This window comes from Equus asinus, chromosome 29 (assembly GCF_041296235.1).
Source record: "Equus asinus isolate D_3611 breed Donkey chromosome 29, EquAss-T2T_v2, whole genome shotgun sequence".
Classification (NCBI taxonomy): Eukaryota; Metazoa; Chordata; class Mammalia; order Perissodactyla; family Equidae; genus Equus; species Equus asinus.
Genome location: NC_091818.1, coordinates 7,327,944 through 7,472,122, shown reverse-complemented (window position 1 = coordinate 7,472,122; position 144,179 = coordinate 7,327,944).

The window sequence follows — 144,179 nt, the reverse complement described above, 5'->3', positions numbered from 1 at the left end:
TGGTATACCACTCAGCCGGAACAAATGATGCAATCCAGCCATTTGTGACCACCAGAATGGCTGTGAGGGTTTTAGGGGAAGTGTAACAAGCCCCAGTGAGAAATTCAAATACCATAGAATCTCACTTACAAGGCGAAGAAAAAGCAAGCACTAACCAACAGGTGGCACTGAACATTTGTATGCGGGCTCCCAGAGGCAAAGAGGGGCGGTGACGGAGGGTGAAAGAGAAGATTAGGCACAAGTGTGTGGTGAGGGCCTGTGATTAGTCTTACACTGGTGAAGATGATGTAAGCTACACAGAAGTCTAAAGCAATGAGGATGTGAATCTGGAAGTTAGTACGTTCTAATGCAGGGTCATGGCTATAAATTCACCTCAAATCAAAAATCCAAAAAGGGGTCCAGAATGATGTCATAAAGCTTTGGGGGCGGAAAGAGTTTACAGAAGGTGAACTTCCAAGGATGGAAAATCACCTCCAAATGCTTACAGATGCTACAGAAAGGCAGACCATTCCAAATAGGTGAAGAGGAATACTACGAAGAGAACATGATCAGTCCTAAACCCATGAACGAACGGAAAATGTTACCGTCCATGATGTTATTACTAATCACCTTCACGAATAATCCAAACAGGCCCACGTCTTCCCAAGTTCAGGCAAAAGGTTGGTCCAAAAGTACAATTCAGGGCCGGCCCTGTGGTGGAGCAGGTAAGTGCCCACATTCCGCTTGGGCGGCCCGGGCCTCACTGTTTCACATTACGAGTGCATATCACATTAGTAGTGTTAGGAAATATAGATTTCATGGTATGGTGCGGGCAGAGATCATAAATAAGCAGCAATTGTGAGGATACGTTATCAATACGCACAAGAAAAGGAACCATAAGAATATTACAATCTATGGAAGTATCTGGTACACTTCCCAAAGGCAGAAGGAAGGAAAACTTGTGACCTGCCAAGGTGGAATTGGCAGAGTGCCACGAGATGACACCATCATTGTGCATCAGAACATTCCCTGGGCAACTTCAACTTGTGAGGGAGTCCAGGACTTTTTCTGGGTAAGGTCCACCCATTTTGCCATCTACCCAAGATATAAGAGATAAAACCCAGGATAATCTTACAGGAGTGACACCAGTGTCTAGAGAGAATGTAGGAGCCCTTTCGAAGTTCAAGGAGAAAGATAGAAACTGACAACAATTGCAGAAAAAGGAAAACTATCCTACCTAGACAGGGTGAGGAGTCAGACTGGTCTGAGATGGCTGTGAAACTCTGTGTGCACGGAGGTTGTCAGGACAACTTCGAATTTTGAGGTCGCTTATGACATCACGGTGAACATGTCCCCCAGGGTGGCCGCATGGTTACAGTCTGAGGATTGGCCTAGGCTAGGCTATTAAAGGGACAGATACCCAGAAACAGGTTTGGCAAACAGAAAGCAGGCACAGAAACTAGAAGAGATAAAACAGAGTCTGATGCAAGGGATAAGAAAGGAACCCTAGGCCACAAGTGAGAATAGAGGGACAGGCACGGAGAGGAGAACATTGTCATCTATTCAAGTCTATGGGGAGGTCATGCTGATTCAAGCTTGCAACTTCATTGGAAACAAGTGGCCGGACTTGGCGTTCATCACACCTACAGTGCCCTTGTGCCTTAAGCATAATGCAAAGTCAAGAAAGATGTCTTGAGGACATTGAAGAGAAGAATCGATGCCTCCTTTCCAAGGCCCATAGCATTCTTTGAAGGTCAGTCTCTTTTTCCGAAGCTCTGGTGTCACGTGGGCCCACTGGGCACATGGTAATGTGTCCCAAGAGATGTCTTGGAAGCCTTGAAGGAATGGAGCCCTGTCACGCTTGGGGTATGTCTCTTTGTTTGGAAGTGCTCTACAAGGGTGCTGAAAAGCACCCTCTTCCACAGGGCTTCGTTCCTTCGTGAAGGCTGCCCTCCCAGGCTAGTGTGCTCTGTTTGCCTCCATCGAAATTCTCTCCCCCTACCTCTTGCCGTAGAAGGATTATTGATTATGTGTTTTGACACCATATGTAAGGAAGTTGCACGAAAATTAGAACTTTACAGTTGTGTTTCAAGAAAAATAAACAGGCCAGGGTAGAGGATGTAGGGCAAACAAATGGCACACCCTATAAAAAGTAAGTAAGCCCGTATCTGGACGGAATCTAGGGGAACGTTCAAGGATCAGGGGTCAAGTTCGAAACTTCCCAAATCCGGAAAAGAGACAGAAAAATATCTTTCCTGGAGAGTGGAATTCATCCGATTTGTCTAAGTTGTCTTGGAAACATTGTGTCCGTGAAAGGGGTTGCCAGGACCACCTCGAATTTGGAGTTTCTGATCTCAGGATGTCAAACCAACCCACATGACCACGTGTTCTCAGTGCTTAGTTTGACCTAGGCTAGGATAGCCAAGAGTCCTACAAGTGACCGGTGCAAATTCAAGGACAACAACCAAGAGTCACGAAAGCACTCACACCTCACCCTAGAGAACATACAGCGATTAAAGAAATACAAACTAATCCCTTGGAATGAAGGAGAACGGACTGATAAGCATGTCTAAGGGAGATAGCTGAGAAAGACCATGACGAGTATACTATGGAAAAGAAAAAGAGGACCCAGAAAATGGAAGGTGAACAGAAATCACACCTGAATTATCCACAATGAAAGATGATGTCCGTCTTTAGACAGACTCTGCTGGAACGTTTGAAAGTCAGAGAAATTCACAAGCCAAAAAACGGCAGCGAAGGTCAAGCATGGGCTAACTGGGAAGGGTGAGTTATGAGACTGCTCCAAGCAGGCTCTGAAACCTGTATCCAGGAAGCATGCTGGACCTCAGAGACACAATTATGACAAATCCTCTGACATCACAATGGACCCGAAAAACAACCTAGCCTCATCTACACAGTGCTAGAGTTGGGCTCACTAGTATATTTAACTCCCATTGCACTCAACTGCACGTTGCCACTGAACATGTAAGTGGCCGGCCGGTGGTGCAGTGGTGAGGTCCGCACCTTCTGGGTCTGTGGCCCAGTATGGGCTGGGTGGAATCCTCGGTTTGGGCCTCCTCACCACTGCTTCAGTTGTTCTGGTGCAGGCGTCCGAGGTAGAGTAGAGGCAGATGGGAAGGGACGTTGGACAGGGCCAGACTTCCACAGCAAATACAGGAGCATTGCCAGCAGATGTGAGCACAGCAATGCACTTGTGCCAAAACAAAACCAATTAAAAGTTGCAAAGAATAGAAAAACTGAAGCTAAGGAAAAAAAAAAACAAAAAAACAGGAGCTTGCCATTACGAAGAATAGGATCTCTGTGAATAACCTTAGCAAAACAGGTGAATTCTATGTTAATTCAAAAACTAGCAAACCTTTGGGGAAAGAAACTCAAGAAGACACAAGAAAAAAAAAGATACCGAGGGATCTAGGAATGGAAGGATTAACACACTTGAAAGGTTCATACCGCAGTAAGGAATCTCTGGATTCCATGCAATCCCAGTCAAAGTTGCAGCAGTATTTGCCACAGAGAAGAAGAGAGAATCCTAAAGTTTCTAGCCAGCAACACGAGACCCTGACTAGGCAAAGGAATCCTCAGGAAAACGAACAAAGCGGCACGTGTCACAATTTCTGATTTCAACATAGAGGACGAAGCGCTAGGTACCGAAACGGCACAGTCTGGGCCCCAAAACAGGCATGAAGACCCATGCAAAACAATTGAGAGCCCAGAGCCCAACTCAAACTTACATGGACAGCCCATTTTGGACCAGGGAGCCAAGTGGAGACAGCGGAGAAAGGAGAGTCTCTACAATAAACGGTGCTGGGAAGCCTGCACAGCCACATGGAACACAACGAGAGTACAACATGATGTTACACCTGGCACACACACCACCTGAAGTGGATTAAAGCCTTGAATGGCAGACTTGAAACCGTGAACCTTGTAGGAGAAGACCTAGGCAGAGTGCTCTTTGCCATCTGTCTGAGCCGCCTATTTGGAAGAAGCATGTCTGACTGGGCAAGGGCAACAAAGGAAACAAGAAACAAACGGGACCACATCAAATGCACACACTTCTGCCCACTCAAGGAAACCATCAACTGAATACTAAGACACCACAACAATTGGGAGAGGATGTTTGCAAACCACACATCGGACAAGGGGTGAAAAGCCCAAAGATACAAACAACTCGCACGTCTCCACAAGAAAAAAAACAAGCCAATGAAAACCTGGTCAAAAGATGGAAGCAGAGATTTCTCCGAAGAAGACAGAAAGAGGGCCAGTAGGTGCACGAAAACTTGTTCACCATCATTAAGTCTCAGGAAAATGCAAATCCAAACTGCAAGGCCATGGCAGCTCACTGTGGTCAGCATGGCTAGAAGGAAGCAGACAGGAAATAACAAGTGTCAGAGAGGAGGTGGAGAGAAGGGAAGCCTCCTGCACTGCTGGTGGGAGTGTAACCCGGTGCAGCCACGATGCCAAAGGTGTGGAACTGCCTCAGAAGTTTAAGTATCCATGTCCCGTATGACCCAGCTATTAATCTGCCGCTTGTTTATCCAAAAAAGTCAGAAAGACTACCGCATAAAGACATGTGCATGGCTGTGTTCACCACAGTCTTACTCCTGATATCCAAGACTTGGAAAGCACCCTGGTGTCCAGCAAGGGATGATTGGAGAAGGAAGATGGGCTATAGCCACACAATGGTATACCACTCAGCCGGAACAAATGATGCAATCCAGCCATTTGTGACCACCAGAATGGCTGTGAGGGTTTTAGGGGAAGTGTAACAAGCCCCAGTGAGAAATTCAAATACCATAGAATCTCACTTACAAGGCGAAGAAAAAGCAAGCACTAACCATCAGGTGGCACTGAACATTTGTATGCGGGCTCCCAGAGGCAAAGAGGGGCGGTGACGGAGGGTGAAAGAGAAGATTAGGCACAAGTGTGTGGTGAGGGCCTGTGATTAGTCTTACACTGGTGAAGATGATGTAAGCTACACAGAAGTCTAAAGCAATGAGGATGTGAATCTGGAAGTTATAGTACGTTCTATTGCAGGGTCATGGCTATAAATTCACCTCAAATCAAAAATCCAAAAAGGGGTCCAGAATGATGTCATAAAGCTTTGGGGGCGGAAAGAGTTTACGGAAGGTGAACTTCCAAGGATGGAAAATCACCTCCAAATGCTTACAGATGCTACAGAAAGGCAGACCATTCCAAATAGGTGAAGAGGAATACTACGAAGAGAACATGATCAGTCCTAAACCCATGAACGAACGGAAAATGTTACCGTCCATGATGTTATTACTAATCACCTTCACGAATAATCCAAACAGGCCCACGTCTTCCCAAGTTCAGGCAAAAGGTTGGTCCAAAAGTACAATTCAGGGCCGGCCCTGTGGTGGAGCAGGTAAGTGCCCACATTCCGCTTGGGCGGCCCGGGCCTCACTGTTTCACATTACGAGTGCATATCACATTAGTAGTGTTAGGAAATATAGATTTCATGGTATGGTGCGGGCAGAGATCATAAATAAGCAGCAATTGTGAGGATACGTTATCAATACGCACAAGAAAAGGAACCATAAGAATATTACAATCTATGGAAGTATCTGGTACACTTCCCAAAGGCAGAAGGAAGGAAAACTTGTGACCTGCCAAGGTGGAATTGGCAGAGTGCCACGAGATGACACCATCATTGTGCATCAGAACATTCCCTGGGCAACTTCAACTTGTGAGGGAGTCCAGGACTTTTTCTGGGTAAGGTCCACCCATTTTGCCATCTACCCAAGATATAAGAGATAAAACCCAGGATAATCTTACAGGAGTGAAACCAGTGTCTAGAGAGAATGTAGGAGCCCTTTCGAAGTTCAAGGAGAAAGATAGAAACTGACAACAATTGCAGAAAAAGGAAAACTATCCTACCTAGACAGGGTGAGGAGTCAGACTGGTCTGAGATGGCTGTGAAACTCTGTGTGCACGGAGGTTGTCAGGACAACTTCGAATTTTGAGGTCGCTTATGACATCACGGTGAACATGTCCCCCAGGGTGGCCGCATGGTTACAGTCTGAGGATTGGCCTAGGCTAGGCTATTAAAGGGACAGATACCCAGAAACAGGTTTGGCAAACAGAAAGCAGGCACAGAAACTAGAAGAGATAAAACAGAGTCTGATGCAAGGGATAAGAAAGGAACCCTAGGCCACAAGTGAGAATAGAGGGACAGGCACGGAGAGGAGAACATTGTCATCTATTCAAGTCTATGGGGAGGTCATGCTGATTCAAGCTTGCAACTTCATTGGAAACAAGTGGCCGGACTTGGCGTTCATCACACCTACAGTGCCCTTGTGCCTTAAGCATAATGCAAAGTCAAGAAAGATGTCTTGAGGACATTGAAGAGAAGAATCGATGCCTCCTTTCCAAGGCCCGTAGCATTCTTTGAAGGTCAGTCTCTTTTTCCGAAGCTCTGGTGTCACGTGGGCCCACTGGGCACATGGTAATGTGTCCCAAGAGATGTCTTGGAAGCCTTGAAGGAATGGAGCCCTGTCACGCTTGGGGTATGTCTCTTTGTTTGGAAGTGCTCTACAAGGGTGCTGAAAAGCACCCTCTTCCACAGGGCTTCGTTCCTTCGTGAAGGCTGCCCTCCCAGGCTAGTGTGCTCTGTTTGCCTCCATCGAAATTCTCTCCCCCTACCTCTTGCCGTAGAAGGATTATTGATTATGTGTTTTGACACCATATGTAAGGAAGTTGCACGAAAATTAGAACTTTACAGTTGTGTTTCAAGAAAAATAAACAGGCCAGGGTAGAGGATGTAGGGCAAACAAATGGCACACCCTATAAAAATTAAGTAAGCCCGTATCTGGACGGAATCTAGGGGAACGTTCAAGGATCAGGGGTCAAGTTCGAAACTTCCCAAATCCGGAAAAGAGACAGAAAAATATCTTTCCTGGAGAGTGGAATTCATCCGATTTGTCTAAGTTGTCTTGGAAACATTGTGTCCGTGAAGGGGGTTGCCAGGACCACCTCGAATTTGGAGTTTCTGATCTCAGGATGTCAAACCAACCCACATGACCACGTGTTCTCAGTGCTTAGTTTGACCTAGGCTAGGATAGCCAAGAGTCCTACAAGTGACCGGTGCAAATTCAAGGACAACAACCAAGAGTCACGAAAGCACTCACACCTCACCCTAGAGAACATACAGCGATTAAAGAAATACAAACTAATCCCTTGGAATGAAGGAGAACGGACTGATAAGCATGTCTAAGGGAGATAGCTGAGAAAGACCATGACGAGTATACTATGGAAAAGAAAAAGAGGACCCAGAAAATGGAAGGTGAACAGAAATCACACCTGAATTATCCACAATGAAAGATGATGTCCGTCTTTAGACAGACTCTGCTGGAACGTTTGAAAGTCAGAGAAATTCACAAGCCAAAAAACGGCAGCGAAGGTCAAGCATGGGCTAACTGGGAAGGGTGAGTTATGAGACTGCTCCAAGCAGGCTCTGAAACCTGTATCCAGGAAGCATGCTGGACCTCAGAGACACAATTATGACAAATCCTCTGACATCACAATGGACCCGAAAAACAACCTAGCCTCATCTACACAGTGCTAGAGTTGGGCTCACTAGTATATTTAACTCCCATTGCACTCAACTGCACGTTGCCACTGAACATGTAAGTGGCCGGCCGGTGGTGCAGTGGTGAGGTCCGCACCTTCTGGGTCTGTGGCCCAGTATGGGCTGGGTGGAATCCTCGGTTTGGGCCTCCTCACCACTGCTTCAGTTGTTCTGGTGCAGGCGTCCGAGGTAGAGTAGAGGCAGATGGGAAGGGACGTTGGACAGGGCCAGACTTCCACAGCAAATACAGGAGCATTGCCAGCAGATGTGAGCACAGCAATGCACTTGTGCCAAAACAAAACCAATTAAAAGTTGCAAAGAATAGAAAAACTGAAGCTAAGGAAAAAAAAAAACAAAAAAACAGGAGCTTGCCATTACGAAGAATAGGATCTCTGTGAATAACCTTAGCAAAACAGGTGAATTCTATGTTAATTCAAAAACTAGCAAACCTTTGGGGAAAGAAACTCAAGAAGACACAAGAAAAAAAAAGATACCGAGGGATCTAGGAATGGAAGGATTAACACACTTGAAAGGTTCATACCGCAGTAAGGAATCTCTGGATTCCATGCAATCCCAGTCAAAGTTGCAGCAGTATTTGCCACAGAGAAGAAGAGAGAATCCTAAAGTTTCTAGCCAGCAACACGAGACCCTGACTAGGCAAAGGAATCCTCAGGAAAACGAACAAAGCGGCACGTGTCACAATTTCTGATTTCAACATAGAGGACGAAGCGCTAGGTACCGAAACGGCACAGTCTGGGCCCCAAAACAGGCATGAAGACCCATGCAAAACAATTGAGAGCCCAGAGCCCAACTCAAACTTACATGGACAGCCCATTTTGGACCAGGGAGCCAAGTGGAGACAGCGGAGAAAGGAGAGTCTCTACAATAAACGGTGCTGGGAAGCCTGCACAGCCACATGGAACACAACGAGAGTACAACATGATGTTACACCTGGCACACACACCACCTGAAGTGGATTAAAGCCTTGAATGGCAGACTTGAAACCGTGAACCTTGTAGGAGAAGACCTAGGCAGAGTGCTCTTTGCCATCTGTCTGAGCCGCCTATTTGGAAGAAGCATGTCTGACTGGGCAAGGGCAACAAAGGAAACAAGAAACAAACGGGACCACATCAAATGCACACACTTCTGCCCACTCAAGGAAACCATCAACTGAATACTAAGACACCACAACAATTGGGAGAGGATGTTTGCAAACCACACATCGGACAAGGGGTGAAAAGCCCAAAGATACAATCAACTCGCACGTCTCCACAAGAAAAAAAACAAGCCAATGAAAACCTGGTCAAAAGATGGAAGCAGAGATTTCTCCGAAGAAGACAGAAAGAGGGCCAGTAGGTGCACGAAAACTTGTTCACCATCATTAAGTCTCAGGAAAATGCAAATCCAAACTGCAAGGCCATGGCAGCTCACTGTGGTCAGCATGGCTAGAAGGAAGCAGACAGGAAATAACAAGTGTCAGAGAGGAGGTGGAGAGAAGGGAAGCCTCCTGCACTGCTGGTGGGAGTGTAACCCGGTGCAGCCACGATGCCAAAGGTGTGGAACTGCCTCAGAAGTTTAAGTATCCATGTCCCGTATGACCCAGCTATTAATCTGCCGCTTGTTTATCCAAAAAAGTCAGAAAGACTACCGCATAAAGACATGTGCATGGCTGTGTTCACCACAGTCTTACTCCTGATATCCAAGACTTGGAAAGCACCCTGGTGTCCAGCAAGGGATGATTGGAGAAGGAAGATGGGCTATAGCCACACAATGGTATACCACTCAGCCGGAACAAATGATGCAATCCAGCCATTTGTGACCACCAGAATGGCTGTGAGGGTTTTAGGGGAAGTGTAACAAGCCCCAGTGAGAAATTCAAATACCATAGAATCTCACTTACAAGGCGAAGAAAAAGCAAGCACTAACCATCAGGTGGCACTGAACATTTGTATGCGGGCTCCCAGAGGCAAAGAGGGGCGGTGACGGAGGGTGAAAGAGAAGATTAGGCACAAGTGTGTGGTGAGGGCCTGTGATTAGTCTTACACTGGTGAAGATGATGTAAGCTACACAGAAGTCTAAAGCAATGAGGACGTGAATCTGGAAGTTATAGTACGTTCTAATGCAGGGTCATGGCTATAAATTCACCTCAAATCAAAAATCCAAAAAGGGGTCCAGAATGATGTCATAAAGCTTTGGGGGCGGAAAGAGTTTACGGAAGGTGAACTTCCAAGGATGGAAAATCACCTCCAAATGCTTACAGATGCTACAGAAAGGCAGACCATTCCAAATAGGTGAAGAGGAATACTACGAAGAGAACATGATCAGTCCTAAACCCATGAACGAACGGAAAATGTTACCGTCCATGATGTTATTACTAATCACCTTCACGAATAATCCAAACAGGCCCACGTCTTCCCAAGTTCAGGCAAAAGGTTGGTCCAAAAGTACAATTCAGGGCCGGCCCTGTGGTGGAGCAGGTAAGTGCCCACATTCCGCTTGGGCGGCCCGGGCCTCACTGTTTCACATTACGAGTGCATATCACATTAGTAGTGTTAGGAAATATAGATTTCATGGTATGGTGCGGGCAGAGATCATAAATAAGCAGCAATTGTGAGGATACGTTATCAATACGCACAAGAAAAGGAACCATAAGAATATTACAATCTATGGAAGTATCTGGTACACTTCCCAAAGGCAGAAGGAAGGAAAACTTGTGACCTGCCAAGGTGGAATTGGCAGAGTGCCACGAGATGACACCATCATTGTGCATCAGAACATTCCCTGGGCAACTTCAACTTGTGAGGGAGTCCAGGACTTTTTCTGGGTAAGGTCCACCCATTTTGCCATCTACCCAAGATATAAGAGATAAAACCCAGGATAATCTTACAGGAGTGAAACCAGTGTCTAGAGAGAATGTAGGAGCCCTTTCGAAGTTCAAGGAGAAAGATAGAAACTGACAACAATTGCAGAAAAAGGAAAACTATCCTACCTAGACAGGGTGAGGAGTCAGACTGGTCTGAGATGGCTGTGAAACTCTGTGTGCACGGAGGTTGTCAGGACAACTTCGAATTTTGAGGTCGCTTATGACATCACGGTGAACATGTCCCCCAGGGTGGCCGCATGGTTACAGTCTGAGGATTGGCCTAGGCTAGGCTATTAAAGGGACAGATACCCAGAAACAGGTTTGGCAAACAGAAAGCAGGCACAGAAACTAGAAGAGATAAAACAGAGTCTGATGCAAGGGATAAGAAAGGAACCCTAGGCCACAAGTGAGAATAGAGGGACAGGCACGGAGAGGAGAACATTGTCATCTATTCAAGTCTATGGGGAGGTCATGCTGATTCAAGCTTGCAACTTCATTGGAAACAAGTGGCCGGACTTGGCGTTCATCACACCTACAGTGCCCTTGTGCCTTAAGCATAATGCAAAGTCAAGAAAGATGTCTTGAGGACATTGAAGAGAAGAATCGATGCCTCCTTTCCAAGGCCCGTAGCATTCTTTGAAGGTCAGTCTCTTTTTCCGAAGCTCTGGTGTCACGTGGGCCCACTGGGCACATGGTAATGTGTCCCAAGAGATGTCTTGGAAGCCTTGAAGGAATGGAGCCCTGTCACGCTTGGGGTATGTCTCTTTGTTTGGAAGTGCTCTACAAGGGTGCTGAAAAGCACCCTCTTCCACAGGGCTTCGTTCCTTCGTGAAGGCTGCCCTCCCAGGCTAGTGTGCTCTGTTTGCCTCCATCGAAATTCTCTCCCCCTACCTCTTGCCGTAGAAGGATTATTGATTATGTGTTTTGACACCATATGTAAGGAAGTTGCACGAAAATTAGAACTTTACAGTTGTGTTTCAAGAAAAATAAACAGGCCAGGGTAGAGGATGTAGGGCAAACAAATGGCACACCCTATAAAAATTAAGTAAGCCCGTATCTGGACGGAATCTAGGGGAACGTTCAAGGATCAGGGGTCAAGTTCGAAACTTCCCAAATCCGGAAAAGAGACAGAAAAATATCTTTCCTGGAGAGTGGAATTCATCCGATTTGTCTAAGTTGTCTTGGAAACATTGTGTCCGTGAAGGGGGTTGCCAGGACCACCTCGAATTTGGAGTTTCTGATCTCAGGATGTCAAACCAACCCACATGACCACGTGTTCTCAGTGCTTAGTTTGACCTAGGCTAGGATAGCCAAGAGTCCTACAAGTGACCGGTGCAAATTCAAGGACAACAACCAAGAGTCACGAAAGCACTCACACCTCACCCTAGAGAACATACAGCGATTAAAGAAATACAAACTAATCCCTTGGAATGAAGGAGAACGGACTGATAAGCATGTCTAAGGGAGATAGCTGAGAAAGACCATGACGAGTATACTATGGAAAAGAAAAAGAGGACCCAGAAAATGGAAGGTGAACAGAAATCACACCTGAATTATCCACAATGAAAGATGATGTCCGTCTTTAGACAGACTCTGCTGGAACGTTTGAAAGTCAGAGAAATTCACAAGCCAAAAAACGGCAGCGAAGGTCAAGCATGGGCTAACTGGGAAGGGTGAGTTATGAGACTGCTCCAAGCAGGCTCTGAAACCTGTATCCAGGAAGCATGCTGGACCTCAGAGACACAATTATGACAAATCCTCTGACATCACAATGGACCCGAAAAACAACCTAGCCTCATCTACACAGTGCTAGAGTTGGGCTCACTAGTATATTTAACTCCCATTGCACTCAAGTGCACGTTGCCACTGAACATGTAAGTGGCCGGCCGGTGGTGCAGTGGTGAGGTCCGCACCTTCTGGGTCTGTGGCCCAGTATGGGCTGGGTGGAATCCTCGGTTTGGGCCTCCTCACCACTGCTTCAGTTGTTCTGGTGCAGGCGTCCGAGGTAGAGTAGAGGCAGATGGGAAGGGACGTTGGACAGGGCCACACTTCCACAGCAAATACAGGAGCATTGCCAGCAGATGTGAGCACAGCAATGCACTTGTGCCAAAACAAAACCAATTAAAAGTTGCAAAGAATAGAAAAACTGAAGCTAAGGAAAAAAAAAAACAAAAAAACAGGAGCTTGCCATTACGAAGAATAGGATCTCTGTGAATAACCTTAGCAAAACAGGTGAATTCTATGTTAATTCAAAAACTAGCAAACCTTTGGGGAAAGAAACTCAAGAAGACACAAGAAAAAAAAAGATACCGAGGGATCTAGGAATGGAAGGATTAACACACTTGAAAGGTTCATACCGCAGTAAGGAATCTCTGGATTCCATGCAATCCCAGTCAAAGTTGCAGCAGTATTTGCCACAGAGAAGAAGAGAGAATCCTAAAGTTTCTAGCCAGCAACACGAGACCCTGACTAGGCAAAGGAATCCTCAGGAAAACGAACAAAGCGGCACGTGTCACAATTTCTGATTTCAACATAGAGGACGAAGCGCTAGGTACCGAAACGGCACAGTCTGGGCCCCAAAACAGGCATGAAGACCCATGCAAAACAATTGAGAGCCCAGAGCCCAACTCAAACTTACATGGACAGCCCATTTTGGACCAGGGAGCCAAGTGGAGACAGCGGAGAAAGGAGAGTCTCTACAATAAACGGTGCTGGGAAGCCTGCACAGCCACATGGAACACAACGAGAGTACAACATGATGTTACACCTGGCACACACACCACCTGAAGTGGATTAAAGCCTTGAATGGCAGACTTGAAACCGTGAACCTTGTAGGAGAAGACCTAGGCAGAGTGCTCTTTGCCATCTGTCTGAGCCGCCTATTTGGAAGAAGCATGTCTGACTGGGCAAGGGCAACAAAGGAAACAAGAAACAAACGGGACCACATCAAATGCACACACTTCTGCCCACTCAAGGAAACCATCAACTGAATACTAAGACACCACAACAATTGGGAGAGGATGTTTGCAAACCACACATCGGACAAGGGGTGAAAAGCCCAAAGATACAATCAACTCGCACGTCTCCACAAGAAAAAAAACAAGCCAATGAAAACCTGGTCAAAAGATGGAAGCAGAGATTTCTCCGAAGAAGACAGAAAGAGGGCCAGTAGGTGCACGAAAACTTGTTCACCATCATTAAGTCTCAGGAAAATGCAAATCCAAACTGCAAGGCCATGGCAGCTCACTGTGGTCAGCATGGCTAGAAGGAAGCAGACAGGAAATAACAAGTGTCAGAGAGGAGGTGGAGAGAAGGGAAGCCTCCTGCACTGCTGGTGGGAGTGTAACCCGGTGCAGCCACGATGCCAAAGGTGTGGAACTGCCTCAGAAGTTTAAGTATCCATGTCCCGTATGACCCAGCTATTAATCTGCCGCTTGTTTATCCAAAAAAGTCAGAAAGACTACCGCATAAAGACATGTGCATGGCTGTGTTCACCACAGTCTTACTCCTGATATCCAAGACTTGGAAAGCACCCTGGTGTCCAGCAAGGGATGATTGGAGAAGGAAGATGGGCTATAGCCACACAATGGTATACCACTCAGCCGGAACAAATGATGCAATCCAGCCATTTGTGACCACCAGAATGGCTGTGAGGGTTTTAGGGGAAGTGTAACAAGCCCCAGTGAGAAATTCAAATACCATAGAATCTCACTTACAAGGCGAAGAAAAAGCAAGCACTAACCATCAGGTGGCACTGAACATTTGTATGCGGGCTCCCAGAGGCAAAGAGGGGCGGTGACGGAGGGTGAAAGAGAAGATTAGGCACAAGTGTGTGGTGAGGGCCTGTGATTAGTCTTACACTGGTGAAGATGATGTAAGCTACACAGAAGTCTAAAGCAATGAGGACGTGAATCTGGAAGTTATAGTACGTTCTAATGCAGGGTCATGGCTATAAATTCACCTCAAATCAAAAATCCAAAAAGGGGTCCAGAATGATGTCATAAAGCTTTGGGGGCGGAAAGAGTTTACGGAAGGTGAACTTCCAAGGATGGAAAATCACCTCCAAATGCTTACAGATGCTACAGAAAGGCAGACCATTCCAAATAGGTGAAGAGGAATACTACGAAGAGAACATGATCAGTCCTAAACCCATGAACGAACGGAAAATGTTACCGTCCATGATGTTATTACTAATCACCTTCACGAATAATCCAAACAGGCCCACGTCTTCCCAAGTTCAGGCAAAAGGTTGGTCCAAAAGTACAATTCAGGGCCGGCCCTGTGGTGGAGCAGGTAAGTGCCCACATTCCGCTTGGGCGGCCCGGGCCTCACTGTTTCACATTACGAGTGCATATCACATTAGTAGTGTTAGGAAATATAGATTTCATGGTATGGTGCGGGCAGAGATCATAAATAAGCAGCAATTGTGAGGATACGTTATCAATACGCACAAGAAAAGGAACCATAAGAATATTACAATCTATGGAAGTATCTGGTACACTTCCCAAAGGCAGAAGGAAGGAAAACTTGTGACCTGCCAAGGTGGAATTGGCAGAGTGCCACGAGATGACACCATCATTGTGCATCAGAACATTCCCTGGGCAACTTCAACTTGTGAGGGAGTCCAGGACTTTTTCTGGGTAAGGTCCACCCATTTTGCCATCTACCCAAGATATAAGAGATAAAACCCAGGATAATCTTACAGGAGTGAAACCAGTGTCTAGAGAGAATGTAGGAGCCCTTTCGAAGTTCAAGGAGAAAGATAGAAACTGACAACAATTGCAGAAAAAGGAAAACTATCCTACCTAGACAGGGTGAGGAGTCAGACTGGTCTGAGATGGCTGTGAAACTCTGTGTGCACGGAGGTTGTCAGGACAACTTCGAATTTTGAGGTCGCTTATGACATCACGGTGAACATGTCCCCCAGGGTGGCCGCATGGTTACAGTCTGAGGATTGGCCTAGGCTAGGCTATTAAAGGGACAGATACCCAGAAACAGGTTTGGCAAACAGAAAGCAGGCACAGAAACTAGAAGAGATAAAACAGAGTCTGATGCAAGGGATAAGAAAGGAACCCTAGGCCACAAGTGAGAATAGAGGGACAGGCACGGAGAGGAGAACATTGTCATCTATTCAAGTCTATGGGGAGGTCATGCTGATTCAAGCTTGCAACTTCATTGGAAACAAGTGGCCGGACTTGGCGTTCATCACACCTACAGTGCCCTTGTGCCTTAAGCATAATGCAAAGTCAAGAAAGATGTCTTGAGGACATTGAAGAGAAGAATCGATGCCTCCTTTCCAAGGCCCATAGCATTCTTTGCAGGTCAGTCTCTTTTTCCGAAGCTCTGGTGTCACGTGGGCCCACTGGGCACATGGTAATGTGTCCCAAGAGATGTCTTGGAAGCCTTGAAGGAATGGAGCCCTGTCACGCTTGGGGTATGTCTCTTTGTTTGGAAGTGCTCTACAAGGGTGCTGAAAAGCACCCTCTTCCACAGGGCTTCGTTCCTTCGTGAAGGCTGCCCTCCCAGGCTAGTGTGCTCTGTTTGCCTCCATCGAAATTCTCTCCCCCTACCTCTTGCCGTAGAAGGATTATTGATTATGTGTTTTGACACCATATGTAAGGAAGTTGCACGAAAATTAGAACTTTACAGTTGTGTTTCAAGAAAAATAAACAGGCCAGGGTAGAGGATGTAGGGCAAACAAATGGCACAACCTATAAAAATTAAGTAAGCCCGTATCTGGACGGAATCTAGGGGAACGTTCAAGGATCAGGGGTCAAGTTCGAAACTTCCCAAATCCGGAAAAGAGACAGAAAAATATCTTTCCTGGAGAGTGGAATTCATCCGATTTGTCTAAGTTGTCTTGGAAACATTGTGTCCGTGAAGGGGGTTGCCAGGACCACCTCGAATTTGGAGTTTCTGATCTCAGGATGTCAAACCAACCCACATGACCACGTGTTCTCAGTGCTTAGTTTGACCTAGGCTAGGATAGCCAAGAGTCCTACAAGTGACCGGTGCAAATTCAAGGACAACAACCAAGAGTCACGAAAGCACTCACACCTCACCCTAGAGAACATACAGCGATTAAAGAAATACAAACTAATCCCTTGGAATGAAGGAGAACGGACTGATAAGCATGTCTAAGGGAGATAGCTGAGAAAGACCATGACGAGTATACTATGGAAAAGAAAAAGAGGACCCAGAAAATGGAAGGTGAACAGAAATCACACCTGAATTATCCACAATGAAAGATGATGTCCGTCTTTAGACAGACTCTGCTGGAACGTTTGAAAGTCAGAGAAATTCACAAGCCAAAAAACGGCAGCGAAGGTCAAGCATGGGCTAACTGGGAAGGGTGAGTTATGAGACTGCTCCAAGCAGGCTCTGAAACCTGTATCCAGGAAGCATGCTGGACCTCAGAGACACAATTATGACAAATCCTCTGACATCACAATGGACCCGAAAAACAACCTAGCCTCATCTACACAGTGCTAGAGTTGGGCTCACTAGTATATTTAACTCCCATTGCACTCAAGTGCACGTTGCCACTGAACATGTAAGTGGCCGGCCGGTGGTGCAGTGGTGAGGTCCGCACCTTCTGGGTCTGTGGCCCAGTATGGGCTGGGTGGAATCCTCGGTTTGGGCCTCCTCACCACTGCTTCAGTTGTTCTGGTGCAGGCGTCCGAGGTAGAGTAGAGGCAGATGGGAAGGGACGTTGGACAGGGCCAGACTTCCACAGCAAATACAGGAGCATTGCCAGCAGATGTGAGCACAGCAATGCACTTGTGCCAAAACAAAACCAATTAAAAGTTGCAAAGAATAGAAAAACTGAAGCTAAGGAAAAAAAAAAACAAAAAAACAGGAGCTTGCCATTACGAAGAATAGGATCTCTGTGAATAACCTTAGCAAAACAGGTGAATTCTATGTTAATTCAAAAACTAGCAAACCTTTGGGGAAAGAAACTCAAGAAGACACAAGAAAAAAAAAGATACCGAGGGATCTAGGAATGGAAGGATTAACACACTTGAAAGGTTCATACCGCAGTAAGGAATCTCTGGATTCCATGCAATCCCAGTCAAAGTTGCAGCAGTATTTGCCACAGAGAAGAAGAGAGAATCCTAAAGTTTCTAGCCAGCAACACGAGACCCTGACTAGGCAAAGGAATCCTCAGGAAAACGAACAAAGCGGCACGTGTCACAATTTCTGATTTCAACATAGAGGACGAAGCGCTAGGTACCGAAACGGCACAGTCTGGGCCCCAAAACAGGCATGAAGACCCATGCAAAACAATTGAGAGCCCAGAGCCCAACTCAAACTTACATGGACAGCCCATTTTGGACCAGGGAGCCAAGTGGAGACAGCGGAGAAAGGAGAGTCTCTACAATAAACGGTGCTGGGAAGCCTGCACAGCCACATGGAACACAACGAGAGTACAACATGATGTTACACCTGGCACACACACCACCTGAAGTGGATTAAAGCCTTGAATGGCAGACTTGAAACCGTGAACCTTGTAGGAGAAGACCTAGGCAGAGTGCTCTTTGCCATCTGTCTGAGCCGCCTATTTGGAAGAAGCATGTCTGACTGGGCAAGGGCAACAAAGGAAACAAGAAACAAACGGGACCACATCAAATGCACACACTTCTGCCCACTCAAGGAAACCATCAACTGAATACTAAGACACCACAACAATTGGGAGAGGATGTTTGCAAACCACACATCGGACAAGGGGTGAAAAGCCCAAAGATACAATCAACTCGCACGTCTCCACAAGAAAAAAAACAAGCCAATGAAAACCTGGTCAAAAGATGGAAGCAGAGATTTCTCCGAAGAAGACAGAAAGAGGGCCAGTAGGTGCACGAAAACTTGTTCACCATCATTAAGTCTCAGGAAAATGCAAATCCAAACTGCAAGGCCATGGCAGCTCACTGTGGTCAGCATGGCTAGAAGGAAGCAGACAGGAAATAACAAGTGTCAGAGAGGAGGTGGAGAGAAGGGAAGCCTCCTGCACTGCTGGTGGGAGTGTAACCCGGTGCAGCCACGATGCCAAAGGTGTGGAACTGCCTCAGAAGTTTAAGTATCCATGTCCCGTATGACCCAGCTATTAATCTGCCGCTTGTTTATCCAAAAAAGTCAGAAAGACTACCGCATAAAGACATGTGCATGGCTGTGTTCACCACAGTCTTACTCCTGATATCCAAGACTTGGAAAGCACCCTGGTGTCCAGCAAGGGATGATTGGAGAAGGAAGATGGGCTATAGCCACACAATGGTATACCACTCAGCCGGAACAAATGATGCAATCCAGCCATTTGTGACCACCAGAATGGCTGTGAGGGTTTTAGGGGAAGTGTAACAAGCCCCAGTGAGAAATTCAAATACCATAGAATCTCACTTACAAGGCGAAGAAAAAGCAAGCACTAACCATCAGGTGGCACTGAACATTTGTATGCGGGCTCCCAGAGGCAAAGAGGGGCGGTGACGGAGGGTGAAAGAGAAGATTAGGCACAAGTGTGTGGTGAGGGCCTGTGATTAGTCTTACACTGGTGAAGATGATGTAAGCTACACAGAAGTCTAAAGCAATGAGGACGTGAATCTGGAAGTTATAGTACGTTCTAATGCAGGGTCATGGCTATAAATTCACCTCAAATCAAAAATCCAAAAAGGGGTCCAGAATGATGTCATAAAGCTTTGGGGGCGGAAAGAGTTTACGGAAGGTGAACTTCCAAGGATGGAAAATCACCTCCAAATGCTTACAGATGCTACAGAAAGGCAGACCATTCCAAATAGGTGAAGAGGAATACTACGAAGAGAACATGATCAGTCCTAAACCCATGAACGAACGGAAAATGTTACCGTCCATGATGTTATTACTAATCACCTTCACGAATAATCCAAACAGGCCCACGTCTTCCCAAGTTCAGGCAAAAGGTTGGTCCAAAAGTACAATTCAGGGCCGGCCCTGTGGTGGAGCAGGTAAGTGCCCACATTCCGCTTGGGCGGCCCGGGCCTCACTGTTTCACATTACGAGTGCATATCACATTAGTAGTGTTAGGAAATATAGATTTCATGGTATGGTGCGGGCAGAGATCATAAATAAGCAGCAATTGTGAGGATACGTTATCAATACGCACAAGAAAAGGAACCATAAGAATATTACAATCTATGGAAGTATCTGGTACACTTCCCAAAGGCAGAAGGAAGGAAAACTTGTGACCTGCCAAGGTGGAATTGGCAGAGTGCCACGAGATGACACCATCATTGTGCATCAGAACATTCCCTGGGCAACTTCAACTTGTGAGGGAGTCCAGGACTTTTTCTGGGTAAGGTCCACCCATTTTGCCATCTACCCAAGATATAAGAGATAAAACCCAGGATAATCTTACAGGAGTGAAACCAGTGTCTAGAGAGAATGTAGGAGCCCTTTCGAAGTTCAAGGAGAAAGATAGAAACTGACAACAATTGCAGAAAAAGGAAAACTATCCTACCTAGACAGGGTGAGGAGTCAGACTGGTCTGAGATGGCTGTGAAACTCTGTGTGCACGGAGGTTGTCAGGACAACTTCGAATTTTGAGGTCGCTTATGACATCACGGTGAACATGTCCCCCAGGGTGGCCGCATGGTTACAGTCTGAGGATTGGCCTAGGCTAGGCTATTAAAGGGACAGATACCCAGAAACAGGTTTGGCAAACAGAAAGCAGGCACAGAAACTAGAAGAGATAAAACAGAGTCTGATGCAAGGGATAAGAAAGGAACCCTAGGCCACAAGTGAGAATAGAGGGACAGGCACGGAGAGGAGAACATTGTCATCTATTCAAGTCTATGGGGAGGTCATGCTGATTCAAGCTTGCAACTTCATTGGAAACAAGTGGCCGGACTTGGCGTTCATCACACCTACAGTGCCCTTGTGCCTTAAGCATAATGCAAAGTCAAGAAAGATGTCTTGAGGACATTGAAGAGAAGAATCGATGCCTCCTTTCCAAGGCCCGTAGCATTCTTTGAAGGTCAGTCTCTTTTTCCGAAGCTCTGGTGTCACGTGGGCCCACTGGGCACATGGTAATGTGTCCCAAGAGATGTCTTGGAAGCCTTGAAGGAATGGAGCCCTGTCACGCTTGGGGTATGTCTCTTTGTTTGGAAGTGCTCTACAAGGGTGCTGAAAAGCACCCTCTTCCACAGGGCTTCGTTCCTTCGTGAAGGCTGCCCTCCCAGGCTAGTGTGCTCTGTTTGCCTCCATCGAAATTCTCTCCCCCTACCTCTTGCCGTAGAAGGATTATTGATTATGTGTTTTGACACCATATGTAAGGAAGTTGCACGAAAATTAGAACTTTACAGTTGTGTTTCAAGAAAAATAAACAGGCCAGGGTAGAGGATGTAGGGCAAACAAATGGCACAACCTATAAAAATTAAGTAAGCCCGTATCTGGACGGAATCTAGGGGAACGTTCAAGGATCAGGGGTCAAGTTCGAAACTTCCCAAATCCGGAAAAGAGACAGAAAAATATCTTTCCTGGAGAGTGGAATTCATCCGATTTGTCTAAGTTGTCTTGGAAACATTGTGTCCGTGAAGGGGGTTGCCAGGACCACCTCGAATTTGGAGTTTCTGATCTCAGGATGTCAAACCAACCCACATGACCACGTGTTCTCAGTGCTTAGTTTGACCTAGGCTAGGATAGCCAAGAGTCCTACAAGTGACCGGTGCAAATTCAAGGACAACAACCAAGAGTCACGAAAGCACTCACACCTCACCCTAGAGAACATACAGCGATTAAAGAAATACAAACTAATCCCTTGGAATGAAGGAGAACGGACTGATAAGCATGTCTAAGGGAGATAGCTGAGAAAGACCATGACGAGTATACTATGGAAAAGAAAAAGAGGACCCAGAAAATGGAAGGTGAACAGAAATCACACCTGAATTATCCACAATGAAAGTTGATGTCCGTCTTTAGACAGACTCTGCTGGAACGTTTGAAAGTCAGAGAAATTCACAAGCCAAAAAACGGCAGCGAAGGTCAAGCATGGGCTAACTGGGAAGGGTGAGTTATGAGACTGCTCCAAGCAGGCTCTGAAACCTGTATCCAGGAAGCATGCTGGACCTCAGAGACACAATTATGACAAATCCTCTGACATCACAATGGACCCGAAAAACAACCTAGCCTCATCTACACAGTGCTAGAGTTGGGCTCACTAGTATATTTAACTCCCATTGCACTCAAGTGCACGTTGCCACTGAACATGTAAGTGGCCGGCCGGTGGTGCAGTGGTGAGGTCCGCACCTTCTGGGTCTGTGGCCCAGTATGGGCTGGGTGGAATCCTCGGTTTGGGCCTCCTCACCACTGCTTCAGTTGTTCTGGTGCAGGCGTCCGAGGTAGAGTAGAGGCAGATGGGAAGGGACGTTGGACAGGGCCACACTTCCACAGCAAATACAGGAGCATTGCCAGCAGATGTGAGCACAGCAATGCACTTGTGCCAAAACAAAACCAATTAAAAGTTGCAAAGAATAGAAAAACTGAAGCTAAGGAAAAAAAAAAACAAAAAAACAGGAGCTTGCCATTACGAAGAATAGGATCTCTGTGAATAACCTTAGCAAAACAGGTGAATTCTATGTTAATTCAAAAACTAGCAAACCTTTGGGGAAAGAAACTCAAGAAGACACAAGAAAAAAAAAGATACCGAGGGATCTAGGAATGGAAGGATTAACACACTTGAAAGGTTCATACCGCAGTAAGGAATCTCTGGATTCCATGCAATCCCAGTCAAAGTTGCAGCAGTATTTGCCACAGAGAAGAAGAGAGAATCCTAAAGTTTCTAGCCAGCAACACGAGACCCTGACTAGGCAAAGGAATCCTCAGGAAAACGAACAAAGCGGCACGTGTCACAATTTCTGATTTCAACATAGAGGACGAAGCGCTAGGTACCGAAACGGCACAGTCTGGGCCCCAAAACAGGCATGAAGACCCATGCAAAACAATTGAGAGCCCAGAGCCCAACTCAAACTTACATGGACAGCCCATTTTGGACCAGGGAGCCAAGTGGAGACAGCGGAGAAAGGAGAGTCTCTACAATAAACGGTGCTGGGAAGCCTGCACAGCCACATGGAACACAACGAGAGTACAACATGATGTTACACCTGGCACACACACCACCTGAAGTGGATTAAAGCCTTGAATGGCAGACTTGAAACCGTGAACCTTGTAGGAGAAGACCTAGGCAGAGTGCTCTTTGCCATCTGTCTGAGCCGCCTATTTGGAAGAAGCATGTCTGACTGGGCAAGGGCAACAAAGGAAACAAGAAACAAACGGGACCACATCAAATGCACACACTTCTGCCCACTCAAGGAAACCATCAACTGAATACTAAGACACCACAACAATTGGGAGAGGATGTTTGCAAACCACACATCGGACAAGGGGTGAAAAGCCCAAAGATACAATCAACTCGCACGTCTCCACAAGAAAAAAAACAAGCCAATGAAAACCTGGTCAAAAGATGGAAGCAGAGATTTCTCCGAAGAAGACAGAAAGAGGGCCAGTAGGTGCACGAAAACTTGTTCACCATCATTAAGTCTCAGGAAAATGCAAATCCAAACTGCAAGGCCATGGCAGCTCACTGTGGTCAGCATGGCTAGAAGGAAGCAGACAGGAAATAACAAGTGTCAGAGAGGAGGTGGAGAGAAGGGAAGCCTCCTGCACTGCTGGTGGGAGTGTAACCCGGTGCAGCCACGATGCCAAAGGTGTGGAACTGCCTCAGAAGTTTAAGTATCCATGTCCCGTATGACCCAGCTATTAATCTGCCGCTTGTTTATCCAAAAAAGTCAGAAAGACTACCGCATAAAGACATGTGCATGGCTGTGTTCACCACAGTCTTACTCCTGATATCCAAGACTTGGAAAGCACCCTGGTGTCCAGCAAGGGATGATTGGAGAAGGAAGATGGGCTATAGCCACACAATGGTATACCACTCAGCCGGAACAAATGATGCAATCCAGCCATTTGTGACCACCAGAATGGCTGTGAGGGTTTTAGGGGAAGTGTAACAAGCCCCAGTGAGAAATTCAAATACCATAGAATCTCACTTACAAGGCGAAGAAAAAGCAAGCACTAACCATCAGGTGGCACTGAACATTTGTATGCGGGCTCCCAGAGGCAAAGAGGGGCGGTGACGGAGGGTGAAAGAGAAGATTAGGCACAAGTGTGTGGTGAGGGCCTGTGATTAGTCTTACACTGGTGAAGATGATGTAAGCTACACAGAAGTCTAAAGCAATGAGGACGTGAATCTGGAAGTTATAGTACGTTCTAATGCAGGGTCATGGCTATAAATTCACCTCAAATCAAAAATCCAAAAAGGGGTCCAGAATGATGTCATAAAGCTTTGGGGGCGGAAAGAGTTTACGGAAGGTGAACTTCCAAGGATGGAAAATCACCTCCAAATGCTTACAGATGCTACAGAAAGGCAGACCATTCCAAATAGGTGAAGAGGAATACTACGAAGAGAACATGATCAGTCCTAAACCCATGAACGAACGGAAAATGTTACCGTCCATGATGTTATTACTAATCACCTTCACGAATAATCCAAACAGGCCCACGTCTTCCCAAGTTCAGGCAAAAGGTTGGTCCAAAAGTACAATTCAGGGCCGGCCCTGTGGTGGAGCAGGTAAGTGCCCACATTCCGCTTGGGCGGCCCGGGCCTCACTGTTTCACATTACGAGTGCATATCACATTAGTAGTGTTAGGAAATATAGATTTCATGGTATGGTGCGGGCAGAGATCATAAATAAGCAGCAATTGTGAGGATACGTTATCAATACGCACAAGAAAAGGAACCATAAGAATATTACAATCTATGGAAGTATCTGGTACACTTCCCAAAGGCAGAAGGAAGGAAAACTTGTGACCTGCCAAGGTGGAATTGGCAGAGTGCCACGAGATGACACCATCATTGTGCATCAGAACATTCCCTGGGCAACTTCAACTTGTGAGGGAGTCCAGGACTTTTTCTGGGTAAGGTCCACCCATTTTGCCATCTACCCAAGATATAAGAGATAAAACCCAGGATAATCTTACAGGAGTGAAACCAGTGTCTAGAGAGAATGTAGGAGCCCTTTCGAAGTTCAAGGAGAAAGATAGAAACTGACAACAATTGCAGAAAAAGGAAAACTATCCTACCTAGACAGGGTGAGGAGTCAGACTGGTCTGAGATGGCTGTGAAACTCTGTGTGCACGGAGGTTGTCAGGACAACTTCGAATTTTGAGGTCGCTTATGACATCACGGTGAACATGTCCCCCAGGGTGGCCGCATGGTTACAGTCTGAGGATTGGCCTAGGCTAGGCTATTAAAGGGACAGATACCCAGAAACAGGTTTGGCAAACAGAAAGCAGGCACAGAAACTAGAAGAGATAAAACAGAGTCTGATGCAAGGGATAAGAAAGGAACCCTAGGCCACAAGTGAGAATAGAGGGACAGGCACGGAGAGGAGAACATTGTCATCTATTCAAGTCTATGGGGAGGTCATGCTGATTCAAGCTTGCAACTTCATTGGAAACAAGTGGCCGGACTTGGCGTTCATCACACCTACAGTGCCCTTGTGCCTTAAGCATAATGCAAAGTCAAGAAAGATGTCTTGAGGACATTGAAGAGAAGAATCGATGCCTCCTTTCCAAGGCCCGTAGCATTCTTTGAAGGTCAGTCTCTTTTTCCGAAGCTCTGGTGTCACGTGGGCCCACTGGGCACATGGTAATGTGTCCCAAGAGATGTCTTGGAAGCCTTGAAGGAATGGAGCCCTGTCACGCTTGGGGTATGTCTCTTTGTTTGGAAGTGCTCTACAAGGGTGCTGAAAAGCACCCTCTTCCACAGGGCTTCGTTCCTTCGTGAAGGCTGCCCTCCCAGGCTAGTGTGCTCTGTTTGCCTCCATCGAAATTCTCTCCCCCTACCTCTTGCCGTAGAAGGATTATTGATTATGTGTTTTGACACCATATGTAAGGAAGTTGCACGAAAATTAGAACTTTACAGTTGTGTTTCAAGAAAAATAAACAGGCCAGGGTAGAGGATGTAGGGCAAACAAATGGCACACCCTATAAAAATTAAGTAAGCCCGTATCTGGACGGAATCTAGGGGAACGTTCAAGGATCAGGGGTCAAGTTCGAAACTTCCCAAATCCGGAAAAGAGACAGAAAAATATCTTTCCTGGAGAGTGGAATTCATCCGATTTGTCTAAGTTGTCTTGGAAACATTGTGTCCGTGAAGGGGGTTGCCAGGACCACCTCGAATTTGGAGTTTCTGATCTCAGGATGTCAAACCAACCCACATGACCACGTGTTCTCAGTGCTTAGTTTGACCTAGGCTAGGATAGCCAAGAGTCCTACAAGTGACCGGTGCAAATTCAAGGACAACAACCAAGAGTCACGAAAGCACTCACACCTCACCCTAGAGAACATACAGCGATTAAAGAAATACAAACTAATCCCTTGGAATGAAGGAGAACGGACTGATAAGCATGTCTAAGGGAGATAGCTGAGAAAGACCATGACGAGTATACTATGGAAAAGAAAAAGAGGACCCAGAAAATGGAAGGTGAACAGAAATCACACCTGAATTATCCACAATGAAAGATGATGTCCGTCTTTAGACAGACTCTGCTGGAACGTTTGAAAGTCAGAGAAATTCACAAGCCAAAAAACGGCAGCGAAGGTCAAGCATGGGCTAACTGGGAAGGGTGAGTTATGAGACTGCTCCAAGCAGGCTCTGAAACCTGTATCCAGGAAGCATGCTGGACCTCAGAGACACAATTATGACAAATCCTCTGACATCACAATGGACCCGAAAAACAACCTAGCCTCATCTACACAGTGCTAGAGTTGGGCTCACTAGTATATTTAACTCCCATTGCACTCAAGTGCACGTTGCCACTGAACATGTAAGTGGCCGGCCGGTGGTGCAGTGGTGAGGTCCGCACCTTCTGGGTCTGTGGCCCAGTATGGGCTGGGTGGAATCCTCGGTTTGGGCCTCCTCACCACTGCTTCAGTTGTTCTGGTGCAGGCGTCCGAGGTAGAGTAGAGGCAGATGGGAAGGGACGTTGGACAGGGCCAGACTTCCACAGCAAATACAGGAGCATTGCCAGCAGATGTGAGCACAGCAATGCACTTGTGCCAAAACAAAACCAATTAAAAGTTGCAAAGAATAGAAAAACTGAAGCTAAGGAAAAAAAAAAACAAAAAAACAGGAGCTTGCCATTACGAAGAATAGGATCTCTGTGAATAACCTTAGCAAAACAGGTGAATTCTATGTTAATTCAAAAACTAGCAAACCTTTGGGGAAAGAAACTCAAGAAGACACAAGAAAAAAAAAGATACCGAGGGATCTAGGAATGGAAGGATTAACACACTTGAAAGGTTCATACCGCAGTAAGGAATCTCTGGATTCCATGCAATCCCAGTCAAAGTTGCAGCAGTATTTGCCACAGAGAAGAAGAGAGAATCCTAAAGTTTCTAGCCAGCAACACGAGACCCTGACTAGGCAAAGGAATCCTCAGGAAAACGAACAAAGCGGCACGTGTCACAATTTCTGATTTCAACATAGAGGACGAAGCGCTAGGTACCGAAACGGCACAGTCTGGGCCCCAAAACAGGCATGAAGACCCATGCAAAACAATTGAGAGCCCAGAGCCCAACTCAAACTTACATGGACAGCCCATTTTGGACCAGGGAGCCAAGTGGAGACAGCGGAGAAAGGAGAGTCTCTACAATAAACGGTGCTGGGAAGCCTGCACAGCCACATGGAACACAACGAGAGTACACCATGATGTTACACCTGGCACACACACCACCTGAAGTGGATTAAAGCCTTGAATGGCAGACTTGAAACCGTGAACCTTGTAGGAGAAGACCTAGGCAGAGTGCTCTTTGCCATCTGTCTGAGCCGCCTATTTGGAAGAAGCATGTCTGACTGGGCAAGGGCAACAAAGGAAACAAGAAACAAACGGGACCACATCAAATGCACACACTTCTGCCCACTCAAGGAAACCATCAACTGAATACTAAGACACCACAACAATTGGGAGAGGATGTTTGCAAACCACACATCGGACAAGGGGTGAAAAGCCCAAAGATACAATCAACTCGCACGTCTCCACAAGAAAAAAAACAAGCCAATGAAAACCTGGTCAAAAGATGGAAGCAGAGATTTCTCCGAAGAAGACAGAAAGAGGGCCAGTAGGTGCACGAAAACTTGTTCACCATCATTAAGTCTCAGGAAAATGCAAATCCAAACTGCAAGGCCATGGCAGCTCACTGTGGTCAGCATGGCTAGAAGGAAGCAGACAGGAAATAACAAGTGTCAGAGAGGAGGTGGAGAGAAGGGAAGCCTCCTGCACTGCTGGTGGGAGTGTAACCCGGTGCAGCCACGATGCCAAAGGTGTGGAACTGCCTCAGAAGTTTAAGTATCCATGTCCCGTATGACCCAGCTATTAATCTGCCGCTTGTTTATCCAAAAAAGTCAGAAAGACTACCGCATAAAGACATGTGCATGGCTGTGTTCACCACAGTCTTACTCCTGATATCCAAGACTTGGAAAGCACCCTGGTGTCCAGCAAGGGATGATTGGAGAAGGAAGATGGGCTATAGCCACACAATGGTATACCACTCAGCCGGAACAAATGATGCAATCCAGCCATTTGTGACCACCAGAATGGCTGTGAGGGTTTTAGGGGAAGTGTAACAAGCCCCAGTGAGAAATTCAAATACCATAGAATCTCACTTACAAGGCGAAGAAAAAGCAAGCACTAACCAACAGGTGGCACTGAACATTTGTATGCGGGCTCCCAGAGGCAAAGAGGGGCGGTGACGGAGGGTGAAAGAGAAGATTAGGCACAAGTGTGTGGTGAGGGCCTGTGATTAGTCTTACACTGGTGAAGATGATGTAAGCTACACAGAAGTCTAAAGCAATGAGGATGTGAATCTGGAAGTTATAGTACGTTCTAATGCAGGGTCATGGCTATAAATTCACCTCAAATCAAAAATCCAAAAAGGGGTCCAGAATGATGTCATAAAGCTTTGGGGGCGGAAAGAGTTTACGGAAGGTGAACTTCCAAGGATGGAAAATCACCTCCAAATGCTTACAGATGCTACAGAAAGGCAGACCATTCCAAATAGGTGAAGAGGAATACTACGAAGAGAACATGATCAGTCCTAAACCCATGAACGAACGGAAAATGTTACCGTCCATGATGTTATTACTAATCACCTTCACGAATAATCCAAACAGGCCCACGTCTTCCCAAGTTCAGGCAAAAGGTTGGTCCAAAAGTACAATTCAGGGCCGGCCCTGTGGTGGAGCAGGTAAGTGCCCACATTCCGCTTGGGCGGCCCGGGCCTCACTGTTTCACATTACGAGTGCATATCACATTAGTAGTGTTAGGAAATATAGATTTCATGGTATGGTGCGGGCAGAGATCATAAATAAGCAGCAATTGTGAGGATACGCTATCAATACGCACAAGAAAAGGAACCATAAGAATATTACAATCTATGGAAGTATCTGGTACACTTCCCAAAGGCAGAAGGAAGGAAAACTTGTGACCTGCCAAGGTGGAATTGGCAGAGTGCCACGAGATGACACCATCATTGTGCATCAGAACATTCCCTGGGCAACTTCAACTTGTGAGGGAGTCCAGGACTTTTTCTGGGTAAGGTCCACCCATTTTGCCATCTACCCAAGATATAAGAGATAAAACCCAGGATAATCTTACAGGAGTGACACCAGTGTCTAGAGAGAATGTAGGAGCCCTTTCGAAGTTCAAGGAGAAAGATAGAAACTGACAACAATTGCAGAAAAAGGAAAACTATCCTACCTAGACAGGGTGAGGAGTCAGACTGGTCTGAGATGGCTGTGAAACTCTGTGTGCACGGAGGTTGTCAGGACAACTTCGAATTTTGAGGTCGCTTATGACATCACGGTGAACATGTCCCCCTGGGTGGCCGCATGGTTACAGTCTGAGGATTGGCCTAGGCTAGGCTATTAAAGGGACAGATACCCAGAAACAGGTTTGGCAAACAGAAAGCAGGCACAGAAACTAGAAGAGATAAAACAGAGTCTGATGCAAGGGATAAGAAAGGAACCCTAGGCCACAAGTGAGAATAGAGGGACAGGCACGGAGAGGAGAACATTGTCATCTATTCAAGTCTATGGGGAGGTCATGCTGATTCAAGCTTGCAACTTCATTGGAAACAAGTGGCCGGACTTGGCGTTCATCACACCTACAGTGCCCTTGTGCCTTAAGCATAATGCAAAGTCAAGAAAGATGTCTTGAGGACATTGAAGAGAAGAATCGATGCCTCCTTTCCAAGGCCCGTAGCATTCTTTGAAGGTCAGTCTCTTTTTCCGAAGCTCTGGTGTCACGTGGGCCCACTGGGCACATGGTAATGTGTCCCAAGAGATGTCTTGGAAGCCTTGAAGGAATGGAGCCCTGTCACGCTTGGGGTATGTCTCTTTGTTTGGAAGTGCTCTACAAGGGTGCTGAAAAGCACCCTCTTCCACAGGGCTTCGTTCCTTCGTGAAGGCTGCCCTCCCAGGCTAGTGTGCTCTGTTTGCCTCCATCGAAATTCTCTCCCCCTACCTCTTGCCGTAGAAGGATTATTGATTATGTGTTTTGACACCATATGTAAGGAAGTTGCACGAAAATTAGAACTTTACAGTTGTGTTTCAAGAAAAATAAACAGGCCAGGGTAGAGGATGTAGGGCAAACAAATGGCACACCCTATAAAAATTAAGTAAGCCCGTATCTGGACGGAATCTAGGGGAACGTTCAAGGATCAGGGGTCAAGTTCGAAACTTCCCAAATCCGGAAAAGAGACAGAAAAATATCTTTCCTGGAGAGTGGAATTCATCCGATTTGTCTAAGTTGTCTTGGAAACATTGTGTCCGTGAAGGGGGTTGCCAGGACCACCTCGAATTTGGAGTTTCTGATCTCAGGATGTCAAACCAACCCACATGACCACGTGTTCTCAGTGCTTAGTTTGACCTAGGCTAGGATAGCCAAGAGTCCTACAAGTGACCGGTGCAAATTCAAGGACAACAACCAAGAGTCACGAAAGCACTCACACCTCACCCTAGAGAACATACAGCGATTAAAGAAATACAAACTAATCCCTCGGAATGAAGGAGAACGGACTGATAAGCATGTCTAAGGGAGATAGCTGAGAAAGACCATGACGAGTATACTATGGAAAAGAAAAAGAGGACCCAGAAAATGGAAGGTGAACAGAAATCACACCTGAATTATCCACAATGAAAGATGATGTCCGTCTTTAGACAGACTCTGCTGGAACGTTTGAAAGTCAGAGAAATTCACAAGCCAAAAAACGGCAGCGAAGGTCAAGCATGGGCTAACTGGGAAGGGTGAGTTATGAGACTGCTCCAAGCAGGCTCTGAAACCTGTATCCAGGAAGCATGCTGGACCTCAGAGACACAATTATGACAAATCCTCTGACATCACAATGGACCCGAAAAACAACCTAGCCTCATCTACACAGTGCTAGAGTTGGGCTCACTAGTATATTTAACTCCCATTGCACTCAAGTGCACGTTGCCACTGAACATGTAAGTGGCCGGCCGGTGGTGCAGTGGTGAGGTCCGCACCTTCTGGGTCTGTGGCCCAGTATGGGCTGGGTGGAATCCTCGGTTTGGGCCTCCTCACCACTGCTTCAGTTGTTCTGGTGCAGGCGTCCGAGGTAGAGTAGAGGCAGATGGGAAGGGACGTTGGACAGGGCCAGACTTCCACAGCAAATACAGGAGCATTGCCAGCAGATGTGAGCACAGCAATGCACTTGTGCCAAAACAAAACCAATTAAAAGTTGCAAAGAATAGAAAAACTGAAGCTAAGGAAAAAAAAAAACAAAAAAACAGGAGCTTGCCATTACGAAGAATAGGATCTCTGTGAATAACCTTAGCAAAACAGGTGAATTCTATGTTAATTCAAAAACTAGCAAACCTTTGGGGAAAGAAACTCAAGAAGACACAAGAAAAAAAAAGATACCGAGGGATCTAGGAATGGAAGGATTAACACACTTGAAAGGTTCATACCGCAGTAAGGAATCTCTGGATTCCATGCAATCCCAGTCAAAGTTGCAGCAGTATTTGCCACAGAGAAGAAGAGAGAATCCTAAAGTTTCTAGCCAGCAACACGAGACCCTGACTAGGCAAAGGAATCCTCAGGAAAACGAACAAAGCGGCACGTGTCACAATTTCTGATTTCAACATAGAGGACGAAGCGCTAGGTACCGAAACGGCACAGTCTGGGCCCCAAAACAGGCATGAAGACCCATGCAAAACAATTGAGAGCCCAGAGCCCAACTCAAACTTACATGGACAGCCCATTTTGGACCAGGGAGCCAAGTGGAGACAGCGGAGAAAGGAGAGTCTCTACAATAAACGGTGCTGGGAAGCCTGCACAGCCACATGGAACACAACGAGAGTACACCATGATGTTACACCTGGCACACACACCACCTGAAATGGATTAAAGCCTTGAATGGCAGACTTGAAACCGTGAACCTTGTAGGAGAAGACCTAGGCAGAGTGCTCTTTGCCATCTGTCTGAGCCGCCTATTTGGAAGAAGCATGTCTGACTGGGCAAGGGCAACAAAGGAAACAAGAAACAAACGGGACCACATCAAATGCACACACTTCTGCCCACTCAAGGAAACCATCAACTGAATACTAAGACACCACAACAATTGGGAGAGGATGTTTGCAAACCACACATCGGACAAGGGGTGAAAAGCCCAAAGATACAATCAACTCGCACGTCTCCACAAGAAAAAAAACAAGCCAATGAAAACCTGGTCAAAAGATGGAAGCAGAGATTTCTCCGAAGAAGACAGAAAGAGGGCCAGTAGGTGCACGAAAACTTGTTCACCATCATTAAGTCTCAGGAAAATGCAAATCCAAACTGCAAGGCCATGGCAGCTCACTGTGGTCAGCATGGCTAGAAGGAAGCAGACAGGAAATAACAAGTGTCAGAGAGGAGGTGGAGAGAAGGGAAGCCTCCTGCACTGCTGGTGGGAGTGTAACCCGGTGCAGCCACGATGCCAAAGGTGTGGAACTGCCTCAGAAGTTTAAGTATCCATGTCCCGTATGACCCAGCTATTAATCTGCCGCTTGTTTATCCAAAAAAGTCAGAAAGACTACCGCATAAAGACATGTGCATGGCTGTGTTCACCACAGTCTTACTCCTGATATCCAAGACTTGGAAAGCACCCTGGTGTCCAGCAAGGGATGATTGGAGAAGGAAGATGGGCTATAGCCACACAATGGTATACCACTCAGCCGGAACAAATGATGCAATCCAGCCATTTGTGACCACCAGAATGGCTGTGAGGGTTTTAGGGGAAGTGTAACAAGCCCCAGTGAGAAATTCAAATACCATAGAATCTCACTTACAAGGCGAAGAAAAAGCAAGCACTAACCATCAGGTGGCACTGAACATTTGTATGCGGGCTCCCAGAGGCAAAGAGGGGCGGTGACGGAGGGTGAAAGAGAAGATTAGGCACAAGTGTGTGGTGAGGGCCTGTGATTAGTCTTACACTGGTGAAGATGATGTAAGCTACACAGAAGTCTAAAGCAATGAGGATGTGAATCTGGAAGTTATAGTACGTTCTATTGCAGGGTCATGGCTATAAATTCACCTCAAATCAAAAATCCAAAAAGGGGTCCAGAATGATGTCATAAAGCTTTGGGGGCGGAAAGAGTTTACGGAAGGTGAACTTCCAAGGATGGAAAATCACCTCCAAATGCTTACAGATGCTACAGAAAGGCAGACCATTCCAAATAGGTGAAGAGGAATACTACGAAGAGAACATGATCAGTCCTAAACCCATGAACGAACGGAAAATGTTACCGTCCATGATGTTATTACTAATCACCTTCACGAATAATCCAAACAGGCCCACGTCTTCCCAAGTTCAGGCAAAAGGTTGGTCCAAAAGTACAATTCAGGGCCGGCCCTGTGGTGGAGCAGGTAAGTGCCCACATTCCGCTTGGGCGGCCCGGGCCTCACTGTTTCACATTACGAGTGCATATCACATTAGTAGTGTTAGGAAATATAGATTTCATGGTATGGTGCGGGCAGAGATCATAAATAAGCAGCAATTGTGAGGATACGTTATCAATACGCACAAGAAAAGGAACCATAAGAATATTACAATCTATGGAAGTATCTGGTACACTTCCCAAAGGCAGAAGGAAGGAAAACTTGTGACCTGCCAAGGTGGAATTGGCAGAGTGCCACGAGATGACACCATCATTGTGCATCAGAACATTCCCTGGGCAACTTCAACTTGTGAGGGAGTCCAGGACTTTTTCTGGGTAAGGTCCACCCATTTTGCCATCTACCCAAGATATAAGAGATAAAACCCAGGATAATCTTACAGGAGTGAAACCAGTGTCTAGAGAGAATGTAGGAGCCCTTTCGAAGTTCAAGGAGAAAGATAGAAACTGACAACAATTGCAGAAAAAGGAAAACTATCCTACCTAGACAGGGTGAGGAGTCAGACTGGTCTGAGATGGCTGTGAAACTCTGTGTGCACGGAGGTTGTCAGGACAACTTCGAATTTTGAGGTCGCTTATGACATCACGGTGAACATGTCCCCCAGGGTGGCCGCATGGTTACAGTCTGAGGATTGGCCTAGGCTAGGCTATTAAAGGGACAGATACCCAGAAACAGGTTTGGCAAACAGAAAGCAGGCACAGAAACTAGAAGAGATAAAACAGAGTCTGATGCAAGGGATAAGAAAGGAACCCTAGGCCACAAGTGAGAATAGAGGGACAGGCACGGAGAGGAGAACATTGTCATCTATTCAAGTCTATGGGGAGGTCATGCTGATTCAAGCTTGCAACTTCATTGGAAACAAGTGGCCGGACTTGGCGTTCATCACACCTACAGTGCCCTTGTGCCTTAAGCATAATGCAAAGTCAAGAAAGATGTCTTGAGGACATTGAAGAGAAGAATCGATGCCTCCTTTCCAAGGCCCGTAGCATTCTTTGAAGGTCAGTCTCTTTTTCCGAAGCTCTGGTGTCACGTGGGCCCACTGGGCACATGGTAATGTGTCCCAAGAGATGTCTTGGAAGCCTTGAAGGAATGGAGCCCTGTCACGCTTGGGGTATGTCTCTTTGTTTGGAAGTGCTCTACAAGGGTGCTGAAAAGCACCCTCTTCCACAGGGCTTCGTTCCTTCGTGAAGGCTGCCCTCCCAGGCTAGTGTGCTCTGTTTGCCTCCATCGAAATTCTCTCCCCCTACCTCTTGCCGTAGAAGGATTATTGATTATGTGTTTTGACACCATATGTAAGGAAGTTGCACGAAAATTAGAACTTTACAGTTGTGTTTCAAGAAAAATAAACAGGCCAGGGTAGAGGATGTAGGGCAAACAAATGGCACACCCTATAAAAATTAAGTAAGCCCGTATCTGGACGGAATCTAGGGGAACGTTCAAGGATCAGGGGTCAAGTTCGAAACTTCCCAAATCCGGAAAAGAGACAGAAAAATATCTTTCCTGGAGAGTGGAATTCATCCGATTTGTCTAAGTTGTCTTGGAAACATTGTGTCCGTGAAGGGGGTTGCCAGGACCACCTCGAATTTGGAGTTTCTGATCTCAGGATGTCAAACCAACCCACATGACCACGTGTTCTCAGTGCTTAGTTTGACCTAGGCTAGGATAGCCAAGAGTCCTACAAGTGACCGGTGCAAATTCAAGGACAACAACCAAGAGTCACGAAAGCACTCACACCTCACCCTAGAGAACATACAGCGATTAAAGAAATACAAACTAATCCCTTGGAATGAAGGAGAACGGACTGATAAGCATGTCTAAGGGAGATAGCTGAGAAAGACCATGACGAGTATACTATGGAAAAGAAAAAGAGGACCCAGAAAATGGAAGGTGAACAGAAATCACACCTGAATTATCCACAATGAAAGATGATGTCCGTCTTTAGACAGACTCTGCTGGAACGTTTGAAAGTCAGAGAAATTCACAAGCCAAAAAACGGCAGCGAAGGTCAAGCATGGGCTAACTGGGAAGGGTGAGTTATGAGACTGCTCCAAGCAGGCTCTGAAACCTGTATCCAGGAAGCATGCTGGACCTCAGAGACACAATTATGACAAATCCTCTGACATCACAATGGACCCGAAAAACAACCTAGCCTCATCTACACAGTGCTAGAGTTGGGCTCACTAGTATATTTAACTCCCATTGCACTCAAGTGCACGTTGCCACTGAACATGTAAGTGGCCGGCCGGTGGTGCAGTGGTGAGGTCCGCACCTTCTGGGTCTGTGGCCCAGTATGGGCTGGGTGGAATCCTCGGTTTGGGCCTCCTCACCACTGCTTCAGTTGTTCTGGTGCAGGCGTCCGAGGTAGAGTAGAGGCAGATGGGAAGGGACGTTGGACAGGGCCACACTTCCACAGCAAATACAGGAGCATTGCCAGCAGATGTGAGCACAGCAATGCACTTGTGCCAAAACAAAACCAATTAAAAGTTGCAAAGAATAGAAAAACTGAAGCTAAGGAAAAAAAAAAACAAAAAAACAGGAGCTTGCCATTACGAAGAATAGGATCTCTGTGAATAACCTTAGCAAAACAGGTGAATTCTATGTTAATTCAAAAACTAGCAAACCTTTGGGGAAAGAAACTCAAGAAGACACAAGAAAAAAAAAGATACCGAGGGATCTAGGAATGGAAGGATTAACACACTTGAAAGGTTCATACCGCAGTAAGGAATCTCTGGATTCCATGCAATCCCAGTCAAAGTTGCAGCAGTATTTGCCACAGAGAAGAAGAGAGAATCCTAAAGTTTCTAGCCAGCAACACGAGACCCTGACTAGGCAAAGGAATCCTCAGGAAAACGAACAAAGCGGCACGTGTCACAATTTCTGATTTCAACATAGAGGACGAAGCGCTAGGTACCGAAACGGCACAGTCTGGGCCCCAAAACAGGCATGAAGACCCATGCAAAACAATTGAGAGCCCAGAGCCCAACTCAAACTTACATGGACAGCCCATTTTGGACCAGGGAGCCAAGTGGAGACAGCGGAGAAAGGAGAGTCTCTACAATAAACGGTGCTGGGAAGCCTGCACAGCCACATGGAACACAACGAGAGTACAACATGATGTTACACCTGGCACACACACCACCTGAAGTGGATTAAAGCCTTGAATGGCAGACTTGAAACCGTGAACCTTGTAGGAGAAGACCTAGGCAGAGTGCTCTTTGCCATCTGTCTGAGCCGCCTATTTGGAAGAAGCATGTCTGACTGGGCAAGGGCAACAAAGGAAACAAGAAACAAACGGGACCACATCAAATGCACACACTTCTGCCCACTCAAGGAAACCATCAACTGAATACTAAGACACCACAACAATTGGGAGAGGATGTTTGCAAACCACACATCGGACAAGGGGTGAAAAGCCCAAAGATACAATCAACTCGCACGTCTCCACAAGAAAAAAAACAAGCCAATGAAAACCTGGTCAAAAGATGGAAGCAGAGATTTCTCCGAAGAAGACAGAAAGAGGGCCAGTAGGTGCACGAAAACTTGTTCACCATCATTAAGTCTCAGGAAAATGCAAATCCAAACTGCAAGGCCATGGCAGCTCACTGTGGTCAGCATGGCTAGAAGGAAGCAGACAGGAAATAACAAGTGTCAGAGAGGAGGTGGAGAGAAGGGAAGCCTCCTGCACTGCTGGTGGGAGTGTAACCCGGTGCAGCCACGATGCCAAAGGTGTGGAACTGCCTCAGAAGTTTAAGTATCCATGTCCCGTATGACCCAGCTATTAATCTGCCGCTTGTTTATCCAAAAAAGTCAGAAAGACTACCGCATAAAGACATGTGCATGGCTGTGTTCACCACAGTCTTACTCCTGATATCCAAGACTTGGAAAGCACCCTGGTGTCCAGCAAGGGATGATTGGAGAAGGAAGATGGGCTATAGCCACACAATGGTATACCACTCAGCCGGAACAAATGATGCAATCCAGCCATTTGTGACCACCAGAATGGCTGTGAGGGTTTTAGGGGAAGTGTAACAAGCCCCAGTGAGAAATTCAAATACCATAGAATCTCACTTACAAGGCGAAGAAAAAGCAAGCACTAACCATCAGGTGGCACTGAACATTTGTATGCGGGCTCCCAGAGGCAAAGAGGGGCGGTGACGGAGGGTGAAAGAGAAGATTAGGCACAAGTGTGTGGTGAGGGCCTGTGATTAGTCTTACACTGGTGAAGATGATGTAAGCTACACAGAAGTCTAAAGCAATGAGGACGTGAATCTGGAAGTTATAGTACGTTCTAATGCAGGGTCATGGCTATAAATTCACCTCAAATCAAAAATCCAAAAAGGGGTCCAGAATGATGTCATAAAGCTTTGGGGGCGGAAAGAGTTTACGGAAGGTGAACTTCCAAGGATGGAAAATCACCTCCAAATGCTTACAGATGCTACAGAAAGGCAGACCATTCCAAATAGGTGAAGAGGAATACTACGAAGAGAACATGATCAGTCCTAAACCCATGAACGAACGGAAAATGTTACCGTCCATGATGTTATTACTAATCACCTTCACGAATAATCCAAACAGGCCCACGTCTTCCCAAGTTCAGGCAAAAGGTTGGTCCAAAAGTACAATTCAGGGCCGGCCCTGTGGTGGAGCAGGTAAGTGCCCACATTCCGCTTGGGCGGCCCGGGCCTCACTGTTTCACATTACGAGTGCATATCACATTAGTAGTGTTAGGAAATATAGATTTCATGGTATGGTGCGGGCAGAGATCATAAATAAGCAGCAATTGTGAGGATACGTTATCAATACGCACAAGAAAAGGAACCATAAGAATATTACAATCTATGGAAGTATCTGGTACACTTCCCAAAGGCAGAAGGAAGGAAAACTTGTGACCTGCCAAGGTGGAATTGGCAGAGTGCCACGAGATGACACCATCATTGTGCATCAGAACATTCCCTGGGCAACTTCAACTTGTGAGGGAGTCCAGGACTTTTTCTGGGTAAGGTCCACCCATTTTGCCATCTACCCAAGATATAAGAGATAAAACCCAGGATAATCTTACAGGAGTGAAACCAGTGTCTAGAGAGAATGTAGGAGCCCTTTCGAAGTTCAAGGAGAAAGATAGAAACTGACAACAATTGCAGAAAAAGGAAAACTATCCTACCTAGACAGGGTGAGGAGTCAGACTGGTCTGAGATGGCTGTGAAACTCTGTGTGCACGGAGGTTGTCAGGACAACTTCGAATTTTGAGGTCGCTTATGACATCACGGTGAACATGTCCCCCAGGGTGGCCGCATGGTTACAGTCTGAGGATTGGCCTAGGCTAGGCTATTAAAGGGACAGATACCCAGAAACAGGTTTGGCAAACAGAAAGCAGGCACAGAAACTAGAAGAGATAAAACAGAGTCTGATGCAAGGGATAAGAAAGGAACCCTAGGCCACAAGTGAGAATAGAGGGACAGGCACGGAGAGGAGAACATTGTCATCTATTCAAGTCTATGGGGAGGTCATGCTGATTCAAGCTTGCAACTTCATTGGAAACAAGTGGCCGGACTTGGCGTTCATCACACCTACAGTGCCCTTGTGCCTTAAGCATAATGCAAAGTCAAGAAAGATGTCTTGAGGACATTGAAGAGAAGAATCGATGCCTCCTTTCCAAGGCCCGTAGCATTCTTTGAAGGTCAGTCTCTTTTTCCGAAGCTCTGGTGTCACGTGGGCCCACTGGGCACATGGTAATGTGTCCCAAGAGATGTCTTGGAAGCCTTGAAGGAATGGAGCCCTGTCACGCTTGGGGTATGTCTCTTTGTTTGGAAGTGCTCTACAAGGGTGCTGAAAAGCACCCTCTTCCACAGGGCTTCGTTCCTTCGTGAAGGCTGCCCTCCCAGGCTAGTGTGCTCTGTTTGCCTCCATCGAAATTCTCTCCCCCTACCTCTTGCCGTAGAAGGATTATTGATTATGTGTTTTGACACCATATGTAAGGAAGTTGCACGAAAATTAGAACTTTACAGTTGTGTTTCAAGAAAAATAAACAGGCCAGGGTAGAGGATGTAGGGCAAACAAATGGCACACCCTATAAAAATTAAGTAAGCCCGTATCTGGACGGAATCTAGGGGAACGTTCAAGGATCAGGGGTCAAGTTCGAAACTTCCCAAATCCGGAAAAGAGACAGAAAAATATCTTTCCTGGAGAGTGGAATTCATCCGATTTGTCTAAGTTGTCTTGGAAACATTGTGTCCGTGAAGGGGGTTGCCAGGACCACCTCGAATTTGGAGTTTCTGATCTCAGGATGTCAAACCAACCCACATGACCACGTGTTCTCAGTGCTTAGTTTGACCTAGGCTAGGATAGCCAAGAGTCCTACAAGTGACCGGTGCAAATTCAAGGACAACAACCAAGAGTCACGAAAGCACTCACACCTCACCCTAGAGAACATACAGCGATTAAAGAAATACAAACTAATCCCTTGGAATGAAGGAGAACGGACTGATAAGCATGTCTAAGGGAGATAGCTGAGAAAGACCATGACGAGTATACTATGGAAAAGAAAAAGAGGACCCAGAAAATGGAAGGTGAACAGAAATCACACCTGAATTATCCACAATGAAAGATGATGTCCGTCTTTAGACAGACTCTGCTGGAACGTTTGAAAGTCAGAGAAATTCACAAGCCAAAAAACGGCAGCGAAGGTCAAGCATGGGCTAACTGGGAAGGGTGAGTTATGAGACTGCTCCAAGCAGGCTCTGAAACCTGTATCCAGGAAGCATGCTGGACCTCAGAGACACAATTATGACAAATCCTCTGACATCACAATGGACCCGAAAAACAACCTAGCCTCATCTACACAGTGCTAGAGTTGGGCTCACTAGTATATTTAACTCCCATTGCACTCAAGTGCACGTTGCCACTGAACATGTAAGTGGCCGGCCGGTGGTGCAGTGGTGAGGTCCGCACCTTCTGGGTCTGTGGCCCAGTATGGGCTGGGTGGAATCCTCGGTTTGGGCCTCCTCACCACTGCTTCAGTTGTTCTGGTGCAGGCGTCCGAGGTAGAGTAGAGGCAGATGGGAAGGGACGTTGGACAGGGCCACACTTCCACAGCAAATACAGGAGCATTGCCAGCAGATGTGAGCACAGCAATGCACTTGTGCCAAAACAAAACCAATTAAAAGTTGCAAAGAATAGAAAAACTGAAGCTAAGGAAAAAAAAAAACAAAAAAACAGGAGCTTGCCATTACGAAGAATAGGATCTCTGTGAATAACCTTAGCAAAACAGGTGAATTCTATGTTAATTCAAAAACTAGCAAACCTTTGGGGAAAGAAACTCAAGAAGACACAAGAAAAAAAAAGATACCGAGGGATCTAGGAATGGAAGGATTAACACACTTGAAAGGTTCATACCGCAGTAAGGAATCTCTGGATTCCATGCAATCCCAGTCAAAGTTGCAGCAGTATTTGCCACAGAGAAGAAGAGAGAATCCTAAAGTTTCTAGCCAGCAACACGAGACCCTGACTAGGCAAAGGAATCCTCAGGAAAACGAACAAAGCGGCACGTGTCACAATTTCTGATTTCAACATAGAGGACGAAGCGCTAGGTACCGAAACGGCACAGTCTGGGCCCCAAAACAGGCATGAAGACCCATGCAAAACAATTGAGAGCCCAGAGCCCAACTCAAACTTACATGGACAGCCCATTTTGGACCAGGGAGCCAAGTGGAGACAGCGGAGAAAGGAGAGTCTCTACAATAAACGGTGCTGGGAAGCCTGCACAGCCACATGGAACACAACGAGAGTACAACATGATGTTACACCTGGCACACACACCACCTGAAGTGGATTAAAGCCTTGAATGGCAGACTTGAAACCGTGAACCTTGTAGGAGAAGACCTAGGCAGAGTGCTCTTTGCCATCTGTCTGAGCCGCCTATTTGGAAGAAGCATGTCTGACTGGGCAAGGGCAACAAAGGAAACAAGAAACAAACGGGACCACATCAAATGCACACACTTCTGCCCACTCAAGGAAACCATCAACTGAATACTAAGACACCACAACAATTGGGAGAGGATGTTTGCAAACCACACATCGGACAAGGGGTGAAAAGCCCAAAGATACAATCAACTCGCACGTCTCCACAAGAAAAAAAACAAGCCAATGAAAACCTGGTCAAAAGATGGAAGCAGAGATTTCTCCGAAGAAGACAGAAAGAGGGCCAGTAGGTGCACGAAAACTTGTTCACCATCATTAAGTCTCAGGAAAATGCAAATCCAAACTGCAAGGCCATGGCAGCTCACTGTGGTCAGCATGGCTAGAAGGAAGCAGACAGGAAATAACAAGTGTCAGAGAGGAGGTGGAGAGAAGGGAAGCCTCCTGCACTGCTGGTGGGAGTGTAACCCGGTGCAGCCACGATGCCAAAGGTGTGGAACTGCCTCAGAAGTTTAAGTATCCATGTCCCGTATGACCCAGCTATTAATCTGCCGCTTGTTTATCCAAAAAAGTCAGAAAGACTACCGCATAAAGACATGTGCATGGCTGTGTTCACCACAGTCTTACTCCTGATATCCAAGACTTGGAAAGCACCCTGGTGTCCAGCAAGGGATGATTGGAGAAGGAAGATGGGCTATAGCCACACAATGGTATACCACTCAGCCGGAACAAATGATGCAATCCAGCCATTTGTGACCACCAGAATGGCTGTGAGGGTTTTAGGGGAAGTGTAACAAGCCCCAGTGAGAAATTCAAATACCATAGAATCTCACTTACAAGGCGAAGAAAAAGCAAGCACTAACCATCAGGTGGCACTGAACATTTGTATGCGGGCTCCCAGAGGCAAAGAGGGGCGGTGACGGAGGGTGAAAGAGAAGATTAGGCACAAGTGTGTGGTGAGGGCCTGTGATTAGTCTTACACTGGTGAAGATGATGTAAGCTACACAGAAGTCTAAAGCAATGAGGACGTGAATCTGGAAGTTATAGTACGTTCTAATGCAGGGTCATGGCTATAAATTCACCTCAAATCAAAAATCCAAAAAGGGGTCCAGAATGATGTCATAAAGCTTTGGGGGCGGAAAGAGTTTACGGAAGGTGAACTTCCAAGGATGGAAAATCACCTCCAAATGCTTACAGATGCTACAGAAAGGCAGACCATTCCAAATAGGTGAAGAGGAATACTACGAAGAGAACATGATCAGTCCTAAACCCATGAACGAACGGAAAATGTTACCGTCCATGATGTTATTACTAATCACCTTCACGAATAATCCAAACAGGCCCACGTCTTCCCAAGTTCAGGCAAAAGGTTGGTCCAAAAGTACAATTCAGGGCCGGCCCTGTGGTGGAGCAGGTAAGTGCCCACATTCCGCTTGGGCGGCCCGGGCCTCACTGTTTCACATTACGAGTGCATATCACATTAGTAGTGTTAGGAAATATAGATTTCATGGTATGGTGCGGGCAGAGATCATAAATAAGCAGCAATTGTGAGGATACGTTATCAATACGCACAAGAAAAGGAACCATAAGAATATTACAATCTATGGAAGTATCTGGTACACTTCCCAAAGGCAGAAGGAAGGAAAACTTGTGACCTGCCAAGGTGGAATTGGCAGAGTGCCACGAGATGACACCATCATTGTGCATCAGAACATTCCCTGGGCAACTTCAACTTGTGAGGGAGTCCAGGACTTTTTCTGGGTAAGGTCCACCCATTTTGCCATCTACCCAAGATATAAGAGATAAAACCCAGGATAATCTTACAGGAGTGAAACCAGTGTCTAGAGAGAATGTAGGAGCCCTTTCGAAGTTCAAGGAGAAAGATAGAAACTGACAACAATTGCAGAAAAAGGAAAACTATCCTACCTAGACAGGGTGAGGAGTCAGACTGGTCTGAGATGGCTGTGAAACTCTGTGTGCACGGAGGTTGTCAGGACAACTTCGAATTTTGAGGTCGCTTATGACATCACGGTGAACATGTCCCCCAGGGTGGCCGCATGGTTACAGTCTGAGGATTGGCCTAGGCTAGGCTATTAAAGGGACAGATACCCAGAAACAGGTTTGGCAAACAGAAAGCAGGCACAGAAACTAGAAGAGATAAAACAGAGTCTGATGCAAGGGATAAGAAAGGAACCCTAGGCCACAAGTGAGAATAGAGGGACAGGCACGGAGAGGAGAACATTGTCATCTATTCAAGTCTATGGGGAGGTCATGCTGATTCAAGCTTGCAACTTCATTGGAAACAAGTGGCCGGACTTGGCGTTCATCACACCTACAGTGCCCTTGTGCCTTAAGCATAATGCAAAGTCAAGAAAGATGTCTTGAGGACATTGAAGAGAAGAATCGATGCCTCCTTTCCAAGGCCCGTAGCATTCTTTGAAGGTCAGTCTCTTTTTCCGAAGCTCTGGTGTCACGTGGGCCCACTGGGCACATGGTAATGTGTCCCAAGAGATGTCTTGGAAGCCTTGAAGGAATGGAGCCCTGTCACGCTTGGGGTATGTCTCTTTGTTTGGAAGTGCTCTACAAGGGTGCTGAAAAGCACCCTCTTCCACAGGGCTTCGTTCCTTCGTGAAGGCTGCCCTCCCAGGCTAGTGTGCTCTGTTTGCCTCCATCGAAATTCTCTCCCCCTACCTCTTGCCGTAGAAGGATTATTGATTATGTGTTTTGACACCATATGTAAGGAAGTTGCACGAAAATTAGAACTTTACAGTTGTGTTTCAAGAAAAATAAACAGGCCAGGGTAGAGGATGTAGGGCAAACAAATGGCACACCCTATAAAAATTAAGTAAGCCCGTATCTGGACGGAATCTAGGGGAACGTTCAAGGATCAGGGGTCAAGTTCGAAACTTCCCAAATCCGGAAAAGAGACAGAAAAATATCTTTCCTGGAGAGTGGAATTCATCCGATTTGTCTAAGTTGTCTTGGAAACATTGTGTCCGTGAAGGGGGTTGCCAGGACCACCTCGAATTTGGAGTTTCTGATCTCAGGATGTCAAACCAACCCACATGACCACGTGTTCTCAGTGCTTAGTTTGACCTAGGCTAGGATAGCCAAGAGTCCTACAAGTGACCGGTGCAAATTCAAGGACAACAACCAAGAGTCACGAAAGCACTCACACCTCACCCTAGAGAACATACAGCGATTAAAGAAATACAAACTAATCCCTTGGAATGAAGGAGAACGGACTGATAAGCATGTCTAAGGGAGATAGCTGAGAAAGACCATGACGAGTATACTATGGAAAAGAAAAAGAGGACCCAGAAAATGGAAGGTGAACAGAAATCACACCTGAATTATCCACAATGAAAGATGATGTCCGTCTTTAGACAGACTCTGCTGGAACGTTTGAAAGTCAGAGAAATTCACAAGCCAAAAAACGGCAGCGAAGGTCAAGCATGGGCTAACTGGGAAGGGTGAGTTATGAGACTGCTCCAAGCAGGCTCTGAAACCTGTATCCAGGAAGCATGCTGGACCTCAGAGACACAATTATGACAAATCCTCTGACATCACAATGGACCCGAAAAACAACCTAGCCTCATCTACACAGTGCTAGAGTTGGGCTCACTAGTATATTTAACTCCCATTGCACTCAAGTGCACGTTGCCACTGAACATGTAAGTGGCCGGCCGGTGGTGCAGTGGTGAGGTCCGCACCTTCTGGGTCTGTGGCCCAGTATGGGCTGGGTGGAATCCTCGGTTTGGGCCTCCTCACCACTGCTTCAGTTGTTCTGGTGCAGGCGTCCGAGGTAGAGTAGAGGCAGATGGGAAGGGACGTTGGACAGGGCCACACTTCCACAGCAAATACAGGAGCATTGCCAGCAGATGTGAGCACAGCAATGCACTTGTGCCAAAACAAAACCAATTAAAAGTTGCAAAGAATAGAAAAACTGAAGCTAAGGAAAAAAAAAAACAAAAAAACAGGAGCTTGCCATTACGAAGAATAGGATCTCTGTGAATAACCTTAGCAAAACAGGTGAATTCTATGTTAATTCAAAAACTAGCAAACCTTTGGGGAAAGAAACTCAAGAAGACACAAGAAAAAAAAAGATACCGAGGGATCTAGGAATGGAAGGATTAACACACTTGAAAGGTTCATACCGCAGTAAGGAATCTCTGGATTCCATGCAATCCCAGTCAAAGTTGCAGCAGTATTTGCCACAGAGAAGAAGAGAGAATCCTAAAGTTTCTAGCCAGCAACACGAGACCCTGACTAGGCAAAGGAATCCTCAGGAAAACGAACAAAGCGGCACGTGTCACAATTTCTGATTTCAACATAGAGGACGAAGCGCTAGGTACCGAAACGGCACAGTCTGGGCCCCAAAACAGGCATGAAGACCCATGCAAAACAATTGAGAGCCCAGAGCCCAACTCAAACTTACATGGACAGCCCATTTTGGACCAGGGAGCCAAGTGGAGACAGCGGAGAAAGGAGAGTCTCTACAATAAACGGTGCTGGGAAGCCTGCACAGCCACATGGAACACAACGAGAGTACACCATGATGTTACACCTGGCACACACACCACCTGAAGTGGATTAAAGCCTTGAATGGCAGACTTGAAACCGTGAACCTTGTAGGAGAAGACCTAGGCAGAGTGCTCTTTGCCATCTGTCTGAGCCGCCTATTTGGAAGAAGCATGTCTGACTGGGCAAGGGCAACAAAGGAAACAAGAAACAAACGGGACCACATCAAATGCACACACTTCTGCCCACTCAAGGAAACCATCAACTGAATACTAAGACACCACAACAATTGGGAGAGGATGTTTGCAAACCACACATCGGACAAGGGGTGAAAAGCCCAAAGATACAATCAACTCGCACGTCTCCACAAGAAAAAAAACAAGCCAATGAAAACCTGGTCAAAAGATGGAAGCAGAGATTTCTCCGAAGAAGACAGAAAGAGGGCCAGTAGGTGCACGAAAACTTGTTCACCATCATTAAGTCTCAGGAAAATGCAAATCCAAACTGCAAGGCCATGGCAGCTCACTGTGGTCAGCATGGCTAGAAGGAAGCAGACAGGAAATAACAAGTGTCAGAGAGGAGGTGCAGAGAAGGGAAGCCTCCTGCACTGCTGGTGGGAGTGTAACCCGGTGCAGCCACGATGCCAAAGGTGTGGAACTGCCTCAGAAGTTTAAGTATCCATGTCCCGTATGACCCAGCTATTAATCTGCCGCTTGTTTATCCAAAAAAGTCAGAAAGACTACCGCATAAAGACATGTGCATGGCTGTGTTCACCACAGTCTTACTCCTGATATCCAAGACTTGGAAAGCACCCTGGTGTCCAGCAAGGGATGATTGGAGAAGGAAGATGGGCTATAGCCACACAATGGTATACCACTCAGCCGGAACAAATGATGCAATCCAGCCATTTGTGACCACCAGAATGGCTGTGAGGGTTTTAGGGGAAGTGTAACAAGCCCCAGTGAGAAATTCAAATACCATAGAATCTCACTTACAAGGCGAAGAAAAAGCAAGCACTAACCATCAGGTGGCACTGAACATTTGTATGCGGGCTCCCAGAGGCAAAGAGGGGCGGTGACGGAGGGTGAAAGAGAAGATTAGGCACAAGTGTGTGGTGAGGGCCTGTGATTAGTCTTACACTGGTGAAGATGATGTAAGCTACACAGAAGTCTAAAGCAATGAGGATGTGAATCTGGAAGTTATAGTACGTTCTAATGCAGGGTCATGGCTATAAATTCACCTCAAATCAAAAATCCAAAAAGGGGTCCAGAATGATGTCATAAAGCTTTGGGGGCGGAAAGAGTTTACGGAAGGTGAACTTCCAAGGATGGAAAATCACCTCCAAATGCTTACAGATGCTACAGAAAGGCAGACCATTCCAAATAGGTGAAGAGGAATACTACGAAGAGAACATGATCAGTCCTAAACCCATGAACGAACGGAAAATGTTACCGTCCATGATGTTATTACTAATCACCTTCACGAATAATCCAAACAGGCCCACGTCTTCCCAAGTTCAGGCAAAAGGTTGGTCCAAAAGTACAATTCAGGGCCGGCCCTGTGGTGGAGCAGGTAAGTGCCCACATTCCGCTTGGGCGGCCCGGGCCTCACTGTTTCACATTACGAGTGCATATCACATTAGTAGTGTTAGGAAATATAGATTTCATGGTATGGTGCGGGCAGAGATCATAAATAAGCAGCAATTGTGAGGATACGTTATCAATACGCACAAGAAAAGGAACCATAAGAATATTACAATCTATGGAAGTATCTGGTACACTTCCCAAAGGCAGAAGGAAGGAAAACTTGTGACCTGCCAAGGTGGAATTGGCAGAGTGCCACGAGATGACACCATCATTGTGCATCAGAACATTCCCTGGGCAACTTCAACTTGTGAGGGAGTCCAGGACTTTTTCTGGGTAAGGTCCACCCATTTTGCCATCTACCCAAGATATAAGAGATAAAACCCAGGATAATCTTACAGGAGTGAAACCAGTGTCTAGAGAGAATGTAGGAGCCCTTTCGAAGTTCAAGGAGAAAGATAGAAACTGACAACAATTGCAGAAAAAGGAAAACTATCCTACCTAGACAGGGTGAGGAGTCAGACTGGTCTGAGATGGCTGTGAAACTCTGTGTGCACGGAGGTTGTCAGGACAACTTCGAATTTTGAGGTCGCTTATGACATCACGGTGAACATGTCCCCCAGGGTGGCCGCATGGTTACAGTCTGAGGATTGGCCTAGGCTAGGCTATTAAAGGGACAGATACCCAGAAACAGGTTTGGCAAACAGAAAGCAGGCACAGAAACTAGAAGAGATAAAACAGAGTCTGATGCAAGGGATAAGAAAGGAACCCTAGGCCACAAGTGAGAATAGAGGGACAGGCACGGAGAGGAGAACATTGTCATCTATTCAAGTCTATGGGGAGGTCATGCTGATTCAAGCTTGCAACTTCATTGGAAACAAGTGGCCGGACTTGGCGTTCATCACACCTACAGTGCCCTTGTGCCTTAAGCATAATGCAAAGTCAAGAAAGATGTCTTGAGGACATTGAAGAGAAGAATCGATGCCTCCTTTCCAAGGCCCGTAGCATTCTTTGAAGGTCAGTCTCTTTTTCCGAAGCTCTGGTGTCACGTGGGCCCACTGGGCACATGGTAATGTGTCCCAAGAGATGTCTTGGAAGCCTTGAAGGAATGGAGCCCTGTCACGCTTGGGGTATGTCTCTTTGTTTGGAAGTGCTCTACAAGGGTGCTGAAAAGCACCCTCTTCCACAGGGCTTCGTTCCTTCGTGAAGGCTGCCCTCCCAGGCTAGTGTGCTCTGTTTGCCTCCATCGAAATTCTCTCCCCCTACCTCTTGCCGTAGAAGGATTATTGATTATGTGTTTTGACACCATATGTAAGGAAGTTGCACGAAAATTAGAACTTTACAGTTGTGTTTCAAGAAAAATAAACAGGCCAGGGTAGAGGATGTAGGGCAAACAAATGGCACACCCTATAAAAATTAAGTAAGCCCGTATCTGGACGGAATCTAGGGGAACGTTCAAGGATCAGGGGTCAAGTTCGAAACTTCCCAAATCCGGAAAAGAGACAGAAAAATATCTTTCCTGGAGAGTGGAATTCATCCGATTTGTCTAAGTTGTCTTGGAAACATTGTGTCCGTGAAGGGGGTTGCCAGGACCACCTCGAATTTGGAGTTTCTGATCTCAGGATGTCAAACCAACCCACATGACCACGTGTTCTCAGTGCTTAGTTTGACCTAGGCTAGGATAGCCAAGAGTCCTACAAGTGACCGGTGCAAATTCAAGGACAACAACCAAGAGTCACGAAAGCACTCACACCTCACCCTAGAGAACATACAGCGATTAAAGAAATACAAACTAATCCCTTGGAATGAAGGAGAACGGACTGATAAGCATGTCTAAGGGAGATAGCTGAGAAAGACCATGACGAGTATACTATGGAAAAGAAAAAGAGGACCCAGAAAATGGAAGGTGAACAGAAATCACACCTGAATTATCCACAATGAAAGATGATGTCCGTCTTTAGACAGACTCTGCTGGAACGTTTGAAAGTCAGAGAAATTCACAAGCCAAAAAACGGCAGCGAAGGTCAAGCATGGGCTAACTGGGAAGGGTGAGTTATGAGACTGCTCCAAGCAGGCTCTGAAACCTGTATCCAGGAAGCATGCTGGACCTCAGAGACACAATTATGACAAATCCTCTGACATCACAATGGACCCGAAAAACAACCTAGCCTCATCTACACAGTGCTAGAGTTGGGCTCACTAGTATATTTAACTCCCATTGCACTCAAGTGCACGTTGCCACTGAACATGTAAGTGGCCGGCCGGTGGTGCAGTGGTGAGGTCCGCACCTTCTGGGTCTGTGGCCCAGTATGGGCTGGGTGGAATCCTCGGTTTGGGCCTCCTCACCACTGCTTCAGTTGTTCTGGTGCAGGTGTCCGAGGTAGAGTAGAGGCAGATGGGAAGGGACGTTGGACAGGGCCAGACTTCCACAGCAAATACAGGAGCATTGCCAGCAGATGTGAGCACAGCAATGCACTTGTGCCAAAACAAAACCAATTAAAAGTTGCAAAGAATAGAAAAACTGAAGCTAAGGAAAAAAAAAAACAAAAAAACAGGAGCTTGCCATTACGAAGAATAGGATCTCTGTGAATAACCTTAGCAAAACAGGTGAATTCTATGTTAATTCAAAAACTAGCAAACCTTTGGGGAAAGAAACTCAAGAAGACACAAGAAAAAAAAGATACCGAGGGATCTAGGAATGGAAGGATTAACACACTTGAAAGGTTCATACCGCAGTAAGGAATCTCTGGATTCCATGCAATCCCAGTCAAAGTTGCAGCAGTATTTGCCACAGAGAAGAAGAGAGAATCCTAAAGTTTCTAGCCAGCAACACGAGACCCTGACTAGGCAAAGGAATCCTCAGGAAAACGAACAAAGCGGCACGTGTCACAATTTCTGATTTCAACATAGAGGACGAAGCGCTAGGTACCGAAACGGCACAGTCTGGGCCCCAAAACAGGCATGAAGACCCATGCAAAACAATTGAGAGCCCAGAGCCCAACTCAAACTTACATGGACAGCCCATTTTGGACCAGGGAGCCAAGTGGAGACAGCGGAGAAAGGAGAGTCTCTACAATAAACGGTGCTGGGAAGCCTGCACAGCCACATGGAACACAACGAGAGTACACCATGATGTTACACCTGGCACACACACCACCTGAAATGGATTAAAGCCTTGAATGGCAGACTTGAAACCGTGAACCTTGTAGGAGAAGACCTAGGCAGAGTGCTCTTTGCCATCTGTCTGAGCCGCCTATTTGGAAGAAGCATGTCTGACTGGGCAAGGGCAACAAAGGAAACAAGAAACAAACGGGACCACATCAAATGCACACACTTCTGCCCACTCAAGGAAACCATCAACTGAATACTAAGACACCACAACAATTGGGAGAGGATGTTTGCAAACCACACATCGGACAAGGGGTGAAAAGCCCAAAGATACAATCAACTCGCACGTCTCCACAAGAAAAAAAACAAGCCAATGAAAACCTGGTCAAAAGATGGAAGCAGAGATTTCTCCGAAGAAGACAGAAAGAGGGCCAGTAGGTGCACGAAAACTTGTTCACCATCATTAAGTCTCAGGAAAATGCAAATCCAAACTGCAAGGCCATGGCAGCTCACTGTGGTCAGCATGGCTAGAAGGAAGCAGACAGGAAATAACAAGTGTCAGAGAGGAGGTGGAGAGAAGGGAAGCCTCCTGCACTGCTGGTGGGAGTGTAACCCGGTGCAGCCACGATGCCAAAGGTGTGGAACTGCCTCAGAAGTTTAAGTATCCATGTCCCGTATGACCCAGCTATTAATCTGCCGCTTGTTTATCCAAAAAAGTCAGAAAGACTACCGCATAAAGACATGTGCATGGCTGTGTTCACCACAGTCTTACTCCTGATATCCAAGACTTGGAAAGCACCCTGGTGTCCAGCAAGGGATGATTGGAGAAGGAAGATGGGCTATAGCCACACAATGGTATACCACTCAGCCGGAACAAATGATGCAATCCAGCCATTTGTGACCACCAGAATGGCTGTGAGGGTTTTAGGGGAAGTGTAACAAGCCCCAGTGAGAAATTCAAATACCATAGAATCTCACTTACAAGGCGAAGAAAAAGCAAGCACTAACCAACAGGTGGCACTGAACATTTGTATGCGGGCTCCCAGAGGCAAAGAGGGGCGGTGACGGAGGGTGAAAGAGAAGATTAGGCACAAGTGTGTGGTGAGGGCCTGTGATTAGTCTTACACTGGTGAAGATGATGTAAGCTACACAGAAGTCTAAAGCAATGAGGATGTGAATCTGGAAGTTATAGTACGTTCTAATGCAGGGTCATGGCTATAAATTCACCTCAAATCAAAAATCCAAAAAGGGGTCCAGAATGATGTCATAAAGCTTTGGGGGCGGAAAGAGTTTACAGAAGGTGAACTTCCAAGGATGGAAAATCACCTCCAAATGCTTACAGATGCTACAGAAAGGCAGACCATTCCAAATAGGTGAAGAGGAATACTACGAAGAGAACATGATCAGTCCTAAACCCATGAACGAACGGAAAATGTTACCGTCCATGATGTTATTACTAATCACCTTCACGAATAATCCAAACAGGCCCACGTCTTCCCAAGTTCAGGCAAAAGGTTGGTCCAAAAGTACAATTCAGGGCCGGCCCTGTGGTGGAGCAGGTAAGTGCCCACATTCCGCTTGGGCGGCCCGGGCCTCACTGTTTCACATTACGAGTGCATATCACATTAGTAGTGTTAGGAAATATAGATTTCATGGTATGGTGCGGGCAGAGATCATAAATAAGCAGCAATTGTGAGGATACGTTATCAATACGCACAAGAAAAGGAACCATAAGAATATTACAATCTATGGAAGTATCTGGTACACTTCCCAAAGGCAGAAGGAAGGAAAACTTGTGACCTGCCAAGGTGGAATTGGCAGAGTGCCACGAGATGACACCATCATTGTGCATCAGAACATTCCCTGGGCAACTTCAACTTGTGAGGGAGTCCAGGACTTTTTCTGGGTAAGGTCCACCCATTTTGCCATCTACCCAAGATATAAGAGATAAAACCCAGGATAATCTTACAGGAGTGAAACCAGTGTCTAGAGAGAATGTAGGAGCCCTTTCGAAGTTCAAGGAGAAAGATAGAAACTGACAACAATTGCAGAAAAAGGAAAACTATCCTACCTAGACAGGGTGAGGAGTCAGACTGGTCTGAGATGGCTGTGAAACTCTGTGTGCACGGAGGTTGTCAGGACAACTTCGAATTTTGAGGTCGCTTATGACATCACGGTGAACATGTCCCCCAGGGTGGCCGCATGGTTACAGTCTGAGGATTGGCCTAGGCTAGGCTATTAAAGGGACAGATACCCAGAAACAGGTTTGGCAAACAGAAAGCAGGCACAGAAACTAGAAGAGATAAAACAGAGTCTGATGCAAGGGATAAGAAAGGAACCCTAGGCCACAAGTGAGAATAGAGGGACAGGCACGGAGAGGAGAACATTGTCATCTATTCAAGTCTATGGGGAGGTCATGCTGATTCAAGCTTGCAACTTCATTGGAAACAAGTGGCCGGACTTGGCGTTCATCACACCTACAGTGCCCTTGTGCCTTAAGCATAATGCAAAGTCAAGAAAGATGTCTTGAGGACATTGAAGAGAAGAATCGATGCCTCCTTTCCAAGGCCCGTAGCATTCTTTGAAGGTCAGTCTCTTTTTCCGAAGCTCTGGTGTCACGTGGGCCCACTGGGCACATGGTAATGTGTCCCAAGAGATGTCTTGGAAGCCTTGAAGGAATGGAGCCCTGTCACGCTTGGGGTATGTCTCTTTGTTTGGAAGTGCTCTACAAGGGTGCTGAAAAGCACCCTCTTCCACAGGGCTTCGTTCCTTCGTGAAGGCTGCCCTCCCAGGCTAGTGTGCTCTGTTTGCCTCCATCGAAATTCTCTCCCCCTACCTCTTGCCGTAGAAGGATTATTGATTATGTGTTTTGACACCATATGTAAGGAAGTTGCACGAAAATTAGAACTTTACAGTTGTGTTTCAAGAAAAATAAACAGGCCAGGGTAGAGGATGTAGGGCAAACAAATGGCACACCCTATAAAAATTAAGTAAGCCCGTATCTGGACGGAATCTAGGGGAACGTTCAAGGATCAGGGGTCAAGTTCGAAACTTCCCAAATCCGGAAAAGAGACAGAAAAATATCTTTCCTGGAGAGTGGAATTCATCCGATTTGTCTAAGTTGTCTTGGAAACATTGTGTCCGTGAAGGGGGTTGCCAGGACCACCTCGAATTTGGAGTTTCTGATCTCAGGATGTCAAACCAACCCACATGACCACGTGTTCTCAGTGCTTAGTTTGACCTAGGCTAGGATAGCCAAGAGTCCTACAAGTGACCGGTGCAAATTCAAGGACAACAACCAAGAGTCACGAAAGCACTCACACCTCACCCTAGAGAACATACAGCGATTAAAGAAATACAAACTAATCCCTTGGAATGAAGGAGAACGGACTGATAAGCATGTCTAAGGGAGATAGCTGAGAAAGACCATGACGAGTATACTATGGAAAAGAAAAAGAGGACCCAGAAAATGGAAGGTGAACAGAAATCACACCTGAATTATCCACAATGAAAGATGATGTCCGTCTTTAGACAGACTCTGCTGGAACGTTTGAAAGTCAGAGAAATTCACAAGCCAAAAAACGGCAGCGAAGGTCAAGCATGGGCTAACTGGGAAGGGTGAGTTATGAGACTGCTCCAAGCAGGCTCTGAAACCTGTATCCAGGAAGCATGCTGGACCTCAGAGACACAATTATGACAAATCCTCTGACATCACAATGGACCCGAAAAACAACCTAGCCTCATCTACACAGTGCTAGAGTTGGGCTCACTAGTATATTTAACTCCCATTGCACTCAAGTGCACGTTGCCACTGAACATGTAAGTGGCCGGCCGGTGGTGCAGTGGTGAGGTCCGCACCTTCTGGGTCTGTGGCCCAGTATGGGCTGGGTGGAATCCTCGGTTTGGGCCTCCTCACCACTGCTTCAGTTGTTCTGGTGCAGGCGTCCGAGGTAGAGTAGAGGCAGATGGGAAGGGACGTTGGACAGGGCCAGACTTCCACAGCAAATACAGGAGCATTGCCAGCAGATGTGAGCACAGCAATGCACTTGTGCCAAAACAAAACCAATTAAAAGTTGCAAAGAATAGAAAAACTGAAGCTAAGGAAAAAAAAAAACAAAAAAACAGGAGCTTGCCATTACGAAGAATAGGATCTCTGTGAATAACCTTAGCAAAACAGGTGAATTCTATGTTAATTCAAAAACTAGCAAACCTTTGGGGAAAGAAACTCAAGAAGACACAAGAAAAAAAAGATACCGAGGGATCTAGGAATGGAAGGATTAACACACTTGAAAGGTTCATACCGCAGTAAGGAATCTCTGGATTCCATGCAATCCCAGTCAAAGTTGCAGCAGTATTTGCCACAGAGAAGAAGAGAGAATCCTAAAGTTTCTAGCCAGCAACACGAGACCCTGACTAGGCAAAGGAATCCTCAGGAAAACGAACAAAGCGGCACGTGTCACAATTTCTGATTTCAACATAGAGGACGAAGCGCTAGGTACCGAAACGGCACAGTCTGGGCCCCAAAACAGGCATGAAGACCCATGCAAAACAATTGAGAGCCCAGAGCCCAACTCAAACTTACATGGACAGCCCATTTTGGACCAGGGAGCCAAGTGGAGACAGCGGAGAAAGGAGAGTCTCTACAATAAACGGTGCTGGGAAGCCTGCACAGCCACATGGAACACAACGAGAGTACACCATGATGTTACACCTGGCACACACACCACCTGAAATGGATTAAAGCCTTGAATGGCAGACTTGAAACCGTGAACCTTGTAGGAGAAGACCTAGGCAGAGTGCTCTTTGCCATCTGTCTGAGCCGCCTATTTGGAAGAAGCATGTCTGACTGGGCAAGGGCAACAAAGGAAACAAGAAACAAACGGGACCACATCAAATGCACACACTTCTGCCCACTCAAGGAAACCATCAACTGAATACTAAGACACCACAACAATTGGGAGAGGATGTTTGCAAACCACACATCGGACAAGGGGTGAAAAGCCCAAAGATACAATCAACTCGCACGTCTCCACAAGAAAAAAAACAAGCCAATGAAAACCTGGTCAAAAGATGGAAGCAGAGATTTCTCCGAAGAAGACAGAAAGAGGGCCAGTAGGTGCACGAAAACTTGTTCACCATCATTAAGTCTCAGGAAAATGCAAATCCAAACTGCAAGGCCATGGCAGCTCACTGTGGTCAGCATGGCTAGAAGGAAGCAGACAGGAAATAACAAGTGTCAGAGAGGAGGTGGAGAGAAGGGAAGCCTCCTGCACTGCTGGTGGGAGTGTAACCCGGTGCAGCCACGATGCCAAAGGTGTGGAACTGCCTCAGAAGTTTAAGTATCCATGTCCCGTATGACCCAGCTATTAATCTGCCGCTTGTTTATCCAAAAAAGTCAGAAAGACTACCGCATAAAGACATGTGCATGGCTGTGTTCACCACAGTCTTACTCCTGATATCCAAGACTTGGAAAGCACCCTGGTGTCCAGCAAGGGATGATTGGAGAAGGAAGATGGGCTATAGCCACACAATGGTATACCACTCAGCCGGAACAAATGATGCAATCCAGCCATTTGTGACCACCAGAATGGCTGTGAGGGTTTTAGGGGAAGTGTAACAAGCCCCAGTGAGAAATTCAAATACCATAGAATCTCACTTACAAGGCGAAGAAAAAGCAAGCACTAACCAACAGGTGGCACTGAACATTTGTATGCGGGCTCCCAGAGGCAAAGAGGGGCGGTGACGGAGGGTGAAAGAGAAGATTAGGCACAAGTGTGTGGTGAGGGCCTGTGATTAGTCTTACACTGGTGAAGATGATGTAAGCTACACAGAAGTCTAAAGCAATGAGGATGTGAATCTGGAAGTTATAGTACGTTCTAATGCAGGGTCATGGCTATAAATTCACCTCAAATCAAAAATCCAAAAAGGGGTCCAGAATGATGTCATAAAGCTTTGGGGGCGGAAAGAGTTTACAGAAGGTGAACTTCCAAGGATGGAAAATCACCTCCAAATGCTTACAGATGCTACAGAAAGGCAGACCATTCCAAATAGGTGAAGAGGAATACTACGAAGAGAACATGATCAGTCCTAAACCCATGAACGAACGGAAAATGTTACCGTCCATGATGTTATTACTAATCACCTTCACGAATAATCCAAACAGGCCCACGTCTTCCCAAGTTCAGGCAAAAGGTTGGTCCAAAAGTACAATTCAGGGCCGGCCCTGTGGTGGAGCAGGTAAGTGCCCACATTCCGCTTGGGCGGCCCGGGCCTCACTGTTTCACATTACGAGTGCATATCACATTAGTAGTGTTAGGAAATATAGATTTCATGGTATGGTGCGGGCAGAGATCATAAATAAGCAGCAATTGTGAGGATACGCTATCAATACGCACAAGAAAAGGAACCATAAGAATATTACAATCTATGGAAGTATCTGGTACACTTCCCAAAGGCAGAAGGAAGGAAAACTTGTGACCTGCCAAGGTGGAATTGGCAGAGTGCCACGAGATGACACCATCATTGTGCATCAGAACATTCCCTGGGCAACTTCAACTTGTGAGGGAGTCCAGGACTTTTTCTGGGTAAGGTCCACCCATTTTGCCATCTACCCAAGATATAAGAGATAAAACCCAGGATAATCTTACAGGAGTGACACCAGTGTCTAGAGAGAATGTAGGAGCCCTTTCGAAGTTCAAGGAGAAAGATAGAAACTGACAACAATTGCAGAAAAAGGAAAACTATCCTACCTAGACAGGGTGAGGAGTCAGACTGGTCTGAGATGGCTGTGAAACTCTGTGTGCACGGAGGTTGTCAGGACAACTTCGAATTTTGAGGTCGCTTATGACATCACGGTGAACATGTCCCCCAGGGTGGCCGCATGGTTACAGTCTGAGGATTGGCCTAGGCTAGGCTATTAAAGGGACAGATACCCAGAAACAGGTTTGGCAAACAGAAAGCAGGCACAGAAACTAGAAGAGATAAAACAGAGTCTGATGCAAGGGATAAGAAAGGAACCCTAGGCCACAAGTGAGAATAGAGGGACAGGCACGGAGAGGAGAACATTGTCATCTATTCAAGTCTATGGGGAGGTCATGCTGATTCAAGCTTGCAACTTCATTGGAAACAAGTGGCCGGACTTGGCGTTCATCACACCTACAGTGCCCTTGTGCCTTAAGCATAATGCAAAGTCAAGAAAGATGTCTTGAGGACATTGAAGAGAAGAATCGATGCCTCCTTTCCAAGGCCCGTAGCATTCTTTGAAGGTCAGTCTCTTTTTCCGAAGCTCTGGTGTCACGTGGGCCCACTGGGCACATGGTAATGTGTCCCAAGAGATGTCTTGGAAGCCTTGAAGGAATGGAGCCCTGTCACGCTTGGGGTATGTCTCTTTGTTTGGAAGTGCTCTACAAGGGTGCTGAAAAGCACCCTCTTCCACAGGGCTTCGTTCCTTCGTGAAGGCTGCCCTCCCAGGCTAGTGTGCTCTGTTTGCCTCCATCGAAATTCTCTCCCCCTACCTCTTGCCGTAGAAGGATTATTGATTATGTGTTTTGACACCATATGTAAGGAAGTTGCACGAAAATTAGAACTTTACAGTTGTGTTTCAAGAAAAATAAACAGGCCAGGGTAGAGGATGTAGGGCAAACAAATGGCACACCCTATAAAAAGTAAGTAAGCCCGTATCTGGACGGAATCTAGGGGAACGTTCAAGGATCAGGGGTCAAGTTCGAAACTTCCCAAATCCGGAAAAGAGACAGAAAAATATCTTTCCTGGAGAGTGGAATTCATCCGATTTGTCTAAGTTGTCTTGGAAACATTGTGTCCGTGAAGGGGGTTGCCAGGACCACCTCGAATTTGGAGTTTCTGATCTCAGGATGTCAAACCAACCCACATGACCACGTGTTCTCAGTGCTTAGTTTGACCTAGGCTAGGATAGCCAAGAGTCCTACAAGTGACCGGTGCAAATTCAAGGACAACAACCAAGAGTCACGAAAGCACTCACACCTCACCCTAGAGAACATACAGCGATTAAAGAAATACAAACTAATCCCTTGGAATGAAGGAGAACGGACTGATAAGCATGTCTAAGGGAGATAGCTGAGAAAGACCATGACGAGTATACTATGGAAAAGAAAAAGAGGACCCAGAAAATGGAAGGTGAACAGAAATCACACCTGAATTATCCACAATGAAAGATGATGTCCGTCTTTAGACAGACTCTGCTGGAACGTTTGAAAGTCAGAGAAATTCACAAGCCAAAAAACGGCAGCGAAGGTCAAGCATGGGCTAACTGGGAAGGGTGAGTTATGAGACTGCTCCAAGCAGGCTCTGAAACCTGTATCCAGGAAGCATGCTGGACCTCAGAGACACAATTATGACAAATCCTCTGACATCACAATGGACCCGAAAAACAACCTAGCCTCATCTACACAGTGCTAGAGTTGGGCTCACTAGTATATTTAACTCCCATTGCACTCAACTGCACGTTGCCACTGAACATGTAAGTGGCCGGCCGGTGGTGCAGTGGTGAGGTCCGCACCTTCTGGGTCTGTGGCCCAGTATGGGCTGGGTGGAATCCTCGGTTTGGGCCTCCTCACCACTGCTTCAGTTGTTCTGGTGCAGGCGTCCGAGGTAGAGTAGAGGCAGATGGGAAGGGACGTTGGACAGGGCCAGACTTCCACAGCAAATACAGGAGCATTGCCAGCAGATGTGAGCACAGCAATGCACTTGTGCCAAAACAAAACCAATTAAAAGTTGCAAAGAATAGAAAAACTGAAGCTAAGGAAAAAAAAAAACAAAAAAACAGGAGCTTGCCATTACGAAGAATAGGATCTCTGTGAATAACCTTAGCAAAACAGGTGAATTCTATGTTAATTCAAAAACTAGCAAACCTTTGGGGAAAGAAACTCAAGAAGACACAAGAAAAAAAAAGATACCGAGGGATCTAGGAATGGAAGGATTAACACACTTGAAAGGTTCATACCGCAGTAAGGAATCTCTGGATTCCATGCAATCCCAGTCAAAGTTGCAGCAGTATTTGCCACAGAGAAGAAGAGAGAATCCTAAAGTTTCTAGCCAGCAACAGGAGACCCTGACTAGGCAAAGGAATCCTCAGGAAAACGAACAAAGCGGCACGTGTCACAATTTCTGATTTCAACATAGAGGACGAAGCGCTAGGTACCGAAACGGCACAGTCTGGGCCCCAAAACAGGCATGAAGACCCATGCAAAACAATTGAGAGCCCAGAGCCCAACTCAAACTTACATGGACAGCCCATTTTGGACCAGGGAGCCAAGTGGAGACAGCGGAGAAAGGAGAGTCTCTACAATAAACGGTGCTGGGAAGCCTGCACAGCCACATGGAACACAACGAGAGTACACCATGATGTTACACCTGGCACACACACCACCTGAAGTGGATTAAAGCCTTGAATGGCAGACTTGAAACCGTGAACCTTGTAGGAGAAGACCTAGGCAGAGTGCTCTTTGCCATCTGTCTGAGCCGCCTATTTGGAAGAAGCATGTCTGACTGGGCAAGGGCAACAAAGGAAACAAGAAACAAACGGGACCACATCAAATGCACACACTTCTGCCCACTCAAGGAAACCATCAACTGAATACTAAGACACCACAACAATTGGGAGAGGATGTTTGCAAACCACACATCGGACAAGGGGTGAAAAGCCCAAAGATACAATCAACTCGCACGTCTCCACAAGAAAAAAAACAAGCCAATGAAAACCTGGTCAAAAGATGGAAGCAGAGATTTCTCCGAAGAAGACAGAAAGAGGGCCAGTAGGTGCACGAAAACTTGTTCACCATCATTAAGTCTCAGGAAAATGCAAATCCAAACTGCAAGGCCATGGCAGCTCACTGTGGTCAGCATGGCTAGAAGGAAGCAGACAGGAAATAACAAGTGTCAGAGAGGAGGTGGAGAGAAGGGAAGCCTCCTGCACTGCTGGTGGGAGTGTAACCCGGTGCAGCCACGATGCCAAAGGTGTGGAACTGCCTCAGAAATTTAAGTATCCATGTCCCGTATGACCCAGCTATTAATCTGCCGCTTGTTTATCCAAAAAAGTCAGAAAGACTACCGCATAAAGACATGTGCATGGCTGTGTTCACCACAGTCTTACTCCTGATATCCAAGACTTGGAAAGCACCCTGGTGTCCAGCAAGGGATGATTGGAGAAGGAAGATGGGCTATAGCCACAAAATGGCATACCACTCAGCCGGAACAAATGATGCAAGCCAGCCATTTGTGACCACCAGAATGGCTGTGAGGGTTTTAGGGGAAGTGTAACAAGCCCCAGTGAGAAATTCAAATACCATAGAATCTCACTTACAAGGAGAAGAAAAAGCAAGCACTAACCAACAGGTGGCACTGAACATTTGTATGCGGGCTCCCAGAGGCAAAGAGGGGCGGTGACGGAGGGTGAAAGAGAAGATTAGGCACAAGTGTGTGGTGAGGGCCTGTGATTAGTCTTACACTGGTGAAGATGATGTAAGCTACACAGAAGTCTAAAGCAATGAGGATGTGAATCTGGAAGTTATAGTACGTTCTAATGCAGGGTCATGGCTATAAATTCACCTGAAATCAAAAATCCAAAAAGGGGTCCAGAATGATGTCATAAAGCTTTGGGGGCGGAAAGAGTTTACGGAAGGTGAACTTCCAAGGATGGAAAATCACCTCCAAATGCTTACAGATGCTACAGAAAGGCAGACCATTCCAAATAGGTGAAGAGGAATACTACGAAGAGAACATGATCAGTCCTAAACCCATGAACGAACGGAAAATGTTACCGTCCATGATGTTATTACTAATCACCTTCACGAATAATCCAAACAGGCCCACGTCTTCCCAAGTTCAGGCAAAAGGTTGGTCCAAAAGTACAATTCAGGGCCGGCCCTGTGGTGGAGCAGGTAAGTGCCCACATTCCGCTTGGGCGGCCCGGGCCTCACTGTTTCACATTACGAGTGCATATCACATTAGTAGTGTTAGGAAATATAGATTTCATGGTATGGTGCGGGCAGAGATCATAAATAAGCAGCAATTGTGAGGATACGCTATCAATACGCACAAGAAAAGGAACCATAAGAATATTACAATCTATGGAAGTATCTGGTACACTTCCCAAAGGCAGAAGGAAGGAAAACTTGTGACCTGCCAAGGTGGAATTGGCAGAGTGCCACGAGATGACACCATCATTGTGCATCAGAACATTCCCTGGGCAACTTCAACTTGTGAGGGAGTCCAGGACTTTTTCTGGGTAAGGTCCACCCATTTTGCCATCTACCCAAGATATAAGAGATAAAACCCAGGATAATCTTACAGGAGTGACACCAGTGTCTAGAGAGAATGTAGGAGCCCTTTCGAAGTTCAAGGAGAAAGATAGAAACTGACAACAATTGCAGAAAAAGGAAAACTATCCTACCTAGACAGGGTGAGGAGTCAGACTGGTCTGAGATGGCTGTGAAACTCTGTGTGCACGGAGGTTGTCAGGACAACTTCGAATTTTGAGGTCGCTTATGACATCACGGTGAACATGTCCCCCTGGGTGGCCGCATGGTTACAGTCTGAGGATTGGCCTAGGCTAGGCTATTAAAGGGACAGATACCCAGAAACAGGTTTGGCAAACAGAAAGCAGGCACAGAAACTAGAAGAGATAAAACAGAGTCTGATGCAAGGGATAAGAAAGGAACCCTAGGCCACAAGTGAGAATAGAGGGACAGGCACGGAGAGGAGAACATTGTCATCTATTCAAGTCTATGGGGAGGTCATGCTGATTCAAGCTTGCAACTTCATTGGAAACAAGTGGCCGGACTTGGCGTTCATCACACCTACAGTGCCCTTGTGCCTTAAGCATAATGCAAAGTCAAGAAAGATGTCTTGAGGACATTGAAGAGAAGAATCGATGCCTCCTTTCCAAGGCCCATAGCATTCTTTGAAGGTCAGTCTCTTTTTCCGAAGCTCTGGTGTCACGTGGGCCCACTGGGCACATGGTAATGTGTCCCAAGAGATGTCTTGGAAGCCTTGAAGGAATGGAGCCCTGTCACGCTTGGGGTATGTCTCTTTGTTTGGAAGTGCTCTACAAGGGTGCTGAAAAGCACCCTCTTCCACAGGGCTTCGTTCCTTCGTGAAGGCTGCCCTCCCAGGCTAGTGTGCTCTGTTTGCCTCCATCGAAATTCTCTCCCCCTACCTCTTGCCGTAGAAGGATTATTGATTATGTGTTTTGACACCATATGTAAGGAAGTTGCACGAAAATTAGAACTTTACAGTTGTGTTTCAAGAAAAATAAACAGGCCAGGGTAGAGGATGTAGGGCAAACAAATGGCACACCCTATAAAAAGTAAGTAAGCCCGTATCTGGACGGAATCTAGGGGAATGTTCAAGGATCAGGGGTCAAGTTCGAAACTTCCCAAATCCGGAAAAGAGACAGAAAAATATCTTTCCTGGAGAGTGGAATTCATCCGATTTGTCTAAGTTGTCTTGGAAACATTGTGTCCGTGAAGCTGGTTGCCAGGACCACCTCGAATTTGGAGTTTCTGATATCTCAGGATGTCAAACCAACCCACATGACCACGTGTTCTCAGTGCTTAGTTTGACCTAGGCTAGGATAGCCAAGAGTCCTACAAGTGACCGGTGCAAATTCAAGGACAACAACCAAGAGTCACGAAAGCACTCACACCTCACCCTAGAGAACATACAGCGATTAAAGAAATACAAACTAATCCCTTGGAATGAAGGAGAACGGACTGATAAGCATGTCTAAGGGAGATAGCTGAGAAAGACCATGACGAGTATACTATGGAAAAGAAAAAGAGGACCCAGAAATGGAAGGTGAACAGAAATCACACCTGAATTATCCACAATGAAAGATGATGTCCGTCTTTAGACAGACTCTGCTGGAACGTTTGAAAGTCAGAGAAATTCACAAGCCAAAAAACGGCAGCGAAGGTCAAGCATGGGCTAACTGGGAAGGGTGAGTTATGAGACTGCTCCAAGCAGGCTCTGAAACCTGTATCCAGGAAGCATGCTGGACCTCAGAGACACAATTATGACAAATCCTCTGACATCACAATGGACCCGAAAAACAACCTAGCCTCATCTACACAGTGCTAGAGTTGGGCTCACTAGTATATTTAACTCCCATTGCACTCAACTGCACGTTGCCACTGAACATGTAAGTGGCCGGCCGGTGGTGCAGTGGTGAGGTCCGCACCTTCTGGGTCTGTGGCCCAGTATGGGCTGGGTGGAATCCTCGGTTTGGGCCTCCTCACCACTGCTTCAGTTGTTCTGGTGCAGGCGTCCGAGGTAGAGTAGAGGCAGATGGGAAGGGACGTTGGACAGGGCCAGACTTCCACAGCAAATACAGGAGCATTGCCAGCAGATGTGAGCACAGCAATGCACTTGTGCCAAAACAAAACCAATTAAAAGTTGCAAAGAATAGAAAAACTGAAGCTAAGGAAAAAAAAAAAAAAAAAAAACAGGAGCTTGCCATTACGAAGAATAGGATCTCTGTGAATAACCTTAGCAAAACAGGTGAATTCTATGTTAATTCAAAAACTAGCAAACCTTTGGGGAAAGAAACTCAAGAAGACACAAGAAAAAAAAAAGATATCGAGGGATCTAGGAATGGAAGGATTAACACACTTGAAAGGTTCATACCGCAGTAAGGAATCTCTGGATTCCATGCAATCCCAGTCAAAGTTGCAGCAGTATTTGCCACAGAGAAGAAGAGAGAATCCTAAAGTTTCTAGCCAGCAACACGAGACCCTGACTAGGCAAAGGAATCCTCAGGAAAACGAACAAAGCGGCACGTGTCACAATTTCTGATTTCAACATAGAGGACGAAGCGCTAGGTACCGAAACGGCACAGTCTGGGCCCCAAAACAGGCATGAAGACCCATGCAAAACAATTGAGAGCCCAGAGCCCAACTCAAACTTACATGGACAGCCCATTTTGGACCAGGGAGCCAAGTGGAGACAGCGGAGAAAGGAGAGTCTCTACAATAAACGGTGCTGGGAAGCCTGCACAGCCACATGGAACACAACGAGAGTACACCATGATGTTACACCTGGCACACACACCACCTGAAGTGGATTAAAGCCTTGAATGGCAGACTTGAAACCGTGAACCTTGTAGGAGAAGACCTAGGCAGAGTGCTCTTTGCCATCTGTCTGAGCCGCCTATTTGGAAGAAGCATGTCTGACTGGGCAAGGGCAACAAAGCAAACAAGAAACAAACGGGACCACATCAAATGCACACACTTCTGCCCACTCAAGGAAACCATCAACTGAATACTAAGACACCACAACAATTGGGAGAGGATGTTTGCAAACCACACATCGGACAAGGGGTGAAAAGCCCAAAGATACAATCAACTCGCACGTCTCCACAAGAAAAAAAACAAGCCAATGAAAACCTGGTCAAAAGATGGAAGCAGAGATTTCTCCGAAGAAGACAGAAAGAGGGCCAGTAGGTGCACGAAAACTTGTTCACCATCATTAAGTCTCAGGAAAATGCAAATCCAAACTGCAAGGCCATGGCAGCTCACTGTGGTCAGCATGGCTAGAAGGAAGCAGACAGGAAATAACAAGTGTCAGAGAGGAGGTGGAGAGAAGGGAAGCCTCCTGCACTGCTGGTGGGAGTGTAACCCGGTGCAGCCACGATGCCAAAGGTGTGGAACTGCCTCAGAAATTTAAGTATCCATGTCCCGTATGACCCAGCTATTAATCTGCCGCTTGTTTATCCAAAAAAGTCAGAAAGACTACCGCATAAAGACATGTGCATGGCTGTGTTCACCACAGTCTTACTCCTGATATCCAAGACTTGGAAAGCACCCTGGTGTCCAGCAAGGGATGATTGGAGAAGGAAGATGGGCTATAGCCACAAAATGGCATACCACTCAGCCGGAACAAATGATGCAAGCCAGCCATTTGTGACCACCAGAATGGCTGTGAGGGTTTTAGGGGAAGTGTAACAAGCCCCAGTGAGAAATTCAAATACCATAGAATCTCACTTACAAGGAGAAGAAAAAGCAAGCACTAACCAACAGGTGGCACTGAACATTTGTATGCGGGCTCCCAGAGGCAAAGAGGGGCGGTGACGGAGGGTGAAAGAGAAGATTAGGCACAAGTGTGTGGTGAGGGCCTGTGATTAGTCTTACACTGGTGAAGATGATGTAAGCTACACAGAAGTCTAAAGCAATGAGGATGTGAATCTGGAAGTTATAGTACGTTCTAATGCAGGGTCATGGCTATAAATTCACCTCAAATCAAAAATCCAAAAAGGGGTCCAGAATGATGTCATAAAGCTTTGGGGGCGGAAAGAGTTTACGGAAGGTGAACTTCCAAGGATGGAAAATCACCTCCAAATGCTTACAGATGCTACAGAAAGGCAGACCATTCCAAATAGGTGAAGAGGAATACTACGAAGAGAACATGATCAGTCCTAAACCCATGAACGAACGGAAAATGTTACCGTCCATGATGTTATTACTAATCACCTTCACGAATAATCCAAACAGGCCCACGTCTTCCCAAGTTCAGGCAAAAGGTTGGTCCAAAAGTACAATTCAGGGCCGGCCCTGTGGTGGAGCAGGTAAGTGCCCACATTCCGCTTGGGCGGCCCGGGCCTCACTGTTTCACATTACGAGTGCATATCACATTAGTAGTGTTAGGAAATATAGATTTCATGGTATGGTGCGGGCAGAGATCATAAATAAGCAGCAATTGTGAGGATACGCTATCAATACGCACAAGAAAAGGAACCATAAGAATATTACAATCTATGGAAGTATCTGGTACACTTCCCAAAGGCAGAAGGAAGGAAAACTTGTGACCTGCCAAGGTGGAATTGGCAGAGTGCCACGAGATGACACCATCATTGTGCATCAGAACATTCCCTGGGCAACTTCAACTTGTGAGGGAGTCCAGGACTTTTTCTGGGTAAGGTCCACCCATTTTGCCATCTACCCAAGATATAAGAGATAAAACCCAGGATAATCTTACAGGAGTGACACCAGTGTCTAGAGAGAATGTAGGAGCCCTTTCGAAGTTCAAGGAGAAAGATAGAAACTGACAACAATTGCAGAAAAAGGAAAACTATCCTACCTAGACAGGGTGAGGAGTCAGACTGGTCTGAGATGGCTGTGAAACTCTGTGTGCACGGAGGTTGTCAGGACAACTTCGAATTTTGAGGTCGCTTATGACATCACGGTGAACATGTCCCCCAGGGTGGCCGCATGGTTACAGTCTGAGGATTGGCCTAGGCTAGGCTATTAAAGGGACAGATACCCAGAAACAGGTTTGGCAAACAGAAAGCAGGCACAGAAACTAGAAGAGATAAAACAGAGTCTGATGCAAGGGATAAGAAAGGAACCCTAGGCCACAAGTGAGAATAGAGGGACAGGCACGGAGAGGAGAACATTGTCATCTATTCAAGTCTATGGGGAGGTCATGCTGATTCAAGCTTGCAACTTCATTGGAAACAAGTGGCCGGACTTGGCGTTCATCACACCTACAGTGCCCTTGTGCCTTAAGCATAATGCAAAGTCAAGAAAGATGTCTTGAGGACATTGAAGAGAAGAATCGATGCCTCCTTTCCAAGGCCCATAGCATTCTTTGAAGGTCAGTCTCTTTTTCCGAAGCTCTGGTGTCACGTGGGCCCACTGGGCACATGGTAATGTGTCCCAAGAGATGTCTTGGAAGCCTTGAAGGAATGGAGCCCTGTCACGCTTGGGGTATGTCTCTTTGTTTGGAAGTGCTCTACAAGGGTGCTGAAAAGCACCCTCTTCCACAGGGCTTCGTTCCTTCGTGAAGGCTGCCCTCCCAGGCTAGTGTGCTCTGTTTGCCTCCATCGAAATTCTCTCCCCCTACCTCTTGCCGTAGAAGGATTATTGATTATGTGTTTTGACACCATATGTAAGGAAGTTGCACGAAAATTAGAACTTTACAGTTGTGTTTCAAGAAAAATAAACAGGCCAGGGTAGAGGATGTAGGGCAAACAAATGGCACACCCTATAAAAAGTAAGTAAGCCCGTATCTGGACGGAATCTAGGGGAACGTTCAAGGATCAGGGGTCAAGTTCGAAACTTCCCAAATCCGGAAAAGAGACAGAAAAATATCTTTCCTGGAGAGTGGAATTCATCCGATTTGTCTAAGTTGTCTTGGAAACATTGTGTCCGTGAAGGGGGTTGCCAGGACCACCTCGAATTTGGAGTTTCTGATCTCAGGATGTCAAACCAACCCACATGACCACGTGTTCTCAGTGCTTAGTTTGACCTAGGCTAGGATAGCCAAGAGTCCTACAAGTGACCGGTGCAAATTCAAGGACAACAACCAAGAGTCACGAAAGCACTCACACCTCACCCTAGAGAACATACAGCGATTAAAGAAATACAAACTAATCCCTTGGAATGAAGGAGAACGGACTGATAAGCATGTCTAAGGGAGATAGCTGAGAAAGACCATGACGAGTATACTATGGAAAAGAAAAAGAGGACCCAGAAAATGGAAGGTGAACAGAAATCACACCTGAATTATCCACAATGAAAGATGATGTCCGTCTTTAGACAGACTCTGCTGGAACGTTTGAAAGTCAGAGAAATTCACAAGCCAAAAAACGGCAGCGAAGGTCAAGCATGGGCTAACTGGGAAGGGTGAGTTATGAGACTGCTCCAAGCAGGCTCTGAAACCTGTATCCAGGAAGCATGCTGGACCTCAGAGACACAATTATGACAAATCCTCTGACATCACAATGGACCCGAAAAACAACCTAGCCTCATCTACACAGTGCTAGAGTTGGGCTCACTAGTATATTTAACTCCCATTGCACTCAACTGCACGTTGCCACTGAACATGTAAGTGGCCGGCCGGTGGTGCAGTGGTGAGGTCCGCACCTTCTGGGTCTGTGGCCCAGTATGGGCTGGGTGGAATCCTCGGTTTGGGCCTCCTCACCACTGCTTCAGTTGTTCTGGTGCAGGCGTCCGAGGTAGAGTAGAGGCAGATGGGAAGGGACGTTGGACAGGGCCAGACTTCCACAGCAAATACAGGAGCATTGCCAGCAGATGTGAGCACAGCAATGCACTTGTGCCAAAACAAAACCAATTAAAAGTTGCAAAGAATAGAAAAACTGAAGCTAAGGAAAAAAAAAAACAAAAAAACAGGAGCTTGCCATTACGAAGAATAGGATCTCTGTGAATAACCTTAGCAAAACAGGTGAATTCTATGTTAATTCAAAAACTAGCAAACCTTTGGGGAAAGAAACTCAAGAAGACACAAGAAAAAAAAAGATACCGAGGGATCTAGGAATGGAAGGATTAACACACTTGAAAGGTTCATACCGCAGTAAGGAATCTCTGGATTCCATGCAATCCCAGTCAAAGTTGCAGCAGTATTTGCCACAGAGAAGAAGAGAGAATCCTAAAGTTTCTAGCCAGCAACAGGAGACCCTGACTAGGCAAAGGAATCCTCAGGAAAACGAACAAAGCGGCACGTGTCACAATTTCTGATTTCAACATAGAGGACGAAGCGCTAGGTACCGAAACGGCACAGTCTGGGCCCCAAAACAGGCATGAAGACCCATGCAAAACAATTGAGAGCCCAGAGCCCAACTCAAACTTACATGGACAGCCCATTTTGGACCAGGGAGCCAAGTGGAGACAGCGGAGAAAGGAGAGTCTCTACAATAAACGGTGCTGGGAAGCCTGCACAGCCACATGGAACACAACGAGAGTACACCATGATGTTACACCTGGCACACACACCACCTGAAGTGGATTAAAGCCTTGAATGGCAGACTTGAAACCGTGAACCTTGTAGGAGAAGACCTAGGCAGAGTGCTCTTTGCCATCTGTCTGAGCCGCCTATTTGGAAGAAGCATGTCTGACTGGGCAAGGGCAACAAAGGAAACAAGAAACAAACGGGACCACATCAAATGCACACACTTCTGCCCACTCAAGGAAACCATCAACTGAATACTAAGACACCACAACAATTGGGAGAGGATGTTTGCAAACCACACATCGGACAAGGGGTGAAAAGCCCAAAGATACAATCAACTCGCACGTCTCCACAAGAAAAAAAACAAGCCAATGAAAACCTGGTCAAAAGATGGAAGCAGAGATTTCTCCGAAGAAGACAGAAAGAGGGCCAGTAGGTGCATGAAAACTTGTTCACCATCATTAAGTCTCAGGAAAATGCAAATCCAAACTGCAAGGCCATGGCAGCTCACTGTGGTCAGCATGGCTAGAAGGAAGCAGACAGGAAATAACAAGTGTCAGAGAGGAGGTGGAGAGAAGGGAAGCCTCCTGCACTGCTGGTGGGAGTGTAACCCGGTGCAGCCACGATGCCAAAGGTGTGGAACTGCCTCAGAAATTTAAGTATCCATGTCCCGTATGACCCAGCTATTAATCTGCCGCTTGTTTATCCAAAAAAGTCAGAAAGACTACCGCATAAAGACATGTGCATGGCTGTGTTCACCACAGTCTTACTCCTGATATCCAAGACTTGGAAAGCACCCTGGTGTCCAGCAAGGGATGATTGGAGAAGGAAGATGGGCTATAGCCACAAAATGGCATACCACTCAGCCGGAACAAATGATGCAAGCCAGCCATTTGTGACCACCAGAATGGCTGTGAGGGTTTTAGGGGAAGTGTAACAAGCCCCAGTGAGAAATTCAAATACCATAGAATCTCACTTACAAGGCGAAGAAAAAGCAAGCACTAACCAACAGGTGGCACTGAACATTTGTATGGGGGCTCCCAGAGGCAAAGAGGGGCGGTGACGGAGGGTGAAAGAGAAGATTAGGCACAAGTGTGTGGTGAGGGCCTGTGATTAGTCTTACACTGGTGAAGATGATGTAAGCTACACAGAAGTCTAAAGCAATGAGGATGTGAATCTGGAAGTTATAGTACGTTCTAATGCAGGGTCATGGCTATAAATTCACCTCAAATCAAAAATCCAAAAAGGGGTCCAGAATGATGTCATAAAGCTTTGGGGGCGGAAAGAGTTTACGGAAGGTGAACTTCCAAGGATGGAAAATCACCTCCAAATGCTTACAGATGCTACAGAAAGGCAGACCATTCCAAATAGGTGAAGAGGAATACTACGAAGAGAACATGATCAGTCCTAAACCCATGAACGAACGGAAAATGTTACCGTCCATGATGTTATTACTAATCACCTTCACGAATAATCCAAACAGGCCCACGTCTTCCCAAGTTCAGGCAAAAGGTTGGTCCAAAAGTACAATTCAGGGCCGGCCCTGTGGTGGAGCAGGTAAGTGCCCACATTCCGCTTGGGCGGCCCGGGCCTCACTGTTTCACATTACGAGTGCATATCACATTAGTAGTGTTAGGAAATATAGATTTCATGGTATGGTGCGGGCAGAGATCATAAATAAGCAGCAATTGTGAGGATACGCTATCAATACGCACAAGAAAAGGAACCATAAGAATATTACAATCTATGGAAGTATCTGGTACACTTCCCAAAGGCAGAAGGAAGGAAAACTTGTGACCTGCCAAGGTGGAATTGGCAGAGTGCCACGAGATGACACCATCATTGTGCATCAGAACATTCCCTGGGCAACTTCAACTTGTGAGGGAGTCCAGGACTTTTTCTGGGTAAGGTCCACCCATTTTGCCATCTACCCAAGATATAAGAGATAAAACCCAGGATAATCTTACAGGAGTGACACCAGTGTCTAGAGAGAATGTAGGAGCCCTTTCGAAGTTCAAGGAGAAAGATAGAAACTGACAACAATTGCAGAAAAAGGAAAACTATCCTACCTAGACAGGGTGAGGAGTCAGACTGGTCTGAGATGGCTGTGAAACTCTGTGTGCACGGAGGTTGTCAGGACAACTTCGAATTTTGAGGTCGCTTATGACATCACGGTGAACATGTCCCCCAGGGTGGCCGCATGGTTACAGTCTGAGGATTGGCCTAGGCTAGGCTATTAAAGGGACAGATACCCAGAAACAGGTTTGGCAAACAGAAAGCAGGCACAGAAACTAGAAGAGATAAAACAGAGTCTGATGCAAGGGATAAGAAAGGAACCCTAGGCCACAAGTGAGAATAGAGGGACAGGCACGGAGAGGAGAACATTGTCATCTATTCAAGTCTATGGGGAGGTCATGCTGATTCAAGCTTGCAACTTCATTGGAAACAAGTGGCCGGACTTGGCGTTCATCACACCTACAGTGCCCTTGTGCCTTAAGCATAATGCAAAGTCAAGAAAGATGTCTTGAGGACATTGAAGAGAAGAATCGATGCCTCCTTTCCAAGGCCCATAGCATTCTTTGAAGGTCAGTCTCTTTTTCCGAAGCTCTGGTGTCACGTGGGCCCACTGGGCACATGGTAATGTGTCCCAAGAGATGTCTTGGAAGCCTTGAAGGAATGGAGCCCTGTCACGCTTGGGGTATGTCTCTTTGTTTGGAAGTGCTCTACAAGGGTGCTGAAAAGCACCCTCTTCCACAGGGCTTCGTTCCTTCGTGAAGGCTGCCCTCCCAGGCTAGTGTGCTCTGTTTGCCTCCATCGAAATTCTCTCCCCCTACCTCTTGCCGTAGAAGGATTATTGATTATGTGTTTTGACACCATATGTAAGGAAGTTGCACGAAAATTAGAACTTTACAGTTGTGTTTCAAGAAAAATAAACAGGCCAGGGTAGAGGATGTAGGGCAAACAAATGGCACACCCTATAAAAAGTAAGTAAGCCCGTATCTGGACGGAATCTAGGGGAACGTTCAAGGATCAGGGGTCAAGTTCGAAACTTCCCAAATCCGGAAAAGAGACAGAAAAATATCTTTCCTGGAGAGTGGAATTCATCCGATTTGTCTAAGTTGTCTTGGAAACATTGTGTCCGTGAAGGGGGTTGCCAGGACCACCTCGAATTTGGAGTTTCTGATCTCAGGATGTCAAACCAACCCACATGACCACGTGTTCTCAGTGCTTAGTTTGACCTAGGCTAGGGTAGCCAAGAATCCTACAAGTGACCGGTGCAAATTCAAGGACAACAACCAAGAGTCACGAAAGCACTCACACCTCACCCTAGAGAACATACAGCGATTAAAGAAATACAAACTAATCCCTTGGAATGAAGGAGAACGGACTGATAAGCATGTCTAAGGGAGATAGCTGAGAAAGACCATGACGAGTATACTATGGAAAAGAAAAAGAGGACCCAGAAAATGGAAGGTGAACAGAAATCACACCTGAATTATCCACAATGAAAGATGATGTCCGTCTTTAGACAGACTCTGCTGGAACGTTTGAAAGTCAGAGAAATTCACAAGCCAAAAAACGGCAGCGAAGGTCAAGCATGGGCTAACTGGGAAGGGTGAGTTATGAGACTGCTCCAAGCAGGCTCTGAAACCTGTATCCAGGAAGCATGCTGGACCTCAGAGACACAATTATGACAAATCCTCTGACATCACAATGGACCCGAAAAACAACCTAGCCTCATCTACACAGTGCTAGAGTTGGGCTCACTAGTATATTTAACTCCCATTGCACTCAAGTGCACGTTGCCACTGAACATGTAAGTGGCCGGCCGGTGGTGCAGTGGTGAGGTCCGCACCTTCTGGGTCTGTGGCCCAGTATGGGCTGGGTGGAATCCTCGGTTTGGGCCTCCTCACCACTGCTTCAGTTGTTCTGGTGCAGGCGTCCGAGGTAGAGTAGAGGCAGATGGGAAGGGACGTTGGACAGGGCCAGACTTCCACAGCAAATACAGGAGCATTGCCAGCAGATGTGAGCACAGCAATGCACTTGTGCCAAAACAAAACCAATTAAAAGTTGCAAAGAATAGAAAAACTGAAGCTAAGGAAAAAAAAAAAAAAAACAGGAGCTTGCCATTACGAAGAATAGGATCTCTGTGAATAACCTTAGCAAAACAGGTGAATTCTATGTTAATTCAAAAACTAGCAAACCTTTGGGGAAAGAAACTCAAGAAGACACAAGAAAAAAAAAGATATCGAGGGATCTAGGAATGGAAGGATTAACACACTTGAAAGGTTCATACCGCAGTAAGGAATCTCTGGATTCCATGCAATCCCAGTCAAAGTTGCAGCAGTATTTGCCACAGAGAAGAAGAGAGAATCCTAAAGTTTCTAGCCAGCAACACGAGACCCTGACTAGGCAAAGGAATCCTCAGGAAAACGAACAAAGCGGCACGTGTCACAATTTCTGATTTCAACATAGAGGACGAAGCGCTAGGTACCGAAACGGCACAGTCTGGGCCCCAAAACAGGCATGAAGACCCATGCAAAACAATTGAGAGCTCAGAGCCCAACTCAAACTTACATGGACAGCCCATTTTGGACCAGGGAGCCAAGTGGAGACAGCGGAGAAAGGAGAGTCTCTACAATAAACGGTGCTGGGAAGCCTGCACAGCCACATGGAACACAACGAGAGTACACCATGATGTTACACCTGGCACACACACCACCTGAAGTGGATTAAAGCCTTGAATGGCAGACTTGAAACCGTGAACCTTGTAGGAGAAGACCTAGGCAGAGTGCTCTTTGCCATCTGTCTGAGCCGCCTATTTGGAAGAAGCATGTCTGACTGGGCAAGGGCAACAAAGGAAACAAGAAACAAACGGGACCACATCAAATGCACACACTTCTGCCCACTCAAGGAAACCATCAACTGAATACTAAGACACCACAACAATTGGGAGAGGATGTTTGCAAACCACACATCGGACAAGGGGTGAAAAGCCCAAAGATACAATCAACTCGCACGTCTCCACAAGAAAAAAAACAAGCCAATGAAAACCTGGTCAAAAGATGGAAGCAGAGATTTCTCCGAAGAAGACAGAAAGAGGGCCAGTAGGTGCACGAAAACTTGTTCACCATCATTAAGTCTCAGGAAAATGCAAATCCAAACTGCAAGGCCATGGCAGCTCACTGTGGTCAGCATGGCTAGAAGGAAGCAGACAGGAAATAACAAGTGTCAGAGAGGAGGTGGAGAGAAGGGAAGCCTCCTGCACTGCTGGTGGGAGTGTAACCCGGTGCAGCCACGATGCCAAAGGTGTGGAACTGCCTCAGAAGTTTAAGTATCCATGTCCCGTATGACCCAGCTATTAATCTGCCGCTTGTTTATCCAAAAAAGTCAGAAAGACTACCGCATAAAGACATGTGCATGGCTGTGTTCACCACAGTCTTACTCCTGATATCCAAGACTTGGAAAGCACCCTGGTGTCCAGCAAGGGATGATTGGAGAAGGAAGATGGGCTATAGCCACACAATGGTATACCACTCAGCCGGAACAAATGATGCAATCCAGCCATTTGTGACCACCAGAATGGCTGTGAGGGTTTTAGGGGAAGTGTAACAAGCCCCAGTGAGAAATTCAAATACCATAGAATCTCACTTACAAGGCGAAGAAAAAGCAAGCACTAACCATCAGGTGGCACTGAACATTTGTATGCGGGCTCCCAGAGGCAAAGAGGGGCGGTGACGGAGGGTGAAAGAGAAGATTAGGCACAAGTGTGTGGTGAGGGCCTGTGATTAGTCTTACACTGGTGAAGATGATGTAAGCTGCACAGAAGTCTAAAGCAATGAGGATGTGAATCTGGAAGTTATAGTACGTTCTAATGCAGGGTCATGGCTATAAATTCACCTCAAATCAAAAATCCAAAAAGGGGTCCAGAATGATGTCATAAAGCTTTGGGGGCGGAAAGAGTTTACGGAAGGTGAACTTCCAAGGATGGAAAATCACCTCCAAATGCTTACAGATGCTACAGCAAGGCAGACCATTCCAAATAGGTGAAGAGGAATACTACGAAGAGAACATGATCAGTCCTAAACCCATGAACGAACGGAAAATGTTACCGTCCATGATGTTATTACTAATCACCTTCACGAATAATCCAAACAGGCCCACGTCTTCCCAAGTTCAGGCAAAAGGTTGGTCCAAAAGTACAATTCAGGGCCGGCCCTGTGGTGGAGCAGGTAAGTGCCCACATTCCGCTTGGGCGGCCCGGGCCTCACTGTTTCACATTACGAGTGCATATCACATTAGTAGTGTTAGGAAATATAGATTTCATGGTATGGTGCGGGCAGAGATCATAAATAAGCAGCAATTGTGAGGATACGCTATCAATACGCACAAGAAAAGGAACCATAAGAATATTACAATCTATGGAAGTATCTGGTACACTTCCCAAAGGCAGAAGGAAGGAAAACTTGTGACCTGCCAAGGTGGAATTGGCAGAGTGCCACGAGATGACACCATCATTGTGCATCAGAACATTCCCTGGGCAACTTCAACTTGTGAGGGAGTCCAGGACTTTTTCTGGGTAAGGTCCACCCATTTTGCCATCTACCCAAGATATAAGAGATAAAACCCAGGATAATCTTACAGGAGTGACACCAGTGTCTAGAGAGAATGTAGGAGCCCTTTCGAAGTTCAAGGAGAAAGATAGAAACTGACAACAATTGCAGAAAAAGGAAAACTATCCTACCTAGACAGGGTGAGGAGTCAGACTGGTCTGAGATGGCTGTGAAACTCTGTGTGCACGGAGGTTGTCAGGACAACTTCGAATTTTGAGGTCGCTTATGACATCACGGTGAACATGTCCCCCAGGGTGGCCGCATGGTTACAGTCTGAGGATTGGCCTAGGCTAGGCTATTAAAGGGACAGATACCCAGAAACAGGTTTGGCAAACAGAAAGCAGGCACAGAAACTAGAAGAGATAAAACAGAGTCTGATGCAAGGGATAAGAAAGGAACCCTAGGCCACAAGTGAGAATAGAGGGACAGGCACGGAGAGGAGAACATTGTCATCTATTCAAGTCTATGGGGAGGTCATGCTGATTCAAGCTTGCAACTTCATTGGAAACAAGTGGCCGGACTTGGCGTTCATCACACCTACAGTGCCCTTGTGCCTTAAGCATAATGCAAAGTCAAGAAAGATGTCTTGAGGACATTGAAGAGAAGAATCGATGCCTCCTTTCCAAGGCCCATAGCATTCTTTGAAGGTCAGTCTCTTTTTCCGAAGCTCTGGTGTCACGTGGGCCCACTGGGCACATGGTAATGTGTCCCAAGAGATGTCTTGGAAGCCTTGAAGGAATGGAGCCCTGTCACGCTTGGGGTATGTCTCTTTGTTTGGAAGTGCTCTACAAGGGTGCTGAAAAGCACCCTCTTCCACAGGGCTTCGTTCCTTCGTGAAGGCTGCCCTCCCAGGCTAGTGTGCTCTGTTTGCCTCCATCGAAATTCTCTCCCCCTACCTCTTGCCGTAGAAGGATTATTGATTATGTGTTTTGACACCATATGTAAGGAAGTTGCACGAAAATTAGAACTTTACAGTTGTGTTTCAAGAAAAATAAACAGGCCAGGGTAGAGGATGTAGGGCAAACAAATGGCACACCCTATAAAAATTAAGTAAGCCCGTATCTGGACGGAATCTAGGGGAACGTTCAAGGATCAGGGGTCAAGTTCGAAACTTCCCAAATCCGGAAAAGAGACAGAAAAATATCTTTCCTGGAGAGTGGAATTCATCCGATTTGTCTAAGTTGTCTTGGAAACATTGTGTCCGTGAAGGGGGTTGCCAGGACCACCTCGAATTTGGAGTTTCTGATCTCAGGATGTCAAACCAACCCACATGATCACGTGTTCTCAGTGCTTAGTTTGACCTAGGCTAGGGTAGCCAAGAGTCCTACAAGTGACCGGTGCAAATTCAAGGACAACAACCAAGAGTCACGAAAGCACTCACACCTCACCCTAGAGAACATACAGCGATTAAAGAAATACAAACTAATCCCTTGGAATGAAGGAGAACGGACTGATAAGCATGTCTAAGGGAGATAGCTGAGAAAGACCATGACGAGTATACTATGGAAAAGAAAAAGAGGACCCAGAAAATGGAAGGTGAACAGAAATCACACCTGAATTATCCACAATGAAAGATGATGTCCGTCTTTAGACAGACTCTGCTGGAACGTTTGAAAGTCAGAGAAATTCACAAGCCAAAAAACGGCAGCGAAGGTCAAGCATGGGCTAACTGGGAAGGGTGAGTTATGAGACTGCTCCAAGCAGGCTCTGAAACCTGTATCCAGGAAGCATGCTGGACCTCAGAGACACAATTATGACAAATCCTCTGACATCACAATGGACCCGAAAAACAACCTAGCCTCATCTACACAGTGCTAGAGTTGGGCTCACTAGTATATTTAACTCCCATTGCACTCAAGTGCACGTTGCCACTGAACATGTAAGTGGCCGGCCGGTGGTGCAGTGGTGAGGTCCGCACCTTCTGGGTCTGTGGCCCAGTATGGGCTGGGTGGAATCCTCGGTTTGGGCCTCCTCACCACTGCTTCAGTTGTTCTGGTGCAGGCGTCCGAGGTAGAGTAGAGGCAGATGGGAAGGGACGTTGGACAGGGCCAGACTTCCACAGCAAATACAGGAGCATTGCCAGCAGATGTGAGCACAGCAATGCACTTGTGCCAAAACAAAACCAATTAAAAGTTGCAAAGAATAGAAAAACTGAAGCTAAGGAAAAAAAAAAAAAAAACAGGAGCTTGCCATTACGAAGAATAGGATCTCTGTGAATAACCTTAGCAAAACAGGTGAATTCTATGTTAATTCAAAAACTAGCAAACCTTTGGGGAAAGAAACTCAAGAAGACACAAGAAAAAAAAAGATATCGAGGGATCTAGGAATGGAAGGATTAACACACTTGAAAGGTTCATACCGCAGTAAGGAATCTCTGGATTCCATGCAATCCCAGTCAAAGTTGCAGCAGTATTTGCCACAGAGAAGAAGAGAGAATCCTAAAGTTTCTAGCCAGCAACACGAGACCCTGACTAGGCAAAGGAATCCTCAGGAAAACGAACAAAGCGGCACGTGTCACAATTTCTGATTTCAACATAGAGGACGAAGCGCTAGGTACCGAAACGGCACAGTCTGGGCCCCAAAACAGGCATGAAGACCCATGCAAAACAATTGAGAGCCCAGAGCCCAACTCAAACTTACATGGACAGCCCATTTTGGACCAGGGAGCCAAGTGGAGACAGCGGAGAAAGGAGAGTCTCTACAATAAACGGTGCTGGGAAGCCTGCACAGCCACATGGAACACAACGAGAGTACACCATGATGTTACACCTGGCACACACACCACCTGAAGTGGATTAAAGCCTTGAATGGCAGACTTGAAACCGTGAACCTTGTAGGAGAAGACCTAGGCAGAGTGCTCTTTGCCATCTGTCTGAGCCGCCTATTTGGAAGAAGCATGTCTGACTGGGCAAGGGCAACAAAGGAAACAAGAAACAAACGGGACCACATCAAATGCACACACTTCTGCCCACTCAAGGAAACCATCAACTGAATACTAAGACACCACAACAATTGGGAGAGGATGTTTGCAAACCACACATCGGACAAGGGGTGAAAAGCCCAAAGATACAATCAACTCGCACGTCTCCACAAGAAAAAAAACAAGCCAATGAAAACCTGGTCAAAAGATGGAAGCAGAGATTTCTCCGAAGAAGACAGAAAGAGGGCCAGTAGGTGCACGAAAACTTGTTCACCATCATTAAGTCTCAGGAAAATGCAAATCCAAACTGCAAGGCCATGGCAGCTCACTGTGGTCAGCATGGCTAGAAGGAAGCAGACAGGAAATAACAAGTGTCAGAGAGGAGGTGGAGAGAAGGGAAGCCTCCTGCACTGCTGGTGGGAGTGTAACCCGGTGCAGCCACGATGCCAAAGGTGTGGAACTGCCTCAGAAGTTTAAGTATCCATGTCCCGTATGACCCAGCTATTAATCTGCCGCTTGTTTATCCAAAAAAGTCAGAAAGACTACCGCATAAAGACATGTGCATGGCTGTGTTCACCACAGTCTTACTCCTGATATCCAAGACTTGGAAAGCACCCTGGTGTCCAGCAAGGGATGATTGGAGAAGGAAGATGGGCTATAGCCACACAATGGTATACCACTCAGCCGGAACAAATGATGCAATCCAGCCATTTGTGACCACCAGAATGGCTGTGAGGGTTTTAGGGGAAGTGTAACAAGCCCCAGTGAGAAATTCAAATACCATAGAATCTCACTTACAAGGCGAAGAAAAAGCAAGCACTAACCATCAGGTGGCACTGAACATTTGTATGCGGGCTCCCAGAGGCAAAGAGGGGCGGTGACGGAGGGTGAAAGAGAAGATTAGGCACAAGTGTGTGGTGAGGGCCTGTGATTAGTCTTACACTGGTGAAGATGATGTAAGCTGCACAGAAGTCTAAAGCAATGAGGATGTGAATCTGGAAGTTATAGTACGTTCTAATGCAGGGTCATGGCTATAAATTCACCTCAAATCAAAAATCCAAAAAGGGGTCCAGAATGATGTCATAAAGCTTTGGGGGCGGAAAGAGTTTACGGAAGGTGAACTTCCAAGGATGGAAAATCACCTCCAAATGCTTACAGATGCTACAGAAAGGCAGACCATTCCAAATAGGTGAAGAGGAATACTACGAAGAGAACATGATCAGTCCTAAACCCATGAACGAACGGAAAATGTTACCGTCCATGATGTTATTACTAATCACCTTCACGAATAATCCAAACAGGCCCACGTCTTCCCAAGTTCAGGCAAAAGGTTGGTCCAAAAGTACAATTCAGGGCCGGCCCTGTGGTGGAGCAGGTAAGTGCCCACATTCCGCTTGGGCGGCCCGGGCCTCACTGTTTCACATTACGAGTGCATATCACATTAGTAGTGTTAGGAAATATAGATTTCATGGTATGGTGCGGGCAGAGATCATAAATAAGCAGCAATTGTGAGGATACGCTATCAATACGCACAAGAAAAGGAACCATAAGAATATTACAATCTATGGAAGTATCTGGTACACTTCCCAAAGGCAGAAGGAAGGAAAACTTGTGACCTGCCAAGGTGGAATTGGCAGAGTGCCACGAGATGACACCATCATTGTGCATCAGAACATTCCCTGGGCAACTTCAACTTGTGAGGGAGTCCAGGACTTTTTCTGGGTAAGGTCCACCCATTTTGCCATCTACCCAAGATATAAGAGATAAAACCCAGGATAATCTTACAGGAGTGACACCAGTGTCTAGAGAGAATGTAGGAGCCCTTTCGAAGTTCAAGGAGAAAGATAGAAACTGACAACAATTGCAGAAAAAGGAAAACTATCCTACCTAGACAGGGTGAGGAGTCAGACTGGTCTGAGATGGCTGTGAAACTCTGTGTGCACGGAGGTTGTCAGGACAACTTCGAATTTTGAGGTCGCTTATGACATCACGGTGAACATGTCCCCCAGGGTGGCCGCATGGTTACAGTCTGAGGATTGGCCTAGGCTAGGCTATTAAAGGGACAGATACCCAGAAACAGGTTTGGCAAACAGAAAGCAGGCACAGAAACTAGAAGAGATAAAACAGAGTCTGATGCAAGGGATAAGAAAGGAACCCTAGGCCACAAGTGAGAATAGAGGGACAGGCACGGAGAGGAGAACATTGTCATCTATTCAAGTCTATGGGGAGGTCATGCTGATTCAAGCTTGCAACTTCATTGGAAACAAGTGGCCGGACTTGGCGTTCATCACACCTACAGTGCCCTTGTGCCTTAAGCATAATGCAAAGTCAAGAAAGATGTCTTGAGGACATTGAAGAGAAGAATCGATGCCTCCTTTCCAAGGCCCATAGCATTCTTTGAAGGTCAGTCTCTTTTTCCGAAGCTCTGGTGTCACGTGGGCCCACTGGGCACATGGTAATGTGTCCCAAGAGATGTCTTGGAAGCCTTGAAGGAATGGAGCCCTGTCACGCTTGGGGTATGTCTCTTTGTTTGGAAGTGCTCTACAAGGGTGCTGAAAAGCACCCTCTTCCACAGGGCTTCGTTCCTTCGTGAAGGCTGCCCTCCCAGGCTAGTGTGCTCTGTTTGCCTCCATCGAAATTCTCTCCCCCTACCTCTTGCCGTAGAAGGATTATTGATTATGTGTTTTGACACCATATGTAAGGAAGTTGCACGAAAATTAGAACTTTACAGTTGTGTTTCAAGAAAAATAAACAGGCCAGGGTAGAGGATGTAGGGCAAACAAATGGCACACCCTATAAAAATTAAGTAAGCCCGTATCTGGACGGAATCTAGGGGAACGTTCAAGGATCAGGGGTCAAGTTCGAAACTTCCCAAATCCGGAAAAGAGACAGAAAAATATCTTTCCTGGAGAGTGGAATTCATCCGATTTGTCTAAGTTGTCTTGGAAACATTGTGTCCGTGAAGGGGGTTGCCAGGACCACCTCGAATTTGGAGTTTCTGATCTCAGGATGTCAAACCAACCCACATGATCACGTGTTCTCAGTGCTTAGTTTGACCTAGGCTAGGGTAGCCAAGAGTCCTACAAGTGACCGGTGCAAATTCAAGGACAACAACCAAGAGTCACGAAAGCACTCACACCTCACCCTAGAGAACATACAGCGATTAAAGAAATACAAACTAATCCCTTGGAATGAAGGAGAACGGACTGATAAGCATGTCTAAGGGAGATAGCTGAGAAAGACCATGACGAGTATACTATGGAAAAGAAAAAGAGGACCCAGAAAATGGAAGGTGAACAGAAATCACACCTGAATTATCCACAATGAAAGATGATGTCCGTCTTTAGACAGACTCTGCTGGAACGTTTGAAAGTCAGAGAAATTCACAAGCCAAAAAACGGCAGCGAAGGTCAAGCATGGGCTAACTGGGAAGGGTGAGTTATGAGACTGCTCCAAGCAGGCTCTGAAACCTGTATCCAGGAAGCATGCTGGACCTCAGAGACACAATTATGACAAATCCTCTGACATCACAATGGACCCGAAAAACAACCTAGCCTCATCTACACAGTGCTAGAGTTGGGCTCACTAGTATATTTAACTCCCATTGCACTCAAGTGCACGTTGCCACTGAACATGTAAGTGGCCGGCCGGTGGTGCAGTGGTGAGGTCCGCACCTTCTGGGTCTGTGGCCCAGTATGGGCTGGGTGGAATCCTCGGTTTGGGCCTCCTCACCACTGCTTCAGTTGTTCTGGTGCAGGCGTCCGAGGTAGAGTAGAGGCAGATGGGAAGGGACGTTGGACAGGGCCAGACTTCCACAGCAAATACAGGAGCATTGCCAGCAGATGTGAGCACAGCAATGCACTTGTGCCAAAACAAAACCAATTAAAAGTTGCAAAGAATAGAAAAACTGAAGCTAAGGAAAAAAAAAAAAAAAACAGGAGCTTGCCATTACGAAGAATAGGATCTCTGTGAATAACCTTAGCAAAACAGGTGAATTCTATGTTAATTCAAAAACTAGCAAACCTTTGGGGAAAGAAACTCAAGAAGACACAAGAAAAAAAAAGATATCGAGGGATCTAGGAATGGAAGGATTAACACACTTGAAAGGTTCATACCGCAGTAAGGAATCTCTGGATTCCATGCAATCCCAGTCAAAGTTGCAGCAGTATTTGCCACAGAGAAGAAGAGAGAATCCTAAAGTTTCTAGCCAGCAACACGAGACCCTGACTAGGCAAAGGAATCCTCAGGAAAACGAACAAAGCGGCACGTGTCACAATTTCTGATTTCAACATAGAGGACGAAGCGCTAGGTACCGAAACGGCACAGTCTGGGCCCCAAAACAGGCATGAAGACCCATGCAAAACAATTGAGAGCCCAGAGCCCAACTCAAACTTACATGGACAGCCCATTTTGGACCAGGGAGCCAAGTGGAGACAGCGGAGAAAGGAGAGTCTCTACAATAAACGGTGCTGGGAAGCCTGCACAGCCACATGGAACACAACGAGAGTACACCATGATGTTACACCTGGCACACACACCACCTGAAGTGGATTAAAGCCTTGAATGGCAGACTTGAAACCGTGAACCTTGTAGGAGAAGACCTAGGCAGAGTGCTCTTTGCCATCTGTCTGAGCCGCCTATTTGGAAGAAGCATGTCTGACTGGGCAAGGGCAACAAAGCAAACAAGAAACAAACGGGACCACATCAAATGCACACACTTCTGCCCACTCAAGGAAACCATCAACTGAATACTAAGACACCACAACAATTGGGAGAGGATGTTTGCAAACCACACATCGGACAAGGGGTGAAAAGCCCAAAGATACAATCAACTCGCACGTCTCCACAAGAAAAAAAACAAGCCAATGAAAACCTGGTCAAAAGATGGAAGCAGAGATTTCTCCGAAGAAGACAGAAAGAGGGCCAGTAGGTGCACGAAAACTTGTTCACCATCATTAAGTCTCAGGAAAATGCAAATCCAAACTGCAAGGCCATGGCAGCTCACTGTGGTCAGCATGGCTAGAAGGAAGCAGACAGGAAATAACAAGTGTCAGAGAGGAGGTGGAGAGAAGGGAAGCCTCCTGCACTGCTGGTGGGAGTGTAACCCGGTGCAGCCACGATGCCAAAGGTGTGGAACTGCCTCAGAAGTTTAAGTATCCATGTCCCGTATGACCCAGCTATTAATCTGCCGCTTGTTTATCCAAAAAAGTCAGAAAGACTACCGCATAAAGACATGTGCATGGCTGTGTTCACCACAGTCTTACTCCTGATATCCAAGACTTGGAAAGCACCCTGGTGTCCAGCAAGGGATGATTGGAGAAGGAAGATGGGCTATAGCCACACAATGGTATACCACTCAGCCGGAACAAATGATGCAATCCAGCCATTTGTGACCACCAGAATGGCTGTGAGGGTTTTAGGGGAAGTGTAACAAGCCCCAGTGAGAAATTCAAATACCATAGAATCTCACTTACAAGGCGAAGAAAAAGCAAGCACTAACCATCAGGTGGCACTGAACATTTGTATGCGGGCTCCCAGAGGCAAAGAGGGGCGGTGACGGAGGGTGAAAGAGAAGATTAGGCACAAGTGTGTGGTGAGGGCCTGTGATTAGTCTTACACTGGTGAAGATGATGTAAGCTGCACAGAAGTCTAAAGCAATGAGGATGTGAATCTGGAAGTTATAGTACGTTCTAATGCAGGGTCATGGCTATAAATTCACCTCAAATCAAAAATCCAAAAAGGGGTCCAGAATGATGTCATAAAGCTTTGGGGGCGGAAAGAGTTTACGGAAGGTGAACTTCCAAGGATGGAAAATCACCTCCAAATGCTTACAGATGCTACAGAAAGGCAGACCATTCCAAATAGGTGAAGAGGAATACTACGAAGAGAACATGATCAGTCCTAAACCCATGAACGAACGGAAAATGTTACCGTCCATGATGTTATTACTAATCACCTTCACGAATAATCCAAACAGGCCCACGTCTTCCCAAGTTCAGGCAAAAGGTTGGTCCAAAAGTACAATTCAGGGCCGGCCCTGTGGTGGAGCAGGTAAGTGCCCACATTCCGCTTGGGCGGCCCGGGCCTCACTGTTTCACATTACGAGTGCATATCACATTAGTAGTGTTAGGAAATATAGATTTCATGGTATGGTGCGGGCAGAGATCATAAATAAGCAGCAATTGTGAGGATACGCTATCAATACGCACAAGAAAAGGAACCATAAGAATATTACAATCTATGGAAGTATCTGGTACACTTCCCAAAGGCAGAAGGAAGGAAAACTTGTGACCTGCCAAGGTGGAATTGGCAGAGTGCCACGAGATGACACCATCATTGTGCATCAGAACATTCCCTGGGCAACTTCAACTTGTGAGGGAGTCCAGGACTTTTTCTGGGTAAGGTCCACCCATTTTGCCATCTACCCAAGATATAAGAGATAAAACCCAGGATAATCTTACAGGAGTGACACCAGTGTCTAGAGAGAATGTAGGAGCCCTTTCGAAGTTCAAGGAGAAAGATAGAAACTGACAACAATTGCAGAAAAAGGAAAACTATCCTACCTAGACAGGGTGAGGAGTCAGACTGGTCTGAGATGGCTGTGAAACTCTGTGTGCACGGAGGTTGTCAGGACAACTTCGAATTTTGAGGTCGCTTATGACATCACGGTGAACATGTCCCCCAGGGTGGCCGCATGGTTACAGTCTGAGGATTGGCCTAGGCTAGGCTATTAAAGGGACAGATACCCAGAAACAGGTTTGGCAAACAGAAAGCAGGCACAGAAACTAGAAGAGATAAAACAGAGTCTGATGCAAGGGATAAGAAAGGAACCCTAGGCCACAAGTGAGAATAGAGGGACAGGCACGGAGAGGAGAACATTGTCATCTATTCAAGTCTATGGGGAGGTCATGCTGATTCAAGCTTGCAACTTCATTGGAAACAAGTGGCCGGACTTGGCGTTCATCACACCTACAGTGCCCTTGTGCCTTAAGCATAATGCAAAGTCAAGAAAGATGTCTTGAGGACATTGAAGAGAAGAATCGATGCCTCCTTTCCAAGGCCCATAGCATTCTTTGAAGGTCAGTCTCTTTTTCCGAAGCTCTGGTGTCACGTGGGCCCACTGGGCACATGGTAATGTGTCCCAAGAGATGTCTTGGAAGCCTTGAAGGAATGGAGCCCTGTCACGCTTGGGGTATGTCTCTTTGTTTGGAAGTGCTCTACAAGGGTGCTGAAAAGCACCCTCTTCCACAGGGCTTCGTTCCTTCGTGAAGGCTGCCCTCCCAGGCTAGTGTGCTCTGTTTGCCTCCATCGAAATTCTCTCCCCCTACCTCTTGCCGTAGAAGGATTATTGATTATGTGTTTTGACACCATATGTAAGGAAGTTGCACGAAAATTAGAACTTTACAGTTGTGTTTCAAGAAAAATAAACAGGCCAGGGTAGAGGATGTAGGGCAAACAAATGGCACACCCTATAAAAATTAAGTAAGCCCGTATCTGGACGGAATCTAGGGGAACGTTCAAGGATCAGGGGTCAAGTTCGAAACTTCCCAAATCCGGAAAAGAGACAGAAAAATATCTTTCCTGGAGAGTGGAATTCATCCGATTTGTCTAAGTTGTCTTGGAAACATTGTGTCCGTGAAGGGGGTTGCCAGGACCACCTCGAATTTGGAGTTTCTGATCTCAGGATGTCAAACCAACCCACATGATCACGTGTTCTCAGTGCTTAGTTTGACCTAGGCTAGGGTAGCCAAGAGTCCTACAAGTGACCGGTGCAAATTCAAGGACAACAACCAAGAGTCACGAAAGCACTCACACCTCACCCTAGAGAACATACAGCGATTAAAGAAATACAAACTAATCCCTTGGAATGAAGGAGAACGGACTGATAAGCATGTCTAAGGGAGATAGCTGAGAAAGACCATGACGAGTATACTATGGAAAAGAAAAAGAGGACCCAGAAAATGGAAGGTGAACAGAAATCACACCTGAATTATCCACAATGAAAGATGATGTCCGTCTTTAGACAGACTCTGCTGGAACGTTTGAAAGTCAGAGAAATTCACAAGCCAAAAAACGGCAGCGAAGGTCAAGCATGGGCTAACTGGGAAGGGTGAGTTATGAGACTGCTCCAAGCAGGCTCTGAAACCTGTATCCAGGAAGCATGCTGGACCTCAGAGACACAATTATGACAAATCCTCTGACATCACAATGGACCCGAAAAACAACCTAGCCTCATCTACACAGTGCTAGAGTTGGGCTCACTAGTATATTTAACTCCCATTGCACTCAACTGCACGTTGCCACTGAACATGTAAGTGGCCGGCCGGTGGTGCAGTGGTGAGGTCCGCACCTTCTGGGTCTGTGGCCCAGTATGGGCTGGGTGGAATCCTCGGTTTGGGCCTCCTCACCACTGCTTCAGTTGTTCTGGTGCAGGCGTCCGAGGTAGAGTAGAGGCAGATGGGAAGGGACGTTGGACAGGGCCAGACTTCCACAGCAAATACAGGAGCATTGCCAGCAGATGTGAGCACAGCAATGCACTTGTGCCAAAACAAAACCAATTAAAAGTTGCAAAGAATAGAAAAACTGAAGCTAAGGAAAAAAAAAAAAAAACAGGAGCTTGCCATTACGAAGAATAGGATCTCTGTGAATAACCTTAGCAAAACAGGTGAATTCTATGTTAATTCAAAAACTAGCAAACCTTTGGGGAAAGAAACTCAAGAAGACACAAAAAAAAAAAGATATCGAGGGATCTAGGAATGGAAGGATTAACACACTTGAAAGGTTCATACCGCAGTAAGGAATCTCTGGATTCCATGCAATCCCAGTCAAAGTTGCAGCAGTATTTGCCACAGAGAAGAAGAGAGAATCCTAAAGTTTCTAGCCAGCAACACGAGACCCTGACTAGGCAAAGGAATCCTCAGGAAAACGAACAAAGCGGCACGTGTCACAATTTCTGATTTCAACATAGAGGACGAAGCGCTAGGTACCGAAACGGCACAGTCTGGGCCCCAAAACAGGCATGAAGACCCATGCAAAACAATTGAGAGCCCAGAGCCCAACTCAAACTTACATGGACAGCCCATTTTGGACCAGGGAGCCAAGTGGAGACAGCGGAGAAAGGAGAGTCTCTACAATAAACGGTGCTGGGAAGCCTGCACAGCCACATGGAACACAACGAGAGTACACCATGATGTTACACCTGGCACACACACCACCTGAAGTGGATTAAAGCCTTGAATGGCAGACTTGAAACCGTGAACCTTGTAGGAGAAGACCTAGGCAGAGTGCTCTTTGCCATCTGTCTGAGCCGCCTATTTGGAAGAAGCATGTCTGACTGGGCAAGGGCAACAAAGGAAACAAGAAACAAACGGGACCACATCAAATGCACACACTTCTGCCCACTCAAGGAAACCATCAACTGAATACTAAGACACCACAACAATTGGGAGAGGATGTTTGCAAACCACACATCGGACAAGGGGTGAAAAGCCCAAAGATACAATCAACTCGCACGTCTCCACAAGAAAAAAAACAAGCCAATGAAAACCTGGTCAAAAGATGGAAGCAGAGATTTCTCCGAAGAAGACAGAAAGAGGGCCAGTAGGTGCATGAAAACTTGTTCACCATCATTAAGTCTCAGGAAAATGCAAATCCAAACTGCAAGGCCATGGCAGCTCACTGTGGTCAGCATGGCTAGAAGGAAGCAGACAGGAAATAACAAGTGTCAGAGAGGAGGTGGAGAGAAGGGAAGCCTCCTGCACTGCTGGTGGGAGTGTAACCCGGTGCAGCCACGATGCCAAAGGTGTGGAACTGCCTCAGAAGTTTAAGTATCCATGTCCCGTATGACCCAGCTATTAATCTGCCGCTTGTTTATCCAAAAAAGTCAGAAAGACTACCGCATAAAGACATGTGCATGGCTGTGTTCACCACAGTCTTACTCCTGATATCCAAGACTTGGAAAGCACCCTGGTGTCCAGCAAGGGATGATTGGAGAAGGAAGATGGGCTATAGCCACACAATGGTATACCACTCAGCCGGAACAAATGATGCAATCCAGCCATTTGTGACCACCAGAATGGCTGTGAGGGTTTTAGGGGAAGTGTAACAAGCCCCAGTGAGAAATTCAAATACCATAGAATCTCACTTACAAGGCGAAGAAAAAGCAAGCACTAACCATCAGGTGGCACTGAACATTTGTATGCGGGCTCCCAGAGGCAAAGAGGGGCGGTGACGGAGGGTGAAAGAGAAGATTAGGCACAAGTGTGTGGTGAGGGCCTGTGATTAGTCTTACACTGGTGAAGATGATGTAAGCTGCACAGAAGTCTAAAGCAATGAGGATGTGAATCTGGAAGTTATAGTACGTTCTAATGCAGGGTCATGGCTATAAATTCACCTCAAATCAAAAATCCAAAAAGGGGTCCAGAATGATGTCATAAAGCTTTGGGGGCGGAAAGAGTTTACGGAAGGTGAACTTCCAAGGATGGAAAATCACCTCCAAATGCTTACAGATGCTACAGAAAGGCAGACCATTCCAAATAGGTGAAGAGGAATACTACGAAGAGAACATGATCAGTCCTAAACCCATGAACGAACGGAAAATGTTACCGTCCATGATGTTATTACTAATCACCTTCACGAATAATCCAAACAGGCCCACGTCTTCCCAAGTTCAGGCAAAAGGTTGGTCCAAAAGTACAATTCAGGGCCGGCCCTGTGGTGGAGCAGGTAAGTGCCCACATTCCGCTTGGGCGGCCCGGGCCTCACTGTTTCACATTACGAGTGCATATCACATTAGTAGTGTTAGGAAATATAGATTTCATGGTATGGTGCGGGCAGAGATCATAAATAAGCAGCAATTGTGAGGATACGTTATCAATACGCACAAGAAAAGGAACCATAAGAATATTACAATCTATGGAAGTATCTGGTACACTTCCCAAAGGCAGAAGGAAGGAAAACTTGTGACCTGCCAAGGTGGAATTGGCAGAGTGCCACGAGATGACACCATCATTGTGCATCAGAACATTCCCTGGGCAACTTCAACTTGTGAGGGAGTCCAGGACTTTTTCTGGGTAAGGTCCACCCATTTTGCCATCTACCCAAGATATAAGAGATAAAACCCAGGATAATCTTACAGGAGTGAAACCAGTGTCTAGAGAGAATGTAGGAGCCCTTTCGAAGTTCAAGGAGAAAGATAGAAACTGACAACAATTGCAGAAAAAGGAAAACTATCCTACCTAGACAGGGTGAGGAGTCAGACTGGTCTGAGATGGCTGTGAAACTCTGTGTGCACGGAGGTTGTCAGGACAACTTCGAATTTTGAGGTCGCTTATGACATCACGGTGAACATGTCCCCCAGGGTGGCCGCATGGTTACAGTCTGAGGATTGGCCTAGGCTAGGCTATTAAAGGGACAGATACCCAGAAACAGGTTTGGCAAACAGAAAGCAGGCACAGAAACTAGAAGAGATAAAACAGAGTCTGATGCAAGGGATAAGAAAGGAACCCTAGGCCACAAGTGAGAATAGAGGGACAGGCACGGAGAGGAGAACATTGTCATCTATTCAAGTCTATGGGGAGGTCATGCTGATTCAAGCTTGCAACTTCATTGGAAACAAGTGGCCGGACTTGGCGTTCATCACACCTACAGTGCCCTTGTGCCTTAAGCATAATGCAAAGTCAAGAAAGATGTCTTGAGGACATTGAAGAGAAGAATCGATGCCTCCTTTCCAAGGCCCATAGCATTCTTTGCAGGTCAGTCTCTTTTTCCGAAGCTCTGGTGTCACGTGGGCCCACTGGGCACATGGTAATGTGTCCCAAGAGATGTCTTGGAAGCCTTGAAGGAATGGAGCCCTGTCACGCTTGGGGTATGTCTCTTTGTTTGGAAGTGCTCTACAAGGGTGCTGAAAAGCACCCTCTTCCACAGGGCTTCGTTCCTTCGTGAAGGCTGCCCTCCCAGGCTAGTGTGCTCTGTTTGCCTCCATCGAAATTCTCTCCCCCTACCTCTTGCCGTAGAAGGATTATTGATTATGTGTTTTGACACCATATGTAAGGAAGTTGCACGAAAATTAGAACTTTACAGTTGTGTTTCAAGAAAAATAAACAGGCCAGGGTAGAGGATGTAGGGCAAACAAATGGCACACCCTATAAAAAGTAAGTAAGCCCGTATCTGGACGGAATCTAGGGGAACGTTCAAGGATCAGGGGTCAAGTTCGAAACTTCCCAAATCCGGAAAAGAGACAGAAAAATATCTTTCCTGGAGAGTGGAATTCATCCGATTTGTCTAAGTTGTCTTGGAAACATTGTGTCCGTGAAGGTGGTTGCCAGGACCACCTCGAATTTGGAGTTTCTGATCTCAGGATGTCAAACCAACCCACATGACCACGTGTTCTCAGTGCTTAGTTTGACCTAGGCTAGGATAGCCAAGAGTCCTACAAGTGACCGGTGCAAATTCAAGGACAACAACCAAGAGTCACGAAAGCACTCACACCTCACCCTAGAGAACATACAGCGATTAAAGAAATACAAACTAATCCCTTGGAATGAAGGAGAACGGACTGATAAGCATGTCTAAGGGAGATAGCTGAGAAAGACCATGACGAGTATACTATGGAAAAGAAAAAGAGGACCCAGAAAATGGAAGGTGAACAGAAATCACACCTGAATTATCCACAATGAAAGATGATGTCCGTCTTTAGACAGACTCTGCTGGAACGTTTGAAAGTCAGAGAAATTCACAAGCCAAAAAACGGCAGCGAAGGTCAAGCATGGGCTAACTGGGAAGGGTGAGTTATGAGACTGCTCCAAGCAGGCTCTGAAACCTGTATCCAGGAAGCATGCTGGACCTCAGAGACACAATTATGACAAATCCTCTGACATCACAATGGACCCGAAAAACAACCTAGCCTCATCTACACAGTGCTAGAGTTGGGCTCACTAGTATATTTAACTCCCGTTGCACTCAACTGCACGTTGCCACTGAACATGTAAGTGGCCGGCCGGTGGTGCAGTGGTGAGGTCCGCACCTTCTGGGTCTGTGGCCCAGTATGGGCTGGGTGGAATCCTCGGTTTGGGCCTCCTCACCACTGCTTCAGTTGTTCTGGTGCAGGCGTCCGAGGTAGAGTAGAGGCAGATGGGAAGGGACGTTGGACAGGGCCAGACTTCCACAGCAAATACAGGAGCATTGCCAGCAGATGTGAGCACAGCAATGCACTTGTGCCAAAACAAAACCAATTAAAAGTTGCAAAGAATAGAAAAACTGAAGCTAAGGAAAAAAAAAAAAAAAAAACAGGAGCTTGCCATTACGAAGAATAGGATCTCTGTGAATAACCTTAGCAAAACAGGTGAATTCTATGTTAATTCAAAAACTAGCAAACCTTTGGGGAAAGAAACTCAAGAAGACACAAGAAAAAAAAAGATACCGAGGGATCTAGGAATGGAAGGATTAACACACTTGAAAGGTTCATACCGCAGTAAGGAATCTCTGGATTCCATGCAATCCCAGTCAAAGTTGCAGCAGTATTTGCCACAGAGAAGAAGAGAGAATCCTAAAGTTTCTAGCCAGCAACAGGAGACCCTGACTAGGCAAAGGAATCCTCAGGAAAACGAACAAAGCGGCACGTGTCACAATTTCTGATTTCAACATAGAGGACGAAGCGCTAGGTACCGAAACGGCACAGTCTGGGCCCCAAAACAGGCATGAAGACCCATGCAAAACAATTGAGAGCCCAGAGCCCAACTCAAACTTACATGGACAGCCCATTTTGGACCAGGGAGCCAAGTGGAGACAGCGGAGAAAGGAGAGTCTCTACAATAAACGGTGCTGGGAAGCCTGCACAGCCACATGGAACACAACGAGAGTACACCATGATGTTACACCTGGCACACACACCACCTGAAGTGGATTAAAGCCTTGAATGGCAGACTTGAAACCGTGAACCTTGTAGGAGAAGACCTAGGCAGAGTGCTCTTTGCCATCTGTCTGAGCCGCCTATTTGGAAGAAGCATGTCTGACTGGGCAAGGGCAACAAAGGAAACAAGAAACAAACGGGACCACATCAAATGCACACACTTCTGCCCACTCAAGGAAACCATCAACTGAATACTAAGACACCACAACAATTGGGAGAGGATGTTTGCAAACCACACATCGGACAAGGGGTGAAAAGCCCAAAGATACAATCAACTCGCACGTCTCCACAAGAAAAAAAACAAGCCAATGAAAACCTGGTCAAAAGATGGAAGCAGAGATTTCTCCGAAGAAGACAGAAAGAGGGCCAGTAGGTGCATGAAAACTTGTTCACCATCATTAAGTCTCAGGAAAATGCAAATCCAAACTGCAAGGCCATGGCAGCTCACTGTGGTCAGCATGGCTAGAAGGAAGCAGACAGGAAATAACAAGTGTCAGAGAGGAGGTGGAGAGAAGGGAAGCCTCCTGCACTGCTGGTGGGAGTGTAACCCGGTGCAGCCACGATGCCAAAGGTGTGGAACTGCCTCAGAAGTTTAAGTATCCATGTCCCGTATGACCCAGCTATTAATCTGCCGCTTGTTTATCCAAAAAAGTCAGAAAGACTACCGCATAAAGACATGTGCATGGCTGTGTTCACCACAGTCTTACTCCTGATATCCAAGACTTGGAAAGCACCCTGGTGTCCAGCAATGGATGATTGGAGAAGGAAGATGGGCTATAGCCACACAATGGTATAACACTCAGCCGGAACAAATGATGCAATCCAGCCATTTGTGACCACCAGAATGGCTGTGAGGGTTTTAGGGGAAGTGTAACAAGCCCCAGTGAGAAATTCAAATACCATAGAATCTCACTTACAAGGCGAAGAAAAAGCAAGCACTAACCATCAGGTGGCACTGAACATTTGTATGCGGGCTCCCAGAGGCAAAGAGGGGCGGTGACGGAGGGTGAAAGAGAAGATTAGGCACAAGTGTGTGGTGAGGGCCTGTGATTAGTCTTACACTGGTGAAGATGATGTAAGCTACACAGAAGTCTAAAGCAATGAGGATGTGAATCTGGAAGTTATAGTACGTTCTAATGCAGGGTCATGGCTATAAATTCACCTCAAATCAAAAATCCAAAAAGGGGTCCAGAATGATGTCATAAAGCTTTGGGGGCGGAAAGAGTTTACGGAAGGTGAACTTCCAAGGATGGAAAATCACCTCCAAATGCTTACAGATGCTACAGAAAGGCAGACCATTCCAAATAGGTGAAGAGGAATACTACGAAGAGAACATGATCAGTCCTAAACCCATGAACGAATGGAAAATGTTACCGTCCATGATGTTATTACTAATCACCTTCACGAATAATCCAAACAGGCCCACGTCTTCCCAAGTTCAGGCAAAAGGTTGGTCCAAAAGTACAATTCAGGGCCGGCCCTGTGGTGGAGCAGGTAAGTGCCCACATTCCGCTTGGGCGGCCCGGGCCTCACTGTTTCACATTACGAGTGCATATCACATTAGTAGTGTTAGGAAATATAGATTTCATGGTATGGTGCGGGCAGAGATCATAAATAAGCAGCAATTGTGAGGATACGTTATCAATACGCACAAGAAAAGGAACCATAAGAATATTACAATCTATGGAAGTATCTGGTACACTTCCCAAAGGCAGAAGGAAGGAAAACTTGTGACCTGCCAAGGTGGAATTGGCAGAGTGCCACGAGATGACACCATCATTGTGCATCAGAACATTCCCTGGGCAACTTCAACTTGTGAGGGAGTCCAGGACTTTTTCTGGGTAAGGTCCACCCATTTTGCCATCTACCCAAGATATAAGAGATAAAACCCAGGATAATCTTACAGGAGTGAAACCAGTGTCTAGAGAGAATGTAGGAGCCCTTTCGAAGTTCAAGGAGAAAGATAGAAACTGACAACAATTGCAGAAAAAGGAAAACTATCCTACCTAGACAGGGTGAGGAGTCAGACTGGTCTGAGATGGCTGTGAAACTCTGTGTGCACGGAGGTTGTCAGGACAACTTCGAATTTTGAGGTCGCTTATGACATCACGGTGAACATGTCCCCCAGGGTGGCCGCATGGTTACAGTCTGAGGATTGGCCTAGGCTAGGCTATTAAAGGGACAGATACCCAGAAACAGGTTTGGCAAACAGAAAGCAGGCACAGAAACTAGAAGAGATAAAACAGAGTCTGATGCAAGGGATAAGAAAGGAACCCTAGGCCACAAGTGAGAATAGAGGGACAGGCACGGAGAGGAGAACATTGTCATCTATTCAAGTCTATGGGGAGGTCATGCTGATTCAAGCTTGCAACTTCATTGGAAACAAGTGGCCGGACTTGGCGTTCATCACACCTACAGTGCCCTTGTGCCTTAAGCATAATGCAAAGTCAAGAAAGATGTCTTGAGGACATTGAAGAGAAGAATCGATGCCTCCTTTCCAAGGCCCATAGCATTCTTTGCAGGTCAGTCTCTTTTTCCGAAGCTCTGGTGTCACGTGGGCCCACTGGGCACATGGTAATGTGTCCCAAGAGATGTCTTGGAAGCCTTGAAGGAATGGAGCCCTGTCACGCTTGGGGTATGTCTCTTTGTTTGGAAGTGCTCTACAAGGGTGCTGAAAAGCACCCTCTTCCACAGGGCTTCGTTCCTTCGTGAAGGCTGCCCTCCCAGGCTAGTGTGCTCTGTTTGCCTCCATCGAAATTCTCTCCCCCTACCTCTTGCCGTAGAAGGATTATTGATTATGTGTTTTGACACCATATGTAAGGAAGTTGCACGAAAATTAGAACTTTACAGTTGTGTTTCAAGAAAAATAAACAGGCCAGGGTAGAGGATGTAGGGCAAACAAATGGCACACCCTATAAAAAGTAAGTAAGCCCGTATCTGGACGGAATCTAGGGGAACGTTCAAGGATCAGGGGTCAAGTTCGAAACTTCCCAAATCCGGAAAAGAGACAGAAAAATATCTTTCCTGGAGAGTGGAATTCATCCGATTTGTCTAAGTTGTCTTGGAAACATTGTGTCCGTGAAGGTGGTTGCCAGGACCACCTCGAATTTGGAGTTTCTGATATCTCAGGATGTCAAACCAACCCACATGACCACGTGTTCTCAGTGCTTAGTTTGACCTAGGCTAGGATAGCCAAGAGTCCTACAAGTGACCGGTGCAAATTCAAGGACAACAACCAAGAGTCACGAAAGCACTCACACCTCACCCTAGAGAACATACAGCGATTAAAGAAATACAAACTAATCCCTTGGAATGAAGGAGAACGGACTGATAAGCATGTCTAAGGGAGATAGCTGAGAAAGACCATGACGAGTATACTATGGAAAAGAAAAAGAGGACCCAGAAAATGGAAGGTGAACAGAAATCACACCTGAATTATCCACAATGAAAGATGATGTCCGTCTTTAGACAGACTCTGCTGGAACGTTTGAAAGTCAGAGAAATTCACAAGCCAAAAAACGGCAGCGAAGGTCAAGCATGGGCTAACTGGGAAGGGTGAGTTATGAGACTGCTCCAAGCAGGCTCTGAAACCTGTATCCAGGAAGCATGCTGGACCTCAGAGACACAATTATGACAAATCCTCTGACATCACAATGGACCCGAAAAACAACCTAGCCTCATCTACACAGTGCTAGAGTTGGGCTCACTAGTATATTTAACTCCCGTTGCACTCAACTGCACGTTGCCACTGAACATGTAAGTGGCCGGCCGGTGGTGCAGTGGTGAGGTCCGCACCTTCTGGGTCTGTGGCCCAGTATGGGCTGGGTGGAATCCTCGGTTTGGGCCTCCTCACCACTGCTTCAGTTGTTCTGGTGCAGGCGTCCGAGGTAGAGTAGAGGCAGATGGGAAGGGACGTTGGACAGGGCCAGACTTCCACAGCAAATACAGGAGCATTGCCAGCAGATGTGAGCACAGCAATGCACTTGTGCCAAAACAAAACCAATTAAAAGTTGCAAAGAATAGAAAAACTGAAGCTAAGGAAAAAAAAAAAAAAAAAACAGGAGCTTGCCATTACGAAGAATAGGATCTCTGTGAATAACCTTAGCAAAACAGGTGAATTCTATGTTAATTCAAAAACTAGCAAACCTTTGGGGAAAGAAACTCAAGAAGACACAAGAAAAAAAAAGATACCGAGGGATCTAGGAATGGAAGGATTAACACACTTGAAAGGTTCATACCGCAGTAAGGAATCTCTGGATTCCATGCAATCCCAGTCAAAGTTGCAGCAGTATTTGCCACAGAGAAGAAGAGAGAATCCTAAAGTTTCTAGCCAGCAACACGAGACCCTGACTAGGCAAAGGAATCCTCAGGAAAACGAACAAAGCGGCACGTGTCACAATTTCTGATTTCAACATAGAGGACGAAGCGCTAGGTACCGAAACGGCACAGTCTGGGCCCCAAAACAGGCATGAAGACCCATGCAAAACAATTGAGAGCCCAGAGCCCAACTCAAACTTACATGGACAGCCCATTTTGGACCAGGGAGCCAAGTGGAGACAGCGGAGAAAGGAGAGTCTCTACAATAAACGGTGCTGGGAAGCCTGCACAGCCACATGGAACACAACGAGAGTACACCATGATGTTACACCTGGCACACACACCACCTGAAGTGGATTAGAGCCTTGAATGGCAGACTTGAAACCGTGAACCTTGTAGGAGAAGACCTAGGCAGAGTGCTCTTTGCCATCTGTCTGAGCCGCCTATTTGGAAGAAGCATGTCTGACTGGGCAAGGGCAACAAAGGAAACAAGAAACAAACGGGACCACATCAAATGCACACACTTCTGCCCACTCAAGGAAACCATCAACTGAATACTAAGACACCACAACAATTGGGAGAGGATGTTTGCAAACCACACATCGGACAAGGGGTGAAAAGCCCAAAGATACAATCAACTCGCACGTCTCCACAAGAAAAAAAACAAGCCAATGAAAACCTGGTCAAAAGATGGAAGCAGAGATTTCTCCGAAGAAGACAGAAAGAGGGCCAGTAGGTGCATGAAAACTTGTTCACCATCATTAAGTCTCAGGAAAATGCAAATCCAAACTGCAAGGCCATGGCAGCTCACTGTGGTCAGCATGGCTAGAAGGAAGCAGACAGGAAATAACAAGTGTCAGAGAGGAGGTGGAGAGAAGGGAAGCCTCCTGCACTGCTGGTGGGAGTGTAACCCGGTGCAGCCACGATGCCAAAGGTGTGGAACTGCCTCAGAAGTTTAAGTATCCATGTCCCGTATGACCCAGCTATTAATCTGCCGCTTGTTTATCCAAAAAAGTCAGAAAGACTACCGCATAAAGACATGTGCATGGCTGTGTTCACCACAGTCTTACTCCTGATATCCAAGACTTGGAAAGCACCCTGGTGTCCAGCAATGGATGATTGGAGAAGGAAGATGGGCTATAGCCACACAATGGTATAACACTCAGCCGGAACAAATGATGCAATCCAGCCATTTGTGACCACCAGAATGGCTGTGAGGGTTTTAGGGGAAGTGTAACAAGCCCCAGTGAGAAATTCAAATACCATAGAATCTCACTTACAAGGCGAAGAAAAAGCAAGCACTAACCATCAGGTGGCACTGAACATTTGTATGCGGGCTCCCAGAGGCAAAGAGGGGCGGTGACGGAGGGTGAAAGAGAAGATTAGGCACAAGTGTGTGGTGAGGGCCTGTGATTAGTCTTACACTGGTGAAGATGATGTAAGCTACACAGAAGTCTAAAGCAATGAGGATGTGAATCTGGAAGTTATAGTACGTTCTAATGCAGGGTCATGGCTATAAATTCACCTCAAATCAAAAATCCAAAAAGGGGTCCAGAATGATGTCATAAAGCTTTGGGGGCGGAAAGAGTTTACGGAAGGTGAACTTCCAAGGATGGAAAATCACCTCCAAATGCTTACAGATGCTACAGAAAGGCAGACCATTCCAAATAGGTGAAGAGGAATACTACGAAGAGAACATGATCAGTCCTAAACCCATGAACGAACGGAAAATGTTACCGTCCATGATGTTATTACTAATCACCTTCACGAATAATCCAAACAGGCCCACGTCTTCCCAAGTTCAGGCAAAAGGTTGGTCCAAAAGTACAATTCAGGGCCGGCCCTGTGGTGGAGCAGGTAAGTGCCCACATTCCGCTTGGGCGGCCCGGGCCTCACTGTTTCACATTACGAGTGCATATCACATTAGTAGTGTTAGGAAATATAGATTTCATGGTATGGTGCGGGCAGAGATCATAAATAAGCAGCAATTGTGAGGATACGTTATCAATACGCACAAGAAAAGGAACCATAAGAATATTACAATCTATGGAAGTATCTGGTACACTTCCCAAAGGCAGAAGGAAGGAAAACTTGTGACCTGCCAAGGTGGAATTGGCAGAGTGCCACGAGATGACACCATCATTGTGCATCAGAACATTCCCTGGGCAACTTCAACTTGTGAGGGAGTCCAGGACTTTTTCTGGGTAAGGTCCACCCATTTTGCCATCTACCCAAGATATAAGAGATAAAACCCAGGATAATCTTACAGGAGTGAAACCAGTGTCTAGAGAGAATGTAGGAGCCCTTTCGAAGTTCAAGGAGAAAGATAGAAACTGACAACAATTGCAGAAAAAGGAAAACTATCCTACCTAGACAGGGTGAGGAGTCAGACTGGTCTGAGATGGCTGTGAAACTCTGTGTGCACGGAGGTTGTCAGGACAACTTCGAATTTTGAGGTCGCTTATGACATCACGGTGAACATGTCCCCCAGGGTGGCCGCATGGTTACAGTCTGAGGATTGGCCTAGGCTAGGCTATTAAAGGGACAGATACCCAGAAACAGGTTTGGCAAACAGAAAGCAGGCACAGAAACTAGAAGAGATAAAACAGAGTCTGATGCAAGGGATAAGAAAGGAACCCTAGGCCACAAGTGAGAATAGAGGGACAGGCACGGAGAGGAGAACATTGTCATCTATTCAAGTCTATGGGGAGGTCATGCTGATTCAAGCTTGCAACTTCATTGGAAACAAGTGGCCGGACTTGGCGTTCATCACACCTACAGTGCCCTTGTGCCTTAAGCATAATGCAAAGTCAAGAAAGATGTCTTGAGGACATTGAAGAGAAGAATCGATGCCTCCTTTCCAAGGCCCATAGCATTCTTTGAAGGTCAGTCTCTTTTTCCGAAGCTCTGGTGTCACGTGGGCCCACTGGGCACATGGTAATGTGTCCCAAGAGATGTCTTGGAAGCCTTGAAGGAATGGAGCCCTGTCACGCTTGGGGTATGTCTCTTTGTTTGGAAGTGCTCTACAAGGGTGCTGAAAAGCACCCTCTTCCACAGGGCTTCGTTCCTTCGTGAAGGCTGCCCTCCCAGGCTAGTGTGCTCTGTTTGCCTCCATCGAAATTCTCTCCCCCTACCTCTTGCCGTAGAAGGATTATTGATTATGTGTTTTGACACCATATGTAAGGAAGTTGCACGAAAATTAGAACTTTACAGTTGTGTTTCAAGAAAAATAAACAGGCCAGGGTAGAGGATGTAGGGCAAACAAATGGCACACCCTATAAAAAGTAAGTAAGCCCGTATCTGGACGGAATCTAGGGGAACGTTCAAGGATCAGGGGTCAAGTTCGAAACTTCCCAAATCCGGAAAAGAGACAGAAAAATATCTTTCCTGGAGAGTGGAATTCATCCGATTTGTCTAAGTTGTCTTGGAAACATTGTGTCCGTGAAGGGGGTTGCCAGGACCACCTCGAATTTGGAGTTTCTGATCTCAGGATGTCAAACCAACCCACATGACCACGTGTTCTCAGTGCTTAGTTTGACCTAGGCTAGGGTAGCCAAGAGTCCTACAAGTGACCGGTGCAAATTCAAGGACAACAACCAAGAGTCACGAAAGCACTCACACCTCACCCTAGAGAACATACAGCGATTAAAGAAATACAAACTAATCCCTTGGAATGAAGGAGAACGGACTGATAAGCATGTCTAAGGGAGATAGCTGAGAAAGACCATGACGAGTATACTATGGAAAAGAAAAAGAGGACCCAGAAAATGGAAGGTGAACAGAAATCACACCTGAATTATCCACAATGAAAGATGATGTCCGTCTTTAGACAGACTCTGCTGGAACGTTTGAAAGTCAGAGAAATTCACAAGCCAAAAAACGGCAGCGAAGGTCAAGCATGGGCTAACTGGGAAGGGTGAGTTATGAGACTGCTCCAAGCAGGCTCTGAAACCTGTATCCAGGAAGCATGCTGGACCTCAGAGACACAATTATGACAAATCCTCTGACATCACAATGGACCCGAAAAACAACCTAGCCTCATCTACACAGTGCTAGAGTTGGGCTCACTAGTATATTTAACTCCCGTTGCACTCAACTGCACGTTGCCACTGAACATGTAAGTGGCCGGCCGGTGGTGCAGTGGTGAGGTCCGCACCTTCTGGGTCTGTGGCCCAGTATGGGCTGGGTGGAATCCTCGGTTTGGGCCTCCTCACCACTGCTTCAGTTGTTCTGGTGCAGGCGTCCGAGGTAGAGTAGAGGCAGATGGGAAGGGACGTTGGACAGGGCCAGACTTCCACAGCAAATACAGGAGCATTGCCAGCAGATGTGAGCACAGCAATGCACTTGTGCCAAAACAAAACCAATTAAAAGTTGCAAAGAATAGAAAAACTGAAGCTAAGGAAAAAAAAAAAAAAAAAAACAGGAGCTTGCCATTACGAAGAATAGGATCTCTGTGAATAACCTTAGCAAAACAGGTGAATTCTATGTTAATTCAAAAACTAGCAAACCTTTGGGGAAAGAAACTCAAGAAGACACAAGAAAAAAAAAGATACCGAGGGATCTAGGAATGGAAGGATTAACACACTTGAAAGGTTCATACCGCAGTAAGGAATCTCTGGATTCCATGCAATCCCAGTCAAAGTTGCAGCAGTATTTGCCACAGAGAAGAAGAGAGAATCCTAAAGTTTCTAGCCAGCAACGCGAGACCCTGACTAGGCAAAGGAATCCTCAGGAAAACGAACAAAGCAGCATGTGTCACAATTTCTGATTTCAACATAGAGGACGAAGCGCTAGGTACCGAAACGGCACAGTCTGGGCCCCAAAACAGGCATGAAGACCCATGCAAAACAATTGAGAGCCCAGAGCCCAACTCAAACTTACATGGACAGCCCATTTTGGACCAGGGAGCCAAGTGGAGACAGCGGAGAAAGGAGAGTCTCTACAATAAACGGTGCTGGGAAGCCTGCACAGCCACATGGAACACAACGAGAGTACACCATGATGTTACACCTGGCACACACACCACCTGAAGTGGATTAAAGCCTTGAATGGCAGACTTGAAACCGTGAACCTTGTAGGAGAAGACCTAGGCAGAGTGCTCTTTGCCATCTGTCTGAGCCGCCTATTTGGAAGAAGCATGTCTGACTGGGCAAGGGCAACAAAGGAAACAAGAAACAAACGGGACCACATCAAATGCACACACTTCTGCCCACTCAAGGAAACCATCAACTGAATACTAAGACACCACAACAATTGGGAGAGGATGTTTGCAAACCACACATCGGACAAGGGGTGAAAAGCCCAAAGATACAATCAACTCGCACGTCTCCACAAGAAAAAAAACAAGCCAATGAAAACCTGGTCAAAAGATGGAAGCAGAGATTTCTCCGAAGAAGACAGAAAGAGGGCCAGTAGGTGCATGAAAACTTGTTCACCATCATTAAGTCTCAGGAAAATGCAAATCCAAACTGCAAGGCCATGGCAGCTCACTGTGGTCAGCATGGCTAGAAGGAAGCAGACAGGAAATAACAAGTGTCAGAGAGTAGGTGGAGAGAAGGGAAGCCTCCTGCACTGCTGGTGGGAGTGTAACCCGGTGCAGCCACGATGCCAAAGGTGTGGAACTGCCTCAGAAGTTTAAGTATCCATGTCCCGTATGACCCAGCTATTAATCTGCCGCTTGCTTATCCAAAAAAGTCAGAAAGACTACCGCATAAAGACATGTGCATGGCTGTGTTCACCACAGTCTTACTCCTGATATCCAAGACTTGGAAAGCACCCTGGTGTCCAGCAAGGGATGATTGGAGAAGGAAGATGGGCTATAGCCACACAATGGTATACCACTCAGCCGGAACAAATGATGCAATCCAGCCATTTGTGACCACCAGAATGGCTGTGAGGGTTTTAGGGGAAGTGTAACAAGCCCCAGTGAGAAATTCAAATACCATAGAATCTCACTTACAAGGAGAAGAAAAAGCAAGCACTAACCAACAGGTGGCACTGAACATTTGTATGCGGGCTCCCAGAGGCAAAGAGGGGCGGTGACGGAGGGTGAAAGAGAAGATTAGGCACAAGTGTGTGGTGAGGGCCTGTGATTAGTCTTACACTGGTGAAGATGATGTAAGCTACACAGAAGTCTAAAGCAATGAGGATGTGAATCTGGAAGTTATAGTACGTTCTAATGCAGGGTCATGGCTATAAATTCACCTCAAATCAAAAATCCAAAAAGGGGTCCAGAATGATGTCATAAAGCTTTGGGGGCGGAAAGAGTTTACGGAAGGTGAACTTCCAAGGATGGAAAATCACCTCCAAATGCTTACAGATGCTACAGAAAGGCAGACCATTCCAAATAGGTGAAGAGGAATACTACGAAGAGAACATGATCAGTCCTAAACCCATGAACGAACGGAAAATGTTACCGTCCATGATGTTATTACTAATCACCTTCACGAATAATCCAAACAGGCCCACGTCTTCCCAAGTTCAGGCAAAAGGTTGGTCCAAAAGTACAATTCAGGGCCGGCCCTGTGGTGGAGCAGGTAAGTGCCCACATTCCGCTTGGGCGGCCCGGGCCTCACTGTTTCACATTACGAGTGCATATCACATTAGTAGTGTTAGGAAATATAGATTTCATGGTATGGTGCGGGCAGAGATCATAAATAAGCAGCAATTGTGAGGATACGTTATCAATACGCACAAGAAAAGGAACCATAAGAATATTACAATCTATGGAAGTATCTGGTACACTTCCCAAAGGCAGAAGGAAGGAAAACTTGTGACCTGCCAAGGTGGAATTGGCAGAGTGCCACGAGATGACACCATCATTGTGCATCAGAACATTCCCTGGGCAACTTCAACTTGTGAGGGAGTCCAGGACTTTTTCTGGGTAAGGTCCACCCATTTTGCCATCTACCCAAGATATAAGAGATAAAACCCAGGATAATCTTACAGGAGTGAAACCAGTGTCTAGAGAGAATGTAGGAGCCCTTTCGAAGTTCAAGGAGAAAGATAGAAACTGACAACAATTGCAGAAAAAGGAAAACTATCCTACCTAGACAGGGTGAGGAGTCAGACTGGTCTGAGATGGCTGTGAAACTCTGTGTGCACGGAGGTTGTCAGGACAACTTCGAATTTTGAGGTCGCTTATGACATCACGGTGAACATGTCCCCCAGGGTGGCCGCATGGTTACAGTCTGAGGATTGGCCTAGGCTAGGCTATTAAAGGGACAGACACCCAGAAACAGGTTTGGCAAACAGAAAGCAGGCACAGAAACTAGAAGAGATAAAACAGAGTCTGATGCAAGGGATAAGAAAGGAACCCTAGGCCACAAGTGAGAATAGAGGGACAGGCACGGAGAGGAGAACATTGTCATCTATTCAAGTCTATGGGGAGGTCATGCTGATTCAAGCTTGCAACTTCATTGGAAACAAGTGGCCGGACTTGGCGTTCATCACACCTACAGTGCCCTTGTGCCTTAAGCATAATGCAAAGTCAAGAAAGATGTCTTGAGGACATTGAAGAGAAGAATCGATGCCTCCTTTCCAAGGCCCATAGCATTCTTTGAAGGTCAGTCTCTTTTTCCGAAGCTCTGGTGTCACGTGGGCCCACTGGGCACATGGTAATGTGTCCCAAGAGATGTCTTGGAAGCCTTGAAGGAATGGAGCCCTGTCACGCTTGGGGTATGTCTCTTTGTTTGGAAGTGCTCTACAAGGGTGCTGAAAAGCACCCTCTTCCACAGGGCTTCGTTCCTTCGTGAAGGCTGCCCTCCCAGGCTAGTGTGCTCTGTTTGCCTCCATCGAAATTCTCTCCCCCTACCTCTTGCCGTAGAAGGATTATTGATTATGTGTTTTGACACCATATGTAAGGAAGTTGCACGAAAATTAGAACTTTACAGTTGTGTTTCAAGAAAAATAAACAGGCCAGGGTAGAGGATGTAGGGCAAACAAATGGCACACCCTATAAAAATTAAGTAAGCCCGTATCTGGACGGAATCTAGGGGAACGTTCAAGGATCAGGGGTCAAGTTCGAAACTTCCCAAATCCGGAAAAGAGACAGAAAAATATCTTTCCTGGAGAGTGGAATTCATCCGATTTGTCTAAGTTGTCTTGGAAACATTGTGTCCGTGAAGGGGGTTGCCAGGACCACCTCGAATTTGGAGTTTCTGATCTCAGGATGTCAAACCAACCCACATGACCACGTGTTCTCAGTGCTTAGTTTGACCTAGGCTAGGGTAGCCAAGAGTCCTACAAGTGACCGGTGCAAATTCAAGGACAACAACCAAGAGTCACGAAAGCACTCACACCTCACCCTAGAGAACATACAGCGATTAAAGAAATACAAACTAATCCCTTGGAATGAAGGAGAACGGACTGATAAGCATGTCTAAGGGAGATAGCTGAGAAAGACCATGACGAGTATACTATGGAAAAGAAAAAGAGGACCCAGAAAATGGAAGGTGAACAGAAATCACACCTGAATTATCCACAATGAAAGATGATGTCCGTCTTTAGACAGACTCTGCTGGAACGTTTGAAAGTCAGAGAAATTCACAAGCCAAAAAACGGCAGCGAAGGTCAAGCATGGGCTAACTGGGAAGGGTGAGTTATGAGACTGCTCCAAGCAGGCTCTGAAACCTGTATCCAGGAAGCATGCTGGACCTCAGAGACACAATTATGACAAATCCTCTGACATCACAATGGACCCGAAAAACAACCTAGCCTCATCTACACAGTGCTAGAGTTGGGCTCACTAGTATATTTAACTCCCGTTGCACTCAACTGCACGTTGCCACTGAACATGTAAGTGGCCGGCCGGTGGTGCAGTGGTGAGGTCCGCACCTTCTGGGTCTGTGGCCCAGTATGGGCTGGGTGGAATCCTCGGTTTGGGCCTCCTCACCACTGCTTCAGTTGTTCTGGTGCAGGCGTCCGAGGTAGAGTAGAGGCAGATGGGAAGGGACGTTGGACAGGGCCAGACTTCCACAGCAAATACAGGAGCATTGCCAGCAGATGTGAGCACAGCAATGCACTTGTGCCAAAACAAAACCAATTAAAAGTTGCAAAGAATAGAAAAACTGAAGCTAAGGAAAAAAAAAAAAAAAAAAACAGGAGCTTGCCATTACGAAGAATAGGATCTCTGTGAATAACCTTAGCAAAACAGGTGAATTCTATGTTAATTCAAAAACTAGCAAACCTTTGGGGAAAGAAACTCAAGAAGACACAAGAAAAAAAAAGATACCGAGGGATCTAGGAATGGAAGGATTAACACACTTGAAAGGTTCATACCGCAGTAAGGAATCTCTGGATTCCATGCAATCCCAGTCAAAGTTGCAGCAGTATTTGCCACAGAGAAGAAGAGAGAATCCTAAAGTTTCTAGCCAGCAACGCGAGACCCTGACTAGGCAAAGGAATCCTCAGGAAAACGAACAAAGCAGCACGTGTCACAATTTCTGATTTCAACATAGAGGACGAAGCGCTAGGTACCGAAACGGCACAGTCTGGGCCCCAAAACAGGCATGAAGACCCATGCAAAACAATTGAGAGCCCAGAGCCCAACTCAAACTTACATGGACAGCCCATTTTGGACCAGGGAGCCAAGTGGAGACAGCGGAGAAAGGAGAGTCTCTACAATAAACGGTGCTGGGAAGCCTGCACAGCCACATGGAACACAACGAGAGTACACCATGATGTTACACCTGGCACACACACCACCTGAAATGGATTAAAGCCTTGAATGGCAGACTTGAAACCGTGAACCTTGTAGGAGAAGACCTAGGCAGAGTGCTCTTTGCCATCTGTCTGAGCCGCCTATTTGGAAGAAGCATGTCTGACTGGGCAAGGGCAACAAAGGAAACAAGAAACAAACGGGACCACATCAAATGCACACACTTCTGCCCACTCAAGGAAACCATCAACTGAATACTAAGACACCACAACAATTGGGAGAGGATGTTTGCAAACCACACATCGGACAAGGGGTGAAAAGCCCAAAGATACAATCAACTCGCACGTCTCCACAAGAAAAAAAACAAGCCAATGAAAACCTGGTCAAAAGATGGAAGCAGAGATTTCTCCGAAGAAGACAGAAAGAGGGCCAGTAGGTGCATGAAAACTTGTTCACCATCATTAAGTCTCAGGAAAATGCAAATCCAAACTGCAAGGCCATGGCAGCTCACTGTGGTCAGCATGGCTAGAAGGAAGCAGACAGGAAATAACAAGTGTCAGAGAGGAGGTGGAGAGAAGGGAAGCCTCCTGCACTGCTGGTGGGAGTGTAACCCGGTGCAGCCACGATGCCAAAGGTGTGGAACTGCCTCAGAAGTTTAAGTATCCATGTCCCGTATGACCCAGCTATTAATCTGCCGCTTGTTTATCCAAAAAAGTCAGAAAGACTACCGCATAAAGACATGTGCATGGCTGTGTTCACCACAGTCTTACTCCTGATATCCAAGACTTGGAAAGCACCCTGGTGTCCAGCAAGGGATGATTGGAGAAGGAAGATGGGCTATAGCCACACAATGGTATACCACTCAGCCGGAACAAATGATGCAATCCAGCCATTTGTGACCACCAGAATGGCTGTGAGGGTTTTAGGGGAAGTGTAACAAGCCCCAGTGAGAAATTCAAATACCATAGAATCTCACTTACAAGGAGAAGAAAAAGCAAGCACTAACCAACAGGTGGCACTGAACATTTGTATGCGGGCTCCCAGAGGCAAAGAGGGGCGGTGACGGAGGGTGAAAGAGAAGATTAGGCACAAGTGTGTGGTGAGGGCCTGTGATTAGTCTTACACTGGTGAAGATGATGTAAGCTACACAGAAGTCTAAAGCAATGAGGATGTGAATCTGGAAGTTATAGTACGTTCTAATGCAGGGTCATGGCTATAAATTCACCTCAAATCAAAAATCCAAAACGGGGTCCAGAATGATGTCATAAAGCTTTGGGGGCGGAAAGAGTTTACGGAAGGTGAACTTCCAAGGATGGAAAATCACCTCCAAATGCTTACAGATGCTACAGAAAGGCAGACCATTCCAAATAGGTGAAGAGGAATACTACGAAGAGAACATGATCAGTCCTAAACCCATGAACGAATGGAAAATGTTACCGTCCATGATGTTATTACTAATCACCTTCACGAATAATCCAAACAGGCCCACGTCTTCCCAAGTTCAGGCAAAAGGTTGGTCCAAAAGTACAATTCAGGGCCGGCCCTGTGGTGGAGCAGGTAAGTGCCCACATTCCGCTTGGGCGGCCTGGGCCTCACTGTTTCACATTACGAGTGCATATCACATTAGTAGTGTTAGGAAATATAGATTTCATGGTATGGTGCGGGCAGAGATCATAAATAAGCAGCAATTGTGAGGATACGTTATCAATACGCACAAGAAAAGGAACCATAAGAATATTACAATCTATGGAAGTATCTGGTACACTTCCCAAAGGCAGAAGGAAGGAAATCTTGTGACCTGCCAAGGTGGAATTGGCAGAGTGCCACGAGATGACACCATCATTGTGCATCAGAACATTCCCTGGGCAACTTCAACTTGTGAGGGAGTCCAGGACTTTTTCTGGGTAAGGTCCACCCATTTTGCCATCTACCCAAGATATAAGAGATAAAACCCAGGATAATCTTACAGGAGTGAAACCAGTGTCTAGAGAGAATGTAGGAGCCCTTTCGAAGTTCAAGGAGAAAGATAGAAACTGACAACAATTGCAGAAAAAGGAAAACTATCCTACCTAGACAGGGTGAGGAGTCAGACTGGTCTGAGATGGCTGTGAAACTCTGTGTGCACGGAGGTTGTCAGGACAACTTCGAATTTTGAGGTCGCTTATGACATCATGGTGAACATGTCCCCCAGGGTGGCCGCATGGTTACAGTCTGAGGATTGGCCTAGGCTAGGCTATTAAAGGGACAGACACCCAGAAACAGGTTTGGCAAACAGAAAGCAGGCACAGAAACTAGAAGAGATAAAACAGAGTCTGATGCAAGGGATAAGAAAGGAACCCTAGGCCACAAGTGAGAATAGAGGGACAGGCACGGAGAGGAGAACATTGTCATCTATTCAAGTCTATGGGGAGGTCATGCTGATTCAAGCTTGCAACTTCATTGGAAACAAGTGGCCGGACTTGGCGTTCATCACACCTACAGTGCCCTTGTGCCTTAAGCATAATGCAAAGTCAAGAAAGATGTCTTGAGGACATTGAAGAGAAGAATCGATGCCTCCTTTCCAAGGCCCATAGCATTCTTTGCAGGTCAGTCTCTTTTTCCGAAGCTCTGGTGTCACGTGGGCCCACTGGGCACATGGTAATGTGTCCCAAGAGATGTCTTGGAAGCCTTGAAGGAATGGAGCCCTGTCACGCTTGTGGTATGTCTCTTTGTTTGGAAGTGCTCTACAAGGGTGCTGAAAAGCACCCTCTTCCACAGGGCTTCGTTCCTTCGTGAAGGCTGCCCTCCCAGGCTAGTGTGCTCTGTTTGCCTCCATCGAAATTCTCTCCCCCTACCTCTTGCCGTAGAAGGATTATTGATTATGTGTTTTGACACCATATGTAAGGAAGTTGCACGAAAATTAGAACTTTACAGTTGTGTTTCAAGAAAAATAAACAGGCCAGGGTAGAGGATGTAGGGCAAACAAATGGCACACCCTATAAAAATTAAGTAAGCCCGTATCTGGACGGAATCTAGGGGAACGTTCAAGGATCAGGGGTCAAGTTCGAAACTTCCCAAATCCGGAAAAGAGACAGAAAAATATCTTTCCTGGAGAGTGGAATTCATCCGATTTGTCTAAGTTGTCTTGGAAACATTGTGTCCGTGAAGGTGGTTGCCAGGACCACCTCGAATTTGGAGTTTCTGATCTCAGGATGTCAAACCAACCCACATGACCACGTGTTCTCAGTGCTTAGTTTGACCTAGGCTAGGGTAGCCAAGAGTCCTACAAGTGACCGGTGCAAATTCAAGGACAACAACCAAGAGTCACGAAAGCACTCACACCTCACCCTAGAGAACATACAGCGATTAAAGAAATACAAACTAATCCCTTGGAATGAAGGAGAACGGACTGATAAGCATGTCTAAGGGAGATAGCTGAGAAAGACCATGACGAGTATACTATGGAAAAGAAAAAGAGGACCCAGAAAATGGAAGGTGAACAGAAATCACACCTGAATTATCCACAATGAAAGATGATGTCCGTCTTTAGACAGACTCTGCTGGAACGTTTGAAAGTCAGAGAAATTCACAAGCCAAAAAACGGCAGCGAAGGTCAAGCATGGGCTAACTGGGAAGGGTGAGTTATGAGACTGCTCCAAGCAGGCTCTGAAACCTGTATCCAGGAAGCATGCTGGACCTCAGAGACACAATTATGACAAATCCTCTGACATCACAATGGACCCGAAAAACAACCTAGCCTCATCTACACAGTGCTAGAGTTGGGCTCACTAGTATATTTAACTCCCGTTGCACTCAACTGCACGTTGCCACTGAACATGTAAGTGGCCGGCCGGTGGTGCAGTGGTGAGGTCCGCACCTTCTGGGTCTGTGGCCCAGTATGGGCTGGGTGGAATCCTCGGTTTGGGCCTCCTCACCACTGCTTCAGTTGTTCTGGTGCAGGCGTCCGAGGTAGAGTAGAGGCAGATGGGAAGGGACGTTGGACAGGGCCAGACTTCCACAGCAAATACAGGAGCATTGCCAGCAGATGTGAGCACAGCAATGCACTTGTGCCAAAACAAAACCAATTAAAAGTTGCAAAGAATAGAAAAACTGAAGCTAAGGAAAAAAAAAAAAAAAAAAACAGGAGCTTGCCATTACGAAGAATAGGATCTCTGTGAATAACCTTAGCAAAACAGGTGAATTCTATGTTAATTCAAAAACTAGCAAACCTTTGGGGAAAGAAACTCAAGAAGACACAAGAAAAAAAAAGATACCGAGGGATCTAGGAATGGAAGGATTAACACACTTGAAAGGTTCATACCGCAGTAAGGAATCTCTGGATTCCATGCAATCCCAGTCAAAGTTGCAGCAGTATTTGCCACAGAGAAGAAGAGAGAATCCTAAAGTTTCTAGCCAGCAACGCGAGACCCTGACTAGGCAAAGGAATCCTCAGGAAAACGAACAAAGCAGCACGTGTCACAATTTCTGATTTCAACATAGAGGACGAAGCGCTAGGTACCGAAACGGCACAGTCTGGGCCCCAAAACAGGCATGAAGACCCATGCAAAACAATTGAGAGCCCAGAGCCCAACTCAAACTTACATGGACAGCCCATTTTGGACCAGGGAGCCAAGTGGAGACAGCGGAGAAAGGAGAGTCTCTACAATAAACGGTGCTGGGAAGCCTGCACAGCCACATGGAACACAACGAGAGTACACCATGATGTTACACCTGGCACACACACCACCTGAAATGGATTAAAGCCTTGAATGGCAGACTTGAAACCGTGAACCTTGTAGGAGAAGACCTAGGCAGAGTGCTCTTTGCCATCTGTCTGAGCCGCCTATTTGGAAGAAGCATGTCTGACTGGGCAAGGGCAACAAAGGAAACAAGAAACAAACGGGACCACATCAAATGCACACACTTCTGCCCACTCAAGGAAACCATCAACTGAATACTAAGACACCACAACAATTGGGAGAGGATGTTTGCAAACCACACATCGGACAAGGGGTGAAAAGCCCAAAGATACAATCAACTCGCACGTCTCCACAAGAAAAAAAACAAGCCAATGAAAACCTGGTCAAAAGATGGAAGCAGAGATTTCTCCGAAGAAGACAGAAAGAGGGCCAGTAGGTGCATGAAAACTTGTTCACCATCATTAAGTCTCAGGAAAATGCAAATCCAAACTGCAAGGCCATGGCAGCTCACTGTGGTCAGCATGGCTAGAAGGAAGCAGACAGGAAATAACAAGTGTCAGAGAGGAGGTGGAGAGAAGGGAAGCCTCCTGCACTGCTGGTGGGAGTGTAACCCGGTGCAGCCACGATGCCAAAGGTGTGGAACTGCCTCAGAAGTTTAAGTATCCATGTCCCGTATGACCCAGCTATTAATCTGCCGCTTGTTTATCCAAAAAAGTCAGAAAGACTACCGCATAAAGACATGTGCATGGCTGTGTTCACCACAGTCTTACTCCTGATATCCAAGACTTGGAAAGCACCCTGGTGTCCAGCAAGGGATGATTGGAGAAGGAAGATGGGCTATAGCCACACAATGGTATACCACTCAGCCGGAACAAATGATGCAATCCAGCCATTTGTGACCACCAGAATGGCTGTGAGGGTTTTAGGGGAAGTGTAACAAGCCCCAGTGAGAAATTCAAATACCATAGAATCTCACTTACAAGGAGAAGAAAAAGCAAGCACTAACCAACAGGTGGCACTGAACATTTGTATGCGGGCTCCCAGAGGCAAAGAGGGGCGGTGACGGAGGGTGAAAGAGAAGATTAGGCACAAGTGTGTGGTGAGGGCCTGTGATTAGTCTTACACTGGTGAAGATGATGTAAGCTACACAGAAGTCTAAAGCAATGAGGATGTGAATCTGGAAGTTATAGTACGTTCTAATGCAGGGTCATGGCTATAAATTCACCTCAAATCAAAAATCCAAAACGGGGTCCAGAATGATGTCATAAAGCTTTGGGGGCGGAAAGAGTTTACGGAAGGTGAACTTCCAAGGATGGAAAATCACCTCCAAATGCTTACAGATGCTACAGAAAGGCAGACCATTCCAAATAGGTGAAGAGGAATACTACGAAGACAACATGATCAGTCCTAAACCCATGAGCGAACGGAAAATGTTACCGTCCATGATGTTATTACTAATCACCTTCACGAATAATCCAAACAGGCCCACGTCTTCCCAAGTTCAGGCAAAAGGTTGGTCCAAAAGTACAATTCAGGGCCGGCCCTGTGGTGGAGCAGGTAAGTGCCCACATTCCGCTTGGGCGGCCCGGGCCTCACTGTTTCACATTACGAGTGCATATCACATTAGTAGTGTTAGGAAATATAGATTTCATGGTATGGTGCGGGCAGAGATCATAAATAAGCAGCAATTGTGAGGATACGTTATCAATACGCACAAGAAAAGGAACCATAAGAATATTACAATCTATGGAAGTATCTGGTACACTTCCCAAAGGCAGAAGGAAGGAAATCTTGTGACCTGCCAAGGTGGAATTGGCAGAGTGCCACGAGATGACACCATCATTGTGCATCAGAACATTCCCTGGGCAACTTCAACTTGTGAGGGAGTCCAGGACTTTTTCTGGGTAAGGTCCACCCATTTTGCCATCTACCCAAGATATAAGAGATAAAACCCAGGATAATCTTACAGGAGTGAAACCAGTGTCTAGAGAGAATGTAGGAGCCCTTTCGAAGTTCAAGGAGAAAGATAGAAACTGACAACAATTGCAGAAAAAGGAAAACTATCCTACCTAGACAGGGTGAGGAGTCAGACTGGTCTGAGATGGCTGTGAAACTCTGTGTGCACGGAGGTTGTCAGGACAACTTCGAATTTTGAGGTCGCTTATGACATCACGGTGAACATGTCCCCCAGGGTGGCCGCATGGTTACAGTCTGAGGATTGGCCTAGGCTAGGCTATTAAAGGGACAGATACCCAGAAACAGGTTTGGCAAACAGAAAGCAGGCACAGAAACTAGAAGAGATAAAACAGAGTCTGATGCAAGGGATAAGAAAGGAACCCTAGGCCACAAGTGAGAATAGAGGGACAGGCACGGAGAGGAGAACATTGTCATCTATTCAAGTCTATGGGGAGGTCATGCTGATTCAAGCTTGCAACTTCATTGGAAACAAGTGGCCGGACTTGGCGTTCATCACACCTACAGTGCCCTTGTGCCTTAAGCATAATGCAAAGTCAAGAAAGATGTCTTGAGGACATTGAAGAGAAGAATCGATGCCTCCTTTCCAAGGCCCATAGCATTCTTTGCAGGTCAGTCTCTTTTTCCGAAGCTCTGGTGTCACGTGGGCCCACTGGGCACATGGTAATGTGTCCCAAGAGATGTCTTGGAAGCCTTGAAGGAATGGAGCCCTCTCACGCTTGGGGTATGTCTCTTTGTTTGGAAGTGCTCTACAAGGGTGCTGAAAAGCACCCTCTTCCACAGGGCTTCGTTCCTTCGTGAAGGCTGCCCTCCCAGGCTAGTGTGCTCTGTTTGCCTCCATCGAAATTCTCTCCCCCTACCTCTTGCCGTAGAAGGATTATTGATTATGTGTTTTGACACCATATGTAAGGAAGTTGCACGAAAATTAGAACTTTACAGTTGTGTTTCAAGAAAAATAAACAGGCCAGGGTAGAGGATGTAGGGCAAACAAATGGCACACCCTATAAAAATTAAGTAAGCCCGTATCTGGACGGAATCTAGGGGAACGTTCAAGGATCAGGGGTCAAGTTCGAAACTTCCCAAATCCGGAAAAGAGACAGAAAAATATCTTTCCTGGAGAGTGGAATTCATCCGATTTGTCTAAGTTGTCTTGGAAACATTGTGTCCGTGAAGGGGGTTGCCAGGACCACCTCGAATTTGGAGTTTCTGATCTCAGGATGTCAAACCAACCCACATGACCACGTGTTCTCAGTGCTTAGTTTGACCTTGGCTAGGGTAGCCAAGAGTCCTACAAGTGACCGGTGCAAATTCAAGGACAACAACCAAGAGTCACGAAAGCACTCACACCTCACCCTAGAGAACATACAGCGATTAAAGAAATACAAACTAATCCCTCGGAATGAAGGAGAACGGACTGATAAGCATGTCTAAGGGAGATAGCTGAGAAAGACCATGACGAGTATACTATGGAAAAGAAAAAGAGGACCCAGAAAATGGAAGGTGAACAGAAATCACACCTGAATTATCCACAATGAAAGATGATGTCCGTCTTTAGACAGACTCTGCTGGAACGTTTGAAAGTCAGAGAAATTCACAAGCCAAAAAACGGCAGCGAAGGTCAAGCATGGGCTAACTGGGAAGGGTGAGTTATGAGACTGCTCCAAGCAGGCTCTGAAACCTGTATCCAGGAAGCATGCTGGACCTCAGAGACACAATTATGACAAATCCTCTGACATCACAATGGACCCGAAAAACAACCTAGCCTCATCTACACAGTGCTAGAGTTGGGCTCACTAGTATATTTAACTCCCGTTGCACTCAACTGCACGTTGCCACTGAACATGTAAGTGGCCGGCCGGTGGTGCAGTGGTGAGGTCCGCACCTTCTGGGTCTGTGGCCCAGTATGGGCTGGGTGGAATCCTCGGTTTGGGCCTCCTCACCACTGCTTCAGTTGTTCTGGTGCAGGCGTCCGAGGTAGAGTAGAGGCAGATGGGAAGGGACGTTGGACAGGGCCAGACTTCCACAGCAAATACAGGAGCATTGCCAGCAGATGTGAGCACAGCAATGCACTTGTGCCAAAACAAAACCAATTAAAAGTTGCAAAGAATAGAAAAACTGAAGCTAAGGAAAAAAAAAAAAAAAAAAACAGGAGCTTGCCATTACGAAGAATAGGATCTCTGTGAATAACCTTAGCAAAACAGGTGAATTCTATGTTAATTCAAAAACTAGCAAACCTTTGGGGAAAGAAACTCAAGAAGACACAAGAAAAAAAAAGATACCGAGGGATCTAGGAATGGAAGGATTAACACACTTGAAAGGTTCATACCGCAGTAAGGAATCTCTGGATTCCATGCAATCCCAGTCAAAGTTGCAGCAGTATTTGCCACAGAGAAGAAGAGAGAATCCTAAAGTTTCTAGCCAGCAACGCGAGACCCTGACTAGGCAAAGGAATCCTCAGGAAAACGAACAAAGCAGCACGTGTCACAATTTCTGATTTCAACATAGAGGACGAAGCGCTAGGTACCGAAACGGCACAGTCTGGGCCCCAAAACAGGCATGAAGACCCATGCAAAACAATTGAGAGCCCAGAGCCCAACTCAAACTTACATGGACAGCCCATTTTGGACCAGGGAGCCAAGTGGAGACAGCGGAGAAAGGAGAGTCTCTACAATAAACGGTGCTGGGAAGCCTGCACAGCCACATGGAACACAACGAGAGTACACCATGATGTTACACCTGGCACACACACCACCTGAAATGGATTAAAGCCTTGAATGGCAGACTTGAAACCGTGAACCTTGTAGGAGAAGACCTAGGCAGAGTGCTCTTTGCCATCTGTCTGAGCCGCCTATTTGGAAGAAGCATGTCTGACTGGGCAAGGGCAACAAAGGAAACAAGAAACAAACGGGACCACATCAAATGCACACACTTCTGCCCACTCAAGGAAACCATCAACTGAATACTAAGACACCACAACAATTGGGAGAGGATGTTTGCAAACCACACATCGGACAAGGGGTGAAAAGCCCAAAGATACAATCAACTCGCACGTCTCCACAAGAAAAAAAACAAGCCAATGAAAACCTGGTCAAAAGATGGAAGCAGAGATTTCTCCGAAGAAGACAGAAAGAGGGCCAGTAGGTGCATGAAAACTTGTTCACCATCATTAAGTCTCAGGAAAATGCAAATCCAAACTGCAAGGCCATGGCAGCTCACTGTGGTCAGCATGGCTAGAAGGAAGCAGACAGGAAATAACAAGTGTCAGAGAGGAGGTGGAGAGAAGGGAAGCCTCCTGCACTGCTGGTGGGAGTGTAACCCGGTGCAGCCACGATGCCAAAGGTGTGGAACTGCCTCAGAAGTTTAAGTATCCATGTCCCGTATGACCCAGCTATTAATCTGCCGCTTGTTTATCCAAAAAAGTCAGAAAGACTACCGCATAAAGACATGTGCATGGCTGTGTTCACCACAGTCTTACTCCTGATATCCAAGACTTGGAAAGCACCCTGGTGTCCAGCAAGGGATGATTGGAGAAGGAAGATGGGCTATAGCCACACAATGGTATACCACTCAGCCGGAACAAATGATGCAATCCAGCCATTTGTGACCACCAGAATGGCTGTGAGGGTTTTAGGGGAAGTGTAACAAGCCCCAGTGAGAAATTCAAATACCATAGAATCTCACTTACAAGGAGAAGAAAAAGCAAGCACTAACCAACAGGTGGCACTGAACATTTGTATGCGGGCTCCCAGAGGCAAAGAGGGGCGGTGACGGAGGGTGAAAGAGAAGATTAGGCACAAGTGTGTGGTGAGGGCCTGTGATTAGTCTTACACTGGTGAAGATGATGTAAGCTACACAGAAGTCTAAAGCAATGAGGATGTGAATCTGGAAGTTATAGTACGTTCTAATGCAGGGTCATGGCTATAAATTCACCTCAAATCAAAAATCCAAAACGGGGTCCAGAATGATGTCATAAAGCTTTGGGGGCGGAAAGAGTTTACGGAAGGTGAACTTCCAAGGATGGAAAATCACCTCCAAATGCTTACAGATGCTACAGAAAGGCAGACCATTCCAAATAGGTGAAGAGGAATACTACGAAGAGAACATGATCAGTCCTAAACCCATGAACGAATGGAAAATGTTACCGTCCATGATGTTATTACTAATCACCTTCACGAATAATCCAAACAGGCCCACGTCTTCCCAAGTTCAGGCAAAAGGTTGGTCCAAAAGTACAATTCAGGGCCGGCCCTGTGGTGGAGCAGGTAAGTGCCCACATTCCGCTTGGGCGGCCTGGGCCTCACTGTTTCACATTACGAGTGCATATCACATTAGTAGTGTTAGGAAATATAGATTTCATGGTATGGTGCGGGCAGAGATCATAAATAAGCAGCAATTGTGAGGATACGTTATCAATACGCACAAGAAAAGGAACCATAAGAATATTACAATCTATGGAAGTATCTGGTACACTTCCCAAAGGCAGAAGGAAGGAAATCTTGTGACCTGCCAAGGTGGAATTGGCAGAGTGCCACGAGATGACACCATCATTGTGCATCAGAACATTCCCTGGGCAACTTCAACTTGTGAGGGAGTCCAGGACTTTTTCTGGGTAAGGTCCACCCATTTTGCCATCTACCCAAGATATAAGAGATAAAACCCAGGATAATCTTACAGGAGTGAAACCAGTGTCTAGAGAGAATGTAGGAGCCCTTTCGAAGTTCAAGGAGAAAGATAGAAACTGACAACAATTGCAGAAAAAGGAAAACTATCCTACCTAGACAGGGTGAGGAGTCAGACTGGTCTGAGATGGCTGTGAAACTCTGTGTGCACGGAGGTTGTCAGGACAACTTCGAATTTTGAGGTCGCTTATGACATCATGGTGAACATGTCCCCCAGGGTGGCCGCATGGTTACAGTCTGAGGATTGGCCTAGGCTAGGCTATTAAAGGGACAGACACCCAGAAACAGGTTTGGCAAACAGAAAGCAGGCACAGAAACTAGAAGAGATAAAACAGAGTCTGATGCAAGGGATAAGAAAGGAACCCTAGGCCACAAGTGAGAATAGAGGGACAGGCACGGAGAGGAGAACATTGTCATCTATTCAAGTCTATGGGGAGGTCATGCTGATTCAAGCTTGCAACTTCATTGGAAACAAGTGGCCGGACTTGGCGTTCATCACACCTACAGTGCCCTTGTGCCTTAAGCATAATGCAAAGTCAAGAAAGATGTCTTGAGGACATTGAAGAGAAGAATCGATGCCTCCTTTCCAAGGCCCATAGCATTCTTTGCAGGTCAGTCTCTTTTTCCGAAGCTCTGGTGTCACGTGGGCCCACTGGGCACATGGTAATGTGTCCCAAGAGATGTCTTGGAAGCCTTGAAGGAATGGAGCCCTGTCACGCTTGTGGTATGTCTCTTTGTTTGGAAGTGCTCTACAAGGGTGCTGAAAAGCACCCTCTTCCACAGGGCTTCGTTCCTTCGTGAAGGCTGCCCTCCCAGGCTAGTGTGCTCTGTTTGCCTCCATCGAAATTCTCTCCCCCTACCTCTTGCCGTAGAAGGATTATTGATTATGTGTTTTGACACCATATGTAAGGAAGTTGCACGAAAATTAGAACTTTACAGTTGTGTTTCAAGAAAAATAAACAGGCCAGGGTAGAGGATGTAGGGCAAACAAATGGCACACCCTATAAAAATTAAGTAAGCCCGTATCTGGACGGAATCTAGGGGAACGTTCAAGGATCAGGGGTCAAGTTCGAAACTTCCCAAATCCGGAAAAGAGACAGAAAAATATCTTTCCTGGAGAGTGGAATTCATCCGATTTGTCTAAGTTGTCTTGGAAACATTGTGTCCGTGAAGGTGGTTGCCAGGACCACCTCGAATTTGGAGTTTCTGATCTCAGGATGTCAAACCAACCCACATGACCACGTGTTCTCAGTGCTTAGTTTGACCTAGGCTAGGGTAGCCAAGAGTCCTACAAGTGACCGGTGCAAATTCAAGGACAACAACCAAGAGTCACGAAAGCACTCACACCTCACCCTAGAGAACATACAGCGATTAAAGAAATACAAACTAATCCCTTGGAATGAAGGAGAACGGACTGATAAGCATGTCTAAGGGAGATAGCTGAGAAAGACCATGACGAGTATACTATGGAAAAGAAAAAGAGGACCCAGAAAATGGAAGGTGAACAGAAATCACACCTGAATTATCCACAATGAAAGATGATGTCCGTCTTTAGACAGACTCTGCTGGAACGTTTGAAAGTCAGAGAAATTCACAAGCCAAAAAACGGCAGCGAAGGTCAAGCATGGGCTAACTGGGAAGGGTGAGTTATGAGACTGCTCCAAGCAGGCTCTGAAACCTGTATCCAGGAAGCATGCTGGACCTCAGAGACACAATTATGACAAATCCTCTGACATCACAATGGACCCGAAAAACAACCTAGCCTCATCTACACAGTGCTAGAGTTGGGCTCACTAGTATATTTAACTCCCGTTGCACTCAACTGCACGTTGCCACTGAACATGTAAGTGGCCGGCCGGTGGTGCAGTGGTGAGGTCCGCACCTTCTGGGTCTGTGGCCCAGTATGGGCTGGGTGGAATCCTCGGTTTGGGCCTCCTCACCACTGCTTCAGTTGTTCTGGTGCAGGCGTCCGAGGTAGAGTAGAGGCAGATGGGAAGGGACGTTGGACAGGGCCAGACTTCCACAGCAAATACAGGAGCATTGCCAGCAGATGTGAGCACAGCAATGCACTTGTGCCAAAACAAAACCAATTAAAAGTTGCAAAGAATAGAAAAACTGAAGCTAAGGAAAAAAAAAAAAAAAAAAACAGGAGCTTGCCATTACGAAGAATAGGATCTCTGTGAATAACCTTAGCAAAACAGGTGAATTCTATGTTAATTCAAAAACTAGCAAACCTTTGGGGAAAGAAACTCAAGAAGACACAAGAAAAAAAAAGATACCGAGGGATCTAGGAATGGAAGGATTAACACACTTGAAAGGTTCATACCGCAGTAAGGAATCTCTGGATTCCATGCAATCCCAGTCAAAGTTGCAGCAGTATTTGCCACAGAGAAGAAGAGAGAATCCTAAAGTTTCTAGCCAGCAACGCGAGACCCTGACTAGGCAAAGGAATCCTCAGGAAAACGAACAAAGCAGCACGTGTCACAATTTCTGATTTCAACATAGAGGACGAAGCGCTAGGTACCGAAACGGCACAGTCTGGGCCCCAAAACAGGCATGAAGACCCATGCAAAACAATTGAGAGCCCAGAGCCCAACTCAAACTTACATGGACAGCCCATTTTGGACCAGGGAGCCAAGTGGAGACAGCGGAGAAAGGAGAGTCTCTACAATAAACGGTGCTGGGAAGCCTGCACAGCCACATGGAACACAACGAGAGTACACCATGATGTTACACCTGGCACACACACCACCTGAAATGGATTAAAGCCTTGAATGGCAGACTTGAAACCGTGAACCTTGTAGGAGAAGACCTAGGCAGAGTGCTCTTTGCCATCTGTCTGAGCCGCCTATTTGGAAGAAGCATGTCTGACTGGGCAAGGGCAACAAAGGAAACAAGAAACAAACGGGACCACATCAAATGCACACACTTCTGCCCACTCAAGGAAACCATCAACTGAATACTAAGACACCACAACAATTGGGAGAGGATGTTTGCAAACCACACATCGGACAAGGGGTGAAAAGCCCAAAGATACAATCAACTCGCACGTCTCCACAAGAAAAAAAACAAGCCAATGAAAACCTGGTCAAAAGATGGAAGCAGAGATTTCTCCGAAGAAGACAGAAAGAGGGCCAGTAGGTGCATGAAAACTTGTTCACCATCATTAAGTCTCAGGAAAATGCAAATCCAAACTGCAAGGCCATGGCAGCTCACTGTGGTCAGCATGGCTAGAAGGAAGCAGACAGGAAATAACAAGTGTCAGAGAGGAGGTGGAGAGAAGGGAAGCCTCCTGCACTGCTGGTGGGAGTGTAACCCGGTGCAGCCACGATGCCAAAGGTGTGGAACTGCCTCAGAAGTTTAAGTATCCATGTCCCGTATGACCCAGCTATTAATCTGCCGCTTGTTTATCCAAAAAAGTCAGAAAGACTACCGCATAAAGACATGTGCATGGCTGTGTTCACCACAGTCTTACTCCTGATATCCAAGACTTGGAAAGCACCCTGGTGTCCAGCAAGGGATGATTGGAGAAGGAAGATGGGCTATAGCCACACAATGGTATACCACTCAGCCGGAACAAATGATGCAATCCAGCCATTTGTGACCACCAGAATGGCTGTGAGGGTTTTAGGGGAAGTGTAACAAGCCCCAGTGAGAAATTCAAATACCATAGAATCTCACTTACAAGGAGAAGAAAAAGCAAGCACTAACCAACAGGTGGCACTGAACATTTGTATGCGGGCTCCCAGAGGCAAAGAGGGGCGGTGACGGAGGGTGAAAGAGAAGATTAGGCACAAGTGTGTGGTGAGGGCCTGTGATTAGTCTTACACTGGTGAAGATGATGTAAGCTACACAGAAGTCTAAAGCAATGAGGATGTGAATCTGGAAGTTATAGTACGTTCTAATGCAGGGTCATGGCTATAAATTCACCTCAAATCAAAAATCCAAAACGGGGTCCAGAATGATGTCATAAAGCTTTGGGCGCGGAAAGAGTTTACGGAAGGTGAACTTCCAAGGATGGAAAATCACCTCCAAATGCTTACAGATGCTACAGAAAGGCAGACCATTCCAAATAGGTGAAGAGGAATACTACGAAGAGAACATGATCAGTCCTAAACCCATGAACGAATGGAAAATGTTACCGTCCATGATGTTATTACTAATCACCTTCACGAATAATCCAAACAGGCCCACGTCTTCCCAAGTTCAGGCAAAAGGTTGGTCCAAAAGTACAATTCAGGGCCGGCCCTGTGGTGGAGCAGGTAAGTGCCCACATTCCGCTTGGGCGGCCTGGGCCTCACTGTTTCACATTACGAGTGCATATCACATTAGTAGTGTTAGGAAATATAGATTTCATGGTATGGTGCGGGCAGAGATCATAAATAAGCAGCAATTGTGAGGATACGTTATCAATACGCACAAGAAAAGGAACCATAAGAATATTACAATCTATGGAAGTATCTGGTACACTTCCCAAAGGCAGAAGGAAGGAAATCTTGTGACCTGCCAAGGTGGAATTGGCAGAGTGCCACGAGATGACACCATCATTGTGCATCAGAACATTCCCTGGGCAACTTCAACTTGTGAGGGAGTCCAGGACTTTTTCTGGGTAAGGTCCACCCATTTTGCCATCTACCCAAGATATAAGAGATAAAACCCAGGATAATCTTACAGGAGTGAAACCAGTGTCTAGAGAGAATGTAGGAGCCCTTTCGAAGTTCAAGGAGAAAGATAGAAACTGACAACAATTGCAGAAAAAGGAAAACTATCCTACCTAGACAGGGTGAGGAGTCAGACTGGTCTGAGATGGCTGTGAAACTCTGTGTGCACGGAGGTTGTCAGGACAACTTCGAATTTTGAGGTCGCTTATGACATCATGGTGAACATGTCCCCCAGGGTGGCCGCATGGTTACAGTCTGAGGATTGGCCTAGGCTAGGCTATTAAAGGGACAGACACCCAGAAACAGGTTTGGCAAACAGAAAGCAGGCACAGAAACTAGAAGAGATAAAACAGAGTCTGATGCAAGGGATAAGAAAGGAACCCTAGGCCACAAGTGAGAATAGAGGGACAGGCACGGAGAGGAGAACATTGTCATCTATTCAAGTCTATGTGGAGGTCATGCTGATTCAAGCTTGCAACTTCATTGGAAACAAGTGGCCGGACTTGGCGTTCATCACACCTACAGTGCCCTTGTGCCTTAAGCATAATGCAAAGTCAAGAAAGATGTCTTGAGGACATTGAAGAGAAGAATCGATGCCTCCTTTCCAAGGCCCGTAGCATTCTTTGAAGGTCAGTCTCTTTTTCCGAAGCTCTGGTGTCACGTGGGCCCACTGGGCACATGGTAATGTGTCCCAAGAGATGTCTTGGAAGCCTTGAAGGAATGGAGCCCTCTCACGCTTGGGGTATGTCTCTTTGTTTGGAAGTGCTCTACAAGGGTGCTGAAAAGCACCCTCTTCCACAGGGCTTCGTTCCTTCGTGAAGGCTGCCCTCCCAGGCTAGTGTGCTCTGTTTGCCTCCATCGAAATTCTCTCCCCCTACCTCTTGCCGTAGAAGGATTATTGATTATGTGTTTTGACACCATATGTAAGGAAGTTGCACGAAAATTAGAACTTTACAGTTGTGTTTCAAGAAAAATAAACAGGCCAGGGTAGAGGATGTAGGGCAAACAAATGGCACACCCTATAAAAAGTAAGTAAGCCCGTATCTGGACGGAATCTAGGGGAACGTTCAAGGATCAGGGGTCAAGTTCGAAACTTCCCAAATCCGGAAAAGAGACAGAAAAATATCTTTCCTGGAGAGTGGAATTCATCCGATTTGTCTAAGTTGTCTTGGAAACATTGTGTCCGTGAAGGGGGTTGCCAGGACCACCTCGAATTTGGAGTTTCTGATCTCAGGATGTCAAACCAACCCACATGACCACGTGTTCTCAGTGCTTAGTTTGACCTTGGCTAGGGTAGCCAAGAGTCCTACAAGTGACCGGTGCAAATTCAAGGACAACAACCAAGAGTCACGAAAGCACTCACACCTCACCCTAGAGAACATACAGCGATTAAAGAAATACAAACTAATCCCTCGGAATGAAGGAGAACGGACTGATAAGCATGTCTAAGGGAGATAGCTGAGAAAGACCATGACGAGTATACTATGGAAAAGAAAAAGAGGACCCAGAAAATGGAAGGTGAACAGAAATCACACCTGAATTATCCACAATGAAAGATGATGTCCGTCTTTAGACAGACTCTGCTGGAACGTTTGAAAGTCAGAGAAATTCACAAGCCAAAAAACGGCAGCGAAGGTCAAGCATGGGCTAACTGGGAAGGGTGAGTTATGAGACTGCTCCAAGCAGGCTCTGAAACCTGTATCCAGGAAGCATGCTGGACCTCAGAGACACAATTATGACAAATCCTCTGACATCACAATGGACCCGAAAAACAACCTAGCCTCATCTACACAGTGCTAGAGTTGGGCTCACTAGTATATTTAACTCCCGTTGCACTCAACTGCACGTTGCCACTGAACATGTAAGTGGCCGGCCGGTGGTGCAGTGGTGAGGTCCGCACCTTCTGGGTCTGTGGCCCAGTATGGGCTGGGTGGAATCCTCGGTTTGGGCCTCCTCACCACTGCTTCAGTTGTTCTGGTGCAGGCGTCCGAGGTAGAGTAGAGGCAGATGGGAAGGGACGTTGGACAGGGCCAGACTTCCACAGCAAATACAGGAGCATTGCCAGCAGATGTGAGCACAGCAATGCACTTGTGCCAAAACAAAACCAATTAAAAGTTGCAAAGAATAGAAAAACTGAAGCTAAGGAAAAAAAAAAAAAAAAAAACAGGAGCTTGCCATTACGAAGAATAGGATCTCTGTGAATAACCTTAGCAAAACAGGTGAATTCTATGTTAATTCAAAAACTAGCAAACCTTTGGGGAAAGAAACTCAAGAAGACACAAGAAAAAAAAAGATACCGAGGGATCTAGGAATGGAAGGATTAACACACTTGAAAGGTTCATACCGCAGTAAGGAATCTCTGGATTCCATGCAATCCCAGTCAAAGTTGCAGCAGTATTTGCCACAGAGAAGAAGAGAGAATCCTAAAGTTTCTAGCCAGCAACGCGAGACCCTGACTAGGCAAAGGAATCCTCAGGAAAACGAACAAAGCAGCACGTGTCACAATTTCTGATTTCAACATAGAGGACGAAGCGCTAGGTACCGAAACGGCACAGTCTGGGCCCCAAAACAGGCATGAAGACCCATGCAAAACAATTGAGAGCCCAGAGCCCAACTCAAACTTACATGGACAGCCCATTTTGGACCAGGGAGCCAAGTGGAGACAGCGGAGAAAGGAGAGTCTCTACAATAAACGGTGCTGGGAAGCCTGCACAGCCACATGGAACACAACGAGAGTACACCATGATGTTACACCTGGCACACACACCACCTGAAATGGATTAAAGCCTTGAATGGCAGACTTGAAACCGTGAACCTTGTAGGAGAAGACCTAGGCAGAGTGCTCTTTGCCATCTGTCTGAGCCGCCTATTTGGAAGAAGCATGTCTGACTGGGCAAGGGCAACAAAGGAAACAAGAAACAAACGGGACCACATCAAATGCACACACTTCTGCCCACTCAAGGAAACCATCAACTGAATACTAAGACACCACAACAATTGGGAGAGGATGTTTGCAAACCACACATCGGACAAGGGGTGAAAAGCCCAAAGATACAATCAACTCGCACGTCTCCACAAGAAAAAAAACAAGCCAATGAAAACCTGGTCAAAAGATGGAAGCAGAGATTTCTCCGAAGAAGACAGAAAGAGGGCCAGTAGGTGCATGAAAACTTGTTCACCATCATTAAGTCTCAGGAAAATGCAAATCCAAACTGCAAGGCCATGGCAGCTCACTGTGGTCAGCATGGCTAGAAGGAAGCAGACAGGAAATAACAAGTGTCAGAGAGGAGGTGGAGAGAAGGGAAGCCTCCTGCACTGCTGGTGGGAGTGTAACCCGGTGCAGCCACGATGCCAAAGGTGTGGAACTGCCTCAGAAGTTTAAGTATCCATGTCCCGTATGACCCAGCTATTAATCTGCCGCTTGTTTATCCAAAAAAGTCAGAAAGACTACCGCATAAAGACATGTGCATGGCTGTGTTCACCACAGTCTTACTCCTGATATCCAAGACTTGGAAAGCACCCTGGTGTCCAGCAAGGGATGATTGGAGAAGGAAGATGGGCTATAGCCACACAATGGTATACCACTCAGCCGGAACAAATGATGCAATCCAGCCATTTGTGACCACCAGAATGGCTGTGAGGGTTTTAGGGGAAGTGTAACAAGCCCCAGTGAGAAATTCAAATACCATAGAATCTCACTTACAAGGAGAAGAAAAAGCAAGCACTAACCAACAGGTGGCACTGAACATTTGTATGCGGGCTCCCAGAGGCAAAGAGGGGCGGTGACGGAGGGTGAAAGAGAAGATTAGGCACAAGTGTGTGGTGAGGGCCTGTGATTAGTCTTACACTGGTGAAGATGATGTAAGCTACACAGAAGTCTAAAGCAATGAGGATGTGAATCTGGAAGTTATAGTACGTTCTAATGCAGGGTCATGGCTATAAATTCACCTCAAATCAAAAATCCAAAAAGGGGTCCAGAATGATGTCATAAAGCTTTGGGGGCGGAAAGAGTTTACAGAAGGTGAACTTCCAAGGATGGAAAATCACCTCCAAATGCTTACAGATGCTACAGAAAGGCAGACCATTCCAAATAGGTGAAGAGGAATACTACGAAGAGAACATGATCAGTCCTAAACCCATGAACGAACGGAAAATGTTACCGTCCATGATGTTATTACTAATCACCTTCACGAATAATCCAAACAGGCCCACGTCTTCCCAAGTTCAGGCAAAAGGTTGGTCCAAAAGTACAATTCAGGGCCGGCCCTGTGGTGGAGCAGGTAAGTGCCCACATTCCGCTTGGGCGGCCCGGGCCTCACTGTTTCACATTACGAGTGCATATCACATTAGTAGTGTTAGGAAATATAGATTTCATGGTATGGTGCGGGCAGAGATCATAAATAAGCAGCAATTGTGAGGATACGTTATCAATACGCACAAGAAAAGGAACCATAAGAATATTACAATCTATGGAAGTATCTGGTACACTTCCCAAAGGCAGAAGGAAGGAAATCTTGTGACCTGCCAAGGTGGAATTGGCAGAGTGCCACGAGATGACACCATCATTGTGCATCAGAACATTCCCTGGGCAACTTCAACTTGTGAGGGAGTCCAGGACTTTTTCTGGGTAAGGTCCACCCATTTTGCCATCTACCCAAGATATAAGAGATAAAACCCAGGATAATCTTACAGGAGTGAAACCAGTGTCTAGAGAGAATGTAGGAGCCCTTTCGAAGTTCAAGGAGAAAGATAGAAACTGACAACAATTGCAGAAAAAGGAAAACTATCCTACCTAGACAGGGTGAGGAGTCAGACTGGTCTGAGATGGCTGTGAAACTCTGTGTGCACGGAGGTTGTCAGGACAACTTCGAATTTTGAGGCCGCTTATGACATCACGGTGAACATGTCCCCCAGGGTGGCCGCATGGTTACAGTCTGAGGATTGGCCTAGGCTAGGCTATTAAAGGGACAGATACCCAGAAACAGGTTTGGCAAACAGAAAGCAGGCACAGAAACTAGAAGAGATAAAACAGAGTCTGATGCAAGGGATAAGAAAGGAACCCTAGGCCACAAGTGAGAATAGAGGGACAGGCACGGAGAGGAGAACATTGTCATCTATTCAAGTCTATGGGGAGGTCATGCTGATTCAAGCTTGCAACTTCATTGGAAACAAGTGGCCGGACTTGGCGTTCATCACACCTACAGTGCCCTTGTGCCTTAAGCATAATGCAAAGTCAAGAAAGATGTCTTGAGGACATTGAAGAGAAGAATCGATGCCTCCTTTCCAAGGCCCATAGCATTCTTTGCAGGTCAGTCTCTTTTTCCGAAGCTCTGGTGTCACGTGGGCCCACTGGGCACATGGTAATGTGTCCCAAGAGATGTCTTGGAAGCCTTGAAGGAATGGAGCCCTCTCACGCTTGGGGTATGTCTCTTTGTTTGGAAGTGCTCTACAAGGGTGCTGAAAAGCACCCTCTTCCACAGGGCTTCGTTCCTTCGTGAAGGCTGCCCTCCCAGGCTAGTGTGCTCTGTTTGCCTCCATCGAAATTCTCTCCCCCTACCTCTTGCCGTAGCAGGATTATTGATTATGTGTTTTGACACCATATGTAAGGAAGTTGCACGAAAATTAGAACTTTACAGTTGTGTTTCAAGAAAAATAAACAGGCCAGGGTAGAGGATGTAGGGCAAACAAATGGCACACCCTATAAAAATTAAGTAAGCCCGTATCTGGACGGAATCTAGGGGAACGTTCAAGGATCAGGGGTCAAGTTCGAAACTTCCCAAATCCGGAAAAGAGACAGAAAAATATCTTTCCTGGAGAGTGGAATTCATCCGATTTGTCTAAGTTGTCTTGGAAACATTGTGTCCGTGAAGGGGGTTGCCAGGACCACCTCGAATTTGGAGTTTCTGATCTCAGGATGTCAAACCAACCCACATGACCACGTGTTCTCAGTGCTTAGTTTGAGCTTGGCTAGGGTAGCCAAGAGTCCTACAAGTGACCGGTGCAAATTCAAGGACAACAACCAAGAGTCACGAAAGCACTCACACCTCACCCTAGAGAACATACAGCGATTAAAGAAATACAAACTAATCCCTCGGAATGAAGGAGAACGGACTGATAAGCATGTCTAAGGGAGATAGCTGAGAAAGACCATGACGAGTATACTATGGAAAAGAAAAAGAGGACCCAGAAAATGGAAGGTGAACAGAAATCACACCTGAATTATCCACAATGAAAGATGATGTCCGTCTTTAGACAGACTCTGCTGGAACGTTTGAAAGTCAGAGAAATTCACAAGCCAAAAAACGGCAGCGAAGGTCAAGCATGGGCTAACTGGGAAGGGTGAGTTATGAGACTGCTCCAAGCAGGCTCTGAAACCTGTATCCAGGAAGCATGCTGGACCTCAGAGACACAATTATGACAAATCCTCTGACATCACAATGGACCCGAAAAACAACCTAGCCTCATCTACACAGTGCTAGAGTTGGGCTCACTAGTATATTTAACTCCCGTTGCACTCAACTGCACGTTGCCACTGAACATGTAAGTGGCCGGCCGGTGGTGCAGTGGTGAGGTCCGCACCTTCTGGGTCTGTGGCCCAGTATGGGCTGGGTGGAATCCTCGGTTTGGGCCTCCTCACCACTGCTTCAGTTGTTCTGGTGCAGGCGTCCGAGGTAGAGTAGAGGCAGATGGGAAGGGACGTTGGACAGGGCCAGACTTCCACAGCAAATACAGGAGCATTGCCAGCAGATGTGAGCACAGCAATGCACTTGTGCCAAAACAAAACCAATTAAAAGTTGCAAAGAATAGAAAAACTGAAGCTAAGGAAAAAAAAAAAAAAAAAACAGGAGCTTGCCATTACGAAGAATAGGATCTCTGTGAATAACCTTAGCAAAACAGGTGAATTCTATGTTAATTCAAAAACTAGCAAACCTTTGGGGAAAGAAACTCAAGAAGACACAAGAAAAAAAAAGATATCGAGGGATCGAGGAATGGAAGGATTAACACACTTGAAAGGTTCATACCGCAGTAAGGAATCTCTGGATTCCATGCAATCCCAGTCAAAGTTGCAGCAGTATTTGCCACAGAGAAGAAGAGAGAATCCTAAAGTTTCTAGCCAGCAACACGAGACCCTGACTAGGCAAAGGAATCCTCAGGAAAACGAACAAAGCAGCACGTGTCACAATTTCTGATTTCAACATAGAGGACGAAGCGCTAGGTACCGAAACGGCACAGTCTGGGCCCCAAAACAGGCATGAAGACCCATGCAAAACAATTGAGAGCCCAGAGCCCAACTCAAACTTACATGGACAGCCCATTTTGGACCAGGGAGCCAAGTGGAGACAGCGGAGGAAGGAGAGTCTCTACAATAAACGGTGCTGGGAAGCCTGCACAGCCACATGGAACACAACGAGAGTACACCATGATGTTACACCTGGCACACACACCACCTGAAATGGATTAAAGCCTTGAATGGCAGACTTGAAACCGTGAACCTTGTAGGAGAAGACCTAGGCAGAGTGCTCTTTGCCATCTGTCTGAGCCGCCTATTTGGAAGAAGCATGTCTGACTGGGCAAGGGCAACAAAGGAAACAAGAAACAAACGGGACCACATCAAATGCACACACTTCTGCCCACTCAAGGAAACCATCAACTGAATACTAAGACACCACAACGATTGGGAGAGGATGTTTGCAAACCACACATCGGACAAGGGGTGAAAAGCCCAGAGATACAATCAACTCGCACGTCTCCACAAGAAAAAAAACAAGCCAATGAAAACCTGGTCAAAAGATGGAAGCAGAGATTTCTCCGAAGAAGACAGAAAGAGGGCCAGTAGGTGCATGAAAACTTGTTCACCATCATTAAGTCTCAGGAAAATGCAAATCCAAACTGCAAGGCCATGGCAGCTCACTGTGGTCAGCATGGCTAGAAGGAAGCAGACAGGAAATAACAAGTGTCAGAGAGGAGGTGGAGAGAAGGGAAGCCTCCTGCACTCCTGGTGGGAGTGTAACCCGGTGCAGCCACGATGCCAAAGGTGTGGAACTGCCTCAGAAATTTAAGTATCCATGTCCCGTATGACCCAGCTATTAATCTGCCGCTTGTTTATCCAAAAAAGTCAGAAAGACTACCGCATAAAGACATGTGCATGGCTGTGTTCACCACAGTCTTACTCCTGATATCCAAGACTTGGAAAGCACCCTGGTGTCCAGCAAGGGATGATTGGAGAAGGAAGATGGGCTATAGCCACACAATGGTATACCACTCAGCCGGAACAAATGATGCAATCCAGCCATTTGTGACCACCAGAATGGCTGTGAGGGTTTTAGGGGAAGTGTAACAAGCCCCAGTGAGAAATTCAAATACCATAGAATCTCACTTACAAGGCGAAGAAAAAGCAAGCACTAACCAACAGGTGGCACTGAACATTTGTATGCGGGCTCCCAGAGGCAAAGAGGGGCGGTGACGGAGGGTGAAAGAGAAGATTAGGCACAAGTGTGTGGTGAGGGCCTGTGATTAGTCTTACACTGGTGAAGATGATGTAAGCTACACAGAAGTCTAAAGCAATGAGGATGTGAATCTGGAAGTTATAGTACGTTCTAATGCAGGGTCATGGCTATAAATTCACCTCAAATCAAAAATCCAAAACGGGGTCCAGAATGATGTCATAAAGCTTTGGGGGCGGAAAGAGTTTACGGAAGGTGAACTTCCAAGGATGGAAAATCACCTCCAAATGCTTACAGATGCTACAGAAAGGCAGACCATTCCAAATAGGTGAAGAGGAATACTACGAAGAGAACATGATCAGTCCTAAACCCATGAACGAACGGAAAATGTTACCGTCCATGATGTTATTACTAATCACCTTCACGAATAATCCAAACAGGCCCACGTCTTCCCAAGTTCAGGCAAAAGGTTGGTCCAAAAGTACAATTCAGGGCCGGCCCTGTGGTGGAGCAGGTAAGTGCCCACATTCCGCTTGGGCGGCCCGGGCCTCACTGTTTCACATTACGAGAGCATATCACATTAGTAGTGTTAGGAAATATAGATTTCATGGTATGGTGCGGGCAGAGATCATAAATAAGCAGCAATTGTGAGGATACGTTATCAATACGCACAAGAAAAGGAACCATAAGAATATTACAATCTATGGAAGTATCTGGTACACTTCCCAAAGGCAGAAGGAAGGAAATCTTGTGACCTGCCAAGGTGGAATTGGCAGAGTGCCACGAGATGACACCATCATTGTGCATCAGAACATTCCCTGGGCAACTTCAACTTGTGAGGGAGTCCAGGACTTTTTCTGGGTAAGGTCCACCCATTTTGCCATCTACCCAAGATATAAGAGATAAAACCCAGGATAATCTTACAGGAGTGAAACCAGTGTCTAGAGAGAATGTAGGAGCCCTTTCGAAGTTCAAGGAGAAAGATAGAAACTGACAACAATTGCAGAAAAAGGAAAACTATCCTACCTAGACAGGGTGAGGAGTCAGACTGGTCTGAGATGGCTGTGAAACTCTGTGTGCACGGAGGTTGTCAGGACAACTTCGAATTTTGAGGTCGCTTATGACATCACGGTGAACATGTCCCCCAGGGTGGCCGCATGGTTACAGTCTGAGGATTGGCCTAGGCTAGGCTATTAAAGGGACAGATACCCAGAAACAGGTTTGGCAAACAGAAAGCAGGCACAGAAACTAGAAGAGATAAAACAGAGTCTGATGCAAGGGATAAGAAAGGAACCCTAGGCCACAAGTGAGAATAGAGGGACAGGCACGGAGAGGAGAACATTGTCATCTATTCAAGTCTATGGGGAGGTCATGCTGATTCAAGCTTGCAACTTCATTGGAAACAAGTGGCCGGACTTGGCGTTCATCACACCTACAGTGCCCTTGTGCCTTAAGCATAATGCAAAGTCAAGAAAGATGTCTTGAGGACATTGAAGAGAAGAATCGATGCCTCCTTTCCAAGGCCCATAGCATTCTTTGCAGGTCAGTCTCTTTTTCCGAAGCTCTGGTGTCACGTGGGCCCACTGGGCACATGGTAATGTGTCCCAAGAGATGTCTTGGAAGCCTTGAAGGAATGGAGCCCTGTCACGCTTGGGGTATGTCTCTTTGTTTGGAAGTGCTCTACAAGGGTGCTGAAAAGCACCCTCTTCCACAGGGCTTCGTTCCTTCGTGAAGGCTGCCCTCCCAGGCTAGTGTGCTCTGTTTGCCTCCATCGAAATTCTCTCCCCCTACCTCTTGCCGTAGAAGGATTATTGATTATGTGTTTTGACACCATATGTAAGGAAGTTGCACGAAAATTAGAACTTTACAGTTGTGTTTCAAGAAAAATAAACAGGCCAGGGTAGAGGATGTAGGGCAAACAAATGGCACACCCTATAAAAATTAAGTAAGCCCGTATCTGGACGGAATCTAGGGGAACGTTCAAGGATCAGGGGTCAAGTTCGAAACTTCCCAAATCCGGAAAAGAGACAGAAAAATATCTTTCCTGGAGAGTGGAATTCATCCGATTTGTCTAAGTTGTCTTGGAAACATTGTGTCCGTGAAGGGAGTTGCCAGGACCACCTCGAATTTGGAGTTTCTGATCTCAGGATGTCAAACCAACCCACATGACCACGTGTTCTCAGTGCTTAGTTTGACCTAGGCTAGGATAGCCAAGAGTCCTACAAGTGACCGGTGCAAATTCAAGGACAACAACCAAGAGTCACGAAAGCACTCACACCTCACCCTAGAGAACATACAGCGATTAAAGAAATACAAACTAATCCCTCGGAATGAAGGAGAACGGACTGATAAGCATGTCTAAGGGAGATAGCTGAGAAAGACCATGACGAGTATACTATGGAAAAGAAAAAGAGGACCCAGAAAATGGAAGGTGAACAGAAATCACACCTGAATTATCCACAATGAAAGATGATGTCCGTCTTTAGACAGACTCTGCTGGAACGTTTGAAAGTCAGAGAAATTCACAAGCCAAAAAACGGCAGCGAAGGTCAAGCATGGGCTAACTGGGAAGGGTGAGTTATGAGACTGCTCCAAGCAGGCTCTGAAACCTGTATCCAGGAAGCATGCTGGACCTCAGAGACACAATTATGACAAATCCTCTGACATCACAATGGACCCGAAAAACAACCTAGCCTCATCTACACAGTGCTAGAGTTGGGCTCACTAGTATATTTAACTCCCGTTGCACTCAACTGCACGTTGCCACTGAACATGTAAGTGGCCGGCCGGTGGTGCAGTGGTGAGGTCCGCACCTTCTGGGTCTGTGGCCCAGTATGGGCTGGGTGGAATCCTCGGTTTGGGCCTCCTCACCACTGCTTCAGTTGTTCTGGTGCAGGCGTCCGAGGTAGAGTAGAGGCAGATGGGAAGGGACGTTGGACAGGGCCAGACTTCCACAGCAAATACAGGAGCATTGCCAGCAGATGTGAGCACAGCAATGCACTTGTGCCAAAACAAAACCAATTAAAAGTTGCAAAGAATAGAAAAACTGAAGCTAAGGAAAAAAAAAAAAAAAAAACAGGAGCTTGCCATTACGAAGAATAGGATCTCTGTGAATAACCTTAGCAAAACAGGTGAATTCTATGTTAATTCAAAAACTAGCAAACCTTTGGGGAAAGAAACTCAAGAAGACACAAGAAAAAAAAAGATATCGAGGGATCTAGGAATGGAAGGATTAACACACTTGAAAGGTTCATACCGCAGTAAGGAATCTCTGGATTCCATGCAATCCCAGTCAAAGTTGCAGCAGTATTTGCCACAGAGAAGAAGAGAGAATCCTAAAGTTTCTAGCCAGCAACACGAGACCCTGACTAGGCAAAGGAATCCTCAGGAAAACGAACAAAGCAGCACGTGTCACAATTTCTGATTTCAACATAGAGGACGAAGCGCTAGGTACCGAAACGGCACAGTCTGGGCCCCAAAACAGGCATGAAGACCCATGCAAAACAATTGAGAGCCCAGAGCCCAACTCAAACTTACATGGACAGCCCATTTCGGACCAGGGAGCCAAGTGGAGACAGCGGAGAAAGGAGAGTCTGTACAATAAACGGTGCTGGGAAGCCTGCACAGCCACATGGAACACAACGAGAGTACACCATGATGTTACACCTGGCACACACACCACCTGAAATGGATTAAAGCCTTGAATGGCAGACTTGAAACCGTGAACCTTGTAGGAGAAGACCTAGGCAGAGTGCTCTTTGCCATCTGTCTGAGCCGCCTATTTGGAAGAAGCATGTCTGACTGGGCAAGGGCAACAAAGGAAACAAGAAACAAACGGGACCACATCAAATGCACACACTTCTGCCCACTCAAGGAAACCATCAACTGAATACTAAGACACCACAACAATTGGGAGAGGATGTTTGCAAACCACACATCGGACAAGGGGTGAAAAGCCCAAAGATACAATCAACTCGCACGTCTCCACAAGAAAAAAAACAAGCCAATGAAAACCTGGTCAAAAGATGGAAGCAGAGATTTCTCCGAAGAAGACAGAAAGAGGGCCAGTAGGTGCATGAAAACTTGTTCACCATCATTAAGTCTCAGGAAAATGCAAATCCAAACTGCAAGGCCATGGCAGCTCACTGTGGTCAGCATGGCTAGAAGGAAGCAGACAGGAAATAACAAGTGTCAGAGAGGAGGTGGAGAGAAGGGAAGCCTCCTGCACTGCTGGTGGGAGTGTAACCCAGTGCAGCCACGATGCCAAAGGTGTGGAACTGCCTCAGAAGTTTAAGTATCCATGTCCCGTATGACCCAGCTATTAATCTGCCGCTTGCTTATCCAAAAAAGTCAGAAAGACTACCGCATAAAGACATGTGCATGGCTGTGTTCACCACAGTCTTACTCCTGATATCCAAGACTTGGAAAGCACCCTGGTGTCCAGCAAGGGATGATTGGAGAAGGAAGATGGGCTATAGCCACACAATGGTATACCACTCAGCCGGAACAAATGATGCAATCCAGCCATTTGTGACCACCAGAATGGCTGTGAGGGTTTTAGGGGAAGTGTAACAAGCCCCAGGGAGAAATTCAAATACCATAGAATCTCACTTACAAGGCGAAGAAAAAGCAAGCACTAACCAACAGGTGGCACTGAACATTTGTATGCGGGCTCCCAGAGGCAAAGAGGGGCGGTGACGGAGGGTGAAAGAGAAGATTAGGCACAAGTGTGTGGTGAGGGCCTGTGATTAGTCTTACACTGGTGAAGATGATGTAAGCTACACAGAAGTCTAAAGCAATGAGGATGTGAATCTGGAAGTTATAGTACGTTCTAATGCAGGGTCATGGCTATAAATTCACCTCAAATCAAAAATCCAAAACGGGGTCCAGAATGATGTCATAAAGCTTTGGGGGCGGAAAGAGTTTACGGAAGGTGAACTTCCAAGGATGGAAAATCACCTCCAAATGCTTACAGATGCTACAGAAAGGCAGACCATTCCAAATAGGTGAAGAGGAATACTACGAAGAGAACATGATCAGTCCTAAACCCATGAACGAACGGAAAATGTTACCGTCCATGATGTTATTACTAATCACCTTCACGAATAATCCAAACAGGCCCACGTCTTCCCAAGTTCAGGCAAAAGGTTGGTCCAAAAGTACAATTCAGGGCCGGCCCTGTGGTGGAGCAGGTAAGTGCCCACATTCCGCTTGGGCGGCCCGGGCCTCACTGTTTCACATTACGAGTGCATATCACATTAGTAGTGTTAGGAAATATAGATTTCATGGTATGGTGCGGGCAGAGATCATAAATAAGCAGCAATTGTGAGGATACGTTATCAATACGCACAAGAAAAGGAACCATAAGAATATTACAATCTATGGAAGTATCTGGTACACTTCCCAAAGGCAGAAGGAAGGAAAACTTGTGACCTGCCAAGGTGGAATTGGCAGAGTGCCACGAGATGACACCATCATTGTGCATCAGAACATTCCCTGGGCAACTTCAACTTGTGAGGGAGTCCAGGACTTTTTCTGGGTAAGGTCCACCCATTTTGCCATCTACCCAAGATATAAGAGATAAAACCCAGGATAATCTTACAGGAGTGAAACCAGTGTCTAGAGAGAATGTAGGAGCCCTTTCGAAGTTCAAGGAGAAAGATAGAAACTGACAACAATTGCAGAAAAAGGAAAACTATCCTACCTAGACAGGGTGAGGAGTCAGACTGGTCTGAGATGGCTGTGAAACTCTGTGTGCACGGAGGTTGTCAGGACAACTTCGAATTTTGAGGTCGCTTATGACATCACGGTGAACATGTCCCCCAGGGTGGCCGCATGGTTACAGTCTGAGGATTGGCCTAGGCTAGGCTATTAAAGGGACAGATACCCAGAAACAGGTTTGGCAAACAGAAAGCAGGCACAGAAACTAGAAGAGATAAAACAGAGTCTGATGCAAGGGATAAGAAAGGAACCCTAGGCCACAAGTGAGAATAGAGGGACAGGCACGGAGAGGAGAACATTGTCATCTATTCAAGTCTATGGGGAGGTCATGCTGATTCAAGCTTGCAACTTCATTGGAAACAAGTGGCCGGACTTGGCGTTCATCACACCTACAGTGCCCTTGTGCCTTAAGCATAATGCAAAGTCAAGAAAGATGTCTTGAGGGCATTGAAGAGAAGAATCGATGCCTCCTTTCCAAGGCCCATAGCATTCTTTGCAGGTCAGTCTCTTTTTCCGAAGCTCTGGTGTCACGTGGGCCCACTGGGCACATGGTAATGTGTCCCAAGAGATGTCTTGGAAGCCTTGAAGGAATGGAGCCCTGTCATGCTTGGGGTATGTCTCTTTGTTTGGAAGTGCTCTACAAGGGTGCTGAAAAGCACCCTCTTCCACAGGGCTTCGTTCCTTCGTGAAGGCTGCCCTCCCAGGCTAGTGTGCTCTGTTTGCCTCCATCGAAATTCTCTCCCCCTACCTCTTGCCGTAGAAGGATTATTGATTATGTGTTTTGACACCATATGTAAGGAAGTTGCACGAAAATTAGAACTTTACAGTTGTGTTTCAAGAAAAATAAACAGGCCAGGGTAGAGGATGTAGGGCAAACAAATGGCACACCCTATAAAAATTAAGTAAGCCCGTATCTGGACGGAATCTAGGGGAACGTTCAAGGATCAGGGGTCAAGTTCGAAACTTCCCAAATCCAGAAAAGAGACAGAAAAATATCTTTCCTGGAGAGTGGAATTCATCCGATTTGTCTAAGTTGTCTTGGAAACATTGTGTCCGTGAAGGGTGTTGCCAGGACCACCTCGAATTTGGAGTTTCTGATCTCAGGATGTCAAACCAACCCACATGACCACGTGTTCTCAGTGCTTAGTTTGACCTTGGCTAGGGTAGCCAAGAGTCCTACAAGTGACCGGTGCAAATTCAAGGACAACAACCAAGAGTCACGAAAGCACTCACACCTCACCCTAGAGAACATACAGCGATTAAAGAAATACAAACTAATCCCTCGGAATGAAGGAGAACGGACTGATAAGCATGTCTAAGGGAGATAGCTGAGAAAGACCATGACGAGTATACTATGGAAAAGAAAAAGAGGACCCAGAAAATGGAAGGTGAACAGAAATCACACCTGAATTATCCACAATGAAAGATGATGTCCGTCTTTAGACAGACTCTGCTGGAACGTTTGAAAGTCAGAGAAATTCACAAGCCAAAAAACGGCAGCGAAGGTCAAGCATGGGCTAACTGGGAAGGGTGAGTTATGAGACTGCTCCAAGCAGGCTCTGAAACCTGTATCCAGGAAGCATGCTGGACCTCAGAGACACAATTATGACAAATCCTCTGACATCACAATGGACCCGAAAAACAACCTAGCCTCATCTACACAGTGCTAGAGTTGGGCTCACTAGTATATTTAACTCCCGTTGCACTCAACTGCACGTTGCCACTGAACATGTAAGTGGCCGGCCGGTGGTGCAGTGGTGAGGTCCGCACCTTCTGGGTCTGTGGCCCAGTATGGGCTGGGTGGAATCCTCGGTTTGGGCCTCCTCACCACTGCTTCAGTTGTTCTGGTGCAGGCGTCCGAGGTAGAGTAGAGGCAGATGGGAAGGGACGTTGGACAGGGCCAGACTTCCACAGCAAATACAGGAGCATTGCCAGCAGATGTGAGCACAGCAATGCACTTGTGCCAAAACAAAACCAATTAAAAGTTGCAAAGAATAGAAAAACTGAAGCTAAGGAAAAAAAAAAAAAAAAACAGGAGCTTGCCATTACGAAGAATAGGATCTCTGTGAATAACCTTAGCAAAACAGGTGAATTCTATGTTAATTCAAAAACTAGCAAACCTTTGGGGAAAGAAACTCAAGAAGACACAAGAAAAAAAAAGATATCGAGGGATCTAGGAATGGAAGGATTAACACACTTGAAAGGTTCATACCGCAGTAAGGAATCTCTGGATTCCATGCAATCCCAGTCAAAGTTGCAGCAGTATTTGCCACAGAGAAGAAGAGAGAATCCTAAAGTTTCTAGCCAGCAACACGAGACCCTGACTAGGCAAAGGAATCCTCAGGAAAATGAACAAAGCAGCACGTGTCACAATTTCTGATTTCAACATAGAGGACGAAGCGCTAGGTACCGAAACGGCACAGTCTGGGCCCCAAAACAGGCATGAAGACCCATGCAAAACAATTGAGAGCCCAGAGCCCAACTCAAACTTACATGGACAGCCCATTTTGGACCAGGGAGCCAAGTGGAGACAGCGGAGGAAGGAGAGTCTCTACAATAAACGGTGCTGGGAAGCCTGCACAGCCACATGGAACACAACGAGAGTACACCATGATGTTACACCTGGCACACACACCACCTGAAATGGATTAAAGCCTTGAATGGCAGACTTGAAACCGTGAACCTTGTAGGAGAAGACCTAGGCAGAGTGCTCTTTGCCATCTGTCTGAGCCGCCTATTTGGAAGAAGCATGTCTGACTGGGCAAGGGCAACAAAGGAAACAAGAAACAAACGGGACCACATCAAATGCACACACTTTTGCCCACTCAAGGAAACCATCAACTGAATACTAAGACACCACAACAATTGGGAGAGGATGTTTGCAAACCACACATCGGACAAGGGGTGAAAAGCCCAAAGATACAATCAACTCGCACGTCTCCACAAGAAAAAAAACAAGCCAATGAAAACCTGGTCAAAAGATGGAAGCAGAGATTTCTCCGAAGAAGACAGAAAGAGGGCCAGTAGGTGCACGAAAACTTGTTCACCATCATTAAGTCTCAGGAAAATGCAAATCCAAACTGCAAGGCCATGGCAGCTCACTGTGGTCAGCATGGCTAGAAGGAAGCAGACAGGAAATAACAAGTGTCAGAGAGGAGGTGGAGAGAAGGGAAGCCTCCTGCACTGCTGGTGGGAGTGTAACCCGGTGCAGCCACGATGCCAAAGGTGTGGAACTGCCTCAGAAATTTAAGTATCCATGTCCCGTATGACCCAGCTATTAATCTGCCGCTTGTTTATCCAAAAAAGTCAGAAAGACTACCGCATAAAGACATGTGCATGGCTGTGTTCACCACAGTCTTACTCCTGATATCCAAGACTTGGAAAGCACCCTGGTGTCCAGCAAGGGATGATTGGAGAAGGAAGATGGGCTATAGCCACACAATGGTATACCACTCAGCCGGAACAAATGATGCAATCCAGCCATTTGTGACCACCAGAATGGCTGTGAGGGTTTTAGGGGAAGTGTAACAAGCCCCAGTGAGAAATTCAAATACCATAGAATCTCACTTACAAGGCGAAGAAAAAGCAAGCACTAACCAACAGGTGGCACTGAACATTTGTATGCGGGCTCCCAGAGGCAAAGAGGGGCGGTGACGGAGGGTGAAAGAGAAGATTAGGCACAAGTGTGTGGTGAGGGCCTGTGATTAGTCTTACACTGGTGAAGATGATGTAAGCTACACAGAAGTCTAAAGCAATGAGGATGTGAATCTGGAAGTTATAGTACGTTCTAATGCAGGGTCATGGCTATAAATTCACCTCAAATCAAAAATCCAAAACGGGGTCCAGAATGATGTCATAAAGCTTTGGGGGCGGAAAGAGTTTACGGAAGGTGAACTTCCAAGGATGGAAAATCACCTCCAAATGCTTACAGATGCTACAGAAAGGCAGACCATTCCAAATAGGTGAAGAGGAATACTACGAAGAGAACATGATCAGTCCTAAACCCATGAACGAACGGAAAATGTTACCGTCCATGATGTTATTACTAATCACCTTCACGAATAATCCAAACAGGCCCACGTCTTCCCAAGTTCAGGCAAAAGGTTGGTCCAAAAGTACAATTCAGGGCCGGCCCTGTGGTGGAGCAGGTAAGTGCCCACATTCCGCTTGGGCGGCCCGGGCCTCACTGTTTCACATTACGAGTGCATATCACATTAGTAGTGTTAGGAAATATAGATTTCATGGTATGGTGCGGGCAGAGATCATAAATAAGCAGCAATTGTGAGGATACGTTATCAATACGCACAAGAAAAGGAACCATAAGAATATTACAATCTATGGAAGTATCTGGTACACTTCCCAAAGGCAGAAGGAAGGAAAACTTGTGACCTGCCAAGGTGGAATTGGCAGAGTGCCACGAGATGACACCATCATTGTGCATCAGAACATTCCCTGGGCAACTTCAACTTGTGAGGGAGTCCAGGACTTTTTCTGGGTAAGGTCCACCCATTTTGCCATCTACCCAAGATATAAGAGATAAAACCCAGGATAATCTTACAGGAGTGAAACCAGTGTCTAGAGAGAATGTAGGAGCCCTTTCGAAGTTCAAGGAGAAAGATAGAAACTGACAACAATTGCAGAAAAAGGAAAACTATCCTACCTAGACAGGGTGAGGAGTCAGACTGGTCTGAGATGGCTGTGAAACTCTGTGTGCACGGAGGTTGTCAGGACAACTTCGAATTTTGAGGTCGCTTATGACATCACGGTGAACATGTCCCCCAGGGTGGCCGCATGGTTACAGTCTGAGGATTGGCCTAGGCTAGGCTATTAAAGGGACAGATACCCAGAAACAGGTTTGGCAAACAGAAAGCAGGCACAGAAACTAGAAGAGATAAAACAGAGTCTGATGCAAGGGATAAGAAAGGAACCCTAGGCCACAAGTGAGAATAGAGGGACAGGCACGGAGAGGAGAACATTGTCATCTATTCAAGTCTATGGGGAGGTCATGCTGATTCAAGCTTGCAACTTCATTGGAAACAAGTGGCCGGACTTGGCGTTCATCACACCTACAGTGCCCTTGTGCCTTAAGCATAATGCAAAGTCAAGAAAGATGTCTTGAGGACATTGAACAGAAGAATCGATGCCTCCTTTCCAAGGCCCATAGCATTCTTTGCAGGTCAGTCTCTTTTTCCGAAGCTCTGGTGTCACGTGGGCCCACTGGGCACATGGTAATGTGTCCCAAGAGATGTCTTGGAAGCCTTGAAGGAATGGAGCCCTGTCACGCTTGGGGTATGTCTCTTTGTTTGGAAGTGCTCTACAAGGGTGCTGAAAAGCACCCTCTTCCACAGGGCTTCGTTCCTTCGTGAAGGCTGCCCTCCCAGGCTAGTGTGCTCTGTTTGCCTCCATCGAAATTCTCTCCCCCTACCTCTTGCCGTAGAAGGATTATTGATTATGTGTTTTGACACCATATGTAAGGAAGTTGCACGAAAATTAGAACTTTACAGTTGTGTTTCAAGAAAAATAAACAGGCCAGGGTAGAGGATGTAGGGCAAACAAATGGCACACCCTATAAAAATTAAGTAAGCCCGTATCTGGACGGAATCTAGGGGAACGTTCAAGGATCAGGGGTCAAGTTCGAAACTTCCCAAATCCGGAAAAGAGACAGAAAAATATCTTTCCTGGAGAGTGGAATTCATCCGATTTGTCTAAGTTGTCTTGGAAACATTGTGTCCGTGAAGGGGGTTGCCAGGACCACCTCGAATTTGGAGTTTCTGATCTCAGGATGTCAAACCAACCCACATGACCACGTGTTCTCAGTGCTTAGTTTGACCTTGGCTAGGGTAGCCAAGAGTCCTACAAGTGACCGGTGCAAATTCAAGGACAACAACCAAGAGTCACGAAAGCACTCACACCTCACCCTAGAGAACATACAGCGATTAAAGAAATACAAACTAATCCCTCGGAATGAAGGAGAACGGACTGATAAGCATGTCTAAGGGAGATAGCTGAGAAAGACCATGACGAGTATACTATGGAAAAGAAAAAGAGGACCCAGAAAATGGAAGGTGAACAGAAATCACACCTGAATTATCCACAATGAAAGATGATGTCCGTCTTTAGACAGACTCTGCTGGAACGTTTGAAAGTCAGAGAAATTCACAAGCCAAAAAACGGCAGCGAAGGTCAAGCATGGGCTAACTGGGAAGGGTGAGTTATGAGACTGCTCCAAGCAGGCTCTGAAACCTGTATCCAGGAAGCATGCTGGACCTCAGAGACACAATTATGACAAATCCTCTGACATCACAATGGACCCGAAAAACAACCTAGCCTCATCTACACAGTGCTAGAGTTGGGCTCACTAGTATATTTAACTCCCGTTGCACTCAACTGCACGTTGCCACTGAACATGTAAGTGGCCGGCCGGTGGTGCAGTGGTGAGGTCCGCACCTTCTGGGTCTGTGGCCCAGTATGGGCTGGGTGGAATCCTCGGTTTGGGCCTCCTCACCACTGCTTCAGTTGTTCTGGTGCAGGCGTCCGAGGTAGAGTAGAGGCAGATGGGAAGGGACGTTGGACAGGGCCAGACTTCCACAGCAAATACAGGAGCATTGCCAGCAGATGTGAGCACAGCAATGCACTTGTGCCAAAACAAAACCAATTAAAAGTTGCAAAGAATAGAAAAACTGAAGCTAAGGAAAAAAAAAAAAAAAAAAACAGGAGCTTGCCATTATGAAGAATAGGATCTCTGTGAATAACCTTAGCAAAACAGGTGAATTCTATGTTAATTCAAAAACTAGCAAACCTTTGGGGAAAGAAACTCAAGAAGACACAAGAAAAAAAAAGATATCGAGGGATCTAGGAATGGAAGGATTAACACACTTGAAAGGTTCATACCGCAGTAAGGAATCTCTGGATTCCATGCAATCCCAGTCAAAGTTGCAGCAGTATTTGCCACAGAGAAGAAGAGAGAATCCTAAAGTTTCTAGCCAGCAACACGAGACCCTGACTAGGCAAAGGAATCCTCAGGAAAACGAACAAAGCAGCACGTGTCACAATTTCTGATTTCAACATAGAGGACGAAGCGCTAGGTACCGAAACGGCACAGTCTGGGCCCCAAAACAGGCATGAAGACCCATGCAAAACAATTGAGAGCCCAGAGCCCAACTCAAACTTACATGGACAGCCCATTTTGGACCAGGGAGCCAAGTGGAGACAGCGGAGGAAGGAGCGTCTGTACAATAAACGGTGCTGGGAAGCCTGCACAGCCACATGG